At 38.2% G+C, this 141,929-nt stretch overlaps 16 protein-coding genes across 23 annotated transcripts; 7 read left to right on the top strand and 9 right to left on the bottom strand.

Annotated features, from left to right (window-relative positions):
• Positions 1-4,400: 4,400 nt before the first annotated feature.
• On the bottom strand, positions 4,401-5,401 carry LOC141620250 (uncharacterized). The gene is made up of 4 exons (XM_074437186.1): positions 5,239-5,401; positions 5,015-5,138; positions 4,703-4,921; positions 4,401-4,586 (listed from the first exon to the last, which is right to left on the bottom strand). Exons 1-4 carry the CDS (start codon positions 5,373-5,375, stop codon positions 4,401-4,403), a joined length of 666 nt encoding a protein of 221 aa, XP_074293287.1. The 5' UTR covers positions 5,376-5,401.
• A 713-nt stretch (positions 5,402-6,114) lies between these two features.
• LOC141620179 (uncharacterized) lies at positions 6,115-7,155 on the bottom strand. The gene is made up of 3 exons (XM_074437135.1): positions 6,954-7,155; positions 6,565-6,841; positions 6,115-6,252 (listed from the first exon to the last, which is right to left on the bottom strand). The coding sequence occupies exons 1-3, from the start codon at positions 6,972-6,974 to the stop codon at positions 6,158-6,160; spliced, it is 393 nt and encodes a 130-aa protein (XP_074293236.1). The 5' UTR covers positions 6,975-7,155; the 3' UTR covers positions 6,115-6,157.
• A 4,060-nt stretch (positions 7,156-11,215) lies between these two features.
• On the top strand, positions 11,216-17,845 carry LOC141615820 (vacuolar cation/proton exchanger 3-like). The gene is made up of 12 exons (XM_074433823.1): positions 11,216-11,380; positions 14,335-14,633; positions 14,785-14,852; positions 15,100-15,128; positions 15,232-15,428; positions 16,022-16,234; positions 16,332-16,451; positions 16,721-16,837; positions 16,935-16,988; positions 17,080-17,196; positions 17,384-17,474; positions 17,615-17,845. Exons 2-12 carry the CDS (start codon positions 14,367-14,369, stop codon positions 17,671-17,673), a joined length of 1,332 nt encoding a protein of 443 aa, XP_074289924.1. The 5' UTR covers positions 11,216-11,380; positions 14,335-14,366; the 3' UTR covers positions 17,674-17,845.
• Positions 17,846-17,900: 55 nt separating this feature from the next.
• On the bottom strand, positions 17,901-28,258 carry LOC141615784 (ABC transporter G family member 31). 3 transcript variants are annotated; one of them, XM_074433822.1, is made up of 25 exons: positions 27,719-28,258; positions 26,917-27,037; positions 26,722-26,810; positions 25,015-25,099; positions 24,699-24,861; positions 24,399-24,475; positions 24,172-24,316; positions 23,661-23,962; positions 23,284-23,565; positions 22,756-23,072; positions 22,499-22,659; positions 22,296-22,399; positions 22,052-22,208; positions 21,889-21,960; positions 21,690-21,817; positions 21,264-21,596; positions 20,856-21,146; positions 20,695-20,778; positions 20,451-20,584; positions 20,113-20,340; positions 19,812-19,983; positions 19,559-19,646; positions 19,305-19,471; positions 18,063-18,667; positions 17,901-18,018 (listed from the first exon to the last, which is right to left on the bottom strand). In XM_074433822.1, the coding sequence occupies exons 1-24, from the start codon at positions 28,066-28,068 to the stop codon at positions 18,401-18,403; spliced, it is 4,317 nt and encodes a 1,438-aa protein (XP_074289923.1). In that variant the 5' UTR covers positions 28,069-28,258; the 3' UTR covers positions 17,901-18,018; positions 18,063-18,400. The 3 variants fall into 3 exon arrangements, with proteins under 3 accessions (XP_074289923.1, XP_074289922.1, XP_074289921.1); XM_074433821.1 differs by having other exon boundaries at positions 22,499-23,072; positions 27,719-28,203; XM_074433820.1 differs by having other exon boundaries at positions 17,901-18,667; positions 22,499-23,072; positions 27,719-28,203.
• Positions 28,259-71,003: 42,745 nt separating this feature from the next.
• On the top strand, positions 71,004-72,757 carry LOC141615695 (aspartic proteinase CDR1-like). Its single transcript, XM_074433813.1, has one exon. It carries the CDS (start codon positions 71,022-71,024, stop codon positions 72,369-72,371), a length of 1,350 nt encoding a protein of 449 aa, XP_074289914.1. The 5' UTR covers positions 71,004-71,021; the 3' UTR covers positions 72,372-72,757.
• Positions 72,758-73,635: 878 nt separating this feature from the next.
• Positions 73,636-74,406, top strand: LOC141615768 (guanine nucleotide-binding protein subunit gamma 2-like). Its single transcript, XM_074433819.1, has one exon. It carries the CDS (start codon positions 73,899-73,901, stop codon positions 74,211-74,213), a length of 315 nt encoding a protein of 104 aa, XP_074289920.1. The 5' UTR covers positions 73,636-73,898; the 3' UTR covers positions 74,214-74,406.
• A 206-nt stretch (positions 74,407-74,612) lies between these two features.
• LOC141615711 (E3 ubiquitin-protein ligase AIRP2-like) lies at positions 74,613-79,458 on the bottom strand. 5 transcript variants are annotated; one of them, XM_074433818.1, is made up of 5 exons: positions 79,301-79,458; positions 76,190-76,343; positions 76,019-76,085; positions 75,711-75,945; positions 74,613-75,421 (listed from the first exon to the last, which is right to left on the bottom strand). In XM_074433818.1, exons 1-5 carry the CDS (start codon positions 79,360-79,362, stop codon positions 75,169-75,171), a joined length of 771 nt encoding a protein of 256 aa, XP_074289919.1. In that variant the 5' UTR covers positions 79,363-79,458; the 3' UTR covers positions 74,613-75,168. The 5 variants fall into 5 exon arrangements, with proteins under 5 accessions (XP_074289919.1, XP_074289915.1, XP_074289917.1 ...); XM_074433814.1 differs by lacking the exon at positions 79,301-79,458 and adding an exon at positions 78,563-78,878 and having other exon boundaries at positions 76,190-76,414; XM_074433816.1 differs by lacking the exon at positions 79,301-79,458 and adding an exon at positions 78,563-78,878 and having other exon boundaries at positions 76,190-76,340.
• Positions 79,459-84,406: 4,948 nt separating this feature from the next.
• Positions 84,407-90,047, top strand: LOC141615663 (non-specific phospholipase C1). Its single transcript, XM_074433811.1, has 5 exons — positions 84,407-84,965; positions 86,095-86,520; positions 87,343-87,644; positions 88,941-89,117; positions 89,437-90,047. Exons 1-5 carry the CDS (start codon positions 84,586-84,588, stop codon positions 89,748-89,750), a joined length of 1,599 nt encoding a protein of 532 aa, XP_074289912.1. The 5' UTR covers positions 84,407-84,585; the 3' UTR covers positions 89,751-90,047.
• A 425-nt stretch (positions 90,048-90,472) lies between these two features.
• LOC141615679 (ammonium transporter 1 member 3-like) lies at positions 90,473-92,674 on the top strand. The gene has a single exon (XM_074433812.1). It carries the CDS (start codon positions 91,093-91,095, stop codon positions 92,482-92,484), a length of 1,392 nt encoding a protein of 463 aa, XP_074289913.1. The 5' UTR covers positions 90,473-91,092; the 3' UTR covers positions 92,485-92,674.
• A 2,465-nt stretch (positions 92,675-95,139) lies between these two features.
• LOC141590472 (uncharacterized) lies at positions 95,140-95,844 on the top strand. Its single transcript, XM_074411066.1, has one exon. The coding sequence runs from the start codon at positions 95,140-95,142 to the stop codon at positions 95,842-95,844; it is 705 nt and encodes a 234-aa protein (XP_074267167.1).
• Positions 95,845-96,477: 633 nt separating this feature from the next.
• On the top strand, positions 96,478-99,973 carry LOC141615647 (zinc finger CCCH domain-containing protein 25). Its single transcript, XM_074433809.1, has 4 exons — positions 96,478-96,864; positions 97,984-98,093; positions 98,208-98,395; positions 99,128-99,973. Exons 1-4 carry the CDS (start codon positions 96,692-96,694, stop codon positions 99,674-99,676), a joined length of 1,020 nt encoding a protein of 339 aa, XP_074289910.1. The 5' UTR covers positions 96,478-96,691; the 3' UTR covers positions 99,677-99,973.
• A 791-nt stretch (positions 99,974-100,764) lies between these two features.
• Positions 100,765-101,184, bottom strand: LOC141590466 (pleckstrin homology domain-containing protein 1-like). Its single transcript, XM_074411060.1, has one exon. It carries the CDS (start codon positions 101,182-101,184, stop codon positions 100,765-100,767), a length of 420 nt encoding a protein of 139 aa, XP_074267161.1.
• Positions 101,185-102,119: 935 nt separating this feature from the next.
• LOC141590456 (pleckstrin homology domain-containing protein 1-like) lies at positions 102,120-102,539 on the bottom strand. Its single transcript, XM_074411051.1, has one exon. The coding sequence runs from the start codon at positions 102,537-102,539 to the stop codon at positions 102,120-102,122; it is 420 nt and encodes a 139-aa protein (XP_074267152.1).
• Positions 102,540-104,171: 1,632 nt separating this feature from the next.
• Positions 104,172-109,819, bottom strand: LOC141615631 (cell division control protein 6 homolog B-like). Its single transcript, XM_074433808.1, has 16 exons — positions 109,423-109,819; positions 108,985-109,087; positions 108,019-108,239; positions 107,218-107,292; positions 107,018-107,127; positions 106,819-106,925; positions 106,647-106,706; positions 106,338-106,411; positions 106,165-106,215; positions 105,944-105,993; positions 105,606-105,735; positions 105,359-105,448; positions 105,157-105,219; positions 104,966-105,061; positions 104,799-104,882; positions 104,172-104,622 (listed from the first exon to the last, which is right to left on the bottom strand). Exons 1-16 carry the CDS (start codon positions 109,636-109,638, stop codon positions 104,590-104,592), a joined length of 1,563 nt encoding a protein of 520 aa, XP_074289909.1. The 5' UTR covers positions 109,639-109,819; the 3' UTR covers positions 104,172-104,589.
• Positions 109,820-112,141: 2,322 nt separating this feature from the next.
• Positions 112,142-115,362, bottom strand: LOC141615605 (uncharacterized). 2 transcript variants are annotated; one of them, XM_074433807.1, is made up of 4 exons: positions 115,211-115,362; positions 114,643-114,849; positions 113,727-113,791; positions 112,142-112,427 (listed from the first exon to the last, which is right to left on the bottom strand). In XM_074433807.1, the coding sequence occupies exons 2-4, from the start codon at positions 114,785-114,787 to the stop codon at positions 112,359-112,361; spliced, it is 279 nt and encodes a 92-aa protein (XP_074289908.1). In that variant the 5' UTR covers positions 114,788-114,849; positions 115,211-115,362; the 3' UTR covers positions 112,142-112,358. The 2 variants fall into 2 exon arrangements, with proteins under 2 accessions (XP_074289908.1, XP_074289907.1); XM_074433806.1 differs by having other exon boundaries at positions 114,643-114,797; positions 115,211-115,361.
• A 3,324-nt stretch (positions 115,363-118,686) lies between these two features.
• Positions 118,687-120,740, bottom strand: LOC141615588 (SCARECROW-LIKE protein 7-like). The gene has a single exon (XM_074433805.1). The coding sequence runs from the start codon at positions 120,445-120,447 to the stop codon at positions 118,798-118,800; it is 1,650 nt and encodes a 549-aa protein (XP_074289906.1). The 5' UTR covers positions 120,448-120,740; the 3' UTR covers positions 118,687-118,797.
• Between the last annotated feature and the right edge of the window lie 21,189 nt (positions 120,741-141,929).

Here is a 141,929-nt window from a genome sequence, read left to right as displayed (position 1 = left end):
AAATCAAAAGAAAAATGACTACTTATAAAAAGGTAAATGACCAAAAACCCCAATGTTACTGTAGTGGCTACAGTAGCACACCTTTGGATTTTTAAAAGGAGTATGGATATGTTAGAGGAATATTTTACTAGAGTGGGAAGATAAAAAGAAAATGAAGAAAGTAGTACTTAATATTTTTAAACATCAGACCCGTGCATTATTTTGCACGGGTTTAAAACTAGTGGCTTAATGAAGTTAACCATGTTAGTACGGAAATTTTTACATGGAATAAAATAGCAAAAAAATACATCTTACCATTACTCAGTTCGTTTGAAGTGTTTCCAACATTGATTTTGATATTGTTGGACGGTTTTCCAAGTTATGATAAACAAACTAAACAAACTGACTGATATTTTTTTTGAGAAGCTAATAGAGAAGTCCGCTGTAGCAGATGGTATTCTAAATACTATTTAAGTTAAATTTGTGAAAGTGACTTTACCATTAGTAATGTTGCGGAGAGGTGAGCGGTTTGTCATTGGCAAGGATTGAGATGGTTGCGTATGTTGGTATACGTGTTGATCGTCCCTATCTAATATATTGAAAGGGTAATTAATTAGATTGTGACGTAGGCATGCAACGGTTTAAAGATAGTCGTGGACGTATGATGTACCTTTATTATTGATATGAAAATTTCCTAATATTTTCTTCGGTTGAGCAGGAGCAGGTGTCTGTAACGTTGCCTCGGAATTCAATTGCGGAGATTCAGTTTGACGCACTTCTCTTATAGAGATACCTGGACCTATTGTCAAAGAAAAATTAAGTAAGTTATAACTCATAACCTAAGTTACATATGTAGTTCGTTTGACAATGAATTATGCATAGAAAGTAAATTTGTAGTTACAATCGTAATGTATTAGTTACTGAAATACATAAAGTTTTATGACCGTTGTTGATGCAGGCTGCTGATCGTGAGATTGCGTTGTGTCCAGTTTTAGCAAATCTACGTTTCCGTGCTCTCCTCTCAGATACGATCATTTTCCTCTTTCTTCTTGCAAATTTCCCGAACAATCGGCCACAAATTATAGCTTTACATATAAGCAATTTTTAAGTATAAGTAATTGAAAAGTTTTCTAAATAAGTAAAATGTAGTTTTAGTATGAAGATAATCTATTGAATGAATATAATTTAGAACGGTCATACCATTTGTAAGGTTCATAAAGGGATTAAACTGTAATTGCTCTTCTGTGGTATCTGTACATTAGGTTGAAAGGGTATTAGCTACATACGACATATAAGACATACTAAAAGACTGAGGAAACATGACGGTTCAACCAATACTTTGTAAGATTTTCATACGACATATAAGACATATTAAAAGACTGAGGAAACATGACGGTTCGCAAGAATTTAATATAGTATGTACCTTCATGTATGTGATTTTTGTCTGATTTCTTCTTTTGTGAAGAAGATCCTTGCAAAGTAGACTTATTGGAACTCATATGTGACTTAATCTGTTGCTAATTTAATCTGGTATCTTATTCTTAGGTGTTGTACATATATATATGCATGATGGAAAAAATTTGAAATGCTGAAATCTGAAAAATGGCGCCATGTTTTAAAGATTTATATTGTTCAAATATTTAGTTTGAGGAACTTGAAATGCTGAAATATGAAAGATGGCGCCATGTTTAAAATATTTCAACCGTTGAAATATTTAGTTTGAGTTACTTGAACTTTTCCTAATTTTTCAAATTATTTAGCTTTTTACTTAATGGCTCAACTTTTCAAAATATTTATTAAAATGTTGAAAATTGGAATATGGCGCCATGTTTCAGCATTTCAATAAATTCCTGGCCAAAAATTTGAGTTCTTTTTTTCAAACATTCAAAAGGCAGTTTCGTTTTTGTTTTCACCCAAAATTTTGTATGATATAGCAATTGCGCATATTATAATACTTTTCACTGATTGAAATGGTTATCTCAATTTATTTGGCATATTAGTTAATTAATGCACTACTACAAATTTAGGCAACTACAACGCCCCTTTAACAACGATTATTCACGAAAATCACAATAGACGTTGTAGAATGTATGGCGCGAATTTTACTAAAATAAATTACAACGGGTATGGTTATTAAAACCGTTGTTATTAGTTTTAACAACGGGTCACACATGCACAACCGTTGTTAATAATTTGGCGCAAAATTGGCGCAAAGTTAGTGAAAAGTAATCACAACGGTTACTTTTGAAACCCGTTGTTAAAACATATTTGACAACGGGTGTTTTTTACAACCGTTGTTAAAACATATTTCACAACGGTTGTTGTTTAATAACCGTTGTCAATACCTTCCATAGTATAAACCACACAAATGTAAGTCTGCTGCGACCACAAAACACAACCCTTAATACACAAACACAAACACAAAGACAAAACAAACACAAAACACACACTCTCTTTCTCTCTTTCTCTCTTTCTCACTTTCTCATCGTCGCTTCTTCTCTCGCCGTCACCGTTGATTTCATCGTCTATTACGTTCTGTATTTATCGGGTAAATTTCGCCATCCTTAGTTTTCATCGTCATTATTTTCTTTTTCTATTTATTTCTTTTGCATATATGTGTTTTTATCGACCATTATGTTATTTGTTTAAGTATTGTTCGCATAATTAGTTACTAAAACAATGAAGAAGCAAGATGCATGAAGAAGTAAGATAAACATAATTAATATATATATATATATATTTATAAATACATAAATTAAAAAAAAAAAATTACATATGTAAAAATGCAATTCTTATATTTTCATGGAGGATCTTATTGTGCTCTATCGTATCCATCCTCTCCTCCTTGGCTATTTGGAGGTTCCGTTCAGCAGATTGCTATATCGTCATATAGCCGCAATCTCTTTGCTCCCGTCAAGCCATCTTCTTTGGCGTGCTTCAGTGCGGTTCGAGCTTCCGCAAGGTAGCTCCTGAAACTTTCCTCAATATGGAGGAACCGGCGGATGAAGTTGTTGTTGTTCTCGATCATGGTAAGAGTCTTTAGGATGAAATCATTCATTTTCTTAGAGTTTTTGAGTTTGATTTGAAAGATTAAGTAGAGTTTGTTTTAACAGTTAGAGTTTGGAGATGAATATATGAGATAATAATGAAAATGTTAGTTGAGATATGCAATGTATTTATACTAAGCAATGTGTGTGGGTTGAGTTAATTGCTTTTTAATTAATAAATATGTTAGGAAGTTGTGCCATAATCATCATCATATCTCTCAATAATGCTCCTTCAAATCCGTTTACTAACCCTTCTAATTCCATATTATCCGTTCATATGTACAAAGTGATGTCGGTAATAATGCATGCATCGAATTCTAACAGCCGTAATTATGCATGCATCTAGTAATATTTAATTTAATTTTTTTTTTATTTTTTAAGAACAAACAACAACGGTTATTTTATAACAACCCGTTGTCTTTAGTTATAACAACGGTTTTGTATATTAAAACCCGTTGTTATAACTTTCCCCCCAAAATTGTGTCACACTATCCACAACGGGTTTTTATACATAAAACCGTGGTTAATAGTTTTAACAACGGTTTCCTTAAGTAAGCCAACCGTTGTTAAAACCTTCTACAACGGACGCATTAACAACGTCCGCTTTTTTATATAACAACGGTTTTTGACCGTTGTTATAGCCTGTATCTGTAGTAGTGATGGCTCAATTTTTGAAGTTTTTCATTAGTTAATGGCTCTAGCTAAGTTATTCCTCGGGTGATGGTGCAAAATGTCTCGCTAAACTCTTTACGCTTCTTGTATTGTCACAAAGTGTAAATGCATTTTTTTACACGATTTTTATCGTGGGTCATACGTAAACTACTATTGCATTAAGAAAATAGGATAAAGCTGCAAACATACAACCTTTCGAACACCGACCAACATTAATTTTACACTGCTGATCCAAGTTCTTTTGATTTATGACGCTTCAGCTGATTAAGGCATAGTGATGTTGTTTAAGTGTAAGGGATTGAGATGTAGCAAAGTAAAGTTGTAAAGTTTTATGTTGCATGAAACAGGAAATTGCAGTAACTGTCTGACATGACAAAGCAGCATAAGGATTATCTTGGTCCTGAAACTCCCAGGTAGTAAACTTCGAAATCACACATTTTTTGTGGTTTTTAAATCGTTTGTTGCACCTAATGGGTTGTATTGCTAATTTCCACAGGTTTGATGCACAAAAATTTAGAAAAAAACCTTGTTAACTATCATAAATTCAAATGAGCATAATAAGAATTGTTTGGGACATAAAACAACTGCTACTGCATAGTGTGTATTTCAAACTTACTTAAACCACTTATTCAAAAATTATCCTAATCAACTAATTAAAAAGTAGACTTCATTATCTGATATCTCCTTCATCAGAGAACCGTTCTAAACCTTCTCCACTTTGACTTTGACTTGCCTTTTGGTGGTCGACAGCTGGTCAGCCGTTGTGATCTCCTCTTCACTGTCTTCGCCAGTTATGTCTTCTATTATTCTGGAGAGTGGACGCTTTAGCGGAGGTGTGACATCAAAAGCTGCTTCATCAGTATCAAGCTGAGTGCCTCCATTGTTGGCCTGGAGACGGTGTACAAAAAAGTTCAGGTATAATATATGATATATAATTCTACATTATTTAATAGACATTATAAGCAATGTGGCTTTAGTAATTCAGTATTTTAAGGAGGTAATACCTTGTCTGCCATATTAAGTCCAGAGTCGTGTTCAAGCTGATCTTCATTGATTTTGGCATGCGCATCTTTCCATCGGGCAATTATATTCTTGTCATCTGTCATGTTCACTACTGTGTAGGAAGTACGATTGCCGTCGACATTCCATTTACGGGAGACTTCTAGTTTGAAGACAAACTCACGGCCAATAAAGACCTCAAGTTCTTCAGGTGCGTCATCACTCTAAACATTTTAAATAGGCAAACGAAATTAATAGTCAAGTGGCTCGTGAAAAGACTGAGTTCTTTAATGCAAAATGGTTAGAGTAAATTTCACCTGGTCTTGGCGATCAAGTATTTCGCTTGCAGACATTTTAATCTCCTTGGAGATATGAGTCTCAAACATAGTCACTTTAGCAGAACCACCACTCGAGTCTCTTACGACAAACTTGGTTTGGAATCTGCAATTATAATTATAATCAAAATATCAATGTAAGTCTGCAAACCACAATTATATTTTGAGATTAGCTATTATCAAACGATGTTAAATGCTAAATATACCTGGGTATAATTGTGGTTTGCTTTTCTCCCAAGCATTTTTCTTTACACACCAGTTTACCATCTTCGCCCTTAGTAGCTCCCTTATAACAGTTTTTGCATGACATATAATACCAATGTCCCTCAAGGTCAATGTTCATTATGGTAGCCAAAGTGACCCAGTAGCCAGCCTAAAAATTTTAAAAATTTCGAAGAAATGATGTTAATGGTCATTATGCTGTGAACTTTAACATGAAGAACTTTAACCCAGTAGCCATACCTTGCCGGTCTTGACTATTTCTGTAATAGTCCGAATGAGTTCTGGCCTTATTAAGTCGTAAGAGTCATGTGATAGCTCAGAAATTCTGGACTCGGATGAAGCTGGTAAATCACGATTCCTGATAGAATTGGATATAAAGGTGTAATAGAATAAGAATAGTCTATAGTTGTCATTAGAGTAATCATTAAATGAGTGCAAAAAATTTTCGTATTGTGATAGCACATAGTTTGAAAACTGACCTTTCGCGGTACTCTTCAACTTCGGGGATTTCCTTGTTATAACCAATTTGTGTTGCGTACCTAGTATTGGTTATTCTAACCTCACCTGCAATTTAATTTTTATCAACTTTTAGTATCAATGTCTATGCGTAAAATAAATTATATATACCAATAATAAACGTATCAATGTCTATGCGTAAAATAAATTATATATACCAATAATAAACTGTACCGTTATAAGTAGTTCGTTGAACGTTTTGCATGATGCAAATCATTGGCTCCGAGCAATGCCAATCATCCACAAACGAAAAGTCATCCGTATAGTCTCCCCAAACCGAGCATTTCAATACAGTTTTACTGTTTTTGTAGGATGAAATGTTAGTGGATTCATATGCGAAGGACTTAACGTGCTAAATTAAAATCATTCAAATAAGAGTGTGTAAACTTACGTAAGATCAGTTAACTCAACCGTCCTAAGCTTTTCTCCTTTGTTTTTGGACAAAGTGACTTTTGAACACCCAGTCAACTCTCCAATTACATCTGTTGAAAATTGGAATATGTAGTTTGAGGTACTTAAACTTTTCCTACCTCTTCAAATTATTTAGCTTTTTACTTAATGGCTCAACTTTTCAAAATATTTATTAAAACGTTGAAAATTAAAATATGACAGTTTCGTTTTTTTTTTTTCAAAAATTGAAAAGGCAGTTTCGTTTTTTTTTTCCACAAAAAAATTTGTATGATATAGCAATTGCGCATATTATAATTCTCAAAAACTTAGTTAAATAGTGTCGATAAAAAATAGTCACAATAAATTGATATTAATATCGATGAGTACATATTCGTAGTACATACCCAAGTAGTGTCGATCTGAAACATTCTTATCCAAGATGTCTTGGAACTTGCTAAATCTGAAACCATGGTGTAAAATGGATTGAGTGCGCTGGTGGTCAACACGGGTTATGAAACTGAAATATAGGCGATGTTTGTGGTATACTGACATCCTGTTGACATCTGAACCGGTGTTCTCTGCAACCTCCATATTAGTAAAGTTGTATTCATTTCCTTGTTCTATGGTTTTTTGAAACTTTCTAATCAATGCTTTTCTTATAGTTGCTTGAATGACGTTGGACTGTAATTCAAGAAAAGAAGGTGTTAGTTACATAATTGAAAAATAATAAAATGGAAATTCAAAGGAAATTCTGATTTCATGTACAACAATAATTTTGTAATTAAGAACAAACCTGATCATCCAATAGAATCATGTCTATTGCAAATAATCCGGATTTCTTGCTGTATAAATCAGGTCGTTCCTATTTGCGGATCACCTTAGCCCGAACATTGATGTACTCGTCCTCGACTTTGATTTCGTTGAACCTGGTGATGAGCATGCTTTGTGCCATTGTTGAGAAATGAATTGTTGTGAATTTAGTTTTAGTTTGGAAAAGGATGAATGTATGGTGGCAAATGGAATAAAAATTGGGATATTTATACAGTAATTTTTAGGTTTATAAAAATTCAGAAATTTCTAGTATATTTGAACTCAAAATGTGGAGATTTTTGATTTTGTCAAACTTATATTTGAACTCTAACTGTGGAGATGATTTTTGATTTTGTGAAACTGGAAAGATTTGTGATTTTGGCGAGATATTGATATTTGAAGCAAGAATATCAGTTTTGACTTGATATGGGCAATAATATTTTAGAATAGTAATTGACTATTCTGTTTTGACTTGATATGGGCAAGAATATCTTCTAAAATATAAACAGTTGAAATGAGCGAGATTTTCGGCAATCATATAAAATCAAATATTAAAAAATCTCAATCTCTCCTAAAATATACACAGTTGATATGGGCAATAATACCATATGATCTTTCACGTACAAATGGAATTTCAGTTAATATGGGCGAGATTTACGGTAATTTATATAAAATCAAATATAAGAAAATATATACTAAAATATACACGGTTTATATGGGCGAGATTTTCGGAAATTTATATAAAATCAAATATAAAAAAATATATCCTAAAATATACACGGTTTATATGGGCGAGATTTTCGGAAATTTATCTCCTAAAATATACAGAGTTGATTTTCGGAAATATCTGCTAACATATAACTCACGTTGAAATGGAATATATGATTGGAAATTGGATGATGTGGCGGTAGGGCAGGACGTAACACGTGGCGGTAGGATAGGATGTGACACGTGGCGAGAGAATAGGTAGCCGGTTACTGTTTTAATATAATATATGATTAGGATAAATTGTAAAATACTACCAATTATAGACAAGATTTTTCAACATACTACATATTATACTCTTTTGTTCAAAGTACTATTTACAAAGTTATTAATCTTTCTAACCTTATACCTAAATTAGGTCTTAACTAAGGTAAAATAATCAAAAACTCAGATTATAAAATTATAATGCAATTTACCCAAATTTCCCCTCTTTAAACACCCACTTAACACTATCTTCCTCACCTTTTATAGCCACCACAAAAATCCTCCTCCTCCACCACCACAGAGTCACCATAGTCCCACTATTTTCGATGTTTGTCATACCCACCACCACCACCTAATCCAGCCACGCCCTAATCCGCATCCGCCACCCATAATGCCGCCCAAGCCCTACCTTTAACCCACCACAACCACCTCAAGTCTCCACCAATAGAAAATCCTAGGTCAAAGGAGGTCAATTCGGTAATGATAGTAGGAGGCCGACGACAGTGATAGTCATGGTGAGGTTATGGTGGTGAAGGGTTTTCGGCGGGCGTGGCAATAATCGTAGAAGTTGATGGTGGCCGTAGTGTGATGTATAGTGGTCACCTAGAGTGAGATAAAAACGATAAATAGTGGTGGGTGTTAAAGGTGGTGATTATTAGTGGTGGTTGTTGAGAGTGGTGGATGTTGATGGTCGTGTGGTGGTGTGTGGATGAAGATGATGAATAAGAAAGATTAAAAATGGATTAGGATTATTATAAAGGTAGTATGAGTAGAATATTTAGGATTAAATTTAAAAAGGGAATTACTTAATGAAATTTACTTAATAAGAGTCAATTAAATTCTTAATCGAGTGATTAAGTAGTAACTTTATAGGTAGTAGTTTGCAAATCGGCCTAAATATTATCCTGTATAATTTTAGACACATGTTAATAAATACTCCATGCGTTATTGACCTAAATGTGCTCCTTTTAGGCAGTAGTTTGCATTAGAGCTGGCAAATAATGACACGACACGAAAACACGACACGAACCCGACACGAAATTAACGGGTTTGGGTTGAGGCTCAATGACCCATTTATGTAAGTGGGTCGACACGAACACGACTCGATATTTAATTGGGTCGGGTTTGGGTTGAGCTGTCTAAACACGAACCCGACACGAATGACCTGTTTAATAAATTAATCCTAAGTTTTTTTATCTTTCATCACATAAATATACTTAAAACTTTCCAAATATTGACATGATACGAAAACACGACCCGAACCCGACACGATATTAGCGGGTTAGGGTTGAGGCTTGATGACCCGTTTATGTAGGTGGGTCGACACGAACACGACACGAGATTTAAACGGGTCAGGTTTGGGTTGAAGGGTTTGTGACCCGTTTACATGTGACACGAACACGAACCCGACACGACCCGATCTGTTTGCCAGGTCTAGTTTGCATGACACATGAATACATAAATATACAAGTACATATTTACTGGTTTGCCTTGTCTCAAGATATAAGAATATAAGCTATATATGGTCATGTTAATAAATACTCCGTGTTATTATTGACCTAAATGTGCTCCTTTTAGGCAGTAGTTTACATGACACATGAATACATAATATAAGTACATATTTACGGGTTTGCGTTGTCTCAAGATATAAGAATACGAGCTATATATGGTCATGTACTCGCAAAAAGATGACCTATTATTCACAGGAGGGGTCGAACATGAGGATGTGCGTTGCAAATTGCAATGTCATTATGTCAATCCAGTAGGTCTCCTGAGAGACGGTCTCTTAATAAGCTTTATTGAGAGACCATTGCACGATTTTAAGAAAAAGTGGTACTAAAGGTAATAAAATAGGTACAAATCATGATTAATGATAAAATGGGTACATTTATTATGTAAATAGGCACGAAAGTACTATGATACGATCAACAACAAAAGGGGTACGAAATATAAATAAAAGGGTACGAAATGTTGGTCTCTCAATAACTTAGTGAGAGACCGTCTCTCCAAAGTTTTAGTGATGTCCATAAGGGCAGCCTAAGGTGTGCGCAAATTCAGATTGAGAATTAGTAATTTCTTAAAGAAAATAGGTAAACTAATTATCGAAATTAAGGTATAAATCCTAGATACGCCATTAGATGTTGATGAACTCAAGTTTAAGTAAAGCTAATTTTACCTTACCGTAAATTATAAGTTAAATATTTTTATATATAAGTCATATCTATACAAACTATACCGTATCTACTCACACATAGTTTACATGTTTCCCCATTGTATTTTAAATTTCTATTAGGGATATTCTCTATGGTATATTCTTGAGTTTTTCGGTTTTCTATGTTGTCCCCTATATTTTTGAAATTCTATGGTGTACCCCTAAATTCTATATATTAATCGATATCATGACCTTAATTATTTTCTTTTTTAACTTAGTTTTCTAATTGGCCTATTAAATCGTTTATTTACCATTCTAATTACTCGATAACCTACTAATTTACTCATTAGTTCGCCAAATTATCCCTTTACCCACCAAATAGTATACGAACCTAACTAAAAATTCGTCAAATCTCCATTATTATGTCATGAATCATATGAGATGTTTTTAATAGTAGTTTGTGCTTATTAAAAATGATTTGTCATGTTTCTCATATAGGATGGTGATACAACATTAATGAGTCAGAATAAAGGTCAAAAGACGATTGTTTGATAGTGATAAAGTTAATGGAGAGTTAAGCGAGATTATGATGAAGAAATAAGTAAAAAGTTTAGGATATAACATAGAATATAAAAAAAAGGAGGGGTACAACATAAAAAACTGAAAAACTCAAGGATACACTGTAGAATATCCATTTCTATTACTACATAAAACCGTCTCACACAAATATTTACGTTGATAAATCTCTTATCCAACTAGACCAGGTAAAACTGACACGACCTAAATTACCCGGCCCGAATAACCCGGTCCAAATAACCCGATCCGCACTTGAATTGGGGACTCAAATTTAACTCGAAACCCGAATTGTTCCGACCTTATTCAACCCAATCCGAATGTTCATTATCGCATGAAAATGACCTGAACCCAAAATGTCCAGACCCGATTCAAATAACCCGATCCCAAATTCACCTGAAACGAACCGAACCGAACCGAATTGATCCATTTGTCCGGTCGAGATCCAACCAATTAAGATAGAAAGACTTTAAACCCACTTTCACAAGTTATGAATGGGCCCACAACCGTAAAAAGTAGCTTACCCGCCACGCCCTAGCCTCTATCCACATAATCCACATCTTAATTGGGCTCCTTCACATCTTCATCAGCCCGATTTACTACATCACAAGTATTTTTACCATGACAGATGTTGTTCACAAATTCAATTTTCAATTTTTTTTACCCCTCTTCTACCGTACTTATATGCTCGATGCTCCGTTATCAACGGTTAAACTGTAAGTACTCTTTTTCTACTGCTGTTAATTTTTTCGCACCACTATTTATCAATCAATCAATAATTCAATACTACTAGTTTAATTCTGTTTTTTTTACCCCTGTTACAATAGGGTAATTCGAATTATTGACTGTGCTTGCTTAATAGTCAGATACTGTATAATATTCAAAAGACAAGGTAAAGGGTAAATTAATGTTGAATTTGGTAGGTTCGGGTAAAAAAAAGGTAACGTCTTTTGTTTGTTATAGACGGAGTAATATAATAGGTAAAGGGTAAATTAATGTTGAAATTGGTAGGTTCGGGTAAAAAAAGTAATGTCTTTTGTTTGTTATATGCTATGTTATTTACTTCTGTTCGAATTCCTTTGCCAATTATTTGTGAGTTTTTGCTGTCGATATTTGTAATTGTGGAGCGAGGGGTTAGTAAGGTTGCTCGTCCTTTCCAACAATTGAAATTATGAATATTTTTGGTTTAAATTTACGAATTTGGTTACTTTATCGTGTTACTTGTGTGTTCTGATAGAACTTTGACCTATGTTTAAGCCCTAACTTTTGATCATAGATTCGCCATTGCATACAATCGAGTTACTAACCCTAATAGGATTGTTTGTATGTATGCACCTACCTTGTAGTAGTCTTTTTTTTTTTTTTTTTTTTTTTTTTTAGTAGTAGTCTTTTTAGTTAAAGTAATTGAAAAGAAATTCGATTACAAAAATACAACTCCTGTTACTTGGGCTATTTTTTTAAAACTCCGTCATTTGTTTAACCCTTGGGTTTTTGTGTCATTCGGTGACATAGTCATGATGAGTCATGGCTAATGTCTATTTTATTTCCTTTAAATCGTATCAAAAACAAAATTAAATTAAACACCGGACACATAAAGAGCATTAGTTATCTATAGTTCTATGTTATTTAGACTTGTTTAGAAGGATTTAAACTTTGGTTTTTGTGTCATTCGGTGACATAGTCATGATGAGTCATGGCTAACGTCTATTTTATTACAAATTAAATAAATGCCGGACACACAAAGAGCATTAGTTATCTATAATTCTATGTTATTCAGACTTGTTTAGAAGGATTTAACACGAGCGCGTGTTCAAAGGTCCGACATAACAACCCGTTATTAGGAAATATCTACACTGGCTTAAAATAAGGTGTCTAAGTGTTATATTTACGTGCGAGTGTCCAATGTCCAACACGAATATGCGAGAAAATAAGAAAAGTTGTGCTGCCTGATATTGTCTAGTGTCCACCTATCAACACAATAGTTAATTTGAAGCAATCCAAAAGTGGAAACTTCACATTTAAAGTCGTAAACTTTACTAATGCCCTATGAAGCAAGACAGTTTCAGCTTTATCCAAAAGCTGATCAGCTGCTTGGATGTTTATTTTATTGTAGAATTAGCCATCATCTTTTTTTAATTTTTTTTCATGCATATCTATAATTTTGTTTGATATTATAAATCATAATAATGCCAAATGCCAACAATTGAAGAAATTTTTCATCCTGAAAATGATACTGTAATATACTGTACTATTGTTGAGTTCTGAAAATTCTAGGAAGGTGCACATCTTCTGCCTTTTATGTTTTATCAGGAAAATTAATTTATTTGAAAGAATAACATACTATACCAATAATTATTGTGTAAAACCGTTTCATTGATACTAATTCAACACTAATTCATTGATACTAGTAGTAAATGAGTCTTTATTCTTTGACCAATAAATAGACCGTCTAATACGGTAAGATGGTCTTATTCTATAATTTGTGTATCTGTAGAATTTTGCTTAACTGATTAATTTTAAGAGTAGCTCTTAGTAGCCAAAACAGGGTGCAAATGTATTTGTTCAATTCAAAATTTATATGGATATATAGATGATTGAAACGTAGTCAGAAATAATGTGAGACGGTTGCTCAGGAGACCCGGTTAAATATTTATTCTTAGAGAGATAGAGGGTTTTAGTAAATATATCTTCAATGTTGGTACCTTGACTATCTACCATAATTATATTATCCATTTCTAGTTTGTATTCCTGTTATCTGTTATGATGCATTCACATTCTCTGAATCAAAATATATAAAAGAACATAAAAGGTAAATGATCATCATCTTTGATAGATGTTTTAGAACTAATTAGGAGTTTTCTTTTTTAGTACGTGAATAAGGAACCACAAAGACGATTTTGATGAAAAACTAATTTGGAGTTAAGAGGTCTCGAAATCTAGAATGAGTGAAATTAGGCATCATATAAGTCTCTAGCTAATAAGGCTAAGTCCCAATAACGATGTATCATTGTCATTTAACGTAAGACAGTCTCTCAAAACACCTACTATATCAGCATTATCCATTTCTAGTTTGTATACCTATGATACTCTCACATGAATCCATAAAAAAGACTATAAAAGGTAAACGATCATTTTTGTTACCTGTATTAGAACTAAACTAATCACGAGTTTTCTTTGGTCATAAAGACAATTTTTGGTGCGAGACTACTAAGGCTATGTCTGAATAACGGTTCATCATTGTCGTTTAACGTGAGACAGTCTCTTAAAAGACTTAAGACAGAATACTATCTAACAAATTTATAGCGGTCTTAAAACCCAGTTTGACTCGATATTATTTTTTAGGTTTGATACTTCTATGAAAAAAATATCATTATATAGTTATATGGAGTAACATTTTATTTTTAAAACAGTGAACGGTTACATAAAACCAGTAACATATGCATTGAATACCACAGTTTCAGTAACAAATGGCAGTATGAAGAATGACAAGTTTATACAATTTCCATGCATCCTATGAGATTTATTTCTTAAAAAAAAAACTATGGACAAGAGAACAAAATCCGTACGAAATTTCCAGGAAATTTCTATTTGTTTTTTTACCCTTTAATGCTCACTCTCAGTTTATTACATATAAGCTGAAGAAATTGCTTAATTTTTTGTATATGTGCAGTGAAATTGTAATCTGAAATCTGAAAAAATAAAATGGGGTCTAATGAAGTATGGAATTTGGAAAATGGAATCACCAATGGTTCGAGCCATGAACCGAGACTTGTTAAGACCGCGCATAGTTTGTCGTCTTCATCGCTTAGAAGAAAGTCGGAATTAGCCATTGGTTTGGAGGATGTTAGGCCTTTGTTGCTTAAGAGAATTCTGATAAATTTTCAGGAGGTTATTCTTGGGACTAAAATTTGCCCTCTTTTTTTGGCCATTCCTTTCGCCATTGTGGCCCAAAGTTACGGTTTTGGACGTGTAAGTTCGATCATCAATGTTTTTCATTTGATTATATGGTTAATGTGTTACAGACTTACAGTACGTAAGACTGTCTCATATAAGTTTTTTGTAAGTTCTGTCTGTCTGATAAAATTTGATTGATTATTTCGTGATTTTGTATCTTCTGCAGCCTTGGATATTCGCGTTAAGCTTACTTGGACTTGCCCCATTAGCCGAAAGAGTTAGCTTTCTGACCGAGTATGATTCTTTGATTTTCTGCAATTCGATCTTTTGCCATTTTAATAGTATTGATTTGTGTCTTACCATGTCAAGTACTCGATCTTTTGCCATTTTAATAGTATTGATTTAACCGTTACCATGTCAAGCACCCGATCTTTTGCCAAATTAATAGTATTGATTGATTTAAGCGTTACCATGTCGTATTTGATCTTAGCCTTATCTATCACCTTGCCTGACATTTTTCACCTTCATATCGAAATTGCAGGCAAATTGCATACTATACTGGCCCAACAGGTACGATAATCATTTTATAGTTCATAATTTACGTCCTTTGTTCCATTTGATTGTATACGTTTTCCAAAATGGCGATTATTAACAAGACATAAGGGATTTGCAGTTGGAGGACTGTTAAATGCAACATGTGGGAATGCAACTGAGCTCATAATAGCTATATTCGCGCTTTACCAGAGAAAGATCGATGTGGTCAAGTATTCTCTTCTCGGATCAATCCTATCGAACTTGCTTTTGGTTCTCGGCACTTCTCTCCTTTGTGGAGGGCTGGCTAACCTTAGCAAGGAGCAAAGATTTGACAGGGTAAGTATTTTGAGCGTAATTTAGAGTCACCATGGATTGCATCTAATATCGATAAGCTAGATTTAGACGTTATTTGATATATTTAATGTTTTTTAATTTAATTTTTAAAATTTATTTGTTCTTTTCGGGTTTATTACACCTTTTTACCAACTTTCTTATATATTAATATTTGGTTCACTTTTAAGGTATTCCGGACCCTTAAGTTTTATTTCGGTTTTCAAAATCGTTTTTAATCTTTATTCTCGATTTAAATTCTAAGTTTTTATTTGGGGTCGGCTGACATGAATCATCAGAGCCCTTAATCCCAAAATGATTCACCCTTAAGTTTTATTTCGGTTTTCAACATCATCTCCTTTTGTCTTTGTGCGTTCACCTCATGGACGGTTCTAAAGGATGATTCATGTCAGCCGACCCCAAATCATTTTAGGATTAAGGCTCTGATGATGTTGTATCATATTACAAAGACAACAAGTCGCGAGTATTTGACTACATTAGAAATGGGAAATTTGTGTTCAGATAAGAAACATAAGAAATTACAGTCATGAGTCGTGATCGTATGTAATGTGCTTTATCTTTGCTCTTTAATATAACAGAATTCAGCTGATGTGAATGTGCTGCTTCTGTCGCTTGGAGTTCTTTGTCACGCGCTGCCACTGTTATCGCAACAATCTGGGAACGCAGGAATATCTACTGACAGCTCTATACTTCTGCTGTCAAGAGCAAGCAGCATTGTTTTACTAGTAGCCTATATGACATATTTATTCTTTCAGTTAAAGACCCATCGCCAATTATTCGAATCACAAGAGGTGGACTATTATTTGAATTACAGGATCATGATCCTCTACTTTAAGGTAAACTTTAGTGACAGGATAATTCTAACTAATTAACCGATGAAATTTGCAGGAAGATGAAAATGATGAAGATGAAAAGGCAGTGGTAGGCTTCTGGAGCTCGTTTGCTTGGTTGGTTGGCATGACTGTTGCAATAGCTCTGCTTTCCGAGTATATTGTGGGCACGATTGAGGTACATCAGTTCATTTCCAGCTTCTCTTTGAAGCGACCTGATAGTGTGCCGTCTCAATGATTTTATGGGTCCTATGTTGAAGTTTAAAAATAGCCAATCAAAAAGAATTTTCTAAGAAACTCACGAAAAATCCGCCCCCTCACCATCTGAGGCCTGTTTCAGATGGCCCTGCTACCTGATCTTCACTTTCATCATGAAAAAAAATCTGAAAGACGATGTAATTATTATTATTAATTCATTATATTTAACTGAAAATGCTACAAACACAGGATGCTTCCAGCACTTGGGGAATTCCAATCAGTTTTCTGAGCATAATTTTGCTACCAATTGTTGGGAATGCAGCAGAACATGCAGGCGCAATTATATTCGCATTCAAGAACAAACTGGTAAGAATTCTTAAATTCTTGGAATACTTTGCTTGAATCGACGTATCATAATGTTCTGTTTGCTAACTATACCTTAATTTCTGGATATTTATAACAGGATATATCTTTGGGAGTTGCCTTGGGTTCTGCAACCCAAATTTCGATATTTGTGGTAAGACTTGAGCCCAGAAATTAACAGTCACTCTTACAGTTGATTCATCTTTAAAAAAAAAACTGATCTTGATCTTCTTCTGTCGATTCAGGTTCCCTTATGTGTGGTGGTTGGATGGATCCTACAAGTCGACATGGATCTCAGCCTTAGTACCCTTGAAACGGGTTCCTTAACAATCTCGGTCGTTATTGTAGCCTTCGCTCTGCAAGTATGTTGTGACCCTATTATTATTATTATTCTGAATCACTTTACATTTCTTCAAAAATATACCGTTAGTCTTGCATAAGACTGTCTCATTATACCACTAGTCTTTTTATTGCAAATTATTCAGACTTCAAAGTACTTTTGCAATTTACAAATGTTACATTAAGTAATACAAAATGTCGTTAATACAGGATGGATCGTCACATTACATGAAAGGCGCTGTCCTCTTGTTTGCATACATGGTTATATCTGCATGCTTCCTGGTCCTTCAATCTCCCAAAAGTAAGTTCCAAACTCTAGAATCTTATATCTCTAAGGAACAAGTCGGACTTTTTTTTTTTTTTTTTTTTTTTTGTTTGTTTTTAGATCATAGGATCAAAGTACTAACATAATGAAATGTCTGTAATGTCTGTGCTATATAGATCAAGGGAATCTCATCGGATCAGGATACGGATCATCTGTCGGACTCTCTTCCGCTTGATTGAATCGGTCGATCCTCAATCTTCAGATAAAAAAGGAACCCTTAGAATTTGATTTGATTTACATTAGTTTTCAAACCTCAAGGTGTATCTTTGTAAATATCAATATTTTTCCAACCAAATTTGAGTTGCAAAGTGAAGAGATTCAGTAACACTGAATCCATTTCCTGCGAATACACCGCGCCCTGTTCTTAATCATACAGTATGTGCATAAATCTAGCATAAACTATTACAATAATTGCAATTTTTTTTTTTCTTTTTTTGGGTCCATATGAGGCCGCAAAGCCACAATACAATGAAACAAAATGGATTCGGAGTTCAAAATTGGTACATGAAGTATTCAGTACCTCAACATTAACTATTACGCTAGGACCTCATTGGTACATATTACAATAGTCTGAGCCTCGAGAAGTGTACACATGACGTGATAAGAATGAGAAACTCGATTTAGAAAAATTAAAAAAAAATTTAGAGACCTCTAACCGCTCTGAATTATTGTATATATATACTTGATCCGACCATAAGCAGTTCAGGTGCCGAAACTTAATCTTCGCAGAATAATTGTCAAAAATGAATCTTATCGTCTTCATCTCGCCCTGACCTTGTTTCCTTTTCCTATCAATCTCGGACATGTCTTGCTCTTTTTCTGTTTCCGGGGCTATAGGAGTCTTGTTGAGATCAACCATGAAGTATAATGGCAATTCAAGTAGTTCGGAATTATATCGGAAATCATCTTTTTTGAAAGTTGAGATATCTAATAGAACCCATAAAGGCACCAGAGAAGAGCACACAGAAACCAATAAGCACCAGAGCTGATAAACCAATCATTCCTGGACCGAAACCATAATAGACGTCGAGATACTGTTTGACTGTTCCCTTGAACCCTTCTTCATTGAGCATGCTCTCAACATCACCAAGCTGTGATGTAATTAACCCTCGTAGCGTCCATGCTACGGGATCAATGTAATGAAACCAAATCCACCATTTAGGAATGAGCTGATAGTAGACAAGCAAAAAAGACAGTTTATCAGTCTGTTTAGCTCTTAGTATATATACACTTCAATAATGAGTTACATATTTTTTAGGGTAAATTAAAAATTACTCTCTTTTAAAATCCAGTTTTTTAAAATTACTTTTTTATATAATTTTTTTCCTAAAATTACCCCCTTAAAATGAACTTTTATCAAAAAATTGCTTCAAAACCTCAACTTAAGTTACTTATTCCGTTGAACTTATTTCGTTTGTGATTTAGCCAATTTATACTTTGAAACCTATATCAATGGAGAATAAGTTCAAAAACAAACGTAATAAGTAACATAAATTAGAGTTTTGAATCAATTTTTGATGAAAGTGCATTTTAAGGGAGTAATTTTAGAAAAAAATTATATAAATGAGTAATTTTTAAAAACTGTATTTTAAAAGAGAGTAATTTTTAATTTACTCTATTTTTTACTTTAGGGTTTACGGGTTGGTCTCACAAGTAAGACCGTCTCATATAAGTTTTAATGTACTAGGAAATGGCTTTAGGACATCTATGAAAAGATAGAGCTTACAGTACTTAAAAATTCAGAATAATTCAGAAAACAACTGAAGCAGATTATGTTGTACTAGTAGTAACAGATAAGGGACTTACCCTCTTAGGAAGGAGGAAACCAGATAGAAGATTCCAAAGTGAGTAAAATGCAGAAGAAACTACGGCAGCAAAATGTTGATTAGGTGTGACACCAACCGCCATCATTCCGTAAAAGGTGAAGTAGGTGAATGTAAGGAACATGAAGAGAACATACAACAGAAATTTTCCTGCAAAAGATTGACGAACTTTGTTAAAGTAAATAGTTGAATGTCAAGGAGTGACATGGTAGACAAATGAGTAACCAGTGAACTTACTTAAAGTCCTCTCGAAACCGATCATGAAATATGTGATGATGCCATACAAGAGTGTTTGGACGACTATGTATGGAATTTCAATAAGAGCCTGTTTCAAACAACATAATGAATATGTCTTAATCAGAAGTTCGACATTCGTAATTATTCACCAAACAGAGGCTTTCAAATTACAGAAAAATGATGCTGAACTAGTCATCATACTTTACAGTGACGCGCAAAATCACAGAAATTGATTATTAGAGTAGAAGTATACCTGAGCTGCAGCATAGGCAAATGGAGAGTACATTCCAGCTGCCTTTTCTCTGTAAAAAACTGTTCTCTCAATCGACACCACAGGTTGAACCGAAGAAGCATTGCTGACTCCCAAGAACAAGCAAGCAGAATGAAGAGCTCCCATTATCGTAACTATGCTAATGATCGTGTCCCTTCAGAAAAGAATGAATTTAACAAGTTAACGCAAATATACTGTTATCTATATAAACTCAATGAAAACACAAAAGTATGGTCGAAAATACAATTTATATGCACATGTAATATGGGAGTGAGGAAGGGACCTTTTTAAGCCGATGTTCCAAAACATGGAGCCAACAAGTAATGCACAGATGGCAGCTAAAAAGAATCTCACAGCATTGTATTGTGGACTTCGCCAGTACACAAGAGCTTGTTTCTTAAGGCAAAGCTGAAACTGCGATACAATATCCTGAGAGAATTTGGTATCGAAATTTATAGGTTGTGTTCCAGGTGGTGGTATACGCAATTCCTCTATCGAAGCTTCTACATCTCTTTAGGTTCATGAAAACATGAAACATAAAATTGGTTATAAGCAAACATACCATTGAGTAAAAACTAAAAACTACAATAACCTCTCCGAAACAAACTCAATAGAAATTACCTGAATTGGTTGGAGTTTCTATAGATGTTTGCGAAGTCATCACCAATTTTCGCTTCAATAGCAGGGGTGGTAACCTCAAGCATCCAAGTGGCGGGATTATAGCCATCAGGTATCGGTGGAACTCCATTTATTCCCTGAGAATCACACAGTCGGATCAAAATTTTCAGCATGTTGCTTACTATTATAACTGAACACTAAATTATTTTTATACGAAAACGGCCTAAAATTTGGAAGGACGTATCACCTGAAAGTATTTTATCATGGTGTGTGAGTGAAGTCCAAGCTTTCCTCCGTAGATCACTCGTCCTCCACGTTTCATAAGCAGTAGCTGTGCACCAAAGTGTAAGATAAATTTGTTTTCAATAACAAGATCATCCATTTTCAGATAGGAAGTACTACACAAACCTCATCAAAAGCTTCAAATATATCAATGCTTGGTTGATGTATAGTGCACACAACGGTTCTTCCTGTATCAACAGTGTTACGTACCGTGCGCATAACAATAGCAGCAGCCCGAGCATCCAAGCCTGATGTCGGCTCGTCCATAAAAATGATGGACGGGTTTGCAACAAGCTCGACTCCTATGGTCAATCGCTTCCTTTGTTCTGTTGATAGGCCACTACTGCCGGCCATGCCCACCAAAGCGTCTCGAAGATTATCAAGTTCTACTAGCCTCATCACCTCCTCAACAAACTCCTGCAATCACATTGCAATAATTAAATATTGGCAAATCTAATAGTCATCCGAATAATTACTCCATTTACCCCATTGAGATGATGTGAGAAAATGTTGGGTAAAATTAACATTGTTCACCTTTTTGGTTTCTTTAGGGATGTCTTTAGGAAGGCGAAGGGAAGATGAGAACCATAGAGACTCCTCAACTGTGACTTGGGGAGAGTGTATGTCATTTTGTTCTACATATCCTGAAATTCTGGCAAATGTATGCTGAACTTTTGGATACCCTGAGATCCTAATGTCTCCCTCTATATGTCCACCGGTTTTTCTTCCGGCCAGAACATCCATCAAAGTTGTTTTCCCTGCTCCACTTGATCCGACTAATGCAGTAAGAACTCCTGGTGAGAAAACTCCACTTACATCCGACAGTAGCTTTAACTTCGTTTCTGGAAGACCTTTTGCTTTCATTGCCTTGAAATATTTGCAAATTTTGTTATCAAACTCTCTTATGAGATAGTTTCATGATATCGTTCGACAGAATCAGAAGCAGGCAAAATAAGCTACCTTTGGCATGTCAACAAAATAGCTGACATTATGAAATGTCATGCACAGTGGTTGAAATGGAAGAATCATTCCTTTCTTTTTCTCAGTGCTAGCAGAAACTCCATCTCGGGCAGATGGCTCATCTTTTCCTGTGCGGACGAGGATCCAAATATTATACACCGTAATAATGAACTAACCAAGTAATAGGAAGGTGGCTGACCTCTATTCAGTGCACCATTGGCATCTGAAACATCAGCAGTAGCAGTAACTAGAGCCTGAGCTTTCTTCAAAGCTGGTAAAAGAAGAAAATGAGATAAGTAATCCATTTAAACTAAACATAAACACGAAATGAAGCGTTTAATAAATATAATGTGAGAGCTTACGATCCAAAAACGCCAAGGCCACTGTAACTATGTTATTGAAAAGAAGAGCGTATAGCACCAAAGCTCCAACTCCAATCCAATACCAGTTGGGATCTGTCGGTAAATTACGTAGCATAAGGATCTGTTCTCCTACTGTAGTGTTCCCTGAGGAATATATCTGAGAAAGACCAACTTTTTAAGTTGCCATAAAATTGCAATGACATTCTTGAGAATATGAGAATTCATAGAACAAGAGAAATTATACCTTCATCCATCTGGTAGAAGTAAATTCATTAACAGAAGCTGCACTTTGAGCATAAGACAGGGGTGACACCCAGTAAGCCCATGTCCACCATGGCTTAATATCATCTGAAATGGAGTAAGCCATTATTAAGCGCACTTATTTTTACAAGACGGTTTTCCATAAGTATTATTGTCAGACGCTAAATTTGTATGAGATAGCCTTACCCTTTGGAACAATGAAACCGCCCACACAAAAGACCCCAAGCAAAGCAGCTGATGAAAATGTATTTGCAATAGTCATATCTCTTGCAAGCGTAGCCAAAACTCGGAAAAGACCCAATGCCATTTGGTGGATCACAAATAGCAGAAACATATAGCGGAAAAACCTGCAATAGTTAAAAGGGCTTGATTTAGTAAATACGAAATAAAAACTAGGATTGATTGTCTGATGGTTAAGGACTAAGGTAACAAGCAGTATGTACCTCCCTGGAGCAGGGGATAACCCAACTGGGTAATATACCACACATGACCATACAACAGATTCAAGGACGGAGTAAGGGACACGCAGAATCCAGCTTGAAAGTGACCATGCCCATGCTGGATAGAAGCAATTGTCTCTTTGCTTGTAATAGACAGGAAGTCGAAATATCATTAGAGACAACTCAGAAAAACCATTGAACAACATATGGACAATCCCATAGAATAGACAACCAAGATAATAGTTTCCATATGTCACACTTGTAGGGTGTAGTGTTGTTCTTGAAAACGTTGTAGCTGTAACAAATCCTACAAATGCAACCTGAAAGTAGAATGACTCAAATTTAGCTTTTCGGAAATCTTAGAATCCGGAACACATTTCATCTTATCACAAAATTAGACAACTAAAACAACATTTCATTGCGAATGAATACCAAGTATTTGAACTCCGTCTGAAATGAAACTGCATTATATATTTGAACAATGTCGGGCAGCAAGTGAAAATTGTCCTGAGAATAAAGTAAGTAACGTACTTGACAAGTTCTGAATATATACAGGAAACTGTGTCTTCGGATGAGTAAAATTTCTCGTGAAAGACACGCCTTAAAGAGCTCCCGTTTTGGTACCCCAAACTTTGTTTTGGCCAGAGCTAGAGGATGGCTCTTAGATTTGTCATACGGAACAGATAAATTGTCTTTGACCACCCTTCCAAATCTAGATGTTCTAAATGCGTCCGCTATTTCTTTAACTGGGATGAAACGGTACGGTTTTGAAGGATCAGCCCAATACTGCGCTTGATCCTTCTTTGAGGTAACCTGTATTTTGCACCATGGAATAAGCAGAGGAATCACGAAAAATTGAAACAAACTATGACTCTATTGTATTCAAACAAAATAAGTGAACTATATACCTCCTGTAGAAAATCAGCTACTCCCTTACGAGGAGGCAACTTAAAGCCTAAGGACTCGAAGAATTCCAAGACGTCAGCCCGAGGACCATGATAGACCATATGCCCTTCTGATAACAATATGAGATCATCGAACAGTTCAAATGTCTCGGGTGCTGGTTGAAGAAGAGCCATGAGTACAGTTCCTTCCATTTCATGAACAAAGTTTCTAGTGCATTTAACTATTTGGTAGGTGGTTGAGCTATCAAGCCCCGTGGAAATTTCATCCATGAAGAGAGTTTTCTTTGGCCCAACAACCATTTCTCCTGGATACACATTGTATGTCAGAGTCGCATAGGAGTAAATATGAAAACAAGATAAGATGTGAATTAGCTTAGTCGGTAGGATCATTAAGTGATGTACTCATGACGAGGGTTCATACCCCGTCAACATCACAAGTGCCAACTTTTTAACCAACTCTGTACCTTATTTTAGTTATGCTACTTATATTGACAAAAATACAGTTTTAACTAACCTGTAGTAACTCTTTTTCGCTGACCGCCTGAAATCCCACGAAGCATAGCACTTCCGACAATTGTATCAGCACATATGTCAAGGCCAAGCACTTTGAGGAGGTAATCAGTTGATATGCTGTGCTTCTTTGTCCCATATGAAGACGCCTGTACTTTTCAAAGAAAACAAAACATCACTTTTACTGCCTCTAACAAAAGGACTACAGAAAGGTTAGTCCCAAGATGTAACCTTCATGAAAGCATCAATCTCTGGGCTCGGACGTATATTCGTTTGCTTTTCTAATCGAACAAGATCCTTCATGTATGCTGCAAAATGGTTGAATCATTAAACAATAAATGATCACGAAAAATAAGCGAATAATTCAACATTTCATGCATCTTAGGCATCTCTTACTATATACGTCCTAACCCTTTTACCCAGTGGACATTTTCCTCCCGAGTTCTAAGAAGTTGCGAGTTGACAGAGGATGCTAATACAGACGACCTAGTGAATGAACTACGGAGTATCATTTAAGACCGACCAACCAACCTGAGAATAATTCACTTGCACCTTGACATCTAGCAGCAAAATCGAAAGTTTCTCTTACAGTCAGTTCTGCAATGTGATTATCTGTTTGGCTTATGTAAGCTGAAGTTCTTTGAACGCAAAACTCATTCATTCCCTGACCATTGTACGTAATGCTTCCACTTTTCTGCGGAATCAACAAAAGTTAAGTCCTCTACTGATCATCAGTCCTCATTTAAGAATTGTATCAGAACATCGACAAAAGCATTCATTCATTCATTATCTAGAACATCAGCAAAGTTGAAGATTAAGAATTGTATGAGAATTAAGTAGTGATCACCTTCAAGGTATTCTCAAGCTTTCCAGCAAGAGCTAATAACAATGTAGATTTCCCTGATCCTGGAGGTCCCAGAAGCAATGTCATTCTGAAAAATACCAAAAAGTGTTAATGCATGTTTGCTATACTCCATCTTTTCACTGAGGAAATTAACAATCTAACACCATGGGCATAATAATTGTGCTCAATCAACTTTTATGTGCAGAAATGGACCGTCCTACATACATAAGTCATCCAATATGGCTATATGAGATGGCACCATTCTAAAATACTAGCTCCTAATTTCATTTTATTGAATAAGTTTGATTTAAATTTTTTTCTTTCAAGCCGGAGAAAAGAATTATTAAGCTCACTCGCTAGAACGGAGTAAGTATGTTGCTAAGACTGCACAGGTTTTGAGACGATTAACTTAAAAACTCCGTCATAAATAGAAATAAATAACTGCCTAGTTAAAAACGAATCCATATATTAGCAATTCTAGCTCCGCCACTTTTGCCAGTACTGGTACATCATTTAAATAAGTTCCACTGACAAGTGAAGCTTATTCAGTAAAACACTTGAGTATGTTAATACATCAGTACTTGGTCAATGGAAGTGACAAATCCATTTTACCAAGGAAGATAGAAATGGCGAGTCTCACTCGGGGATACATCACATCAAGACCACCTTCTCCCATACTATTTATAGGCGTTATCAAAATAAGGGACTCTACATAAGGACATGTGCGCCCATGATATTGAGACTCTGTATCGCTTGAAGTCACTTAGCATTGTTTATGAATATTTTTCATGTTTTGGCCTAATGGACACACGTGGGTCACATAAAACTTTAGAAATACTCCCTACAACAGTGTAGAATACCAAATGTAAAGGTGAAAACTGTATCATGTGAATCATGTCGCAAGTCATTAGTAATGAGATATGCAACAGACATACGTACGTCTGAGGAAGTAATTGAATAGTGTACGTCTCCAAAACAGTTGATTAGAATCATGCAACACTTGTGGGAATGTTCATGAACAAGGGTTACATATCATGCGCTAAAGTGTAAAACTAATTAATAATTGTCAACCTTCAACCTTCCTATATGGAGTACTTTTTAGAGCTCGTGAGTTTCGTTGCCAAAACCAAAAGTTCACATCTCCAACTTCCCGGCCTTTTGTCGGTATAATCCCCCCAGGATCCGCAGATGGTCTTTATATACTCTCTCCGTTTTAGTGAATAATTTACGTTTATTTATATATAATATATAAAAGAAATAAAGTAAATGCAAACTACAAACTGGAACTATCTTCTCCGAATACAACCTTAGCTTGTAGCTTCATTGATATATGAAAATCGTTTTATTTTAATAAATTGAACTTGACAAATTTGGAATACAACCACACTTACTACTTCATTGGTTCCATAACTCCCTCGAATAATATCGGAATAAGGGATCAGATATATGCAATCATTTCCCCATATTAACGACAAAAAAAGACTATTTCCATTTTTGGGTATCATTGAATTGTTATCTATTTATATTTTTGGCAACCTTTTGTGGATCACATTTCATTGCATGTGGGGCTATGTAATTTGTGTGGTCAAAATTCATTCATACTTCTTTTCTTAATCATTGTGCCAAAAGCAATAGATAACAATTGAATGAGACGGAGGGAGTTATTTAAGAATAACGAGTCTTTAAACCCATGCAAATTAAATACATTACCTCCCAGGCCTAAGAACTCCACTGACATTATCCAAGATCTTTAACGCATGTCTTTGAGGTCGAAATATTCTCAACGACGTTAGCAGAACCTGCGTTCACAAACAACAATACTCCAGTTTGTGAATTAATTAAGCTAATTAAACGTCGTGTGAAAACTTAAACATTTGATTATGACAGGATTATGAATTAATTAACCTCAATTGTATCACGAGCGTAATTAATTAGGGTTGGCAATGCTCTATTCCCAGTTTGAACTTCGGCCGTAACGCTTAAATCCTCAAATCTTACTTCCACCTTTGGCAACTCCAATCCAACTCTTCAATGTACATGTATTCATGAAATATACAATCAAATTAGGTATTTTTCACGTAATTAAGGAATTAGTTTCTTGATTAGGAACATAATTCATTGATTGAAGGAAGACGAAACAATACCTAATTCGTGTAAAATCGTCCAATAATTTATTTAATAGTGAACAAATTGAATACTCCGTAATTCAGAATTTTTAACAACTTCGCATCATTATATAATCAGAAGTTCAGAAAAATGCATGTATGAACAGTGAAATTGAATCGTAACACGAACAAGCTAATTAACTCAGCATGTATCGAACAGTGAAATTGAATCGTAACATGAACACGTTAAATAATTCAGAATTTTAACAACTTCGCATCATTATAATCAAAAAGTTTATAAACATGTATCGGACAGTGAAATCAAATCAAACAAACTAAAATAATTCAGAATTTTAACAACTTCGCATCATCACTATAATCAAAAGTTCCGAAACGTCTATCGAACAGCGAAATCAAAATCATAACAGTGAAATCAAACGTAACATCGATCAAGTAAGTTAAAACGAACAGAATAAACAAATTACGCAAAACTTGCTCATGCATTTCGCAAAATCATTTCCGAAACCGAAACTGAAACCGAAACGAACAGTATCAAATCAATCAATCATAACAAAATCGAAATCATATACACTATCACATACTTTTTGATACGCTCTTTAACACCAGAAACAAGCTTATAATTATCTTGTTCAGTAGTATCCAACGCTTTACGAACAATAATCTCGCGATAATTCCGATCAAGTTTTCTCACATCAACCGTACTAATCGCACTCTCCGCACCTCCATCACGATCATCATCTGCCATCTCCAACGTAGTCGAACCTCGAAGAATAGCGTAATTCGATCGTTTAACTGACGGCAATCTCTCAATCGCCGCCCAAAGTAACTCATCCTCGTCTTTAGCAACCGCTTCGGCATTTGACGGTCTCGAAAATGAACCGCCTTCGAGTACATCTAACTCGAAAAACTCGCTACCGTTCGATGCCGCCATCTCATTAATAATCAAATGATGACGATTTAGTACTCCGTATCAATTAATTACACTAATTAGTGATTGAATTAAGAAAATTAAGAATTTGTTAAGGTTTTTTTTTTGAAGCGTTTTAGTTATTTTAATCAAATAAAATGAGTTGTTAATTTCTTAATTAGGGTTATAAATAGAAAGAGAGAGTCCTAGTCGTAAGGAAATAGTAGAAAAATTTTCTGTTGTGTTTACGTGAGATTTTCTGTTAGTTGATATCTGAGACGGAGCTGTGTAGAATGAAATTTTAGAAAACGTGATTTGGAAGTCCCGCGTATTTGAAGAGTTGTCAAGTTACGTTTTTGCCCCTTCACATAGTAAACGGGTCGGGTTAAGTCAGGCCGGCTTAGGTCAGGTCAATTCGAATTTGGAAGAATTGCGGTCAGACTGAGTTGGATCGGGTTATTTATGGTTTTTTAGATATTTTGGACGCGTCTTATGGGGTAGGGTCAGTTTGTGGGTCAAACTCGGGTTTGTAGTTATGGGTGTGCTTGGTCGGGTTAAATGGATCAGCAGGAGTCTTGCGTATTTTGAAGAGGTGTAAATTTTTACGTTTTTGTTCGGTGTAGATGATTTTTTTTTTTACAAGTACTACATTTGTATTTTTAATTTATTGATTTTTAATGGCGGATATACTATCAATTAAAAGTAGAACATGTTTGATTCACATCAAAAAACGGGAAGGAAATAAGAGATGGAAGCAACGGAAAATGAGTTGAATACTCTTTAATTAAGGCGGTGTTTGGTTCACCCAATATAGATATGAGGTATGGGGTTGGAATGAACCAAACCCATACCATGTGTTTTTGGCAAAAATGAAGGTTTCATACTCATACCTCAAAGGGCTCAAACCCATGAGGTATGGGTTTCTCATACCCAGGGAGGGGGGTGGGTATGAAATTGATACTCATGGTATCAAATTAGAAATATTAAAAAGTGATAAAAATAATTGTAAATTTTTTTTATATATATTTATTTGATTAAATTTTCTCTACATGATTTAATAGTATAAAAATTATTAAAAATATTGTATTTTGAAGATTTTTATAGCTTTGATTGATTTCTAACCCTATACTCCCCAAAATTGAACCAAACACAAGTATGAGGTATCAAGTTCCAACCCGATACCACCCAGGTATGATTCCCGATTCCAAACTCATACTCACGCGTGAACCAAACACTCCCTAAAGAGGTTGTTTGGATTTGTATGATAGAAAGGAATAATAACCTGCCGTAAAACCAACAACCAACATTCGCACCACCCTGATCGTGATAAACCTCTAACACTTATAATTAACTGGCCTATCACTGTGAGTCTGTTACAACCTGCCAACCCTCGCTATTGAGTTCTCCACCACCCCTCTTAGGGGGTGTTTGGTTAGCATCATTGGAATTGATTAGAATGGATTTGATCCAATTCAATGTTTGGTAGGAGTATTTTGGAATGGAGTTAAATACCTAATAGATTCTAACTTCATTCCAACCCCTTGAAATCTCATACCCATCTCCTCCTTATGGATTCAAACTCCATACCTTTATGTTTGTTTTTCCAATGAACCAAACAAGTTTTGAAAGGTATTGAGTTGAAACCCCATACTTCTATGGTTTCTCATTCTAATCCATTGCATTCCTAAGCAGCGAACCAAACGACTCCTTAATAAAGTCCTCTGACTTTCTCTACTATTGTCATGCTGTAACACCCTGTATTATCTAATGCTTAAACACGACAATATGGGATTATGGAGCGTGTTACCATCACGGAGTAACTCGTGGCAGTGAAGCCAAATAAAACAATCACAAATGAATACTCAAAATAATTTAAAGCGGAAGTTACAAAGTTCATTCCAAATCCAAATATAAATGTTGTACATACTATGGCGGAAGTCTTTAAACTCCATACCTTTATGTTTTTGTTGTTGTTGGTGTCGGGGTCAAAGAGATGTTTAGGGCGTGTTTGTATGGGTTGTTGGGGGTGGTTTGGCTGGTGGTTAGGGGTTATCGGGGTACGTCATGGTGCAGGCTAGAGGTGGCTGGGTTGAGTGGTGTCAGTGGTAGCTAGTGGTGTCGGGTTTAGGCGAGTTTAAAGGGGGTGTTAGACACTGTTTTAAACCGTGTTCGGGGGGGGGGGGGGGGGTAATAAGGGTTTGTTTTGACGGGCATTAATTGGGTAATTTGGTTCAATTATTAAACGGGTTTGCATTATAATTTATACGGGAACATAATTAACATAATTAAATTATAATTGTAGGGAAATATCCGTAAAATTCCCTTAAATTTTAGGACTATAACGTATCTTTAACATGTGATTATTGTCATAAAACAAAATACAAGAGAAAACGATAAAGAACAAGAATCAACCTCGGGTCCTTTGTGAATACGGCCTAAGAACAGAAATCAATGTAGATTTCCTCCTAATCGTTGCACCCAAGACCGTCTGAGACTATGCCCCTTGTGCTAGAAAGTACTCTCTAATTGCCTTGCAATATTGAGAGAGTTTTTGTGAGGTTTTCGATGTGAGATCTAGGTTTCAGAGAGAATGCCTCCAAAACCTAATTTTTGTGCAAATGAATATCAATTAGGTCAAAAGGAGAGAAATCTCTCCTTTTGTTTGTTTCGGCCAAAACCGTGAGCCTCATGGGGAAGTGGGCTTTCACTTCCTCCTTATTTTTAACTCATGGTCCGACTCGAAAATGCTAAAATGTATATGACGGGATTTTATCATAAATCGTCATCGGTTATCGGTTATTAAAATATCGACTAGTAACATGGATTAGTCGACATATTAATACTTGTCCGACAAAGACAATATTGTATAATTAATTCAATATACATTAATTAAATATAACCGTTTATATTTAATTTACGAATTAACTGCTTAATTCATCTTAGCCATTATTATTTAATCCGTATTAAATAATTATCTCAACATCGCGTTTGACTAATTATTAGTCAATAACTCCGACTAACTGTTTAGTCAAATTAGGCATCAACATGACTGTATTTTCATACCGTCACATCTCTCAAACGTATCCTATAGGTGTGACTTTTAGGGGACCAGTTGATCACCGCCATCTGTATGACAATAACGTCAAACTTATCTAGCAAGCCAACTGTTATTGATAAACGTGGACCAACTGATAATAATACAAAAGTATACCCTTTGATCCTTTTAGAGATTTATATGTCATTACACTAACTGTAGAGGACACCAGCCCCAACAAGCTTCCACTTGTCCGTACAAGTGTATGTGCAATAACGTTATCCGCACTAACTGGAGGACACTGGCTCCAACAAACTCCCACTTGTCCGTACAAGTGTATGTGCGATAACCGATTCTCATATCCATTTAAAATTTCTCCCACTCAATGTAAAACAATTTGCAGATCCTGATCCGCAAAGGTCGTATTTTACAATCGATCTGTATCAAGAGTGGTTTCCCCGACTAGAGACTAACTTAACTGATAAAACGAATCCGTATTCGAGCATGGCCATGCATTTCGATTCTGACTCCTCGAGTGGCCCTGAGAAATATCGAGTACCTGATAAAGGCTGAATATTTCCTTCAACTCGACTCCTGCCGATATAAGCACAGCATGAAATGACCCAGAAAAAATCTACTTGGCCCCCTGTTACGGATGACCGTGAGAAAGAAATCAAAGTCACCCAAAATATGTCTTAATCTCAAGAGACAGTCGATAGTCAAAAGAATCGACTCTTAGGATCACCATGGAGGTCCTATCCACGACCTGGCATCGAATGTTATAAAACATTTAGGACTCCACGTCGTTGTCACAATTGTGTCCTACGAGATATCCGTATAACTCACCTCTGTGATTGGTCAGTCAACCGTTTGACTTATGGCTCGTTGAACCCACCATCAACCAACGTCACAAAATAATTGCCAGAGTTATCACCTCACGTGGGCAATTAAGGACCAAAAATATAATGTTTGTTCAGTTCACTTTGTGGTGTTCAAAATTGTCGTACAAATCCACATGAAAAACAAAATATATAAATATCAAAACGATGATGTCGTATAGAGTACACAAGAAAATGAATCTAATCCATAAAAGAGTACTACAACTCAGGAACACGTTTAATTCCCATCGAATTAACATGCCCTTCATGCTTATCTTGTCGTAATGGTTAAGTGAGAGGATCTGCTATGTTATCATCTGTAGCAATCTTTTCTATCACTACCTCCTTTTGCTCCACGTAATCTCGGATTAGATGAGCTTTCCGTTGTACATGTCTAGACTTGTTGCTAGACTTAGGCTCCTTAGCTTGGAAGATGGCACCTCTATTGTCGCAATAGATGGTGATCGGGTCATTCGAACTAGGCACTACAGATAGTCCTTGTAAGAATTGACGCATCCATATCGCTTCCTTTGCGCCTTCGACGCGGCATAGTACTCGGACTCAGTCGTAGAATCTGCTTTAACACTTTGTTTGGAACTCTTCCACTGATCATGCAGCGCCATTAAGAGTAAAAACGAATCCCAGGCATCGAGATTTCGAGTCATCTCGATCCGTTTGGAAGCTAGCATCTGCGTAACCGGTTGCGCATAGCTTTTGTTCGCCTCCATAAGTCAATGCCCAGTCTTTAGTCCTCCGTAGGTACTTAAGAATGTTCTTGACAGCCATCCAATGTGATTCACCTGGATGCTGTTAGAACCGACTTGTCATACTCAATGCATATGCCACGTCCGGACGTGTGCATATCATGGCATACATGGTTGATCCTATAGCCGAAGCATAAGGAATCCGAGTCATGCGCTCTTTCTCTTCCGGTGTCTCTAGTGCCTGAGACTTGCTCAAATGCACCCCTGGAGCCATAGGAAGAAACCCCTTTTTGGAGTTAGTCATGTTGAATCTCTCTAGTATCTTGTCTATATAAGACTCCTGACTGAGAGATAACATCCGACGTGATCTATCTCGATAGATACGGATGCCCAAAATTCTTTGTGCCTCACCCAGATCTTTCATCTGGAAATGGTTCTTCAACCATACTTTTACCGAAGTTAAGAGAGGTATGTCATTCCCAATCAGGAGTATGTCATCGACATACAATATTAGGAAGACAATCTTCCTCCCACTCGACTTGATATATAGACATGGTTCCTCGACCGATCGAGTAAATCCATTCTCTTTTATCACCTGGTCGAAACGATGATTCCAACTCCGAGAAGCTTGCTTAAGTCCATAAATGGAACGCTTAAGCTTGCACACTTTCTTAGGATGTTCAGGATCGATGAAACCTTCGGGTTGTACCATGTACAACTCTTCCTCCAAAAAACCGTTTAAGAAGGCGGTTTTCACATCCATCTGCCAAATTTCATAGTCATGAAAAGCGGCAATCGCTAAGATAATCCGAATGGAACGCAAAGATGACTACGGGTGCAAAAATTTCATCGTAGTGCAAACCTGGCACTTGGGTGAAACCTTTAGCAACTAGTCGTGCTTTATAGATATCTTGTTGACCTTCCACATAATGCTTTATCTTGTAAAGCCATTTGCATTGAAGGGGACGAACCTTAGCAGGTAAGTCAACAAGATCCCATACGTTGTTCTCATACATGGAGTCCATCTCAGATTGCATGGCCTCAAGCCATAGCTTTGAGTCGGAACTAGTCATGGCACCTTTATAGGTTGCGGGTTCACTACTCGTTAAGAGTAGAATGTCATCTATGTCATGTTCCTCGACCATACCAATGTATCTGTCCGGAGGAATAGAGACTCTTCCCGACCTCCTAGGTTCCTCAGGAATATTAACCGCAGCCGGGATTGAAGGAACTGGTTCCTCCAATGGTTGCTCGGCATTTGGTTCTGGAATCTCCGACAGCTCGAAGGTTCTATTACTCTTCGCATTCTCGAGAAATTCCTTCTCTAAGAATGTCGCACTAGCCGCAACAAATACACGTTGTTCGGTTGGCGAATAGAAGTAATGACCAAGTGTTCCTTTAGGATAACCTATAAAGTATGTCTTGACCGATCGAGGGCCGAGCTTATCCTCGTGTCTCCATTTGACATAAGCCTCGCAGCCCCAAACCCGTATAAAGGACAAGTGAGGGACCGTTCCCTTCCATAGTTCATATGGAGTCTTGTCAACAGCTTTAGACGGACTTCGGTTAAGTATTAGAGCAAATGAGTGACAGAAGAGCATAACCCCATAATGAGTCGGGCAACACGGTGTGACTCATCATGGATCGAACCATATCAAGTAGTGTTCGATTTCTCCGTTCGGACACACCATTCAACCGAGGTGTTCCGTGTGGAGTTAACGTAAGGCAATCCCACAATCCTTAAGGTGTTGATCAAACTCGTGAGAAAGATACTCGCCACCACGGTCTGATCGTAGTGTTTTAATCTTTCTACCCAGTTGGTTCTGTACCCGATTCTGGTATTCTTTGAATTTCTCAAAGGACTCACTTTTATGCTTCATCAAGTAGACATAGCCATATCTACTTAAGTCGTCCGTGAAAGTGATAAAATACCTATAGCCTTCTCGTGCGGTGATTGACATAGGTCCACACACATCCGTATGTATGAGTCCTTATAGGTCAGCAGCGCGCATTCCAACACCTTTGAAGGAAATTCGAGTCATCTTACCAATGAGACATGATTCACACGTGCCAAATGATTGAAAATCAAAGGCCGAGATAGCTTCATTCTGTATGAGCTGTTTAACGCGTTTCTCATTAATGTGTCCCATACGGCAGTGCCATAGATATGTTTGATCTTTGTCACCAACCTTTAACCTCTTATTCATTACGTGCAATATTTCGGTGGTCTGATCTAAAACATAAATTCCATTCATGGAGACTGCCTTGCCATAAATCATATCGTGTAATGAGAAAATGCAACTATTATTCTCTATTACAAATGAAAAACCAAGTTTATCAAGTGCAGAAACTGAAATAATGTTTTTCGAAAGACTGGGTACATAATAGCAGTTATATAAAAATAACTCAAATCCGCTAGGAAGCTGGATCACGTATGTTCCCCTCGAGACGGCAGCCACTCGTGCTCCATTCCCGACACGCAGGTCCACCTCACCCTTTACGAGGGGTTCGATGTTTCGGAGCCCCTGCACATGATTACACAGATGAGAACCACAACCAGTATCTAGTACCCAAGTTCCGTAACTTGCGTGGTTAATCTCAATCATATGAATAAAAGTAGAAGAAGAAGAAGAAGACATACCAACATGTTTAACGCGACCTGCTTTTATGTCCTCATGATAAACAGGACATGTACGCCTCCAATGCCCAGTCTTGTGGCAATGATGGCATTCCATGTTATCGGTCTTGCTCTTTGTCGTGCCTGATGAGGTGCTCGACTCACCAGGCCCACTCTTACCTGATCCCGACTTCTTAAACTTCGGTTTATTTACTGCTAGGTCTGCCTGAGCTTTGCCCTTACCCTTGCCCTTGTTTGACACAACGAGAACATCCTGTTTAAGGCTCCCACTAAACTTCATGTCCTTCTCGGTCTGTACGAGAAGGGAGTGTAGTGCGTGAGGACTTTTATTCAAATCATTCATATAGTAATTGGCTCTAAAGAGCGCAAAACCATCGTGGAGTGAATGAAGCATGCGGTCAATCACAATGTTCTCGCTGATTTTACAATCAAGCGCCTCCAGTTTCTCGACATTCTCAATCATGCTGAGAATGTGTGGGCTAACCGGTTGGCCCTTCTGGAGTTTCGCCTCAAAGAAGCGAGTGGTATGCTCATAGGTCACGATTCTCGGTGCTTTCGAGAATTCCCTAGTGAGCGTGGTGAAAATCTTGTTTGCACCTTGGGCTATGAAGCGTTTCTGCAAATTGGATTCCATTGCAAAAATGAGTACGTTTTTAATCGCACCCGCTTCCATGGCGAAATCGCTATACTTGGCGATCTCGTTAGCGTTAGCCGTGGGGCCTGGGCTTGGCGGGATGGGCTCAGTCAGATATTTGAGCTTCCCGTCAGCAATGGCAGCATTCCGTAATGCCGCCTCCCATTCCGCGAAGTTTGATCCATCATTCTTCAGTCGAGTAGACTGATTCATCTGATTCATGAAGATCCGAAGCCAGGACTCACGGTCCAATGTGGCACTTGGCATTGGGTCGTCAATAAGGCCAGCCATTTTGTTATTAGCAGTTTAAATGATCGTGTTCTACACTGAAAAACAAAGAAAACCAAAAACGAAATAAGCAACTCATCGAGGTGATTTAAGTCTATTTTAAAATACATTTTAACGTGTAGACTCATTGCACTTGCATAATTGATCTCCCTCAAGAATAATACAAGTGATCCCAAGACTCAATTTCCGTAAATTGATAAGCCAACTGTTTAGCTAGTTCTACCGTTAGAACTCTCGGTCGATAGATTTCCGTAAATCCTATCTTTAGTCCACCATAATCACAGGATCGTACGAGTGACCATAGTGTTGAGATAAAATAGGTCAATCAGTTCCAACTTAGCCGACGTAGAAGGGGTCATATTATGCCTACCGACGAAGAAGGGATTCATTGGAGTTTGACCTATAAAGACTATTCTCAATTTTTGTTTATACGAGGAAGATCCCATCAACTTAGTTTTAATTCATTTTAAGTGAACGAAAAACTAGCAACTGCGTGAAGAATTAATTTAGGTGATGGCTTAATTAAAACATGTGATATCTGTATATCAAAGAAAACTAACGCGTAACCTCTATATGAGTCAGTTTTCATGCAAATATTAGGTGGTTTGGTTTTAGGCGGAATATGATGCAAATTATCGTTACAATAAAAAAATAAAAGAATGCAAAACGTAAATAAAAGACCTAGTGTGGCCTATCCTAGCAAAATTGAACATAATATAACTTTGGAATCTGTAGACACCTCGTTTCTGCACCTCCCGCAAACCACCCGGTGATGATTGGGCCGCATGTTTGATACGCGGAACGATTTGTGACAATTCGTAAGATTATCGTCAAGTGATTGCTCAACTATTAATGTCTACCTCTTAGTTGTCATCTACGTCCCGATACGGTCGTTTTGACAGTAATTAGAGTACATTCGGAGTCCGGGCCTAAAACCGTCTCCATTTTCTGATAACCGTTAAATCCCGAGTCAGAATGTTCTGGAATGTTCCGGATATTTCTATTCCATATTTCATAAATTTTATCTTTTAGTAAGCAATTTCCCGTAATATTCACATAAGATATTAAGGAAAATCGAATTATTTCCGTCCTACCATAACTCAAACACGGAGATCTTTCTTCTGCAGGAGGAAACCACTTGGGAACAGACGCAGCAGGTGCTGCGCCTCTTCCAAGAGACGCAGTGGCCGCTGCGCCTCTTCCCAGGCCCTTTTCTACATGTTTCTCGTATCTTTTTCATATCTTTCCGAGATTCACTTCCAAAGAGTCTCCGAAACCCTAATTCCTTCACGTGATTAGTATAAATAGGAGCCTTCGCTCCTCATATTTCTCACGCGAGTGTCCGCCCTTCTCTTCTCCCTTTGCATTCTAGACTTTGTTCTTACTTTTTGGCGTCTACGTGCTTGAACATTCGACCACGTAAGCTCGTATCCTTCTGAGTACCAGCCTCGTTTTGCATGACCGACCAATTTGACCAACTCCACCATAATCAACTTAATTAATTAATCATTTTCCTCTTACGAGGGCACTTTCTTTACATTCGCGTCGAGCATCACTAATCGATATCTTAGTCCTTCTCGTTTCGTCAACATGTAAGTCTGAGGGTGTATAATCCTTCTTTATCTATTGTATTTTATTTTATTGTATCATTAATGTAAGGTTTATGTCGAAAACATCTCTTAAAATCGATTTCTAAAACTCGTGCTTTAAAACCCTTTTTACTGATTTCCAGAAGACAAACCGTCGAGAAAGGACGCAGCAACTGCTGCGCCTCTTCGAAGGAGCGCAGTTCCTGCTGCGCCTCTTCGTGAGGCTGCCGCAGTTCCTGCTTCCTTTCTTCTTCCTTCGTCCTCTGTTAGTTCGTTGCTCTTATTTGTTCTTATTTAATTTCGTCAATTCTTTGATATAATAGCATATAATTCACATGTATATAATTCATCATTCATTAGCATATAATTCATTGTTAAATCCGACTTAAATCCCAAATAATCCAATATTTGCGGGTTTTCGTCATTAAATTCAATTCCGGGTTGTAGAGATTCGATTTGTTCAATATTGAGTTTCTGGAATTCGTCTTTGATATAGTTTTCATCTGTCTTTTGTCGTATTTATCGCATATTCGTCATTAATCCATTATATTGAATTAATTTGTGAAGTTCATTAATATTATTCACTTCTGTAATTAATCCATCTTAATTCCGTCTCGCTCATATTTTACTGTTTTCATGACCCATTCATATGTTAAATAACCTATTAATCACTTTCATCCGAGTACATAATTTAATCGATCTTTAAAATCAGCAATTAGCATTAACGGCTTGCAATTACGGCTTCACAGCCAGAACTGAGCCAAGGAACAGACGCAGCAACCGCTGCGCCTCTTCCAAAGGACGCAGCTCTGCTGCGCCTGTTCCTGGCTGAGTTCTATCCCTGAACTCCGTCTTTGCCTTGACTAGTTATTTAGCTTACGTAATTAATTAACTATTAATTGTATTATCGCCTAATTCCTGTTCGTCATTTATTCTTTTATTTCTTTTATTCTTTTTCCAAATTATCCGTTTTAAAGGTATTTTCGACATAAATCGCCTATTCCATTGTAATTATTGTAATTTTCTTTATTGCAATTTTCTTTATTGTATTTGTCATTATTTCTTGTATCATTTGTATGTTTTCACATGTAATTGAACATTAAAACCTACTTCGACATTAATTGTATGCTAATTAATTGTTCACCGACTTAGCCTAATTTTCACATGTTAGGATTAAAACTTGGATGTTGCATTGCATGCATATAATCGACGATATATCGAGTATAGATGATGTCCCTAATCATTAGTAGAGGCCGCTATCGAGGCGGGCGGGATTAGGTGTTCGATCAAAAGAGCTTCCTAATACGTACCCTCACCCCTTACTCCAGATCTCCGTGAGCACCCGTGTTCATTGGCATCCACGAGAGTCATTCTAGACATAGAATGCTAAGGGTAACGATTGCTTAGTGTTCATGTCACTACTTTATGTCTTGACATGACATGAGGTATTCGAACGGTTCCAATTTCCCATAAAAATTGGTGGCGACTCCATACATAAATGCAAACGCTTGTTTCTCTTTCCTCCCAAGCGCCCCCGTGGGCGGCCCGCTGTCCACAGTTTGGCGACTCCGCTGGGGATAATACACTTACGTGTAGCTAAGGGTGAAACTTGAAAAAGGTTAGGGAATAGTTTGTACAAGACAATTGTCGGTTTTCATAACTCGGTCTTCCTAGATCGTTTTATTCGGCCTTCCTAGGCCCAACCCAACCCATTCGACCAATCGTCCAGTCTAAACGGTCCTAATTCTTATTTGGGCCTAAGGATGGATAGCGATTGACGTCATCCATACCATGGTACGTACTCTTGTTTGTATCAAGGGCTTTCACTACTTGAGGAAATGGACTAGGAATCGGCCTTACTCTTGTTTGGTACGAGCCTCTCCACAGACTTCGGGTTTGATGGTTCGGTATGGCAACCCACCCTTTAAACCAAAACCCTTTTAAATGCACTCAGCATCCCGTTATAATGCTTGTATAAATGTTTGTACCTTACGTGATCACCATTTTGTAAACAAAACCATGACAAAATTTTGTAAAATAAAATCCTTTTCAAAATGTTAATTAGCGCAAAACAAGCCGAAACTCTGTCCAAATGTCGAGTCAAAGTTTGGGCCTAAAACCCATTTCAAAACTAAATACAAAAAAACGAAAAAAAAAGTCCAAAAAAAAAGCAAAAAAAAAAAAGTCCAAAAAAAAAAGGTCCGAAAAAAAAAACGAAAAAGAATGTTTTAATCAAAATATTTTCAAACCATGTAAATATGTAAATTCAATTGGGCTAAGTTAGAGTCAAAATCCAAACCAACTATGTCGAAACTCTGTCGGGTCATAAACTCGTCTTCCTTTACATTTTGGGTCTTTTCAAAATTCAAGTTAAGTCCTAAGGCGTCACGCCGTCATTTTGGACCCCCTACCCCAATTCAGTTAGGATCTAAACACTCGAGTCACACGTTCCGAGGCTTAACACACGAGTCTCAATGGGCCTCATATTTGAGTCTAAACTACAACAGTCTTCTTAACACCTATAATCAAACCTCGAGTCCAGAATCAACACGTGTCATCAATCCCGTCAATAAGGTCAATCACATAAACATCATTCTGTCAAAGTCAACACTCGAGTCTAAAGGTCAAGGTCAAACACCGTGAATCCAAACACGAGAAGTCGCTCACGACATTTCATGAATTCACAAGTCAAGTCTAGATTTGTCATCTTTTCCCTTCCTTTGTTGGTTGCCTTAGTATGCGTGATCCCATGTCAAATCAAGTTGTAACGCACATCGTTTTCTTCTCGGTAGGAATTCCGCAATTTCCAATGAAAGTGTTCAAGAACGTTTATCGGTCGACGTCAAGGGACTAAGTGCTGCAATCATTAAGCTTCAGGCCACCATCGAAGACTTGAGCGCTCGTGTCATCAATATGGAAAAGAAGATAGATATGATGAAACCTTTACCATCTTCTCATACCCCAAGGCCAGGGCATAACTTCAACACGATTCGCCCATCTAAAAAGGCCAATGAAGACAAGGGAGTTAACCTCTTGGAAACTCCACCCAGAAGGCCGGGACGAGCTCATAGGGAATTCGTTGACCTCGGAACCACATATGAAGTAGCTCTCCGAAGACTGGTTTCCCAGGGAAAACTTCATCCAATCGGTCCAACCCCAGACCCTGAAAAGATATTCCCTAGATGGAAGGGCGATTCATATTGTCAGTACCATCAAGGTAGGGGACACGATACGGAGGAATGCTTTTGTCTAAAGCATATTATTCAGAATATGATCGAGGATTGCAAGCTTCCTGTGCCACCTTCCGCCAAGAAATCCAAGAAGACCGACCCTCTTGGGTCCAATATCATTAAACATGATGAAGAATCATTCTTGGATTGTTCTCATCTCCTCAATCATCATGATGATAAAGAAATCAATGTCCTCGAAGACGAAGATATCCAAGATGGAATGCTCATGCTTTCCAGGGCCTTTGACAATAAATTTTCCAAAATAGAGGGAGCCATTGATACTCTAAACTCTCGGCTTTCCAAGATGGAGAATCAATTTGCTGAAATGAGTAAGAAGCTTGATGCCCAACCTCTTAAGATGAAAAGTGTCCAGACAAACCCTCAACTTGGCAGTCTTAAGGAGAAAGTAACTAGTGAACGATCTATTCCTAACAACCCTCCAAGGTCATTTACAAAGGCTTCCGAAAATAAGGGCACACCTCCTAGGAAATTTACCAACATTGGTATTAGATACGCCGATGCCTTTCAGAGACTCATGGAACAACGAATGTTGAAACTTGTAGGACCTACCCGCGAACCAGAAAGGAAATCCAAGTTCTGGGATGAGAATGTCTACTGCAAATACCATAGAGGCAAAGGGCATGATACAGAGAAATGTTACAAATTAAAAAACGCCATTCAGGACATGATCGAAAGCGGGAGGTTGTCCCTCTCAACCTTTAACCCACAAGGTAGCTTAGGCAATCCTCATGGATATACCACTTATCAAGAAACTTTTCTTGACTATTACCCTTTTAGTGTTCCCAATGACGAGGATGGGGTGCTCAAATGGGTGAATGCTCAAAGTCAGATGCCGAAGCCAGTTGCTGGAAGAGAAAGTGTTCAAGCATGGGCCGATGATTACGAGTCTAGATCTAAGATCACGTCAAAGTCCGAGTCCGAGTCTTAGGCTTTCTATCTCATATTTGTTCTAGTGTCTTTCTTTATGCCCATTTCTGTTTCTAGTGACAACCTGGGGGCTGTCCCACGAGTCACATGTCTTCTCGAGTCTATGTTAAATACATTCATTATTCATTTCAATAAAAATACAATTTTCCATCCACATATTCTATCATATCTCTTCCTTTATCCATTTCCTGTGACAACAAGAATTGATTTGAGATTTTTTAAAACGAACAACAACCACACGTTCCAAGTCGATGTGAGTACACTTAAATGATGTTCCATTCTATGTTGTAGAGGAACTGAAACTCCGTGTTCATTTTTCTTTACCTATTCCATGTCCGGCGATAGAAACAACAATATAACCCTAGTTTAGGATGAGCCTATCTCAAAAGATTCTAGGACGAATCCAGACCGTCTCCCTTATTAACAATCCATGACGGAAGGCAAGCCCATTCCCCACAATAAACAACCCATGTTACTAAAGACCAACCCGTTTCACATCCAAAGGTGCTAGTCTGACTCAAATACATAGTAGCAAACAAATCCAAGACAATACGAGCCCTGATCAAAGACAAAGGCTCAATCAGGAGAAATGACCAAAATCAATACCCATTGGCGCGGTTGTGCCCGTAATCCAAGACAAAAGAGTCAAAATAAGAAGAAGGCTCAATCAAGAAAGTCAATATCCAAAGTCAATGTTATCCTCAAAAAAACCCGAATCAAGAATCTGAGCAAAAGCCAAGATAAGTTCTAGACCAAGAATCTGAGTCTGAATCAAGAACAATATTGAGCGGAATACTGGTGAAGTCTATATAGAATCAGGACATCAATGAAGATGGTCGGCTAGCACCCTCACTTAGCCTTTAACACATCATACACCCTAAGTCCTTCTCGAGACCGTTATAGGGAGATAGTTAGGAATTTTGAGAATCCTCTCAAGCTCGTCAAGTATACCCATCCTTTAGGGCCAAGACATGGAAACTTGAACCCACGTCATTTTAACCTATCTTTATGTGCTCAGGCTACATCAAGCCAAGAGACTCCATTTCCAAGCCACATTACAAGCCATAACCCCATCAAGCCTTAACTCCACAAAATCAAGCTCCAGAGATTTGTTCATCAAAGCCTCTTATGTCCAAGCTCCACATTCCAAATATCCAATCCAGTTTCACCTTGACCCAAACACGGAGTCTTCAAATACTTTGCTACCCAGAACGGGACATACCCATATTCATCCTTAGGGTCCACTAAATGTGCTCACACAATAAGGAAATTTTTACAAAATTGGTTATACCTCTTTGGTCTATGATCAGAGGGAGTTATCTCAAATCGATTCTTCGAGTCACCAAAGGAATATTACCCTTGTGACCCCTGCACTTTAAGGCCCTGACAACATTAGCTTAGGCACACACTTGAACTACGATCTGGTTTGATTTCACCTTTTCAGGTGGATACGTAGGCAGTCCTTTCTTACACAAGAAGGATACAACCACAACACCCAAACAAAATTAACCAAACCTCAGAACTACGATCTGGTTTGATTTCACTTCACGTGAATACGTAGGCAGTCCTCAAGGACACAACCATCCCAACTTTCAATCTCAATTATCAACAATCCCAATTATCAACTTTCAACCTCAAATACCATCCCTTTCCATTTCATAACCTTCGAACCACAATTTCCATTTCTACCTCTATACTGGGGGCTCCTTATTGTCGCCCAGCCTCTTTTTTACCAAAGTCCAGAGTCATCTTCTCATCCTGGGGGCTTCTCTTCCAAGATGCCACCCTTCCTTTATTCCTCTAAGTCTAGCTAGTACTCGGTCCGGACAATAACAAAGATCTTAGATCAATTCTCCAAGTCATCGTGCCTCAAGAGGGGTCTCTTTTACAGCAAGCGGCAGCAAAAGAAGTCCAAGCAGACAGCTGATCCATGGCTCATGCCTTGCCTTTATATGCCTTCACCATTCTTGCAATTCTTCTACCTTTGGAACCGATACGCATTGTCACCCACACTTGGCTAGGGGTTGCGCACACTTAAGCAAAATCTGTCAAAGTTATCCCTGTGTCGCGTCAGTCAAACCTAAGTCTGCATTTCGCGTCCTAGAAGATCTGTGTCATGTCAAGTCATGTGTCTAGAGCCCATTGAATATGCATAACGCATTACAAACGACAAACTTCTTTGAAAAAGTTTTAAACGACTTTTATAAAGAAACAACTTTTGAAAACCTATGTGTTTCCTCATTCGAGGTCCATGTGATAATCGCTTACGTGCATACATTAGATTGCATTCTTGTGTGGCTACTAACCATGCAGGTAAGTATCAGAAGCAGTACTTTATCAAGACCTTGCTTGCCACAACGAGCGGTTCTTCTTTGACATGTGTTTCGACACACCTCTATTTTGTTACCCCAGCGAGAGTATACGGATAGACATTCCCTCTCGAGACATGGAGATCATTTCCCGATTATGTTCCCCCAGCGAGAGTTCACGGACAAACAATCATCCCTCTCAATACGTGGAGATCAACATCAACCCCAAGACTTATCGAAGTTTGTTTGAAGACGACCTAAGCAGATTTTTCCTGGCAGTTTCTACCGACGTCCTGCTACCCTCAACATTTCTGTTTCCTCACAGAGTTCGGCAAAGGTGTCGTTCTCCAGAAGTTCCCAAACCACCACTCCTTCCTTAGGTTCCTAAACCCAAAGTTAGGATTCATACCCCTAGATTCTTAGATCCCATAAGGGCTTCTTTTAGGTTCATAAACCTTTAAGCTCCAACACCAACATCTTTAGGTTCATAAACCCATAAATCCTTTTGGAGTTCTCATACGTTCTCCTTTTTACCTCAGAAAGCTTAAACGCGCGTTTTAAAACAAGAATTAGTAACCCAGTAGTTCTTAAACTTAACCCTAGGATCCCAAATCCTCTTAGGTTCACAAGCCTTTAAGTTCCCATTCCAGCCGTCCTTTTAGGTTCATATACCCAGGTTCACAGACCTAGCTTCTTTTAGGTTCCCACCTTTTCTTAGAGTTCCTACACCCAAACCTTGGTTACCCCTCAGGTTGAGGTTATATTTGGCCTCCTTCCCGTCGATGCTTTCCTTTAGGTCCCTACACCCTAGTACAATCCTTACATAACTTTTAGGTCTTACCCTTAACTCCTACGCTTACCCTTAGCTCCTACGCTTAACTTCAACAATCCCCCAACAAGAGTTCGTTGTTCTTCTCGAGACAGGCGGATTCCCCAAAATCATCGTTTTATTCCCCAGTGAGAGTTTCTTGAGGACAGAGACAAGCAGATACCCCCAGGCGATCCTTCATCCTTTTAGGTAACCCTTTTCAGGATAAACCTTCATATCTTTTAGGTAACCCTTTTTAGGATAAACCCTTCAGATCTTTCAGACAACCCTTCAGATAACCCTTAGATGACCCTTTCAGGATAATCCTTCCTTCAGCCTTATCCCTTCAGATAATCCTTCATATGTTGATCCTTTTAGTAACCTTCAGATAACCCATTTTCAGTTAAGTCCTCCTTTCAGTCCTTTAGAGAGAGTTATCCTTCAGCCTTCCCTTTAGTGAGAGGTAGCCTTCAGAGTTAGCCTTCGAAAGTGTTAAGAAGTTTCTTCAGAATCGCTGTGACCCCTAATGCCTTCAGACACCAAGTTATCTTCAGACCAAAGAGTTTTGCCGAAGCGTCTTCAGTCCCGTTTCACCCAGGGGTATCTCAGGTATGGTTTCTTCTTATGGCTGGCGAGCCTCCTTACGTAGTCTAATGGACTTTAAACGACCCTCCCCGATAGTCGACAGACTCTAAAATGTTCCCGACGACAGGTCCTTGGTTCAGACCCCTTGAGCCGCCTCGCGTCGCCATAGTTGTGACACCCTCACTTATCGAGGAAAAGTAAACACGTAATTCTAGAATAAAACTGCATGGATATGTTTGTAATAGGTTCAACTGGGTAAAAACCTGTAATTTTAAAACCTGAACCTGTTATAAAGATATCCAAATTGGAAGATGTCAAACATACAAGGTCTAACTAGAAGTGTCATAATATAACCATCGCTAAAGTCGCGAATAGCAAATTATACAACCAAATGTAAAGAGGGAGACATTTGTCCCTAAAATGTATGTGACATAAAATGGGTTTAAGGGTCACAATAAAATAAAACCAGTCTAGGTCCCAAGGTTACTTTGCTCGCTAGCTCGTCCATGTACCCCATATATGCATCACCTACCTATCATTCGCATTTTATACAAATACGAAAGCCACGATCGGTGGGGAGTAACTCGAGTTCTCCCACCACGAAATGTCATAATTAATATAACATGTAAACATAAGAATATGAATACGAATCACACACTGCCTTAGCATATAGATGCTAGACAATCGTGCTTATCATGTGAACAACAATATAACGCCACATAGTCCTAGCATGTGAATACTAGACCGACTCATACTACACTATCATGTGAATCACATAACATCCAGGAATCCAAACTCTATCAACCATAGCCGGCTTGCATCTCACCTTCTATGATTCATAGAATCACCATACAAGAAAGGGCAATATATCAAAGACAGGGCATAAGTTCTTAGTACGGTCAATAGTCACTCAGAATCGAGTCTATACCACGAGGTAGGGAAGGTAATCGAACCGGTATCTTGGCTCAGCGGTTAATATTAATAAAACATGGCCAAGACACAACACAACCCTAGCCTAAAATCTGCGCAGACCTAGACATGCGGATACACACCACCGCACCCAAGACCCACAATTTTTTTTAAAACCAAAGTGAGTACCCTAAGGAGTCCACCAAAGGGTTGGCTAGTACTTAAGCTGACCACTTACTCTCAAAATAAGTAACGAGGTCATGCCCCAACTTGGATATAAACCCACCAAGTCAGGAACACAAAGGCTATTAAGCAGTGAACATATACTCGTCAAAGACTATAAAGACCTATCTATGATGAAGGCCGAAATACTCACCTAGGACCTAGTCCCAGCTAGTCCCAGCTTGAATATTTTAGCCCACACCACACAAGACAAGTAGGACACCCAATTCAGCTGACAATCCAACAATATCTCCATTATCAATAATAATCCAAATTCCAGCTAACCGTTAATTTCATAATTCATGAGAACAAGCTAAAATGGCAAAGAGGCAATAAGACTGAAGTATAAGGCAGCCAATTCATCCAACAACCAACATGTGAAATGATAATTACAAATATCAAGACATAACATAAAATTTCCAATAACAACCAATCTCACCTCAAAGACAAACCCTCGACCCGAGTCCCGCGACGGGTCATCGGTCAAATCGAGGCTGACTGGTTTAAACCTAGTTTGACCAAACTCGTTCGGTCAATCTGGCCCAGCTCAGAGTCTTTGCCTACTTTGGCCCAAATTACAAATTTTATCGCTACACTATTCTCATGCTATTTCCAATTTTTATCATGTGAAAAACGAAAGTAATACATTATCAATCACCTAAACACTTATCAAACAACAAACACAACACCTACTACTAATGTGACATTAATTCGTCGAGTAACTCGGAATAGTTACCTTAAGCTAGCAAAGAGACAAGCAATAACTTGAGAAAGCTTCTAAAACCCAAAATTACTCTTCATCTTCAACCACATATGAGCCACCTAAAATAATTATGTGAAAGGACGATATTAACGAATTATCTTTATATAAAATAAGAGACGGTTATTTAATTATATTTTAAATAAACCAAACTAGCGTCAAAACAATTTATAGACACGGCCCACAAGTTATTATGACAACCTCAAACTCGGCCTAACCACCAACTACACATGGACTCAAACTCGTGACTTAGCTAGGCCACTGCCTAGGCCACGGCCAGGCCACAGCTAAGCTACAGCCAGGCCACTAGGAGTCCGACACGACCACCACCCGACTACCCAAAGCCACCCTTCACCCTACTTCATAACCCGACCCAAAAATCACCAAAATGAACCCAAAAGATGCCTAAGTTCGACCTCAACTCCAGTCCTCAAATGCAAAGTGAAAACCCACGATGACAGCTCTCGTCCCTGCCCAAAACAGAGTACCAATCGTCCCCTTAAGACTCCATTCTCGCGCCTAAAAACAGTCCTAGCTGAGCCAACTAAGTCAGCATTTAAAACGGTTTTAGAGCGGGAATCCACAAGTATAAAGCAACTCAAAAACAGTCCCTAAAGACTACAAAAATCGCCCCAACACAGAGTCAAAATCAGTCCAAAACAATCCCTACATGTCAGTATACACCGTCTTAACTATAAAACACACCAATTATCACCCAAAACAATCCATACATGTCAGCATACACCGTCTTAAATATACCACTTACTAGCTAGCATCCCAAATGATCCCTAGAGGTCAGTATACACCGTCTCAATCATCTCCACATATCAGTATACACCGTCTCAACTATACAACTGACTAATTAACATCCATAAGGATCCCTATATATAATTATACACCGTCTTAATTATAAAACAGACTAACAAATCTTATACAAGACCGTCTATCTCAGCATCTACAACCGTCTTATAATAAATAAAGCTGAAAATATAAATGGGTTTGTAAAAATACATGACGAAAACGAATTTTACTTACAACGGATTGACGGAAACGACGAGAGGAACGCTATGGAACGAAAATCGTCGAAAACGGATGAGAAACGGACGACCGAAAATCGATTTTACGAAAGAAAGAAAAAAAATGAAACGTGAAAAAGAAGAAAAAGGAAGGGAGAAGAAGAAAGAGACGTAGGAAATGAAAATGAGGCAGCAGCCTGCCAGCCTGCTATTTATTATACGTACGTTTCTTCGTCGTTAAGAAACTTCGATAGTTATTAAAACCGTTTCGAGTTAAATTTAACCGATTTAAGTAAAAGTTTCAGTAATAAAACGGAATCAATAATAAATAAATTTAATGAGTGAAAATAAAATAAACTCAGCTAGTTAACGTAAATAATAAGAAATCGGCTTGAAACGGAATTATTAGCGATTTTTACGAAACTAACGGATATTAATAAAAATTGCTAATTTAGTGAAATAAGCTCAAAATAGCTAATTGGACGGTTTTGTTCCCAAAATCCATCTCGGGTTTATTTAAAACAACTTTCATAAGGACTCGTAAAGAAACGGAAATTATTAAATAAATAAACTCGAACTAATTTCAATAAACTCGAACTAACTTTAAATAAACTTATTAATGATTATTAAAATTAACGTATCGAATTATGATGAAATTAATTAATTAGCTAAGCATAAATATATAAATCGTTAAATGATGTAATTAAATTCAAAATAGCAATTAAAAGAATTTTATCCAACTTAATAAAATACGGGGTGTTACAATCACCCCATCTTTTAAAAAGTTTCGTCCTCGAAACTTGAAAGTATAAATGAAAGGTTATAAAAATAAAACTGAAATTGGAATGGGTAACCAAAACATTTAAAAGGTCACTTATCGTAAGAATCAAAATTCTTTCAAAAGTTTCAAATAAAATTTTCCGACAGAACCAGATTCTCATCAAAGGAACGGAAGTGCTCTCGTTGCGCATTCAAGAACATCACATTCCAAATCAAAGATAAGGTCAAAAAGCAAATTATTTGTATAAATCGAAAATCAAAATACTTTCAGAAACATTAATGAAAAGTTTTCAAAAGTATAAGTCTCATTCATGGAACGAAATTGCTCTTGTTGTGCACACAAGAACGCTAACTTTCCATGTCAAAGACAGATTTAAAATAAAAAATCATTCGCCGATAAGCGCAGGGCAAGTTATTAGACGCCTTTAATAACGAGTCCTAACATCCCATCAACGTTAAAACCAAATGAAAATGGCAATCCATTCAAATTTTTCTTTCGCAAAAGCCAAAATAGAAAATTAAGGGATTCATGGTTAAACTCAAAAAGGAGTCAAGTTCGTGAAAATATAACATTAAATTTTGACAAAGAATCATAAACAAATCAAAGTTACTTAAAATTTGAACAAAATTTAAAAGCAACTCGGGTTTAACAATCAAAATTTAGGATAAAGGAGTCGATGCTCAAAGATCAAAATAGAAATAAAGGTTTCACTTTTAAACCCAATTGGGGGTCAAATCCCTGAAAGTGTAACATTAAACTTTGACAAAGAAGTCAAATTGGACAAAACTTAACGAAATCTCGGGTCTAGTAATTAAAATTACGATAAATGAGTTTATATTCAAGGAAGGTGACACGTCTGTCGCGTACCTGTCAAAAATAAAACCTAACGGTCTCAACTAAATATGTAGTAGAGGCAGTCGAGTATCGAATCCACAGGGAGGAATGTAACTACAGCTATCTATTTTTAATTCGATGGTAACAATTGGGGTTGATTAATTTTTGGTTCTAAACTACGGAGTTGAAAGAAAGAGAAATAAGACGAGAGCAGTAAAGCAAGAAGACGAATTAACTATCAATAAGGGGGAGACATGTCGGGAACTCGGTTCACTACGGTAGATCAACAATTTAGCAGTAAATGATCCATACGAACTAATGCGAGACGGATATTAGAAGGTCCTTTCGGTCCACTTCCCACCCTAAAATACCACTAACTTAACTTTCGTCCTCATTAGGGCGAGTCTCATCGTTTATAGCGAGGCCTATTTAATCCAATCTTTCGATCCAGGACTAATTGTAGCCAGATTAATGGGTGACATAGAAGCGTGCACTCAACTAGGTCGATAATTACAGTTATATTGCTATAGTGACAGAATCTCTTAAATCGGTTCGTCTAATTCATTTACTACGTCGTCATTATTCTACATGAGATCCCCTAATCCCAACATGAAGGGGATTAGCTACTCATATCTATTGATAAACTAACAAAGCATGTAGATTTCCAGCAGAAAACATAGCGAAATAATAATAAAAAGCAATGATAATAATTAGGGCAAGAAGGAATAAAAACAATAACATAAAACAGGAATTAAAACAACAAAGGAAGGTTAATTATTATTAAAAAGGGAAAGAGAATTACAATCCGAGAAATTCCGGCGTAAAGAACAAAATCCGAAAAAAGCAATCCAACGTTGAAAGGTAACAGAGGCTAACGTGAAGGAATAAAGATAAAAAGAGTAAAACAGGATGATAAGAGTCTAAAAGATAGTAAAAAGGATGACTAATAACCTAGTTAAACATAGGTTAAATAGCCAAAAAGCCTAAGTGTTTATGCGGAAAATACTAAAACACGGACTAATTAAAGCCCACAGACGAAATCTTCTCGATCGAGTAGGCAAACCCACTCGATCGACCACGTTCTTCAGCGAGAAGTCCCTCGATCGACCAAAGGGTTCTCGATCGAGGATTTGATCAAAGCGACTTACTCGATCGAGTAAGGAGTAACTCGATCGAGGACTTGGGCGAAGATAGGGACCACTCGATCGTCCTATAACTGCTCGATAGACCACCTGTTAACTCGATAGACCACTTGGGTCTTCAATTCAGCTCACGTCTTCACCCAAATGCTTCGTAATGCGTGCAACGACACACCAAGTGCAGCATCTCACTCTGGGACAATCCCGTCTCCTCTAAATGCATGCAAAAAGGACGAAATGGAGCATGGTTTCGCTTCTTTCGCGATTATCCCTACAAAAAGGACAGAATACACCAAAGTAGCCAATTCGGGGCAAAATACTATAAAAACAAGACATAAATGCATGGAAATACGTCTTTGAAATAGGCTAAAAAGACCGTACATTAGGCACGTATCAAATCTCCCCAAACCAAACCTTTACTCGCCCTCGAGTAAACTCAAAACTAAACTAATGGAACGGAAATGATAACTCAGAGCTAGCCTAACTTGTCTACTTGAACCACTTTAATGCAACAAAAATCAACGATTAAAGCTAGACAAATCAATACGCAAACGAATTATAAGTCGTTCGAAAATAAAGCCGACCTATCGACCTTGCAAGACCAATAAAACCGGACTCTCACGTGGTCACTCTTCTCTCATGAAGCAAAGGGCAAATGTTATATGTAAAAGAGAAGAAAAACAGTCACTCACCTAACTGCGACCTACATAGCATGCATGCAACAAAAATGAAAGACAATTCAAGTACTAATGCATACACTCCAACCAATAATGTCCGTCACAAATAGGGTTTGCAAATGATATGGGAATAGTGAGGTTCGGTGAGAAAAGGCAAAACAAGTTATGGAAATGTGGAGGTAAAAGCGTCAAGCTAGTTCCTAACAGACCATAATAAACCATCCGGATCTCAAACCGACCGAAAGACTAACACAAATGCCCTTCACTTGGCACAAAACTCACTAGACTGGAAGCACAATCTCCTCAAAAAATATGGAATAAGAGTGGAGGAGCTAGACGGTCACAAAGTTCCCTTTTTTAACACCGTCTGAGACAATAACTGAAACAACCAACCCTCTTGTCGATTGTACGTCTTCAAACATCTTCTCAACTCTGACAAGAGGGTCCAACTTTTTTTTTTTTTTTTTTTTGGAATCTATCTCTTTTTCTTTTGTTTTTTCGTGAATCTCATTTTTTTTCTTTTTTTTTTTCTTCCTTTTTTTCTTTCTTTCACGTTTCTTTTTTTCTCTTTTTTTTCAATACTTTTTTTTTCTTCCTCCCTCCTTAATTCAAACACCAACTCCAAACGGGAATTACGGACCAAACTGCAACGGAAAACATACCACAAAAGGACAGACTAACTAGCTTGACTAGGCAGGCTAAGTTTGGAATGTGGCTAATGGGTCAAAAAGGCAAGTTTTGGTCAATGTGGAGCTAAATGGGTGAAAGATATAAAGAAAGGGCGAATTTGCAAGACCCTCCCTGCTTGTGACACCAACCGCAGACCCGAATATGTGCATTTGACAAGAAATTGAATGTCATAAATGTGCAAATGAGACAAACATGCTATGCAAGGAGTACTACTCTCAAAATTCCTAATGAACTGGTCATGAATGTCACCAGTTATGGCTCTAAAACTCAGAATTTTTAAGTAGTTTGCCGCTTTATCGTGTCAAGTCTAAACAGTCAGCTATTATTTGAACAGAAATTCGTAGACTATGCGTATGACAAAGCTCAAAACTATCAATAAAGTGCAAGGCTCAAGTGAATTGACAAGTTAAGTGCAATTTCATCACGGGAATCTACCGTTCCGACTCAACCTAAATGCAGAAATAAACGTGAAATTTTTTTTTGGATTTTTAACATTTTCTAATCTTTTTGGATTTTTGATTTTAATGAAAATAAACAACAAATGCAAACTGAAAAATTAAACGTGAATGCAAAACAAATGCAGATGCAGACTCAAAAGGATGCAATACCCTCCCCAAACCAAAACGGACAACGCCCTCGTTGTCCTCCAGCATACACCAGCAGAAAAAATGGGGGATGGGGGTATACAACCAATAAAAAGAAAAATAGAGGTAACGAAAAATAAAAAGAGTGAAAGGACATACAAAACACGAACTTCCCCAAACCAGCCGGAAAACTGGGGAAGTGAGTAGACCAGTAGCTACTCGTCGTCGGCACCGCTGTCTCTCAGGAACTCCGACTCAACAAAACCGTCTCCCCAAACCAAAGAATAAACAAACAAGGGGAGACTCGGTCGTCATCTCCAGTGATCATCCGGACCGGGTGCGAACGGAGGGTCACTCGCCTCCTCTCTGCGACTCTCGCTGGCGATCGCTTTCTCTGCCAGAATCGCACCTCTCGTGCTACCGCTGTCTCCTCCGGCTCCTCTCTGGCAGCTCTCGCTGCTGACTGCTCTGCCCGTAACCGCACCTCTCGTGCTACCGCTGTCTCCTCCGGCTCCTCCTCTGAGTCAGAAGAAAGTGAAGGGTACCCGTCCGCTGGGTATCGGTAGAAGGAAGGATGCGGCCACCCCTCTGGAATCGGTCGCCGGGCTCGGATGTGGAACTCGTAGAGCGGGAATACAGCCAAGGCCATATCCCGTCTCATCTCAGTAAGGTACCTGCACAAATCCGGAGGCAAGGCATCACGACGCCCTTGGTCTGTGACCGCGGGCGCCTCTAAAGCAGGAGGGCAGACAAAGTTGGCCGGAAAAGCCGAACCAGAAGGGGGGTCAAGTGGAGGTGGAGTATGAGTGGGTGTGGGTGTAGGCTGAGGCGTGGGTGTAGGCTGAGCCTGGGAGCTAGAAGAAGCTCCGGCCTCCCGCTTCCTCTTCTTCGTAGAAGAAGAGGGAGGGGTGAAGGTAAGGTGGTAGGTAGGTGGAGGTGGCCTCGCTCCCTCAGCAGCAGTAGGGAGCGGTGAAAGTGGCGGAAGGGTAGAGCACGGCAAGGTAACAGACGTGGAACTACCAATCTTCCACGTCCTCGCACTCCCCTTCGCCTTTGGGAACCAGGTCAATGTTGCCATGGCATCCAGGTCAAGGTAAGCCACCTCATCGGGTACAGTGAGTGAAGGGTCAGTAGGGTAAAGGTGGCGGGCAATCCTAGTAACTAGCCCGCCGCAGACAACAGCAGTCTTGACCCGAGTCCCAATACCGTTCCAATGCTGAGCTACCAGATAAGCAATGTTTAGAACAAACGGGGAACCGGAGTCAATGTTGAGGTACCCCGCGAGAATCGCTAGCTCAGTGTTGGTCAAGTTATTGGGCTCAGGGCGCCCAAAAATGGTCTCTCCTAACAGACGCAAGTAATAACGGGGCGCAGGTAAGTGAACGTGAGCTCCCTTCCGTGAAGGGAAGGGAGTGTGAGAAAGAGCAGCCCAGAGTGGCTGAAAGAGGTCTCGAGGTGGGGCGGTGGGACCGTCACTAACTAGTCCCAAAACCAGCCCAAACTCGGCCAAGGTCCAGTGATGTGACTCGTTGCGGAGTCGAAAGTGAATGCAGGAACTGGAGTTGTCAGCAGTGTAAAAGTCGGTGTCAAAGGAATAGGAGCTAAAGAACTCGTACGTAAGGGTACGAATGGTAGCCTCCTGCATGGTAATCAGACCCGACATACCCGTCCCGTTTAATAAACTACAGACCTCCTCGTAGATGCCTAAGGTCTCTAGGTCAGCTCGTGCAAGGAAACGGGTGGAGGAGAGGGGGCAGCGAAGTAAGGCGGCTAACCGTGTCCGGTGAGCCTCTGAAGTGAAACGTACCGAGGGCATCTTTGGTAGAGGTGTGAGAGCGCTCTCCCCTGTAGCAACAGCCTCAGAAGGGCTGGAAGTGACGGCTAACTGACTAGCCTGCGGGAATGTCCTCGGCGGCAGCATACCCGGCTGCTGGAAGCGAGGAGTGCGTCCACAGTCCAGCAAAGAGAAGGGCCTGGTGGAAGTAGTGCTAGAAGCAGGGACTGTAGTGGTTACCAGGGCCGTAGTGGTGACAGCAGGGACCACTAACTCGTTCCCGGACGAGCTGGACGAGCTGGAGGACGTACTGGTGGAGGGCAAGGAACTCGCGTCCATCCTGCAAAGTATCAAAGGGCACGAATAAAAAACGATGCTGCTAACCGTGGTTAAAACAACCCGCTAACCAACATGTGACAACAAATATGAGGCCCTATCAGTCGAAACAATCGACGTACAGCATACAAAACCAAGCAATTCCTCAAAATTTTCGAAAAACAGAATGTGAGTGGTGATAATATGATAAAACAAAGGATCGCAAAAGGGTGAAACAAAGATGAAAACCGAAAATGGGGGCATGTATCACTCCTTGCAGCGAAAAAAATAATCACTCACAATGCAAGATTCCCAAAGAATTCACAACATATAGAGGCGATAGGGGACGGGAAAGCGATTAACGCGGTTAATAACAGTAACAAGAAGGCGATAACCGCAATTACAAAGCAAAGCAACCGTCTGACAGTCGAAATTTCCGACTCACAGGAACCCTAATCGCAAAAATCGCGCAAGATTCGAATTTAATATGTAAAAACAGCGAGGAGTTGCTAAAACATCATCAATCAAGTTAATCAAGGGCATATAAACACAATAAAATCGAATAAATTCGACTAAGCAAGGAATTTTCGAGCCCTAATTCAATCACCTCAAGAATTTCGAATTAATTAGAGATAAAATGCAAGGAGTGTGATAGGAACACTTACTTGATGATGAATATCCTACAACAAGCAATTAATCTTCAAAAACAAGCAACAAGACGGATTTTTCGATTGAAAAACCGCAAACCCTAACCTCCCTCAAAAACCGTGAAAATGAACACCAAGTAAGGGGAAAACAAGGGGCTATTGAAGAATAATTAGCTAGAAATAGAATGTAGGTTGCGGATTTGATAAATTTGGGCAGAAAAATGGGGATTTGGGGGAAAATCAATCGCAACTTAAGGAGGGAGTTAGACAAATTAGGGGTTAAATGAAATGAATTAGAAAAGTAAGAGTTTTAAGAAGAAAAACTCCCGTCGTTCACTGTTCATTCCACTCGATCGAGTGGTTTTAATCACTCGATCGAGGACTCTTGATATCCCCTTTGCTCGATCGAATAAGAAACCTTTCGATCGACCTGTTCCTCTGCGGCCTTCCTCGATCGAGTAGCCAGCAGACTCGATCGAACCATCTTTCACTCGATCGAGTACAAAAGTACTCGATCGAGGACTTCCTCGTGTATATTTCCTTGAATTTCTACCTTTTCTTCCTCGAAATGGGTGCATTTCCCCAAACCTGCGTAAAACAATTCCAAACATATCCCAAATACCAAATACGCAGCAAAACAGTCTATAATCTCAGTCTACGCTAAAAATTGTCTAAACTAATTGTCCTAATAAAAACGTAATAAATAATTAAATTCAAAAGAAATTCAAACCAAAAATCTATTACACTTTGTTACACGGGGCATTTCCCCGTTTAATTCCCATCAGCTGTCAGTAGCCCCTTCGTGGGCTTCTGACTGGAGGACGTCACTTCAGCAATACTGACCGTCCTCTTTGACTTCCATGAACTTGAATTTCTGAGAGGAGGAGGAACATAATTCCAATATACGTAGGTTCGAACTGTCTTCGTCGTCGCCCCTCTGTCATCTTCTTTGGTATCCTTTGCTCCAGGTTGATTGATAATGGTCTTACCACGTCCCTTGACAGCTCCTTTCTTGCCTTCATCTGTACCTGCAGTAAGGAAAACAGACGAATCTTCCTCCTTTTTGCTCTCAGTGTGAGGCGGAGGGTCAGCAATAATAGCAATATTCTCCAAAATTGGAGTGTCAATAACAGGGTCAACAGAAGAGAGGGCATTGCAAGGCTGAGCTTGCATGGGAGCCCTCCGGAACTTGGACTGATGAAAAGTCAGCTCCTCATCCCCTACCTGGAAGGTCAAAGTCTTCCCCCCGACATCTATCACCGCACGGGCGGTGACAAAAAATGGTCTCCCTAAAATGATAGGGGTATGCACATCTTCGGGGATATCTAGGACGACAAAGTCAACGGGAATAAAGAACTTCCCGATCCTAACAGGTACGTCTTCCGCTACACCTAGTGGCCGTGATAGACTACGGTCGGCCATCTGGACAGTCATATTGGTGCAACTCAGCTTGGTCACACCAAGTCTCTTAGCTAGAGACAAGGGTAGAACACTTACGCTAGCGCCTAAATCGCATAGCGCATTATCAATCAACTGCATTCCTATGTGACAAGGGATCGAAAAGCTACCCGGGTCTGATTGCTTAAGAGGTAGCTTATTTTGAGACAGGGCTGACCCCATCTCAGTCAAAGCGACAGTCTCATTATCATTAATGGTCCTCTTACGTGCTAAAATATCTTTCATAAATCGTAAATAAGAGGGTACCTTCATAAGCAATTCAGTGAACGGCACGGAAACTTCCAAACTCTTCAAAAGCTCAACAAATTTGCTAAACTGTTGATTAATCTTGGTATTCTGCAGCCGCCTCGGAAAGGGAACCGTAATTGGAATCTCAAGTCCCTTGTTTCTCGCCTCCAAAGTGTCTTCCGGCGCAAGTTCGGTGTCCTTTGGGCGCTTCTTACCTCTCGAACGAGGCCTTTCTGGTAATTCATCGCTTAAACGAGCACTAGCAGGCTCTCGAATAAGCTTCCCGTCAGTAATATCACTCGATCGAGCAATGTGTCCACTCGATCGAGCTGTTTCTTCAGCAACTTCAGTCGATCGAGCAACAGTCCCCCTCGATCGACCTTCTTCAGCTTCCAGGTCACTCGATCGAGTAGAGTGACTACTCGATCGAGTGCTTTCCTCACCAATTCCACTCGATCGAACTGTTTCAGCACCAGACTTCAGTCGATCGAGTAACTCTTGTGTCGTGAGTCCTTTCCTCTTACCAGAACACTGTTCATCGTCAGTTTCAGCTATTCCCAGGTCTGATTTCTTCATTTCTGGTCCCTCATAAGAGAGACCGCTTCTCAACTCTATCAAATGTACCGTCTCATTTGGGTTCTTATCATTTTGAGTCGGTAAATGACCGGGCTTCCTGGAGGATTGATTCTCAGCTAATTGCGCAACTTGAGTCTCAAGGGCCTTGAATGCCGTGTCCTTTTGTTGTAATTGCTTTGCAATGGACTGCATCATGGTCTTTAGCTCACTTATCTCACTCACCCCACTAGATGACGAAGCACCTTGGTTAGGAGGGTTGAAAGACGGAGGCTTTTGATAGCCTTGTTGCTTCTGATGTGGAGGAATATAGGGCTGCTGCTGATTTGGAGGGGCGGTGGGATTGAGTATGTTGCTCTGGTTACTCCACCTCAAATTGGGGTGGATATTTGGCTCGTACTGGTTGTTGTTTTGCCTATAGTGTTGAAAGGCAGCGCATTGCTCATAAGGACTAGGACAGAAATCAGAGACATGTCCGTCTACCCCGCACCTCGTACAGACGAAAGGACCGTCTGTCATAGCATTAACCTGGTACATCCCTGGCTTGAAAGCTCCCCCTAGTTCATACTTGTCGAACCTAGCAGTAAGGGCTTCTAGTGCAGCCACTGAAGAGGATTCAGCGGCCCTCCTTTGGTTTCCCCTTGAATTCCCGTATTCAGCCCTGTGAGTGGCTAAATCATCTATGATTTTCCAACCTTTCGTCGGCCCCAAGTTGTCAGAAAACCGACCATTGGCTGCCGCATCTAGTATTGCTCTCTGATCATCATATAAACCATTGTAAAAATGGTTACAAAGGCTCCACTTTTCGAAACCGTGATGCGGTATGGTCCGCACCAGCTTCTTAAATCGAAGCCATGCCTCATGGAAATTTTCGTCGGGCCCTTGTTTGAAACTGGTTATCTGAGCTCTGATGGCTATGGTTCTCGAAGCAGAAAAATACTTCTTATAAAATGCCAATGCTAGCGAATTCCAATCCGTTATGCCGTGAGCAGCTTTGTCCAAATCCCTGTACCACTCCCTCGCAGCATCGCGGAGTGAAAAGATGAACATGGTTTCTTTGATTTGGTCAGCTGTCACGCCAGTGGGAGGTGGTATGGAGCAGCAGTAATCAATGAAAGTCTCCATATCTTTGAGCCGCATCTTCCTTAGCAGCTCCCCAACTGATTTTTCTCTACCATGCTGATGTAAGAAGGCTTCGGTTCGAACTTTCTGGCATCTCCCGGCAGTTCGAACCCCTTATAAAGATTGTCAGCTGTGGGCTCGGAGTGACTAGCGATGGTTGCTTCCTCAGCCATTTCGGGAAATTCTGGGAAAGTGATAGACTCAAGTGAATAGTCGGAAACTGGAGAAGACGGCGGGTTGTCTTCGAAAAGCTCGTTCTCGTAAAAATTGCCGCGAGAACTGGGCTCTTCCTCTTCCTGTTGCTCTCGAAATAGTCTCCTCTTTGCGCGACAGGATCTCTCAATCTCGGGATCAAAAGGTAGCAGTGGACCACCTTGCGACCTGCGCATAAGACGAAACTACAGACAAGATGTGAGAATAGTCTAAGGAACGATGTTCCTTAAACTAAAAAGGAGAATTAAAAATAAAACAACTAGTAATTGGAACAATTGCCTCCCCCGAACGGCGCCAAAATTTGACACGTCCGTCGCGTACCTGTCAAAAATAAAACCTAACGGTCTCAACTAAATATGTAGTAGAGGCAGTCGAGTATCGAATCCACAGGGAGGAATGTAACTACAGCTATCTATTTTTAATTCGATGGTAACAATTGGGGTTGATTAATTTTTGGTTCTAAACTACGGAGTTGAAAGAAAGAGAAATAAGACGAGAGCAGTAAAGCAAGAAGACGAATTAACTATCAATAAGGGGGAGACATGTCGGGAACTCGGTTCACTACGGTAGATCAACAATTTAGCAGTAAATGATCCATACGAACTAATGCGAGACGGATATTAGAAGGTCCTTTCGGTCCACTTCCCACCCTAAAATACCACTAACTTAACTTTCGTCCTCATTAGGGCAGTCTACTGTTTATAGCAGGCCTATTTAATCCAATCTTTCGATCCAGGACTAATTGTAGCCAGATTAATGGGTGACATAGAAGCGTGCACTCAACTAGGTCGATAATTACAGTTATATTGCTATAGTGACAGAATCTCTTAAATCGGTTCGTCTAATTCATTTACTACGTCGTCATTATTCTACCGCAGATCCCCTAATCCCAACATGAAGGGGGATTAGCTACTCATATCTATTGATAAACTAACAAAGATGTAGATTTCAATGAAAAACATAGCGAAATAATAATAAAAAGCAATGATAATAATTAGGGCAAGAAGGAATAAAAACAATAACATAAAACAGGAATTAAAACAACAAAGGAAGGTTAATTATTATTAAAAAGGGAAAGAGAATTACAATCCGAGAAATTCCGGCGTAAAGAACAAAATCCGAAAAAGCAATCCAACGTTGAAAGGTAACAGTAGGCTAACGTGAAGGAATAAAGATAAAAAGAGAGTAAAACAGATGATAAGAGTCTAAAAGATAGTAAAAAGGATGACTAATAACCTAGTTAAACATAGGTTATATAGCCGAAAAGCCTAAGTGTTTATGCGGAAAATACTAAAACACGGACTAATTAAAGCCCACAGACGAAATCTTCTCGATCGAGTAGGCAAACCCACTCGATCGACCACGTTCTTCAGCAGAAGTCCCTCGATCGACCAGCAGGGTTCTCGATCGAGGATTTGATCAAAGGCAGCTTACTCGATCGAGTAAGGAGTAACTCGATCGAGGACTTGGGCAGCATAGGGACCACTCGATCGTCCTATAACTGCTCGATAGACCACCTGTTAACTCGATAGACCACTTGGGTCTTCAATTCAGCTCACGTCTTCACCCAAATGCTTCGTAATGCGTGCAACGACACACCAAGTGCAGCATCTCACTCTGGGACAATCCCGTCTCCTCTAAATGCATGCAAAAAGGACGAAATGGAGCATGGTTTCGCTTCTTTCGCGATTATCCCTACAAAAAGGACAGAATACACCAAAGTAGCCAATTCGGGGCAAAATACTATAAAAACAGTACATAAATGCATGGAAATACGTGCTGAAATAGGCTAAAAAGACCGTACATTAGGCACGTATCAGAAGGAATAGGGAACTAAATCAAATTTTCATTTTCATATCTTTAAAAATAGGTTAGGTTTGCAGAAGTGACATAACCTTTTGAGAATGAATCGAAACTGGTAGCTTGAAAGTTTAGAAGTTGTACGAAAAGAAAAGTAACTTAGACATCAAAATACAAGGTACGCTAAGAGAGTCCAAACTTAACCAACCAAAAGAGCTATGGTGAACTTTCCTAAGGGTAAGAGTCGAAGTTAGGTCAACAAGGATGTCAAAGGTAGAATTATATAGGTTATCAGCATCGAATTTAAAGGAGGAGCATGATGAATTGAGGAAGAGAGATATGAACGATCACGCTTATGGTGAAAGAAGAAGGGAAATGAGACAACAAGGAAACGCCAGATACTCATATCCCAAACATAACATCATCCTAAACGGTTCCGAAAACTTCCTAATAAAATAAGTCTCAGAACCACATTACTTCCAAGGATTTCCTCAAAACACCTATGTTACTTCATCCTAAGCTATTCCAAGGAACAAGGTACTTCACTATAAGTGTGATTTCACCACTCTAAATCCTGAGATATCTACAAACAACCTCCACGAGATCAAGGTCAAAGCTTCTAACAAAGCTATGCTCATATCCATCTAGTGTCAACTATGAGTTTCTCAAAATGGTACAACCCTTAATCAAAATCCCAATTCAAAAATCCTTTTCCATAATCTATCACCCCAAAGAGGTCTTGTTATACTCTCGAAACCTAAAGCATAGACGGTGACATTCTCCAAATCACAAGGCAACCACCCAAAACCTCTAACTCATCTCAGCTCAACATCCATCGATCCCAACTTATAATTACATCTCAAGAACTCTGGCTACTAATTCCTCATTACCGCAAAGTGGATACCCGAACGAGATTCTAAAGCTAACAACAATTCTCACCTAACATGGTTCCTACGTAATCAGCACAACACTCACAAAAGTATACCGACTACGCTAATCTCGAGTTCAACTCAAACTTCCAAGTAACACTTTTATCACCAATGGCCAACACGTCCTATAGGTGTTTCTTTCCAAGCTCTCATCATAAACTCTACGCCATGTCAAATCCCCAAGCAACAATACTCAAGTTATCAAATCCTCAAATTCCAAGTATAAACAGCAAGGCTAAGTTCCATAATCTTAATATCATAGGCAACTCACACTTAACACACAAAATTACACCGATCAATTATACTCACTTTGTCAAGGAACTAGGTATAAGAATCACTAAGTATGTCTCATCACCTTACCTAAGTCTTTCTGACATCACGACATCTCAAAGCCAGGGTTAAGGGTCAAACACAAACAATCTCCTTAAGAGTCAAGTTTTCCAACCCAGGTCAACATTGCTCACAAGAAAGGGTACTATCTAATGGTGTTAAGGGAGGATAAGCAAAGAACAAAGGACAAGTTAGGAGTACAAGCGTAGCTTTTAAAGTAAAACAGAAGGAAGTTTAGAAGGAGGATAAGCACCAAGAGATTAAGAATAAGGCGAGATACAAAAAGAACGAGAAACATCTTCAAGGAAGTAGAAGCATTCTTCAAAGTTGAACAAATCTTCAATTTCTGGCAAAAGGCACTAAATCTTGATCTTCTTAAAATAAATGTGTCCTTTCAATGGAACGGAGATACTCTTGGCGATCACTCAAGAACATCAATATTCCAATTCAAAGACATAAAAATACATTTTTACACCAACAAATGATAAAACTAATTATCAGACGTCTCCAATAACAAGCTTTAACACTAATTGACGTTAAAACCAGTGAAAAACATTAAAATATTTTCAAAACCTTTAGTTCAAATTTTTTTTATAAGGGTAATAACTCCACTAGCTATAGAATGACAATCAACAAACAGGTTAGTACCTAACAAAGAGCAAACACAAAGAGACTACAACATAAGGTCCTAAGTCTACCCATCTTACCCATCTCTCAAGTTTATTATTTTAAGGTCAAGTTATTTATATTGGGGTGCACAAACGTGCGTCGGGAGCAAATATGCTCTGATACCAACTGTGACACCCTCACTTATCGAGGAAAAGTAAACACGTAATTCTAGAATAAAACTGCATGGATATGTTTGTAATAGGTTCAACTGGGTAAAAACCTGTAATTTTAAAACCTGAACCTGTTATAAAGATATCCAAATTGGAAGGTGTCAAACATACAAGGTCTAACTAGAAGTGTCATAATATAACCATCGCTAAAGTCGCGAATAGCAAATTATACAACCAAATGTAAAGAGGGAGACATATGTCCCTAAAATGTATGTGACATAAAATGGGTTTAAGGGTCACAATAAAATAAAACCAGTCTAGGTCCCAAGGTTACTTTGCTCGCTAGCTCGTCCATGTACCCCATATATGCATCACCTACCTGTCATTCGCATTTTATACAAATACGAAAGCCACAGTCAGTGGGGAGTAACTCCGAGTTCTCCCAGCCACGAAATGTCATAATTAATATAACATGTAAACATAAGAATATGAATACGAATCACACACTGCCTTAGCATATAGATGCTAGACAATCGTGCTTATCATGTGAACAACAATATAACGCCACATAGTCCTAGCATGTGAATACTAGACCGACTCATACTACACTATCATGTGAATCACATAACATCCAGGAATCCAAACTCTATCAACCATAGCCGGCTTGCATCTCACCTTCTATGATTCATAGAATCACCATACAAGAAAGGGCAATATATCAAAGACAGGCATAAGTTCTTAGTACGGTCAATAGTCACTCTGTAACTCGAGTCTATACCACGAGGTAGGGAAGGTAATCGAACCGGTATCTTGGCTCAGCGGTTAATATTAATAAAACATGGCCAAGACACAACACAACCCTAGCCTAAAATCTGCGCAGACCTAGACATGCGGATACACACCACCGCACCCAAGACCCACAATTTTTTTAAAACCAAAGTGAGTACCCTAAGGAGTCCACCAAAGGGTTGGCTAGTACTTAAGCTGACCACTTACTCTCAAAATAAGTAACGAGGTCATGCCCCAACTTGGATATAAACCCACCAAGTCAGGAACACAAAGGCTATTAAGCAGTGAACATATACTCGTCAAAGACTATAAAGACCTATCTATGATGAAGGCCGAAATACTCACCTAGGACCTAGTCCCAGCTAGTCCCAGCTTGAATATTTTAGCCCACACCACACAAGACAAGTAGGACACCCAATTCAGCTGACAATCCAACAATATCTCCATTATCAATAATAATCCAAATTCCAGCTAACCGTTAATTTCATTCGGAGTCCGGGCCTAAAACCGTCTCCATTTTCTGATAACCGTTAAATCCCGAGTCAGAATGTTCTGGAATGTTCCGGATATTTCTATTCCATATTTCATAAATTTTATCTTTTAGTAAGCAATTTCCCGTAATATTCACATAAGATATTAAGGAAAATCGAATTATTTCCGTCCTACCATAACTCAAACACGGAAATCTTTCTTCCAGGAGGAAACCACTTGGGAACAGACGCAGCAGGTCTGCGCTCTTCCAAGAGACGCACGATGGGCTACTGCGCCTCTTCCCATTTCCTTTTCTGCATGTTTCTCGTATCTTTTTCATATCTTTCCGAGATTCACTTCCAAAGAGTCTCCGAAACCCTAATTCCTTCACGTGATTAGTATAAATAGGAGCCTTCGCTCCTCATATTTCTCACGCGAGTGTCCGCCCTTCTCTTCTCCCTTTGCATTCTAGACTTTGTTCTTACTTTTTGGCGTCTACGTGCTTGAACATTCGACCACGTAAGCTCGTATCCTTCTGAGTACCAGCCTCGTTTTGCATGACCGACCAATTTGACCAACTCCACCATAATCAACTTAATTAATTAATCATTTTCCTCTTACGAGGGCACTTTCTTTACATTCGCGTCGAGCATCACTAATCGATATCTTAGTCCTTCTCGTTTCGTCAACATGTAAGTCTGAGGGTGTATAATCCTTCTTTATCTATTGTATTTTATTTTATTGTATCATTAATGTAAGGTTTATGTCGAAAACATCTCTTAAAATCGATTTCTAAAACTCGTGCTTTAAAACGCTTTTTACTGATTTCCAGAAGACAAACCGTCGAGAAAGGACGCAAAGAATCGCGCTGCGCCTCTTCGAAGGAGCGCAGTTCCTGCTGCGCCTCTTCGTGAGGCTGCCGCAGTTCCTGCTTCCTTTCTTCTTCCTTCGTCCTCTGTTAGTTCGTTGCTCTTATTTGTTCTTATTTAATTTCGTCAATTCTTTGATATAATAGCATATAATTCACATGTATATAATTCATCATTCATTAGCATATAATTCATTGTTAAATCCGACTTAAATCCCAAATAATCCAATATTTGCGGGTTTTCGTCATTAAATTCAATTCCGGGTTGTAGAGATTCGATTTTTTCAATATTGAGTTTCTGGAATTCGTCTTTGATATAGTTTTCATCTGTCTTTTGTCGTATTTATCGCATATTCGTCATTAATCCATTATATTGAATTAATTTGTGAAGTTCATTAATATTATTCACTTCTGTAATTAATCCATCTTAATTCCGTCTCGCTCATATTTTATTGTTTTCATGACCCATTCATATGTTAAATAACCTATTAATCACTTTCATCCGAGTACATAATTTAATCGATCTTTAAAATCAGAATTAGCATTAACGGCTTGCAATTACGGCTTCACGACGGAATCGAGTCAAGGAACAGACGCAGCAACCGCTGCGCCTCTTCCAAAGGACGCAGCTCTGTTGCGCCTGTTCCTGGCTGAGTTCTATCCCTGAACTCCGTCTTTGCCTTGACTAGTTATTTAGCTTACGTAATTAATTAACTATTAATTGTATTATCGCCTAATTCCTGTTCGTCATTTATTCTTTTATTTCTTTTATTCTTTTTCCAAATTATCTGTTTTAAAGGTATTTTCGACATAAATCGCCTATTCCGTTGTAATTATTGTAATTTTCTTTATTGCAATTTTCTTTATTGTATTTGTCATTATTTCTTGTATCATTTGTATGTTTTCACATGTAATTGAACATTAAAACCTACTTCGACATTAATTGTATGCTAATTAATTGTTCACCGACTTAGCCTAATTTTCACATGTTAGGATTAAAACTTGGATGTTGCATTGCATGCATATAATCGACGATATATCGAGTATAGATGATGTCCCTAATCATTTGTAGAGGCCGCTATCGAGGCGGGCGGGATTAGGTGTTCGATCAAAAGAGCTTCCTAATACGTACCCTCACCCCTTACTCCAGATCTCCGTGAGCACCCGTGTTCATTGGCATCCACGAGAGTCATTCTAGACATAGAATGCTAAGGGTAACGATTGCTTAGTGTTCATGTCACTACTTTACGTCTTGACATGACATGAGGTATTCGAACGGTTCCAATTTCCCATAAAAATTGGTGGCGACTCCATACATAAATGCAAACGCTTGTTTCTCTTTCCTCCCAAGCGCCCCCGTGGGCGGCCCGCTGTCCACAGAATCCACCGTTGGACCCGAGAAGCTTGTCTTTATGTTCCATCTTGATCCATGTAGCGGGAGTGAGCATCCGATTCTCCATCTTTGGTCTTCTCAAAATTATAATTTAAAATTACAAAATATAAACCTATTTACATTCTAAATAAAAACTGTAATTACAAGGAAAAACCAAAACGGAGATGCGAGATCTCAAAATACAACCAAGACCGTGTTCCATCATTACGGTAACACGTTCTACTAAGGCCACACTAAGTTACAACCGTTTGTAAAATTAAATACGTAATAAAACATTCAAGGCATTCAAAAATAACGATAAATAAAAATGCATCAACTAAAATAAAATTTATTCGTGACATAATTCCGTAATTATGTTAAATTTATCCAAACCACCTTTAATGATTAAAATTATGTGACAAAACCGCTTTAATCAGCTTAATTTTAATCCATGATAATCCGTTACTTTAAATCGCTTTAAAATAACTAAATGGTACGTGAGTGAACCGTTTCACTATCAAGCGAATGCATAAAATCCGTATTATGCACAAATCATGGCCGAAAAAAAAAAACACGATTTTTTTTTTCTTTTCACGGCTGAACCGTGACAAACACATCAAAAAAAATTTTTTATTTTATTTTTCAGCAGCATTGCCGAGAGCTTCAACAGTCCCAAACAAAAAACGATTTGATAAAACCAATTACAAATTAAACCTAATCCGTATAGAAATGAATCTACAATTGATAAAACATTAACATATTGCAATGAAAATCGATTACAAAAACAATATGCAAGAACAAATCGTAAACAAAAACATCGTCTGATCAGACGGGAACAGTTTATCACGGTTTTCAAAAAAAAAAAAAAAAACCGTGTATATATGGCACGGTTTCCAAGAAAAAACAGAAAACAGGCCGAGACAAAAAAAATTTCTGCCGAGACAAAAAAAAATCTGGCCGCACGGTTTTCTATGCAAAACAAAATCGTTTTTCAAAATCGTTTAATGAAAATCACAATGAAAAATTTACGTGGCCTCGCTCTGATACCACTTGTAGGGAAATATCCGTAAAATTCCCTTAAATTTTAAGACTATAACGTATCTTTAACATGTGATTATTGTCATAAAACAAAATACAAGAGAAAACGATAAAGAAGAAGAATCAACCTCGGATCCTTTGTGAATACGGCCTAAGAACAGAAATCAATGTAGATTTCCTCCTAATCGTTGCACCCAAGACCGTCTGAGACTATGCCCCTTGTGCTAGAAAGTACTCTCTAATTGCCTTGCAATATTGAGAGAGTTTTTGTGAGGTTTTCGATGTGAGATCTAGGTTTCAGAGAGAATGCCTCCAAAACCTAATTTTTGTGCAAATGAATATCAATTAGGTCAAAAGGAGAGAAAGCTCTCCTTTTGTTTGTTTCGGCCAAAACCGTGAGCCTCATGGGGAAGTGGGCTTTCACTTCCTCCTTATTTTTAACTCATGGTCCGACTCGAAAATGCTAAAATGTATATGACGGGATTTTATCATAAATCGTCATCGGTTATCGGTTATTAAAATATCGACTAGTAACATGGATTAGTCGACATATTAATACTTGTCCGACAAAGACAATATTGTATAATTAATTCAATATACATTAATTAAATATAACCGTTTATATTTAATTTACGAATTAACTGCTTAATTCATCTTAGCCATTATTATTTAATCCGTATTAAATAATTATCTCAACATCGCGTTTGACTAATTATTAGTCAATAACTCCGACTAACTGTTTAGTCAAATTAGGCATCAACATGACTGTATTTTCATACCGTCACATCTCTCAAACGTATCCTATAGGTGTGACTTTTAGGGGACCAGTTGATCACCGCCATCTGTATGACAATAACGTCAAACTTATCTAGCAATCCAACCGTTATTGATAAACGTGGACCAACTGATAATAATACAAAAGTATACCCTTTGATCCTTTTAGAGATTTATATGTCATTACACTAACTGTAGAGGACACCAGCCCCAACAATAATTGGTTAAATTATAATTAGTGAATCGAATAATTAATAATTAAATTATAAAAATTGTATTTAGGTGAGGGATTTGAAGTGGAGTACTTTTGATTATTATTCTTGGACTGCATTATTGGATTATTGCTGCTGAGGTAGGTTATCTACTCAATTTGAATGTGTTTTGATGTTATTTAACAATTGAATGATAATTGGAATTGACTATTGGTTGTTGGATGATTATTGTTAAGAATTGCTATTGTTAATCCATTGGTTAATTATTATCCATGTTGCATACTTGTATTGTTGTTGTATGAAGACCCGATCCAAAGGTGGCGGGTGATATTTGAAGACCCGGACCACAGGTGGCGGGGTATATAATTAAAAGGGTGTCTCAGAGTTTATTATTTTTATGGGTGTCTCGGAGTATTGATATGAGTGTCTCGGAGTATTGATATGGGTGACTCGGAGTGTATGGATGTTGGAATTGTGAACGGGATTGAACATTTGCATATTTGATTTGTCTTATTGTTGTATTATTCTTGTTGTTTAGATATTCTTACTCAACCGTTTGGTTGAGCGTGTATTCGTTAAACACCTGCGATGAACCAATTATTAGAGAGCAGATTGATTTCAGGTAATAAAGCTGGCTTAGAAGGGAGTTGAAAGGCATGAGGCAATGGCATTTGCTTAGCAGTCTAGATCACCTTGAATGGACAAACATTATTTAATAATCGTTCTATTTAGTTTCCGCTGCAGTTGTATTTTAATTAATTACATTTATTATTTTGGAACATTGTAATAAGGCCATTTAAACGTTATATTTATTTAAAATACTATGCTTTCGTTTACTTTTGTAATCATTACCTCAGACAACTGAGATAGTAACACTTTCATCAGTTCATAGACTATACATATGAGGTAGTACCTCTTATTGTTTATTTTCTGAGTTTTATTTTAAAATTTTTGAGTTCTGCTTTAGTATAAAGTTTTTGAACACATTTACTAAAGCATTACACTAAAAAAATATAATATTGCTCAAAAACTATATTTATAAATGGTAATATGCTCAAAAAATATGTATATGCTCAAAACTACAAGGTCTGAGGTACTACCTCAGATGCCTAATCTTTTTTCTCCAATTTCATTTATCTAGGAATGCCTAATAAAGGTTCTTAAATAAATGGGGTGCTACAATAATACTTTGTATGGCTTTTCTTTTATAGCAGATAGTGTTATCATTTTATATATCTACATATTTAATGAATTATTTTTTTTTACTTACATTGTTTCGAAAATAACGTTAAGGTTGAATGTTGAAATAGTAAATAATCAAAGACGCGTGAATAAATTAAATCGTAAATTCTAGATAATTGTTAAATATTTCGCAGTTCATTGAAACCCTCTATTTTATATTAATTTTTCTAAAATGCACGAGAATTATTCAAGAAGCTTTGATATTAAACAATATTATTTATAAAAATTCTGAGTATGTTTGAATGTTGATGCGAGGTTTGTCGCACTCCCCCGGTCAAAACAAAATAACTCAACTAAACTAATGTAGTAGGGTAGTCGAGGTCGAATCCACAAGGAGATCGAGGATCGAGTAATAGTTTGTCTCAAATTATAAGCTAGTTACGCGAATCAATTAACAAAAGATTTGATTAAACTAAATAACTAAACAACTATAACTTATTAAATATGCATAATGATTTTTATAGTATTATTCTGTAAAAAATATTATTGACATCACAATCCTGTAAAAAATATTGGGTTTATTTTGTCACATCTTTTTGAATTCATAATATAAAATTCTTTGAATTTTTCTGATTAAAAGATGGATTTTAAAACACTATGCCACAAACTTTAAGCTGAAGCATAGAGAAATACTAATCTATTATTTGTATTTGTATATACAAGAGTGTGTTTGTTCTAACACAAAGAAAATGATTCTTCAACTTTAAACTAAATTTCATCATAAATTTAAGTGTTTTCATGTATTTGTTCAAGCATTATTGATTTAAATTGTCAATCAAAACCATCATGTTCTTCATTTTGCTTACTATAAATTTAATTAACTCCGTTAATCGAGTTTTTTCGTATGCCTTGCCTAATAAAGACCCTTCCTTGAGCTTCTCCGCGCCCCTCATCCACCGTAGTTCACCCGAGTCTCCATTCTATAACCGGAACTACACCCGAGAAAACCATATTGAAGACGGAATTCTCAACACCAAAGCGCGAATGCAATACTTCGGCCAAATTAAAGACGTAGATAAAGCGTATGTGGCAGCCCCTCTTTCGGGTTGGAACATGCTCATGAAGTACACCATGGGTACGCCGCCAGTTACGAGTTATGGCGTATTTGATACCGGTAGTAGCTTTACATGGGTTCAATGTCAGCCTTGTGTTCATTGCTATAAACAGGGGAAATACCCGGTTTTCAACCCGAATAAATCGTCTTCTTTTCAAGTAGTTTTATGCAATGAACCTCGTTGTTCCATGGCGCCAGAGCATTCTTGTCGTAGTTCCAACATTAATGACTTGTGTCTTTACAGTGTTACCTACACCGACAATTTAATATCTTCTCGAGGAGTACTGGCAACTGAGACGATAACACTTTCAGCAGATAACACCACAAGGACCGTGTCCCACGTGGTATTTGGTTGCGGTCATGATAACCATGACAGACGAAAAAGCCCTGGAATTGTCGGTCTAGGCAATTCCAGCATATCGCTCATTCACCAGCTGTCAGTCTCGCTTTTCTCCCACTATGTGATCGCTAACAGCAGTCACATAGAGGGAGTAGCATATTTCGGAACACTCGACAATAACAGCGTTGTCACTGGCATGACAACGCCGTTATTGCCTTCACAACACGGCATCTACTATCTAAACCTAACTGGAATCAGTGTAGACGGGTCAAACCTTGACTTTCCACCAGATATCTTTGAAAAATCCCTAGATGGGACCGCTTCTGGATTTATTATCGACTCAGGAACTACGTACACAACACTTCGAGCTGAAGCTTTTGACATGATGGTAAGTGCCATAATGGAGGTAATGCATAGGCATATTCCTGAAAGCACAAAACATTTCGAGTTATGTTATAAAGATGTGAATGACGCGCCAGAGGTGGTGTTCCGATTCTATGGACTAGACTATGTGATATGTGATGCGAATTTGTGGGTCCGACATCAGGGACTATATTGCCTGGCTATAATAAGGCTGAATGAAAATCAGGGTAATGTGTCTGTACTGGGTTTTCACCAGCAAAGGAATGTACAAGTCGGTTTCGACTTGGCGAATAATTTGCTTAGTTTGATGTATCCTCAGGGTTGTCCTCCTGATGCAATTGATTTCCTGGAGTTTGGAGCCAAGGATTCAATCCTGTGAAAATATAATATTTTCTTCGTCTCAATCATTTATTTGCGTTTTATTAAACTGCCCTTTAAAAAGAAAACAAATAATTGAGACGGACAGGTGAACGATTTAGTACAGCAAAGATTCACAGTGAAAAAGCAGCAAAATAAGAAGGAAAAGTTATTACTTTTGACATAAAGTGGAGTAATTTTATTGTTAGGGGACAAGGTGGTTCTTGTGTCTGGCTCTTTGAGTAAAGTTGCATGATAAAAGTTGTGTTTATGTAATAATTATTGTTAGGGAAACATTTTCCTTGTTGCATTCTAATGTAAATGCTAGCATATAGTAGACAATAAAAATCCATGGCCAGGAAATGAGGTTGGCTAGTTGAGGATCATTTGTCTCATTTTTGTATTTTATTCTTTGTCTTAGTACTTCTCTTGATGATAAGTAATCTTTGATTATAGAAAATTTTGGTAGCTCACATTAAATGGATGTTGTATAAGAGGATAACTGTTAAGAGTAAATAAAACCGCTCAGAGAAATTGAAAGATCATTTCCTTTGATTTCTTAGCTTAATACCAAATTCAAAGCAAAAGTTACTATTTGAGATTCAAACTAAGATAATGATTTCTTCAAAAGTTAATTTCTTTAAATTAAGACATCATTTCCTTTAATATTTTCACTTCTTTAGTTAAATTTAATAATTTCTTCAAAGTTAATTGTTATAGACTTCAGCTCCTACGCGTGTTTTTAACACAGTTTTGACTCCATGTAATACAAGCACACAAAGGTTATCGAGTATCCAACCAAAATAGCAATCGCATATTGTATCAGCAAATTTAAAGCGACAATTAATTTGTTACACTTCTTCTCTTACATTTGACAATATATCATCAAATTCAAACAGATAAAACACCAGATTCCTCAATTGCCGTATTTAATTCTCACTAGTCACTAGATAATTTTCCCGGCTATCAGGAAACGGTCATCCAGTATTCACCAAAATACCAACCGCATATTCCATCATTAAATAGAATTATCATGTTTAGTTCTCATTGAATATATTTCCCAATTATCAGAAAAAACGTTATCCAGTATTCACCAACACGCTATCATTAAAAAGAATTCTCCTATTTTTAGTTCTAACTCGATATAAAACCCGATTATCAGAAAAACGATATCCAACTTTCACCGAAAATACCAACCGCGTATCCGATCACTAATTTTCTTTTTTTCTTTTGCAAAAAAAAAGACAACAAATCAACACCCAAACAACAACTCCACAAAGCCACAATTATATTGCCACCTAAAGTCTTAAAAATGATCCCTTTTAAAAAGTTTTAGGAATGCTTCTACTTCTGCACTTGTACTAGTTTCCCTCAAGTAAACACAAGTCAACAACAACAACAACAACAACATTCTTCTCCTCTCTATCTCCCCTCCTCTCCTCCCCACGCGCCACCGCACCTCTCCTCCACCACGCGCCACCGTCCATCTCCACCGCGCGCCTCCACAACACTCAAAAGAGATAAGGATAGTAATTCAAAATTCAAATTAATGAGTCATCAACAGCAGCAGGTGGTGGCGGTTCAAACGAATACCGGCGATACAAGAGGAAAGCATCGAATAATGGCGGAATTAAAGCGATTAGATCAAGAAACAAGATTTGTAGAAGAAGAATTGGAACAACTTTCTAAACCTGATAATGCTAATAATGTTAATGCTTCTGTTGCTTGTAAGGAATTATTAGGGTTTGTTGATTCGAATCCCGATCCTCTTCTTCCGTCTACTGTCGCTCCTGTTAATCCCGCTTGGGATCGCTGGTTTGAAGGTCCGCAGGATTCTAAGGGTTGTCATTGCTGGATTTTGTGAAATTCTCGGAATTGGAATCGGAATTGGAATTGAATTGTTTCTCGATGATTTTATTGGTTAATTAGCGGGTTTGGGTTCGGGTTTGGGTTCAGGAGTTGTCGTCGACTGATTTGTTATTTTAACATATGGTATTATAATTATAATTATAATGATTGTACAATTGTTGTTGAAGTAATTATAATGTGAAATTTCGGAATTGTTGTGTGAATTGGTAATTTTATGTGCTTTTATTCTTCGTTTCATAGATGATACGATTGTATTTCTCGGTCTGTATATAACCGTCTCAGAGAAGAATCACTGCAGGAAACCGGGATGGGAGCAAGAGTCTTGATTTCAGTTGGAATAATTCAGTACAATGTGCAGTAAAAACGCTAGTTACTGGCTAAAAACAGTATTGTGTGGTAAATTGACAAATAAAATGATTGTATTTCTCGGTCTGTATATATCCGTCTCAGAGAAGAATCACTGCAGGAGACCCGAATGGGGAGCTAGAGTCTTGAATTTAGTTTGAACAATGCAGTACAATGTGCAGTAAAAACGCTAGTTACTGGCTAAAAACAGTATGATGTGGTAAATTGACAAATAAAATGATTGTATTTCTCGGTCTGTATATATCCGTCTCAGAGAAGAATCACTGCAGGAAACCGGGATGGGAGCTAGAGTCTTGAATTTAGTTTGAACAATGCAGTACAATGTGCAGTAAAAACGCTAGTTACTGGCTAAAAACAGTATGATGTGGTAAATTGACAAATTAAATGATTGTATTTCTCGGTCTGTATATATCCGTCTCAGAGAAGAATCACTGCAGGAGACCGGGATGGAGAGCAAGAGTCTTACTTCAGTTTGAACAATGCAGTACAATGTGCAGTAAAAACGCTAGTTACTGGCTAAAAGCAGTATGATGCGGTAAATTGATAAATAAAATGATTAACCAAACAAAAGAATATATGAGAAACTAATGAGCGGTACTCTGGTGAATATTTACGGAGTTATGTACCAAGCATGGTTGCTCAGCGTGATGGACGGAGGAGGGATGGGAATTTGTGAGTGGGAGTTTGTCGAAGTAAGTGAATAGGCGGTTCATGTTCTCCTTCATGAAAACTGTTGGTTCGACAGTATCCTTGTTATCGATGTAAATCCAAAGATCATCTGATTTTACGTGTTTGAGAGCTTCTCGACAGAAGGGACATGATTGGGACCGAGCATACCTGAAATAAAAGTACAGAGTTTAGCTCTCACTGTCATAAGTCAAAACCCTTAATAATGCAATAGTACTGCTGCAATTAATTGCAGACTAATGGTCTGAATTCTGCAGGCAGGTCGTAGTCTCATTCAGTCATTTACGCTAGTTTCTGTCTTCAAAAGGATATAAATGCAGGCAACAGGTCTGTCATGAGATTCACAAAACTTGTGAGACGGTGTCAACGGTCTGACAGACGAACCTGTGAAAATTGTGAAAATTGCAGCTTTTCGGATAAAATCAAGCAGAGGGCTCACCAGTCTTGGTAACACTTGAAGCACAGCGAGTGGCAGCAATTTGGTAGTACAACCTTTGCGTTCATCTCCATGCATATACCGCACTCCTCTTCTAGCTCTTTCTCCAGTTTCGTGAATTCACGCCTTTCATGAAGACTGTATCTTCTATACTTTGTAGAGCATAATTCCTTTTGTTTCCTTGCTTCAAATTCTGTGATTCCTGTTTGCAGTTGCAGCAGTGAAGGGAAAATCACACCTAGTAAAAAAAAGGACGGGGCATCAGTAAAATTCTTGGCAGGTAACGGTAAACATCTTAATTAAAAACTCACCGTAAAATTCTTTAATGCTTGCTTGCTTTTCATGTACAAACATTGTGGTTTTCCCATCTGAATAAGTCTGCACCCACCAAAACGATAGTCAATACCGTAAGCATATGGCAAGGATGCTACTAAGGTAGAGGAAAAGAATCAAAGAGACAGAACACGGCAAGAAATGAATACCGTGTAGATCAGAATTCTGAGTAATCCAAGAGCAGCAGCAAGGTTACAATCAGCCCACTGAACAAGAAAAAGACAGAAGTGAGCGGCTGGACTGAAAGATAGTCTCATTTGAAAGCAAGCTTTGTCAGGATGCCTTTTATAACCTGATGCACTGCAACATAATAAGACGGCGCTACAGATTAGTAGTAGTGTGATATATCCATCGTATAAGGCATCTTTCACTCGCTGCACGCACCAATTCAGTGATACATATGAAACCAGACAAACCAGACAGCATAAAATTCAAGGTCAAATTACAAAACTCCAAGCAGATACTGTGATGTGAAAAGAAATCCAAGACGGTAATTAAGCTTCAGTTTAATAAGTGTTTCAACTGAAGCACTGGTATCACATCTTAACAAACCGTATTTCTAACTGCATGAGTTATTATGCAGAGTGGAAAATGGAGCTTCCGTACTTCTACGCAAATTGGCTAGAACATAACATTCTTTTTTTTTTGGTGTTGACCAGGAGTATCCTTGATGCATACCGACAGGGGGGGAGGGGCAATCTCCTTCGGGGTACTGAAGGCAATTTAATGGGTTGGCCCCTCCCAAGTTTGGCTTTTTCATTCGCAAGAATCAGGAATCGAACCCTTAACCACTTGTTTAAGAGATGAGAGCCTTTACCACTCACACCAGACAACCAACAAACATACCTGGAAATGTGATCATCGAATTGTGCGATTCACACACACACACACACAAATCCCTCTCTACTGATCACTGACCCCCCATCCAGAGGACGAAACACACTGACCTAAAACTGCACAGATTCTTCAGACTTTTACAAAGAGTGAAATCTAGTGGGGAGTTTCGACATTTAATAAAGGACAAAGGCCAGTGAGCATTGCTTCTTTCGTTTACAAACTATGGTCCACTCATGTCCTTGATGATCGACATTTATCATACTTAGAATCATGTCACCTAATCCAAAGGTATGCACAAGAGGAAATTTATTGTTTCACCTCATAATCGGAATCAGAGCCAATTACTCCCTCCGTCCCGGTCAATTGTTGTCCTTTCGTTTTGGCACAAAGATCAAGGAATGAGGAAAAGACCAATAACTAAATGACAAGTGGAAAAAATTGAATGAGAATGATCAAATTACTCATCAAGTTCATTCCTAAAATAGAAAGGACAACAAATAATCGAGGTATAACCTAAAAATGGAAAAGGACAACAAATGAAACGACTTATGGAAGAAGTCTTGATAACAATTTAGGATTGGTTGAAATAACAGAAACTAAATTAGACCCAGAAAAAACATATTTTGGAGAAGCTTAAATTTGGGTTTTAGGGTTTTGTCAACATTTGAAGCTTAAATTCAGTGTCGTTCCAATCTATTCCAGAATGCTTAACCAAACAGCTGAAGAAGTATCATTCACGAAACATTCTCGAAATAAATTAAATGGAGTTAAGGGCTGCTCTACATCATGCTGATGTGCCGATATGTAATACTCCCTCCGTCCCTCGTTTGTTGTCGCTGGTTTTGCTTTAGACAAAACCAAGGAAAGAGGAGAGGGGCCAAATAATAAATAATGAAGTGGAACAAATTGAGTGTGAATGATCAAATTACTCATAAGTTCATTCCTAAAATAGAAAGGACAACAAATGACTGAGACACCCAAAATGGAAAAGGACAACAAATGACCGGGACAGAGGGAGTATCATGCAAAGGCAGTAACAATCAACCAGACTAATTCCTAGAAACCCGACAATTGGTACTTAATTACAGCTACAGAAGAAAATTTACAGCTAAACAGCGCAATCTCAAAACGAATAACATCAAAATTACTAATCACTAAGTACATAATCATCTAAACAATAAACATCATCAAAAAACACAGATATTCCGAATCACGCCCAATTACCAAGCAAGGTAGTCACAAAGTGCCAGTTTCTGCCACAATTAATACTTCACCCCATCTTCAGAATTTTCTACCAATCAAATTAATACAGTAGCTTAAAGTCCCGGTTTCATTAAAAACACGAAAACTCAAATAAGACTGTTGTACACCTCAGTTAACTACAGCAAAAATACCATCAAATTTACAATTATATTACTGATTTCATCACCAAACATCTAAAACTTCTAATTTCTAGAAATAATAATTTGCATCATGAAAATATATACAGTACAAAAAACTAAAATCAAACTTTTGACAAATAAATAATTGAGACGGAAAAAGTATAAAACAAGAAGAAAGATAAATTACAGGGTATTAGGAACTTTTTTCCAAAATAGGCTTCAAATACAAAATAATTAACGAAATAGGGCACATTTGAAACAATTTACCCAAAATGGGTCCACGTAGGATAGGAATGCACGAACCTGTGCCACGAGATAAGTCGCTTAGCGACGGAGCGACTTGAAGGGAAGTCGCTCTCCCCCTCAACGACCTTAATCACTTATAAATAAGCAGAAAAACATATAAAAAAAATGTAGTTTTGGAGAAAAACGCTCAGGGGGTGAGCGACTACAACAGTTTTGCTAAAAAAAATTAATAAAGTGGACAGTGAGGAGAATCGAGCCCACGATCAATGGTATCCCCGCTGACAAACATTTAACCACCAAGCCAAATTTATACATTATAACTTTTACATGCAGTTATAACTTAATAATAAGCCATACATGCTACAGCAGTTATTAAATGCTTTTAAATCGAACAATTAATATTGGATACATTAATTAAAACGCTAATCTTAAGCATAGAAATTTGTTTGGGCAGGTGGTTAATGTATTAAGTCATATTGGTAAGAAGACCTGTGTTCGATTCTCCCCTAATTACCTGAGTTATTTTTTTTTTACAATTTTGAATTGTGGCCGCTGACCCCCTCAGCGATTTTGTCTGGAATCGCTCGCTCACAAAGCGACTTGATTCAAAAGCGCACAACCATAATATCAGCTCTATTTACTTGTCACATATGATATGGTCGCTTAGCGGGAGAGCGATTTGAATCCGAGCCTAGCTTCGGTGATGACGTGGACCCATTTTGGGTAATAAGTTTGAAACTAAACCCATTTTGTTGATTTGTTTGATTTTCAGCCCCATTTTAAGAAAAAATTCGGGTATTAGCGTACTGAATATCAGCTTCAAGAGCTTTAATTGATTCACGAAAATTCCTCCTCATTTGTACTCTTCAGACTTCAATCAATCACATAAACTTTAACTCAATTTCAAAATTACAAAAAATATTTAAAAAAAAAAAAAAAAAAAAAAAACACGGGTACAACCGTCCTACAATAGACAGCTTGAAAGACGGGGTATAACATAGAAAAGCGAAAAGAAAGAGTGCTTGAAAGTGGCTTATCGTTTTTTTGGAAGTGTTACGATTAAATTGAGAAGAAAAGAGATACGAAATTACGAGGTATGTTGGTTTAATTAATGTAGTACAGTTTTCTTTGGGCGCAAGTTACAGGATGCGGCGTATGGTATGTGTTTGATTTTTAGGGAATTTTGGGTTTTTATAGAATTTTATTGACGGCTAAATTCAGGCAATATTTGGACTCATAGGGAACGGATTTGGCAATGGAATCAACTGTGAACGGATTTACGATTTGGTTACAACCGATATGGAAAAAACAAATTATAGGATAACATGTGTATAAATATATAAATTTTAAATAATTCAAGAGTTTTTAAAGAATATAAAACGTAATTGCTAAATCCTACACGCAATTTTACTTTATCCTACACATTTTGTCACCTTTTTCCCTCACTACCCTTCCTCTTAAAAAAATAAAAAAGTACTCTTTTTCCTCTCCCTCCCAAAAACCTAACCAAGTCATATAACTCCACTCCATTTGCGGTCAATTTGTTCGAAATTGCCACTGCAACCGCCGCCGAATACCACTTTCATCGTCGATTATCTGATGATTTTGCTCTTTGTGCTCTAATTTCTTCCATTTCTTGAGTTTGATATTGTTTTTGGGGCCCTGAAGGATTTTAAAATCGATCGCCGCTTTTACTCCGAGCAACGACGCCGTTAATATCCCAATTTTATGATTAATTGATAAAAATCTTAATTAGTAAATCACACAAATGCTTGATTTTGATTACTGCGGATTTAAGTTTCTCCTTCTAGTGTTTCAAATGGGAAATTATGATGATAGAGAACATGAGAGACATGTATGAATGCAGAGAATGCATGATTGATCAAATCTCCTAATTAATTGATTGGTCTGATGTAATTGAGCGTGGGTGTGGTGGACACGGGAGGGAAATGGCGGTTGCTGGTGGATGACGTGGGTGGCTGAAGAGGATGGCGGGAAGGGGGTGGCTGGTGGTGGCCTCTTCTCTCTCTTTCTCAAGGGTGTTTGTGTGTATGAAATGAAAAGGACAAAGTTGGAAAAAGTTGAAAATTTTGTGTAGGATTTAGTAAAAGACGTGTACGATTTAGCAAGTCCCTATTAAAATTGTCCAGAATCCGAGTATTGAGTATATGATATGATATTTTAGTTAGATTAGTATGAGAGTTTTTAGGTAAACCTAGACATATTTTGTTTATAAATAAATAGATAGACAAGTGTATACTCAAAAGGATTTTTACAAAGAGATTTGTACCATCGTCTCTACACTTCAACCTTAAACCTCATTAATAAGGCATAAAAAGAGTGTGTGAGGGTGGTAATTGAACGATAATAAACCAATCCGTATGCATACGGGGTATAAGAAATTTCCGGATATAATATCTGATATAAAATAACTACGAATTTTACCAAATTGATGTAAAATTAGTATAATTTTTATAATTGATTTTGGTTAATAAAATTGCAGCGGAATCAACGTGTTTTTGTGTTTTAGTTTTGTATGAGATACACAAAAATAATAAAGATATGGAGTGAATTGCTCTCCGTCCTCGCAAGAAATTTGAAACAACACACAACTAACATTCAACCTCGCGAGGATGAATGAGTATTATCTGTCTCTCGCAAGAACGAAATAATCGACTTATATATAACTCGCAAGCTATAAAGAACAACTCTCTCATTGATTTGGGACACATTTTGACTAAGTAAAACTTCATCCTCATTATCCTCTAATGCTCCCGCATCATTTTCCCCTTATATTTTTGAAAATTTGACCTCAAATTTTGAAGATATGTGATGCCACCCGGATCAAAAACAAATCTGCAAAACTTCGTGGTAAGAACTCTTAAAGGGAAGACAAACTTGATTTTGCACACTTGTGATCTCTGCTTTAGTTCATCATCTTCTATGTAGATCGGTTTTTAGCTTATCTACCTTGTTAGATATGTAGTTGCAGCATGCATCATAACAGAAAATCCTCTTGTATTCGTGCCTTCCTCTCTTATGCTTTCCTTTCTCGTGCTTTCCTTTCTTGTGATTTCCTTTCTTATGCCTCCCACCCAGCACCCTTCATGCACAATTATAACAAAATCCAAATAATAGTTGCTCGAAACAACAAGATCATCATGAGCATCCATAAGAATTGAATCTAACAAGAAATAAGAATTTCCACCATATAGTTTTTTATTTATGGATATATCAAGTGGAGATTGACAACGTTCTTCTTCTTGAAAATCGATCTCATAAAAGTTCATAGGAGTTGCAACTTTGAAGCTTACAACATCTAAAGGCTCATCACCATAATCGTCAAAATTTGGTGGCAAATCGAAATTTAAAGAAGAATTACCTTCCACCTATATTTCTTTAGAAAATAGTAAACTCTCAAAGAGCTTACCAGGAAGGTCTAGATAAACTTCATCTTGGTTAGTGTTCCATCTTCTTGCCCATAAATATGATTTTCCCAAGACAAATATACTAAGAAGTATATTTTAACCTGTCTCTTATGCCAATTTGATATAAAATAACCACGAGTTTTACCAAATTGATGTAAAACTAGTACAATTTTTATGATTGATTTAGGTTAATAAAATTGCAGCGGAATTAATGTGTTTTTGTGTTTTAATTTTGTATGAGATAAAACGAAAACAATAAAGATATAAAGTGAATTGATCTCCTTCCTCGCAAGAAATTCGAAACAACACACAAATAATACTCAACCTCGCAAGGATGAATGGGTATTATCTCCTTCTCGCAAGAACAAAATAATCGAACTTATAACTCACAAGCTATAAAAAACACACAAATAAAACTTCATCCTTGTTATTCTTTAATGCTCCCGCATCAATATCTATCTCAGGGGTGCATGTAAACGAGCAAGGGACTTGAGAATTCGAGATTGATCCAATTTGACTATGTAAGTCTGGACTCGCACTAATACAATTAGGAGTGGTAAAAAATTTGGTGGTGTTTGTTGGTGTTGGTGTGGTGTCTAGGAGTTGGGGAAGGTGGGTTTCAAAGAGGGGGGGCAACACTAGTGTAGGTGGTTGAGGATGGTGGTGATAGGTTTTGGTTAGTTGTTAATTTTAACTCTTGTGTTTTTTTAATTTCCTTTATTCATTTCATATCAAACAAGTAAGTACATTGAAGGGCCGGGAAACCCTTTCCTTTCACTTTATTCCCTTTCTGATTTTCACTCCCTCTTCCAAGTGTTAACCAAACTCCCCTTAAATCGTTATTAAGTTCTACTAAGAAGCGAAAAGTTTGACAATCATTGTTTATCCTATAATCACAAACACCTATCAAACTTTTTATCCAATTATTCACCTAAAAAAGTATTTCGTTAATCCAGTATTCTATTAAAACTTTTATTTATATACAATAAGTTAAGAGCTTGATTTTCATTAGTCTGTTTAAATTTTGTTATCACAAATAATATACTGAATAGTACTCCATAATTCTTATAGCAAATTTGTTCTAAAGCCATGTTCTATGTTTAAAATGAGTTATACTACATACATATTTCTTAAACTCATTATTGCGTGTGTTCTCACTAAGAGATATTTAACTGATCAAGAATATGCTCCTTATATAATCAATTTCCATGGGTTAACATCGAACCTCTAGTCTTATTATAATTAAGAATACGTACATTTTTAAACGTAAGCAATACTAAAGGTAGTTAATAAAACTTGTGGACATACCTTTTCAAACGTGGAATGTTTAAATACGTCATTCGGCATTAAGTTATTATTGTTTGTGCGTGGCTCCATGACTTTTAAATCTTATCACTGTGGCTCTGACTATTAAACCATATTATTTTCAGTAAACATTGCTTAAGCTTGCCGTCAGTGCAATCTCCTCATTTACTACTACGTCACCATCTCTACACCACTAACTTTACCCAAAATCTCATTAAAGACGGCGATTTCCGTCACAAGCTTGTAATGGATACCGTTTCATCTCACAAAATACCCATGAGATGTGAGTGCGGAAACATATGAGGTGTGCCCCACCTTGTCCCCTCTCCCTTTTTGTGAGAGGTCTTTAGCTTGTGACGGAATTAGCCCGTCACAAGCAAGACGTTTTGCTAACTTTATCTTATTATGTATCTACAAACCAAAACCATTCAAACAAAATATTTATCTAACACAAGATTATTAATAAGCAACGGAAAAAAAACAGATACATTTAGTCAAGTAATGTGAGGAAAAGTGTTATTAATTTTATAATGGTAAATCTAGTACGTGATAGGTTCTGATATCATGTAAAAAACAATCTCAACTAAAAACTCAAGGTATGATTAAGAAAAATTCTTGTGTCTCACGGAAATACCGTCCTTCTTACACCTAAAACTAATCCACTAAATAAAATATTATAAAAGGTTAGGTATAAGGAATATGGTCCTCCCGAAGAACACAAAATTTTTTCTATGATTAATAACCTCAATTAATGGTAAAGTCAAATTAATGATAAAGTAACCATCTTCCAAATCAACTTACCCTTTTGGGTGGGCATCAATCAATTAATGACCTCAACCTCCATGAAAACTACACCTTGCTTGTTTCACTAAAACAAGTTCCAGTCAAAACTCAAAACCTAACAAACAATACAACACAAACACCAATTCCCTTTACATAAATTCCCATTTAACACGACACTAATCATCTTAACCTGAAAGACGAGTCAAATATCATAATACTCATATGTCATACTATATAAGACAAATATATTAATTTTTCCTATGCAATTTTATATACATCGGTAATGTATATATTTGACATGTCTTAAATTTATATCGTCTCACCGTTCACTTTCATCAAAACATCAAATCAATTAAATATAAACTACTATTCAAAATTCAACACCCCAAACAATTCAACTTTTCCATGCTCCAATATCACTTTCTTACAAAGCATACAATAAAAGCATATTCCACCCCCTCAACATAAAACGACCAACTTCACTCCCTTTTTTTTCCAATCACAATTCCCCATAATATTTATTTACCGAATTACCGGAAACTACATTTCCGGTAACCGGAAAAAATGGCCTTAATCAACACCGGCAACATATTACCACTGTTAATATTAACTCTCCTGATTTTACCCCAACATTTACAGTCCTTCCCTTTCCCTAAACACCATGGTAAAATCCCCGGTCCGATAAAAACCTTAGTGGTTCTAGTCATGGAGAACCGGTCTTTTGATCACGTGCTCGGATGGCTCAAGTCGACCCGACCCGATATTGATGGGTTAACCGGATCCGAGTTTAATTACTTGAACGCCTCTGACCCGAATTCTCCGAAAGTTTATGTCAGAAACGACGCCGTTTTTATTGATTCTGACCCGGGTCATTCGATTCAAGCTATTAGGGAGCAGATATTTGGGTCGGATACTACTACCGCTGACCCGGCCCCAATGAACGGGTATAGTTCTCTCTGTCTCAGTCATTTATTTACCTTTTATTACCATGTTTTGTAAATATCTCCCTGAGTTTTACCAATATCGCCTTTCTTTTCAAGTTTGTTTGAAGTATAGATTAAGTAAAGACTATAACGTAAAATATGGAATTACTGTACATTAATGAGTGTAGATTAATGCAAGTTCACATTTGTGACGGACTCTATGTGATCATTTTAATGAGAAAATGTGACCATTATTTGATAGTTAACATTTTATGAGGGGTTAAGTCACTATTTGGGACCGTCGTCACAAGAGAGAGACCAACTGGTAGATTAATTAGTGTAGGTCTTAGTTAAGAACTCTCCTGACTCGGGTTTTATTTGCACCTTATTTAAATCGGTTGTGAGTGTCGTTTTAACTAGGACGGTGTTAATAGATTTGCAAAGCGGCCTCTCACAACAAGGGAGAGGGGACAAGGTGGGGTGTGAGAAGGGACAAGGCGGGGCACCCCATGTGCTTCCCCACTCACCTCTCATGGGTATTTTGTGACGGATATCGCCGTCTTCAATGAGATTTTGTGATAGATTTGTGCTAAAACTTGGGTATTGTAATGCATTGTATCGTACTGTACTCCCCTCCTCTACATAATGAAATGATCTTCCTCATCTATTTTACGCAGTCTTCAATGCGGTGGTTTGATTGTTATTTTCGACAAATATATACCACATGTTTTTTTTTGAAAATTTATTTTAGTGGAAGATTATTTTTGAAACTAAGGTAAATATCTTAGTATTAAATCAGAATGATTTGGCATTTTTTTTTACTAATTTATGGTCAAACTTTGACTCTAAAGTGAAGAGGGAGTATTGAATTGTATTGTAATGTATTGAATTGAATTGATTTGACGTTAATATTGTCGTAAGTATGAGTGATATTTAGCGTACAGTTGGTCTTTCTTGTAATGGTCACAGTGTGTGATGGCCACAAATGTGACCACTTTAAATACAAAGTAACCACTCAAAAAATGTTACCTATAAGTATCAAATAATAGTCACATTTTCTCATTAAAATGGTCGCATTTGGGTCCGTCACAAATGAGAATTTGCATTTATTGTATTGTGTTTCCTAATCTTTCTAATGTTCTACTTACAGGTTCGCCCAACAAGCCCAGTCCATGTCGCCGCACATGCCTGAAGTCGTCATGTCCGGTTTCAAACCGGATTTATTACCGGTCTACACCGAGTTAGCAAACCAGTTTGCGGTGATGGACAGGTGGTTTGCTTCGGTTCCAGCTTCGACTCAACCGAACCGGTTTTATGTTCACTCTGCCACTTCACATGGGGCACAAAGTAATGTGAGGAAAGATCTTATTAATGGGTTTCCGCAGAAAACAATATTTGATTCACTTGACGAAAATGACCTTAGTTTCGGAGTTTACTACCAGAATATTCCTGCTACTTTGTTTTATAAGAGTTTAAGGAAGATTAAGCATATTACAAAGTTTCATAATTTTGCGCTTAAGTTTAAGCTCCATGCGCGGCTTGGGAAGTTGCCTAATTACGCGGTTATTGAACAGAGGTAATGTTTAGTTCGTGTTTATGATATTTTCGTTTGGTTGATTATGGACTTGGATCGTATTTAGGTGAATTTGGTAAAAAGTGTCAGGTTGTTACTTGTTAGTCGTATCTATGGTAGTGTCGTTTGGTTGATTAAGCAATTTAAACCTATTTATGAGGATTTGGTAAAAATGTGGGGTTGTCACTGTAGGAATTTAATTCCACAGGGACTCAGCTTACATGTTAGACGTAAAACTTAGTTTGTTGGTCTGTGTTTATGTTGTGATATTGAAAAGATTTTGAATGTTTTATGCAAATAGAGAGTAATATATGCGGGAGTATTGTGGAAGCTCATTTCTAATTGGGTGACTATTTCCATGGGAAGTGCATCGATAATTGATTACAGGAACATAAGCAATAATCCCTTTATAGCTATAACTTATGTGGATTAGTAATAATTCTGGGTGTAATAGGTCTTACCCTTTAGCTTCATAGTTTGGTGTTTCATGATGTAAGCATTGAGGATTTATTATGCAAATATGGAGTTAGGCCTTGTAATTTTGGACTTATTTCAGCACGTTCAGTTCATGTCATGTCACGTACTCATGTCCATTAAGTTCAACTCGGTTAAAAAAACTTGTTCAAAAGAACAGGGGCATTCTTCTATTTTGTAAAGATAGGTTTTCCCAGAAGCCTCAAATTTCCAACTTATCGAATTTTCTGAAGTCCTACGTTTGTTATGATCACCGAATGCTCACCTATAAATGCACAACATAAGTGACGAAAAACATTTTCCTTGCTTAAATAAGATGTTTATACCAACGTGATATATATGATCTATCAGGTATTTTGACACGGATTTGCTTCCGGGGAACGATGATCACCCCTCGCATGATGTGGCAGAAGGACAAAAATTTGTGAAGGAGGTTTATGAGACATTGCGGAGTAGTCCACAGTGGAAAGAGATGGCATTGTTGATAACTTACGATGAACATGGTGGTTTTTATGACCATGTTCCTACCCCTGTTTCTGGGGTTCCTAACCCTGATGGTATTATTGGTCCGGACCCATGGTATTTTCCGTTCGACCGGTTGGGTGTTCGAGTCCCCACTCTACTCATTTCGCCTTGGATTGATAAGGGCACTGGTGAGTTAATGAGTATCTTTGCATTTCTGTTGGTTTTGTGATGGTTTAGTAGTGGACTAGTGATATGTTGACTTGCTGGTTTTTGTTGTTTTATGAATGCTCGGATTTTAGGACCACTTATTTTGAAAGAGAATAAAAGACGGGTACCAAATTTACCAATATTTGGGATTTTAGTGGGATAAATTGAATATTGAGGAATAATGTAGCCAGTACCTTAATATTAAGTGCCTCTGTCTTAGTATGTGAAGGCGCAAGGCGCACTGAGACGATGAGCCGCGAGGCGAAAGCATGCGCCGTATAGACGCGACACGCATTGATATTAAATGAACATTTATATTAAAGAATAATTTTTTGTGCAACAACGGTCCTTTGTTTTAAAAGAGGGCTACATGACTTATAAGTGAAAGTTCAGCATTAGTAAAATAAAAAGTTTGAAAAAAAACAAGATTTAATAGGAATGTGCATTGAGGTTGCCTTGGTGCGCCTTTTGGATCCCATGCACCTCAGACACCATGAGGCAATTTGGCTGGAGCCTTAGTGCGCCTCTCAATGTCGTCACAAGTGAGTCGTAGTTAAATATGGAGTAGTATATACTGGTGCGTAGGAGTTAAGATTCTTTTAGAGGGCATAATTAAGATTAATATGGTATGTAATTGTTGATAACTTGACAGGCCATGTATGTTCAGAAGTGGCCAATAGCACAATAGTCTACAGAATATTAGCATTGTCAGGAACTCAGGATAGTTAAGATAAAATCCTGAGATGCATTCATAAAATAGTTCTGAGTGTTTTGGTTGAACGAATGTCAGATATCCTATTAAGTATTAATTCTATGGATTTTTACCCAAATAAGGTGAATAGAGCTCGTTGATTGCAGTGTATAGTTTTTTCGATTCATTCGATCCAGAAATGATGAACTGTCTCATTCAGACTATTTGGTTTCAGTGGTTACTGCCTGTTGTCTCATTGGATATTTTGGAGATGAGTCTTATTTGCAGCTTCAGTACTGGGTCATGTTTGAATAGATTCTGATGACGCCATTAGTTTTATTGTACGCCTATTTGCTCTAGTGCCTTTCTTTAACTTGACGTGATGTTGGACTTTGATTGCTTTGTTACCAAGATCGTCAATTTCCTGATGCAAGGCTTGGGAAGATTGAGATGCTTATAATTGTGTGAAACTGGCAGTAGAACATTGGGACTTGTTGAGAAATGCAGCTCAGTTCCAAAGCTAGTTCAAATGCAACTTATTCATTTAGATTCTGGAATTATTTGTTTATTTGTTGTCTTGATGCAGTGATTCGGAAGCCAGATGGGCCGACTCCAACCTCAGAATTTGAACATTCGTCAATTCCTGCAACTGTAAAGAGACTTTTCAAATTGAAATCTAACTTTCTTACAAAACGAGATGCCTGGGCTGGAAGTTTTGAGAAGTACTTCTCCTTGCGTGACACCCCTCGTGAAGACTGTCCAGGTTGGTGCAGAAGCATCTTTTCTCTTCCCTTGTGTTGAAAGCATTAATTTCCCATCACTATAGTTTGCTGAAAGTTTTAAATATATTACCAGTGGCACTGTCTTTGTTAGTAGTAACAAAGCCGGAAGTGAAGCATATCACACATTTGCATGTTAATTTGAGTGGCTGTAGGGTACTGCATGTGGCCTTCATTTGGCAAAGGACTACTTTTTGGAACCACAAACGTGAAAGATGACTTAGCATGTGATTGCTTTAAACTTTTAAAGTGCGGGACTTCGATATAGATCTTAACTGGCTGCTAATTTGTGTGTCATTTCAGAAAAACTCCCGGAGGTTAAGAGAGCACTAAGACCATTTGGAGCCAGAGAAGATGCCAAACTTTCGGAATTTCAAGTAGAGTTGATACAACTTGCATCTCAGCTCAATGGCGACCATGTCCTCAATACTTACCCGGATATTGGCAAAAACATGACTGTAAGTGAAGCAAACAAGTATGCCGAGAATGCAGTTAGACGATTTCTAGAAGCCGGGAAAGCAGCTCTCAGGGCGGGCGCTGATGAATCAGCTATTGTAACGATGAGGCCATCTCTTACCAGTCGGACTTCTGGTGGTACCCACAACAGCTATCTGTGAATCCAATATGTTTTCTAGCATGCTGTAAATATATGTCTATTGTATGTGCTTATTAATTTATTATGCAGCCTTCTCACACTTCAAAGTGAGCCTATACCGGTTCGGCATTGCCCTTGAAAACTATTACTCTGTAAATATATATGTACTAGACAGTATTGTGTAGCCGGCCACAGCAAACGTTTGTGTCTGCGCCGATTGTTTGTAACTGTATTGATTGTGTTACCTTTATTGAAGTTATCTTGTACTGGCACTTTGGCAGTGGTTGAATAAATGTTTGTTCCATTGTTGTTGTGTTAACGTTTGATCCGTCTTTGCCAATTAGATGAGACGTCAAGCCAAGCTTGCATGTAGCTGCCGTTGGATTAAGAAGGTACACATTTCAATATCTGTCAGTAATTTCTGTATTCCTTGAGTCTGTTCTTACTTTTCCGGGAGATATGTTAATGCTTTTCTGGTGCATATGTTTACAATTTTTCGGTGATCCTTAGGAATTCCGATACCTTTCCGGTAAATATGTGTTTTAGCATATTTTTGTGAAATTCTATTAGAACCATTGGCTATTGATTGTTCCAATTTCCAAATCAGTAGTTTTAATGAAAAAACATACCATAGGATATATTTTACAAATCTCGTATGAAATGGTCTATGGTGAGACCAATTCAATCAGCCAGATAATTAAATGGCTCACTAAACTGGTCGCTCTTTTTATTGTATTATTTTATTTTTTATTTTTTATTGTGAAGTAGATATAGTTCTGGTCTTCTGGATGCATACCATCTTGGGTCATTCGGAATAGCCTCTCTGTGTTGCCAACACAAGGGTAAGGATGTGTACATCTGACCCCTCCCCCCTTACCCTGCAATTTACGGGAGTCCTTGAGGTAGCGGTGCAATGTTGTTATTTCGGTTGGTTTCACAAGTCACAAAAAGAACATCTTACAGATATACAGGATATAATTTGAGTGATAGAGCTTGGACTGATAGGAGAGTTATCCTAAAAAAACATGTCTATTTTTGTGGAGAAAAATGCATATAAGTGGTTATAGAAGCCCCATTCGACGCTCCAATGATTTTGGAAGTGGTCCTTAGTATTTATTTGATGTGAATTTATTGTGTCATGTACCTAGTACCTGTTGAGCAAGTTGATTAGATTCAACAATCAGTCCTACTGTCATATATGTACCTCATCCAGCTGCCATTCAACTTGTTACCTAACGCTACAATGACGACTCTAGTTCCCATCGCCTTTTATTAAACTTATCCCCTTTCTTTCTCAGAAAACCATACAGTATAATTCCTCCTACCACCTTTTTTCTCCCGATTTCACTCCTTGTTCAAACTCCATGGCGGTTTCATGGGAAGAGAGCGTGGAAAGCTCAATAAACACCATTTATCTCCTTTTCTCAGCTTATCTTGTTTTTGTTATGCAACTTGGTTTTGCTATGCTATGTGCCGGCTCTGTGCGTGCCAAAAATGCAATGAACATATTACTTACTAATGTTGTTGATGCTGTTGTAGGAAGCATCTCGTACTATGTCTTTGGTTTTGCTTTTGCCTTTGGAACAGGTTCGGGTTCCAACTCTTTCATAGGGACCCATTTCTTTGCGCTCCATGATGTGCCTGACGGTAAGTATGACTATAGTTTCTTCCTCTACCAATGGGCCTTTGCCATTGCAGTTGCTGGAATTACCAGCGGCTCCATAGCCGAGAGAACCCAGTTCAGTGCTTACCTGATTTTTTCGTTTTTCTTATCTGGGTTCGTTTACCCCATTGCGGCCCACTGGGTGTGGTCATCGCCTGGGTGGCTAAGCCCAAGTGGCAATAATCTGTTCTTGGGTTCAGGAGCCATTGATTTTGCCGGAAGTGGTGTGGTTCACCTTGTGGGTGGGATTGCTGGTCTTTGGGGGGCAATTATCGAGGGTCCACGGGTTGGTCGGTTTGATGCATTTGGGAAGCCGGTCATAATGAGGGGCCACAATGCAACTCTAGTAGTTTTAGGAACTTTTTTGTTGTGGTTTGGTTGGTTCGGGTTTAATCCCGGTTCATTTGACGAGATCGTGGTAGCATATCCAGATAGTGTCGGTCAAGGTAATTGGACAGCCATAGGGAGGACAGCAGTGACCACCACATTAGCCGGATCAATGGCCGGAATAACCACATTGTTCGGACAGCGCTTGTTAGTTGGGCACTGGGACGCCCTCGCTGTATGCAACGGTGTCCTTGGCGGGTTTGTTGCGATCACATCAGGCTGTTCCGTGGTTGAACCCTGGGCCGCCATCATATGTGGGTTCGTTGCTGCTTGGGTCTTGATTGGGCTCAACATATTGGCTGCCAAATACCGTTTTGATGACCCTTTAGAGGCGGCCCAATTGCACGGCGGTTGTGGAGCTTGGGGGTTAATATTCACAGGCTTGTTCGCCAAGGAAGAGTTCATCATCCAAGCCTACGACGGAGGCAAAGCTGGTGTGTCGCGTCCATACGGGCTTCTACTCGGAGGAGGTTGGGCCTTAGTCGGAGCCCAATTTGTTGAGCTCATTGCCATTGTAGGATGGGTTACGGTGACTATGGGTCCGCTATTTTACGCATTGCATACACTGAGGCTCCTCAGGATATCAATTGATGAAGAAGTTGCTGGTCTTGACATATCTAGCCATGGCGGGTACGCCTACCATGACCAGATTGAAGAAACGCGTGCGCCTCAGCGATACAACGATTATTTGCTGATGAATAGTTAAACATGTTCTTGTGAAGAGAAATGGTTAAGGTTCATTTGTTTGATTGTTCTCAATGTTGTCACTGTCTGTGTAATGTGATTGTAATTTGTAAATATGGGTCTTATGTATTTGTACAAATATTGCAATTCTCAATAGTGCCAAGGTACGAAGCTATAGAACCGATCTTTTTATGTAAGGTCGTAATTACTAATTAGCATTCTTGTTTCGACTTTACAATCGTGAACGTATATTATAAGTCAGGTAGGGAATACGTTACAACAAAGTTCCAATCAACCACCTGGTGTGCGTGGTTTACAGGCTATTACGTACATCCGATGGGTTTATCCAGTGCGCACCTAAGGTAGCGGTTGCGGGTTCCCTTCGTTACCAAAAAAAGAAAAATTCCGATAAACTATTTATCAAATCAATTCATTTTGCATTTTTAATTCGGGTTACTCATTCATAACTAAGATCTAATTTTAGGTCATATCATACGGTTGGGTCACATTTACTTGATCGTGGATTTGTAGATATAAAAATTTGGGATTCACTTCCACAACACAATCATTCTTTATAGAGGCGGTTTTATAATAAAAGTAACGCTTTCACACTCTCATATACGGAGTAATAGGTACTCCGTATTTTTTTTCTACTTCGGAGTATATGTTTTTATCTTTTCTATTTTTTTTGGCAATTCCGTTCCACAAGACGTATGCTAAGTTTATCCACGGTCTGGAGTTGGGTCTCAAGCTCAAATTTTTGCAAGTCTGAAGCCAAGACTTGGATAAAGTGGCAAAAATTTTATGAAGTCTTAAGTTGGGTCTTGCAAATCCAAGATGTAACGTGAGACTAGAGGTGGCAAATGGGTCAATCGGGTTGGGTGTAGGACGGGTCAGTTTGGGTCGGGTCATTTCGGGTCTATCATACATTTCGGGCCGGTCGGGTCAGCCGGGTCATTTCGGGTAACCTATTGTCGGCCATGTCGGGTCACTTTCGGGTATGGGTCATTTTGGGTCGAGTCGTTTTCAGATTAATGGCTAAAACACTTTAGTTAGTACTCTGTACTATTTTGATTAAGAAATACTACTATTTTACAAATTTAACTATTTATTAAGAATGGTTCTAAACAATGAAACTCTATTTTGATGTATATAACATTAATATGACTTGGTACTTGTCATTTCAGGTCATTTAGCGTCATATTAACTCATTTTGAATCGGGTCAATTATGGGTCGGGTTTTTTCGGATCGAGCCATTCGGGTTGAGTCATTGGGTCAATCAAGGTTCGGGTCGGGTCTGAGTTGGGTTGGGTCAATTCAGGTTTTGGGTCAAGGATATTTGGGTCACTTTCGGGTCGGTCAGCTTTGTCAGGTCTACTTGAAACTGATGAATAGTATTTTGTATGAGTAAAAAGTGGGTTGAATGGGTCCCATATATTTTTATAAGTCTGAAGCCAGATTTTGAAGATAAGACTTTGGTAAGTCTTGAGATAAGACTCACTCAAGACTACCAATAATCTACCCTAGTCTTGACAGAGTCTTAACAAAGTTTTAAGTTGAGTCTTAGAAATCCAAGACTCAACTTAAGACTTTGGGTGAGTCTTGACCCTACCTTAAAGAAAAATTATCTAATGGGTGGATAGCATGTATCCTTTCTTTTTGTTAAAAAAATAAATTGGAGTGGAAAAGTAGAGTCTGAGGTGAGTCTGAGATAGGTCTGACGGATAATGTATAAAGTCTGAGGTGAGTCTGAGATGGGTCTGAACAATAAAGAAATAATAAAAGTTAGTAAAATGGGTGTCTTGGCGAAGGATGGCGCGGCCTAAGGGTACTGGGGGATTGGGATTCCGAGATTTCCGACAGTTCAATCTTGCACTTCTTGGTAAACAGGCATGGCGCTTGTTAACTAACCCAACGAGTCTATGGACCCGGCTGATGAAAGCGAAGTATTTCCCCAATGATGATTTTATGACTGCTAGCTTAGGCCACAATCCTAGCTATACTTGGCGCGGTATCTTGGATGCAAGGGAGGTGTTGGTGCGGGGGATGAAGAGACGCATAGGGGATGGAAGTACGACAAGGGTATGGGGTCACTCGTGGCTGCCTAATACGAGTACGGGTCGTATTATTTCCCCGTGCCCGAATGGCCTTGAGAATTTGACGGTTGCCGAGCTGATGGTGCCGAACACTTCTGAGTGGGACGGGGACAAATTGAATCAGCTGCTCCTTCACTTCGAAGTACAGCGAGTTCAAGAAATCCGCATAAGTCCGACTAAACCGCCTGACATTTGGTATTGGGGATGCGAAAAGGATGGGTTGTATACGGTCCGGAGCGCATATAAAATGCTTGTGGGTGATTTGGGTGACATGGCTTGTGGATCGGACTGGCATAGAGGGAAATGGTTGTGGAATCGGCTCTGGAACTTCTCGGTTTGGCCCCGTGTGAAACTTTTCTTCCGGCAACTGTGTAGTGAAGCACTCGCAACAAGAGCTAACATAACATCCCGGATTGGAGGTGAGTACTCTCTCTGTTCTTTTTGTCATTTAAATGTTGAGTCGAGTCTGCATTTATTCCGAGATTGTAGTGTGGCGAAGTGGGTTTGGAATGGATGACTGACGTGATGGGGGGGGGGGGGGGGGGATGTGAAGGATTGGGTGGAGGGGTGTTGGAAGAAGATGTGCAGGGAGGAGGGAGCGATGTTCATGATAGGATGTTGGGCCATTTGGGAACACCGTAATAAAGTAATCTTTGACAATGTGGAGGTGATTCCGGAGGAAGTGGTGAGACGGGCGAGAGATGTTGCACTGGAAGGGGTTGGGGAGGATGGAGGTGTGAGGATAGGAGGACGGCGAAACGAACAAGGGGACTCTAGAGGTGCGGATGACTCGGGATGGAGACCGGCGCGAATGGGGTTTGTCAAGATAAATGTAGATGCGGGTGTGAAAGAGGATGAAGGAGTGAACACGGGCGTGGTATGTCGGGATGAAAATGGCGAAGTGATGTGGGGCGTGTCGATTAGTCGGAGCCAGAATTGGGAGGTTCAGTTCGCAGAAGCAACCGCGATACTGGATGGCCTCGAAGAAGCAGCTGCACGTGGACTCCGTAAGGTGGAAATTGAGAGTGACTGTTTACCGGTGGTAGAAGCTATTCGAGATAAAAAGCTGGGACGATGCATGTTTCATCAATTACTGGAGGATATTATTAATTTTAGTCTTTCTTTCGAGTCTGTTATTTGGTCTTACGTTAGTCGAGTGAATAATTGTGTCGCTCATGCTTTAGCTCATTGCGTTCCACGAGTCGTAGGAAAGGTTATATGGGAGGATGGTCTTCCATCGTCCGCGAACTCTGCTGTTATGTTTGATCGTTTATTAATTGAGTAATGCCTTTAGGCATTTTTCTTCAAAAAAAAAAAGTTAGTAAAAAGCTGATGTGACAGATTCTTAAGACTTGGGAGAGTCTACTGATAATCTCACCCTAATGCGGAAGAAATAAGGGGGCGTTTGGTTCGTGCATGGGTATGGGTTTGGAATCAGGAATCATACCTGGGTGGTATGGGGTTGGAACTTGATTCCTCATACCATGCGTTTGTTTCAATTCCGAGCGGTATGGGTTTGGAGTTCAATTAAAAGTTAAAATCGGTAAAATAAAATATTTTAAATCTATATAAAATCATGAAAATAAAAATTTAATCAAATAAGGGTATAGGAGATATGATTTACATAATGCCATAATTTTTGTTTCACATTTTTGCTTATTTTAATTTCATTCCCATGGGTATCAAACTCATACCCACCCCCCTCCTTGGGTATGAGAAACCCATACCTCATGGGTTTGAGGTATGGGTATGAAACCCTTACATTTGCCAACCAAACACATGGTATGGGTTTAACTCATTCTAAACCCATACCTCATACCCTTTTCAAGTGAACCAAACACCCCCTAAAAGAGTTGAGTTGAGCCTTAAAAGAGGAAATATGAGACGGTATAATAAGAGGAGACGCAATAAGGAAGACGAGTAGACGACACAACGCAGCAAAGTTGACACAGCTTACACAACATCAACAATTCCTTCAACACACCCGCGCGATTTCTAGGGTTTAAAATACCCCCATTTCTCCCCCAAAATCCCAAATCGAAAACCCTAGATTTTCTTAAAATCCGCGATTACTACTCCTCACTCTCACTCTCACTCAATCCCTGGAATTGAATCGCCTGGTATTCAATTAAATGAATCCGTTAACCCTAGTACGAAGAACACAAAACATAAATGCAAAAGAAGCAGAATTGGGGATTTCCGATGAAGCTTCATGGCATGCTAATTACAAAGATTCAGCTTATGTTTTCGTTGGCGGCATCCCTTATGATCTCACTGAAGGCGATCTTCTTGCTGTTTTTGCTCAGTAATTCTTCTTCCTTGACATTTTAATTTTTATTTTAAGAAATATTATGAAAATCATAGTATTGTCAGAGCTGATTGTTGATTGTAGAGAGCGGAATTGTTGCGTTTTTATGCTTTGTTTATAATTGTTTGTGTTTTTTAGTTGAGGAAATGGTGAATTTGCTGGTGAAGTGATTTTGAAGTTAGGGTTTGGGATGGTGTTAAGGTTTGATGATGTCGATGAGGTTTGATAGTTATCTGTAGTTTAACGGCATCGGCGTAATTCGAATTGCTTCCTCTATCCAAGTCAAATCGTGAACTGTTTTTGAAGTTTTGATGATTGCTAGAAGGTTTGATTGTTTTTGGAAGTTTAGCTGTGTCGGGTTATTTACAGCTACTCCCTCTTTCCCTGTCAATTGTTTACTCTTTAGAAAAGAAATGAATTATTGGGACGGGACGGTGGAGTAATTGATTAGTTGAGGATTAGTGGATTGATACCTGAACTGTCAGAATAAGATTAAGAAAGACATTTTGAAGATTGAGTCAGTAATCCAAAACCAACTAGATTTAGCTGGGATTACTGACTCATTAATCTTTGGTTCTGGATCGTTGACACTAAAAAACTGTGCATTCGCAGGGGTTCTATACTAGTTAGTAAGTAAGTCATTAATCTTTGGGTTTGGATTACGATGGACTAAAGCTAAATGGCTCACTCAAATGGCTGCCCTTTTTTTTATTGTTGTTACGTACAGTCGCTTGATGCAATTGTCAAAGCAATTTTGTTTTAGATCATTTAGAAATGGCCTCATTTTGTTGCTGATACCTGGCCCATAGGAGTAAGTTTGCCCCCATTTGCCTGCATTGTGGGAGCCCTCAAGGCTTAGGCTTCGGTGTAATATTGTTAATTATTTGACACTGTATTCCTCTACCCCGCAATGAGCGGGAACCATTAAGGCGTTGGGTGGTGTAGTTGTTTGGTACAGTATTTCGTTGAAAGGATAAGTTGGTATTAGTGCGATTATTTGGATTTTTTTTGTATATTATGTTCTTGTATTGTCTTCATCTCAATTTGTTGTTCTGGTTTCTGACTTATTATTGCAATCTCGTAATACTCTCTTAAATTATATGGACTGTTGTATAGGTATGGAGAAATCGTGGATGTTAATCTGGTTAGGGAAAAGTCCACGGGTAAATCTAAAGGTTTTGCATTTGTTGCATACGAGGATCAAAGAAGCACAACCCTTGCTGTAGGTCAGATTCTTGTTTTCCATACTTTGGTGGCTCTCATTTGTTAGTGTTCTTCCATCCCAGCTGATGAATCTAAGATTTCTATAACTTTACTGACTCAACTTTCTCTTTCTCTAGATAACCTAAATGGCGCTCAGATAGCTGGTAGAACTATACGGGTTGATCATGTTGCTAACTACAAAAAGAAAGAAGAAGAGGATGAAGAAACAGAGAGACAAAAAAGGGAGGAAAGAGGTGTATGTCGTGCCTTCCAGAGGGGTGAATGCAAGTATGGCGATTCATGCAAATTCTCTCATGATGAGCAAGTATGTTTTCTATCTTTAATGATAATTATATATCTGTTGACGTCGCTGACAGACTTTTTCTCTATCAAGTAGGAGTAGTTCGTATTAACACATCGAATAGACTAGGAATCTCTGTTTTATTTTTTGGTTGTGATAATGCCTATCTTTGACAGGCCTGATAATATACTTCATCGACATTTTTTATGGGAACAAGGGTACTTTGAGCTGGGCAACCAGTGTAGGATTTGGAAACTTTGGTAGCTGAATTGTGAACTGTTAGCAAGAAGTTTCATTTATTGAATCGAGTCTGCTTTCCTCTGACCCTATGTACTTCGTAATAACTTTCATTACTCTTATTGGGTTGATAAGATAAATTTGTAGCGCATTCTGTGAAAAGATTTACTTATAGAAAATTTTGGGTTATCATTCACACACACAGTAGCCCCTCACCCTCAGTGAGAAGTTTAAACTCACCCTTTTGCTGTTCAGGGTTTTCTGGGGAATTGTCGACTTCGTAACAAAATACTTTTGATCCGTATATTTGGAGGCTATAGTGAGTGGGAGTATTTGTGATGCTTCATAGTGTATGGTTTGTTGATTACGGTGTTTTGTGCTTCTTCTAAATGTTCAATTGATTGTTCTCTTTTTATCTTTCTCCTTGGTGGCATGTTATCAGTATAAACTTCTCTTATGACAGTTAAGTTATCAACTCCTAAGCACTGCTTATTTTTCTTGTTTCTTTCCTCTCTTTAGAGAGCTGCAGACACTGGATGGGGTCCGGAGGAGGAGAGAAAGGCGAGGTCGGCCCTTGACAAGCTTGACAAACGTTCAACAGATCATAAAAGATCACGTGATGCTCCACCTAGTCGTGCTCCTGAGGAAAAACGACATAATGCTTATGATAGGCCATCTTTTGCTGAAAAGAAAATTACTAAAACTGACGAGGACATTGGTGACAGGGCCAAGCCCTTAAAATACGAAGATCGGGACAAACGAACTGTTGAGAAAAGATCATCAAGGTATGAACCAGAATCAAAAAAGTCTAGAGATCGTGATGAGAAGGAAGAGATGAAAACCAAGAGGCACGATTCACAAGGTAGGGACACTCGAGACGAGCGGGATAGAGACAGGAGCAGAGATCGGGGGAGAGACAGAGACAAGGATGTGAGAGCCAAAGACGGAGATAGGAAGAAGCAATCATCCCAAACTAGAGACTATCCTTCTAAACATCATAGAGACCATGAGACTGAAAATTCCCGGCAAGGTAGACGCGACGATGATTACCATAGATCACGTAGATAGTATCATTGGGAAGAATTGTTTCAACTGCTGGATGAGGATTTATCGGTGCTTGCATCTGGGTTTTCGTAGTGGAGATCATTCAAGGTATTTACGGATCAACACCTACTTGTGTTCATTTTGTTCTACTTTCTATGGCAGCAGAAGAGATGAAGATTACATCATACGCAAATTAGTTGACCCATCATTTTCTGTTATTTTAGGAGGGCCGACTAATGACAGATGAGTTCACGAGTATATTATTGTTAATTGTATTGTCATTTTGTTAATTATCTCTGGAAATTGGTTTGGTCAGTTCGTCATTGGTCTGAGTTTTTCTTTTTAACTTTTAAAAAAGTTTTTTCTATGTGGTACCCTGTATTTTTTTGAATTCTACGTGGTACCCCAGTGTTTATGAAAACATCAGTGGTACCCTTAAAGTTAGTAAAATGTTCCTAAAATACTCAAACTATTCAAAATTACGTTTTTAATCAGTTAAATTTTGTAAAGAAAATATGTTTACAATTGAGTAAACCAGGTTTATGTTAATTGTATAACAACAAATTATTTTCGAAAAATCAATAAAAAAAATGTTTAAACTGAACATTTAAAAGAGGCAATTAGAGAAGTTTGGGTATTTTAAGATGTTTTCATTAAGTTTTAGGGTATCCTTGATATTTTTGAAAAGCGAAGGGTACCACGTAGAATTCAAAGAACTACAAGAGCATCACGTAGGAAAACCCTTTAAAAAATAACTTAAATTAGGTTGGTTATCATGAAAAGGTATGCAAATAATTGAGACGGATGAAGTAAATTGTTATGTCCAAACCCTTTCACAACACAGTTATATACATCAACCAGAATGTTTAATATATAAATTTTCCATTCAAAAAAATATATACGGAGTACAAATTTACAACAGCAAAAGTAAAAAAAACTTAACCTTGGATGAGATTATGTATCGTTGCGGAGTACAAGAATTATTTATAAGATTTGCTTCGACTTTGGATCAAAGTTAAGCGATCAATTACCAGAATAAAACTTGAAAACTTAAGAGACTTAATTTCATCGATCAGGTTTATTTACAGTTTAGATAAACAATCAAGGACTGCTTAACGATAGTGGTCAACCTCAGGGATACCAGCTCCAGAGTATTGAACAATGACACGACCAATAGAGCTAACCCACTCGTCCTTCTCTTTTTCCGACTCAGCAACGAGGTACGTGGGAAAACCATCAATATACATTTTCAGTGAGTAATCTTTATGTATATCATCCACTGCGCTTGTGACAACCTGGCACCGGTCTACGTGGAATACACCACGAGGCACAGCGGTTGAGGTGACATCTGAGGGGTTCATGAACCACACCATTTTGCCCTGTTTCAATACAAACCAGCGACGTCTCCAGAATTTGAGGTACTCACCTTGTTTTGACAGCCACCCAACTCTCTCTGGGTCGACCCAGAACTCGATGTTGTTGTAGTCGGATCGCCTTGGCGGCGGACTTATCATTTGCAGGAATCTGTCCATTGATTGGAATTTTTAGGAGAGAAAGTTGAAGGAAGAGTTTATTTATTATATGAAGAGGTTTGAAGAACTAGTCTTTTATTTGTTTCGCACGTCTTTGAAATAATTAGTTAATTCGTTATACTAGTTGTTATACGTATATGACGCTTTCTCATGGTTAGAATACGTATTTGTTTACTTTTGATTAAAATAATAAAATACCCCTCATAAAGAATAAACAAAGGTAAACAAATGATCGAAAGAAAGGGATTGATTATATACGTGTGCTAAATGAGGTGATGATGACGACAATATTATGATAACCGGGATTTCGAATTTATGGTCTATCGTGTGGCGGAGCCAGAATTTGAAACCAACAGAAGCGAAAAATTTCAGCGAAAAATTTCAGCGGGGGCGAACGGGTTATGGTATAAGGGAAGCTCGAAATTTTTCAAAAATTTCAACTAATACTTTTGCAATTTTCATCCGCCAGCGGGGACGAGCGTCCATGCTAGCCCCCCTAAGCTCCACCACTCAGAGTCCATTCAACTATTATGCTAAAGTTGAAAAAACCCAAAGTTTTTAGTTAAATGTTCGAACTTTTTTCAAATTTGCCTTATGAAATTACTCGTTTGTCCCTGAGATTTTTCGCCCCCTCTAACGGGAAATCCTGGCATATACGATCAAGAGTATCTACAAGAATTTATAAAGTATAGTAATTCGTGCTAAAAATAACGACAATGCGAGTATTACATCCGTTAACAAGCCGGCGTTAAAAATAACACAACAAAAACATACAGTTACGAATGTATGATGAAAAAGTGAAAGTTATTTGTAAAATCGAACATATTATCGTAAATCGATATACCAAATACACAACCAAAGACTAATTAATTATTTAAAGTTGATAATGACGAAATTCACTTTGATTAAGGACGAAAATCCTGGCTCCGCCACTGCTAGTAATTATGAATTTCAGGCGTCCCTGCGCCGGAGTGCTGAACAATAACACGGCCAATAGAACTAACCCATTCTTCCTTCTCCTTATCCGAGTCAGCAACAAAATACGTAGGCCACCCGTCAATATACACAACGAACGAATGCGCTTTATGGATTTCATCCTCTGCACCTTTAACAACCTGGCACCGTCCCACGTGGACTACGCCACGTGGAACGGCTATCGGTGTAACATCAGATGGCTGCTTAAACCACAATAGCTTCCCTTGTTTCATTACAAACCAACGGCGTCTCCATGTCTTGAGGAATTCGCCTTGCTTTGATAGCCAACCCTCGCGTTCTGGGTTGAGCCAGAATTCGACGTCGTTGTAGTCTCGTAGACTTGGCGAAGCCGGGCTTATTGCTTGCCACAAGCTGTCCATTGTTTTGTTTGGTTTGGTTTGGTTGAGATGAGAATATGAGATAGTTAGTTGATGGAGAGTTTAAGGAAAAAAGTTTGAAGAAAAAGTCTTTTGTGTTTGTGTTGGTGTTTCCCACGTTTGTTTAAGAACTTTTAAGTAAGCATGAGGCAGTTATAGCCTTATAGGACAACCTTTCATAGATGGAAAAGGATTATATTGCGTCTTAGATGAGTACTAGGAGATAGTAGCGGAGGCCGGATTTATAGTTAGAGGCAATGGTAAACAAAAAGTGGCTCGGACTGGTAAATTGGACTGACCCAGATCGACCGGTCCAGAGCTGATACATACCGGTCCGGTCTTCGGGTCCCAAAAAATATAGTGACCGGTCTTAGGTCCGGTCCGGTCCACATTTAAAAAAATAACTTAATCTGCATTGTAAAGTGGTACCGGTCCGGTCCAGCCCGATAAAAACCGGACCTATAGAGTTCCGGTCCAGTCCCCGGTCTTGGGTTAGGTGGTTAGCTGTTCCGCGGGTTCATCCGGCCTAGCCCGGTCCGATTTTGAACTAGTGAACACCCTTAGTTAGAGGGATGAAAAATTCCGACGGGAACGAACAAGTAATGGTATAACGAAAACTTGAAAAACTTCGTAGATTTTAAATAAAACTTGCGAATTTTCCCTTTGTCAGCGGGGGCGAGCGCCCTGCTAACCCCCCATAAATCCGCCACCGTTAGGAGAAGAATAGTTGTAAAATATTACGATCGTGTCGAGGGGATTTTAAATTTCAATTCTACGATTTATCGTTTAACTATTACGTCTACTAATTAAAATTTCCATCATACACTTTTTTTTTAGTGTAAAGGCAGTTGCATGGGTAAATATTTAAAATCGGATTATGAATGCTATATCTCATGACTTTATCAGCACAAATACTATTGTACAATTAGTTGTACAAGAGTATTGTACAACCAACCAATTTAACTGAGTTTATATGTATTTTTCTCGAACTTTTATAATTTTTCTTTTGTATTTTAATTTTTTATTGTCAAAAATTAAAATATAATTGAGCTCATATATATATTATTTTTGAATTTCATTATAATTTTTTAAGTTCAGTATTTTTATAAAGGAGCTCGGATTCTTTTAAATAAAGCTCATAATCTATAGGTTTAAACTCAAGTAAACACATTATAAAGCTCGAGTTTTATTCTACACAACTGGTTGTATAGTCTACTTAATGCTTTATCAGATAAAATAGCTGACGTCTGCTAATTTCCGTCTCATAATGAAATTTGTAACAAATAAATAGATGTGTGATTATTTTTTTTCTAAGTTTATCTTTTCGGATAATTAAAAAACAAATATTGACCAATTTGAATTATACTACATTATCTAAAATCTAAAATATGATTATCCTAATATAAGTGAATGGTAACTAATCATTAATTTAATTTCCTTGACTTCTGACATTTTTCTAATTCGTGTATAACAGAAGAAAACTACTTTTTGTTTAGAAATAATTTAATTTCCTTGACTCTTCTTCATTACTACAAAATGAAGAATCAAGGGTCGTAGACTTGTTCTCCGTCTATCTCAACCATTTGTTTACCTCGTAATCATTTTTTCTCAGACGCCGAAAAACGGAAAAAGATGTATTGACAATTCTTCAGACCAGTTTCTTGCTGATTTGGTATAAATTCTGAATTAAATGTGTTGAAATTGAAATGTACATAGCAAATTTTTGTTTGCTTTGTATATAAATCTAAGTTACACATTCTGTTTCTGTAATGATATACTCTACATTCTACACCCAGGGAAGTTTCTCAGGTATCATCTTGCTCATTTCTGACATCTACGCCGATTTCAGGAAATCAACCTGTTGAGTATTACACCTCTCTACTTCGACATCTTTAAGTTCACATAACTTGCTGCATGCTGTGGAAGTACTACAATAGAGGCGAGAAAATGACGGTGAATAAATGGTCTTGTACCTTTGATTTTGTGGAGCTTGAATTTTGCTTATAATCGACTATTCCAGATATTTGGATTTTGGGATACTGAATCAGATTCATCATTGGAGACAGTTGCGGAAAAAACGAACTGCCTGTAACATTCAGAGTCGAGTGAGTATCTGGACAAATAAAAATCTCAACACAAGAACTTATATGAGACGGTTTTAACCAAATTTAAATGACAATAGAGTTGACTTCACATGTGAGACTGTCTCATATAAGACTAGTTAAAATTCAAAACAATTTAGGTATGGTTTCCAGAATAGACCTGCAGTGCAAAGGTAACATCGGCTGCATCGATTCTCAAATTTACTTTTTCTCCCTTTTGAGACCGAACAAATTTCAGTAACCCCTGTGCAACCAAAACTGAACATTCTAAATCATCCGTCAAAGTGGACACTTTAAATTGAATTTTATGGTAGAATGATAAATTACCTGGTCATTCAAAGCCTTGCACATACTCGACAGCTCGAAAATGCCTACTGAACGTAATTTAGCAGATTTGCATATGGCTTCATAAGATTTATTAAGCTGCATGTTTAACACACACAAATTAAATACTCCGCTTAGTACTAGAATCATCCTTCCATGTTATTGATTAACATACACGAGGGATCAGATGCTACCTCTCCAACAGTTATCTCCTTTCTTCCCTCGCGTGAAAGCTTAACTGCTGAGCAAAGAATGATCTGTTGCCAAAGAGTGTAAACAAAATTAATCAAATTCTTAGTGTCACTGAATTACTAGGCTAACAGACGGGAATGCTCTAGCGAAGATGTAGTAATTACGAAATGAAATATCAAAATTAGAATGCCAAACAAAAGTTACCTGCTGGTGTTGAGGAAGAGACTGAATGGTCTCTACTACAGGGGATTTATAAGTCTTCGACAAAGCGAGTGCCATATGATGGATTTGAACCTGTAAGGAATACTCTATTAGCCAAGCTGAACTACTCCTAAGAATAAAGTAGGCAACGTTCTCCAAGACTCCGAGTACTTACTATCGATTTCTTATTTGGGAATTTAATGAAAGATTAGGCTACAAAAAAATAAGACAACGGACTTCGAGTACTTACTATGTCGATCTCTTTAGAAGTTTGAGCAACTGGAATATTTTCTTGGTCAGAGGAACCATCTTCATCTGAAGATATATTCACATTGCTTGCAGATTCTTTAATCTCAGATTCTAGCATATCAATTGCACTCCTGAAAGAAAAGACGGTCTTGGTAAGATTCGAAAATATTTCAAACTTCTTGCCAGCGAGAATAGGAAAAAAGTATCAATCAAATTATTCGGCTGTCTGCTGTCAACGTCTATAACTCAGACACAGCGAACCGACTTTGAAAAACTTCCCAAGAGTTACAGAATTATAGTAATGTCATCAGTCATTAGAAGCGTTGGCCAACTACATACCTGCAGATACATAGCGCTTTCCTCATATCTCCGGAAGCAGCGGCAACTTTCTGAAATCAAAATGGAAATATCAGATGTTTGAAACAGATAGGACTTTTCTTCACAGCAAACACTTCTTAGCAGTTTAATAGTCAAGATTTCGGTATCACCCAAAAATGATATCAACCACCTAAGAATGGCCCGTTACCAAGACAAAGATACTGAACGCAAGAAATACTCACTCTTGCACAGAGTTCTAAGGCTTGTTGTTGAAAGACCTGATTAGGAAGTGCCTGCACAGATAGTACAGAACCGTGTTAGGATACATGGTCTGGGCTATTTCGAGGCTTTTGCACCGTCTATGCTGTTTAGGACTGTGTCCTTCATTTATCTTACAAAGAGAGAAAGCACTCACCGCTAGCCTTCCCTGAAGGATCCTCTGGATTTGATCTTTTGAGTAAGCACGAAATGTCAAGACTGAAGGTTTGCCTGAAATCAAAGCAGCAAGTATAGTCAGCGTCATACAGGAAGAAGCGGTATTTTCTCACAAATCATGCTGGAATTCTATGGAGATAAAACGCTTAGTTCAGAAGGTCATAAATCTTAAACTAGCAGTCAGTACTCAGTACAACTGTGAAAGTAGTCTCACTCCACATATACACTGGCAATTGCAGATCTATCTCAAGGTAAGTAGAAGTAATGTGAGAAAAGGTTAAGAGCTTACAGTTTAATGATTGCAGTCTAGGAAGAAACCGGTCAGCGAGATCTATTGCATTAGCGATTCCTGAAACATGAGAACAATTAGGCAAAACAGATAAAGATCTAGTCCTTAAAATGCTTTGTACACAAATGTGAGAGATTGCGAGTATCAAGGGTAATCTCAATTTCAGAAATACCTATTAAGATAAATCTTGAAGATGGCAGCATAGTTAGCATAAATAACTCGTGTAGCACCTCACGGTCTCTAGTAATAAGGTAATCCAGCTCATCAATAATTAAAACCCTGAACCAATAACAGCAGAACACACTGAGCACGCCTGCACGCAGTTTAAAAGTTGTCGATAAATGATTAATGATCACAGGTAACCATCTTACATCATCTTTTTGTCTGGCAACTGCGCATCTTGAGTATATAGATTTTGTATATGCTTTAGAGCAGTAGTTGAACCATTGATTTTCTTCTTTGGTTGTATATGCTGAAGTATCTGCAATTCAGAAATTCAGTAACAGTTCATACAGAATGTCCTATAACCTTCAGTTGTAAGACCACGACATGTTTCTGACTTCCCGCATACCTTTGTGAAGATCTCTGATGACTTGGTTAATGAAGTACAATTCATAAATAGGACATCCGGCTGTTGTACATTTACCTGATCCGACAATACCATTTATCAAAAATGAGCACTTGAATGACTATAAAACACAGTATAAAACCTTGATGAATAAAGTTGCCCAGATCAAATCTATTAAAGATATGAAGACGAGCTTTAAATACAACAAAAAATCAACATCAAGTAAATTTCACTCAGCAAATCGGCATTGATAACTTGTGCTACAAAGTAATTTAGCATGACATGTGTCCTTGAAGCGTAATTAAAACCAACTTTAAAACTTCTTGGCACAAAAAAAAAACTCAAGAAAGTACTAAAACAACGAAATCAATGACAACACCAATCCCAGAGAAAATTCACAGTAATGCAGGTTTCAACACAACCCAATCGTGTAACTAGGGAAAACTAACTGTGTCATGAACAACCACCCAGTGAAAATCGCTGGTGCAAGCGCTGGTAGTCAAGGCTTTGACACGAACCAATTGAGCAAACAGTTTCCCAGTCATAACAACTTGCCCCAAATCGTCTAATAACAATGAAAACATCATTCATATCTACAAATGCATCCCAATATAAGGCTTTGACACGAACCAATTGAGCAAACAGTTTCCCAGTCATAACAACTTGCCCTAAATTGTCTAATAACAATGAAAGCATCATTCATATATACAAATGCATCCCAATATATAAGCAATTTCCTACAATATGAACGCTAAATAATCAAATAGAACACATGAATTCAGCAATTTATCGAGATAATCATACCTCTATAGACCAATTGAACAAAGTGTGCTTAACTTTCTCCATCACCATAGTCTTTCCAGTGCCAGGACATCCACATATATACAAACTCCCGGATTTCTCCTTCTCAACACTGCTCTTGCAGAAATTCAACACCTTCTCAAGCTCTTGCTCTCTACAGATCACACCAGAGGGAGATGTCGAAACATGCAACGCCTCCTTTACCACTCTCATCTGCTCGGCATCTGTATCATACACTCGAAATCATTAATTGCATCCAAGAATTTGAATCAAAATTCACACACAAATATAAAACTTCACTGATTTCATTAAAACAAATTTTGTAATCCATTTATCGAATAAAATTGAAAAATACTCGTATATCAAATATCATTCTCTTCATTCAGCATCTATAACATACACTCCAAATCACTAGTTGCATTCAACAATTTGCAATTAAATTTCACACACAAACAAAAACCGCGATCAATTTATTACAGAGTAACTAAATTTGAAACTTCACTGATTTCATCCAAGAATTTGCATCAAAATTCACACACAAATATAAAACTTCACTGATTTCATTAAAACAAATTGTGTAATCCATTTATTTATCGAATAAAATTGAAAACGCCTCTTATATCAATCTCATGTTCATCGTTCAGCATCTATAACATACACAATACACTCCATATTACTAATTGCATCCAACAATTTGCAATCAAATTTCGCACACAAACAAAAACCGCGATCAATTTATTACGGAGTAATTAAAATTGAAAAGCATCTAATATCAATCTCATGCTCATCTGTTCAGCATCTACTAACTTCGTTCCATTTGATTGTATACGTTTTTTAAAAATACGTATCAAATTGAACGGATTAAATATAATATATACTCCAAATCAGTAACTGCATCCAACAATTTACATCAAATTTCAAACACAAACAAAAATCTCAATTAATTTCATCAACATAAAATTAGCAAACCTCTCGGATTCCATTTCGGCTTAGCGAATAGATTCGCAGACGATTTCTTCAATGGCGATCTACTCGATGTCACCAGTTTATAATTAAATTCCTTCTCAATACCCTATCAAATCCAAAATTAAAATCATCAACGACTAATGTTTCTAACAAACACATCAAATTAATACACCGTCTGTTCTATTTGATTGTTTACGTTTTACAAAATACGTAATTAAGAAACAATCACTTAATTGTTTCTCAATATCTTATCAAATCCAGTAGATAAATTCGGACACAAATATATCATGCCGTTCCATTTAATTGTATATGTTTTTCAAAATATGCTCATTTAAGACGGCACTATCCGTCTTAAACTAACATTAGACCGCGAATAATACGTTTTGTGTTCCAATTGATTGTATACGTTTTTCAAAATAGTAGAGAAGTGAAGAGACTAACATTAGACGGCGATCTAGGACTAGCGTTGGTACACCGCCGCGGCGACTTCGAAACCGACGGCGGTGTGACTGGAATCGCATCGTCTAACTTAGAATTCGATCGTAACTGTCTCTTTCGAGGAGTTGACGACTGAACAACAGCGGTGGAGGCGGAGACGGAGACGGAGGAAATATCAGCGGAAATCGCTGACGCGGAGCGAGTAGGGATCGCCGGCATTGTCAAAGTAGATAGTATAAGGTGTGTGTGGAGAGAGATAGAGAGAGGAGGGCTGTATAGTTGTAAAAATGGTGTGTTATTAAAGGAATAGAAATGAAGAATAGCGGGAAAAATGTTGAAAATGGAGGGAGATTTGTGAGATTGGTTTTTTGGCGCGAAAGAGTGTGTGTGTGTTTTCAGTGTTTGCATCGCCTCCGCTTGGGTCGCTGACATACTTTGATTCTTTTCTTCATTTTTTCGTGTAATAACAATGCGGGTTAATCCAGAGCGACCCGATTCAACTCGTTTGTTAGGTCGGTCAATTATGAATTACCCCATTTATCCACCCAAACCTGATTGACTGGGTTACTGGCCTTTGACTGGGGACGAGTTTGGTATGGGTCGGTGAAAACCGACCCTGAACCCATCCCCTAACCTGACACGAGTCTTCAAACATTAAATTTCCCTTAGCCAAGCATGACGTTAATCAAATTTGTCAACATGTCGAGTTAAGGTGTGGCCTAAGTTGACTTGGAGGACCCGCCCTATAGTAGGGTCGGGTTAGGGTTGGCCTGGTCAGGCTCGTGATCATCTCTAATCTACAAGATGATCTTATGTTGAAACAAGTTATTTACGTACGAAATAACCTACTCTATTAGATTCGGTTAGATTTGTTTACAGCGGTAGTAGGCTCAGAAACTCCCAATGATTTTTTAGGGTTTTCTAACGTGTGCCCTAAGGACACATGTTAATAATATAAAAAAAGGAAAGATTGTTGAGAATATATCATGAATGAATGATACACAAACTCACATTTACCATAATTAGTCAAATATTCTCAACAATCTTTCACTACTTAGGGTACACATTTGAAAAATTTATTTATTAAATACTTTGTTAAAACTAAGACTGCAATATTATCTAACCACACAAATCTCGCCTGCTTTTCGAACCGAGAATATATAAGCACAAGTTTATCTGCGTTGTGATACCAACCTACTTGTTTAAGAGTCCAACTGTTCAAGCAGTGGCAAAGTCATGATTAACGACTAATTTCATAAGATGCACTGGAAAAAAATTCAAAAGATTTAATTAAAAATTTCGAAAATTTCATCTGCCAAAGGAGGGGAGAAAAAGGGAGAGGCGGCCGCTCCTGCTAGTCTCCCCTAGCTCCGCCACTATCAAAGACATTGAATAGACAATCTATAGTTTAAGCTCCATACATACAAAAACAATGAAGTCTTGTAATAATGCCAGTAAAATAAAACGAGACCATGCATGTTTATTAGTTTATTCTAGAAAAGGCGTGTCGATAGTTGATTGGCTTAGATGCTTATCTACGAGATGAAGATGTATATGGTCATATGGGGTACCTAACTGTTGTAACTTGTAAGGATAACAATGGATTTTAAATATAACGGGACAAGGCTGGATTGTTGTATTTTAAGTTAAGTGGTTATGGTCTTATGGATATGATCAGATCCTAAACGGATACGAATATGGATTATTTTATCGAGATCCAGATAAGATATTACAAATTGCCATACCATAGGCAATTTATGTTTTGTCTCATCTATATATATATATATATATATTTTTTTTTTGTACGTAAGGGGAGAAAGTCACGAAAAATAAAGACTACCGAGTAACTAGCTACGATACAAGCAGAGACGAAGCTACGCCTGGGCCGGATGGGCCATGGCTCAGGTGACACTTCTAAGAATAAGTAACATATGCGTAGGATGTTATACAATGAAATGAATATGGCATGATGGTTAGTGCATTAACATTCAGCCCCAATCGTCACACGTTCGAGGAGTCATAGTGAGCTTTATGAATGAATTTTACAATATTTTAAAAGGAAAGACCCATATGTTATCAAAGTGATATTTGTAAAATTTTAGTCCCACTTTAATTTATAATAAAACCGTCTAATAAAATCTATCATATTTAAAACCAGATATAAAATTTCCGCTCGCAAGTTGTAATATTCCATTCTATTTACTGTTTATCATATTGTGCCCAGAAATATAACCGGAAAAACACGAAACATGCAGCAGGTCGGTGGGAGTAATATCAGGGATGACAGGGAGTGGAGGCAGAGTCGGAGCAGTGGTGGTAACCCAACTCGCCTTCTTTTCCAACACAGCAAAGCTCTCAACTCATACTGCCCTTTATCTAATGGGTCCGTCTTACCATGCTTATTTCTACTTGCTCCGTCACACTTGTTTACTCACCTTTGATGATGAAGAATACAACTTACTCGATTAAGATGATCTTGGCCAATGTTGCTCATGTTGATATATACAGTATCATAGTATACCAGAGTTGATGAATTTATTTAAGTGAATCCAAAATTAATACGACACAAAAATTAACCCCTATTCTAAACTAGAAGCGAAAAATCTATCCCTAAAAGGTTCATCACCTTCATTTTCTTCCATCCAATTTATCCAACAAAACACCGATAAGCAAACTTTAACCCCAGAAAAAGACTACATAACATAAACGATTAAAAATACCACGGGAGATCAAATTTCAAATATGATAGACATGATGAAAAACAGGTTAGTCTAGTTTATTTCCGCATAATCAAGGAAAATGACAGTAACAACGAGACCAACCAGCATTTCATGCTCCAAAACTATTGCAGACTCCATTAGAAGAATCAATGTCCTACGACTGTCGATCTAGGAGTGCTAAAGCAACTAAATAATTCAAAGACATTCCGTATGTTGACTTTATTTCGATTGATCGGCATTCTCGGATGTCGAGGTGTTAAGGGCGCACTGAGAGACATAGGGTTTCAGCTGCAACAAAGGGAACCACGATTATCAATCTCAACAAAATAAAGCTATGAGTTTACAACCACAAAGAATTAAGAAATATTTTAGAGTGGAACGAATAAGAACGATATATAGTCATGAGGGACAACTTAATACTGAATATCAATTAGGCAAAGTAAACAAAACAATGTTGGTTCATTCGCGGTTTATAAGCGGAAAACCTAACAAAGACTATAATCACTTAATACATAGATGGCATATACTCCCTCTGTCCCGGTCAATTGTTGTCCTTTGGATTTGGTACAAAGACCAAGGAAAGAGGAAGGGGACAATTACTAAGTGATAAGTGGAACAAATTGAGTGTGAATGATCAAATTGTTCATCAAGTTCATTCTTAAAATAGAAAGGACAACAACTCACTGAGACACCCCAATATGGAAAAGGACAACAAATGACCGGGACAGAGGGAGTATCAATTTGCAATGGAACCATTTCCCAAAAACAACAAAATGCAACATGTATAGGTTAAACAGAGTGATCGCTGTTGCTTATTAGGACGCTCATCATAACAATCTTAATCTATCAGATTGGTTTAAGTTTTTGAGTAAACATCCTAGTTTATTTTCGAGTGAAGATGCACCGTTTCACCTGAAGATATTACTCGCAGTCTCCAACATAGCAGCAATCTAAAGAAAATTAAATATGTCCTTACTGATACAAATAGATATCAGCAAACATCCAATTAAATAGTTTAAAACAGACCAAAAAAAGTAGTATTCCCTCAACAGCAAATAGAAGGTCCTCTTTTGGTTCATTCGTAATAGTAAGATTGACAGAAAGATATAATTTGATCCTCAAGATCGAGTGTTTGATGTACGAATTGACTTAATCACATCTTAACTCTTAAGCTCCACCATGTCATCACTCATCAGAAAACTGTCTGTTAGACTGTTACTCTGTTGGCTAAATTGATTATGAATCTATCCTTCTATCAAACAGTCGTAAAACACAGCCAAATCCTTAAAGTAAAACAACTGGTATTAGTCCAGTTATCCTAGGCAATCCAGTCCGTCTTGCTTCAGACCGCCTTATTTCAGACCGCAATAAGACCTCTCACAAGTGAGAAGCACATGGATGGTGGGACACCCCATGTGCTTTCCCACTCACACCCTAAATGGGTTTTTTGTGAGAGGAAATGGTATCCGTCTGACAATTTCAGACGGATATGACGGTCTGAAATAAGAATTTGTGTAGGCAATATATTGGGAGTTCATTTGTACTGATGGCACAAAACACAAGACTAGTGGGGATGTGATTCAGTACCTTAAAATCCATAAGATCAGGTACAACATACACAGGGAGCTTTTCTTGCACAACCACATAGCCACCTGCACCAAAAACTTCCATGTTACTTGCTACGACCGAAAAAAAAAAAAAAACGAATGCTGGGATTAATGAAATTCTTCAACATTTACATAAGCCATAACACTCGGGTTCTGTCGTTCTGATAACAAGCTTTGAATATCAATTAGAAAACCAGTTAATGTTTGTTTTAACTTACAAAATATCTTGAAATAATGAATCCAAATATTACCACACTCCCTAGTCGTAAAATTCATCATTATTCCACGTAGATTTTCCCAATAATAATGGTTGGTGGATAATACTATAAAACTGGATTTTTACGAATTAGTCGTTCTTTAGCCGTGTTTGTATAAACAACATAACCACAGTGAATCAAAGGCTTTTGCAAATGAAAGGTCATATGTACGAAGTCTTAACACTGAGGGTGTGTTTGGAAAGCAAAAATGAAAGGAAAGGGAGGGGAGGGGGAAGGAGGGAAGGGAAAGGGAGAGAAGGGAAGGGGAATGAGGTGGGGTTGTTTGGATACAATTTCCCTCCAAATCTTGCCTATTGTGGAGAGATTTTGATTAGGCTTGGATGAGAGAAATTGAATCCCTCCAAATCACTTCCCCTTCATTTCCCTCCACCTCATTTACTATCCAAACAAGAGATTTTAAATTCCCTACTCTCCCTCCCTTCCTTTTCCCTCCAAATCCCTCAATCCAAATCCAAATACACCCTGAAAGAATGTTCCTGATAACCCAAAATGAAAATTGCATCGAGTGACTACTACTTGCTCCAAGTGATTAATCGTCATAGAACGGAAACCATACAATATAAAGAATGAATGAATGACAAGGGAAAGAATGATAGGAATAAAGGGAAGAGAGACCACCTTTGCGGGTATGGAAACCAGTGGGTTTACAATTCTTCCCTTTATAGTAATTCCGCGGCGCCCGCTTTGACGAAAGGATATCAAGTGAGGATGTACGCTTGCGACGCATAGCCCTTCCCAACCCCATAATCAATCCCAGCGGCATCCTATCTTTTCTGTTTATTCACAAACATTCAAACAAATTCCGATACACCACTGACATACTACCTGAAATCAAGGCAATCAAATTCCCATACACCAATCAACATTTTTTTTTTTTTGGTAACGAGGGAACCCGCAGCCGCTACCTTCGGTGCGCACCGGGTAAACCCACGGGTGTACATGATAGCCTGTAAAGTGCAAACCACGTATACCAGGTAAACCACCCGAGGGTGACAGACTCGAAGTCTATTAGGCTTGAACCTGGGTCTCCTGAGAATTTCACTTTAAGTTTTAACCACTAGACTCCACACCTGCGGGCCCAATCAACATTGCATTGCCTAATCTTCAATTAAACTAAATCGACTAAATCTAATCACACACAACTAGTTTAAAATTAAACGAAATTAAAAAATAAATACGAAAATACCAGGGAAAAGGAGTCGAAAACGGCTGACGGTTGCTGCTTACTCCGGCGAGGCGGCGATGATGAAATTGAGAGGATGAGAGAGCCAGGGACTCAAAGTGAGAGAGGCGTGAGAAATGAAAGTTTTGGGCTAGCCTGGCCCATGTAAACAAACAAGTGTCCAGTTTTAAGGTTCCTTTCGGTTCATCGCGGTTATGAATAACCCGAACCCAATCTAGAAATAAGCGGTTTCCGGTTTTTTTTTTCATTTTTTGTCCGTTCGCTTAACGGTTAACACCCCGATTTTAAATTATAGAGATTATTTAATTTCTGGTAGGAAAAGTAACTATTGATCATTCGTTACATGGGCATTGTGTTATAGTTTGTACTTTTATTGGGTTGTGGCGCGCACCCTTTTCCATAACAAGGCAAGCCTTCAAGTAATAATGGGTCTCGTGTTAATTTTCTAACATTATAAAACCCCGAACAAAATAAGCAAAACTTAAGATGATTAGTGATGACTGGTACGAGGATTTAAATTCTTATTACTGGACAATAAATATCATGGGCTACATCAAACCTGTGCAAAATCATTAAAACCCAAATGCGACTAGATATGAAATAGGGTCACCATCTGAAAACACCATATTTGGGTCCTTGGCTTTTTTTTTTTTTTTTTTTTTTTTTTTTTACAACAATAAACTGATATAAATAAAAGAAAGTCTACATGAAAGTCAGTTACATATTACCCATTTTCAAATGGGCGGGTACCGAAAACTGCTAAACGATTCGACATCCAATTAACCGAACTAAACTCTAAGGCAGAACAAAGTGAAACAGCAAGACGACGTTTTGTTGAATGGTGGGTAGTAATCATCGAACTGGATCGAGTAGTCATCTCGCCTCTTAGTCTTCCTAACTGCAGTACTTATATTGGTGTATCTGCAAAAAGAAGATAAACAGGTGACAGAAACCGAAACTCTTTTCTTCAAACTACCAATGACACGGGCTACTTGACCACGAGGAGAGGAACAAATTCTTCTATGGCATACGTGCTCTTTCGAATGTGTCCTAACTGCGTCAAGTTTAAATTGGATTATGAAGATCTTACTAGCATAAAAAATGTCACAAGAAAGGCGTGTCTTTTTATCCGTTCGGACGAAGCATTCATCTTGAGCCGACGCTTCATCCGCTGAACCCTCGATTGAAACTGAATAATTAGTCCACATAGTGACATTAACATAACTAGTGGTGAAATGAGAGAGGAAACAACAGCCTTTACACAAGTAACACAACTATTATATAAGGTGACTAGACCATATTTCACCTGTTTTGAATTTAGACATATATTAATCAAGACGTGGTGACTATATCATTTTTTTTTTTGGTGTGAATGAGGGGCAAGACCCGAATACAGAAACAACTAATTGGCTATTACACGGGGAATAGTCACCCCAAGAATATCCTCGCGTAAAATCTCGCGAAAAGCAGACGGTGGAACATCAATAAGAGTCTTAGTAGTATTTGACCCTACTCCTTGATTTGCTAGCCAGTCGGCCGCCCTGTTAGCTTCCCTGAAATTATGTTGCAGCTCCACTTTCTACCCATTATCGAACACGAGATCCTTGCATCTTTTGACCAGTGATCTTAAGTTATTACTAACCAGCTCCTCTTCCAAGTTTGATACAAGGATAATTATCCATCTGAATAAGAACCTTTTCGAATTGCAATCCACGAGCTCGTTCCAAACCTGCTTCCAACGCTAGTAACTCGGCCTTCATCGAAGTACAGTACCCGCTCGAGAAAAAATATGCATCGATAAAATTTCCCGTTTCATCCCGAAATACACCACCACAACCTGCCGGTCCCGGGTTACCTTTGGACGCCCCATCAGTATTTAGAAGGATCGAGCCATGTGGTGGGGGGTGCCATCTAATGAAGACTTCTTTTCGACCTTGACCAGGTAATGGAATGAACAACGAATACCGATCAAAGGCATTTTTGGAGGACGCAAACTGCTGGAATAAAAACGCTCTAGGGTCTATAGGATTATCCTCGTCATGGCCAAAAACGACGTTATTACGCCATCTCCAAATCCACCAGCAAGTAATAGCGAATTGCATCGACCAATGTTCCGATGAATTAGGAACGCTATTGCTCGCATTATATGTCAGCCAATCAGAGTAGGACGAGTTATAAAAATAATTGTGGGAAACCAAGTTACTTACTTGGCTCCAAATGTTGCGAGAAACTGGGCACGAGCGGAGGAGATGATCGGAGCTTTCCTCTACACTGTGACACCTAGGGCAGATTGAATCATCTCCCATTCCGCGACGAATGCGATTCACATTATGCATCAGCCTTCCATGAAATGCTAGCCATAAAAACATTCGTATCCTTTGTTGAACAGGTAGGCGCCATATGACCTTCCACATTGGGGAATCGGGTTCAAATCCACCCTCCCATGATTTGATGATAGCTAAAGCAGATTTCATTGAAAAACGGCCTGATGTCGTTTCTTTCCAAAAGACCGTATCCTTAAGACCCGGGTCAGAACGTAATGAGAAAACAACAATCTTCCGTAATTCAATTTGAGGAAGGTAGTTAGCAACTAAATCCCATTTCCAACCTGTAGCTTCGTCCCACATTTCGCTGACTGTTGCACCAAGAATATCGATAGGAATAGGGGTGGTGGCTTTGTCAGAAAGACATTCATCATCTATCCAACAATGATCCCAAAACAGAGTATGACGCCCGTCACCAATTGCCATGGCCGAACCCTTTGAAATTGTTTGAGCTTGAGCCGTGATTCCAGCCCATACATATGACATATTGTTCTTTGGTTTGAACATGTCTATATCGCACATACCATTGCAATATTTGAACCGTAAAACTCTAGACCACAGGCGAGTATGCTCTGTTAGCACTCTCTATATCATTTTATAAAGACGTGGCCATATAAAGTGCAACAATTATAAAGAAACTATTACAACCTCAACAACACTTCTCCAATGTCCATCCATTTGACGGAAAGCACAATCAAAATTTGAGGAGATCAACCTCACAAGAGCAGCTCACAATCTCAATTGATAAAAAAAACATAAGACATGAAGTAACCAAGCGTCCAAGCATCAACACTTGCAAAAATCAATATCACTCCCAAAATATAGTACTCCCTCCATAGCACACCAATGGTAACATTGACTTTTTCACACTTGTCGAGACACGTTTTGTAACGTGAATATCTTTTGTTACACATTATTAAAAATTATAAAAATTTGTTATTCTTATAGCATTCATGACGATAAATCAATCAAAATTTCACATGACTATATTTTTTCTTATAGATTAAAAATAATATCGAAAATTCACTACGACCATGAATAGTGGCAAAACGGTCAATGTTACTATTGGTCTGGTATGGAGGGAGTACTTTTTACAATTGATATAATAATCAACATAACTTCGTTCCTAACCCAATAGATTAAACATAATAATAATAAGAAAAACCCATCTAAGCAATAACTTCAATTACAAAGACATTAAAAACCACTAATTTCCAAGCAAAATTACACAAGATTAACACCGATACCACCCTAATTAAACCCGAATTAATGCCAAGAAGAAACCGTAAGCAGAGGAACATCACCCCAAGCTAATGATAGAAACCCGGGTGACGAATCGTCCAATTTGTACGACGAACTATAATTATAATTCCACAATAATAACTTAGCTTGACTATTTGCGTAATGACTAAAGGCTACCGGCTCAAAACCGGCATTTTCCATTAGTCCTTTCCATTCTTCTTTACTTGCCATCCTTTCTCTTTCGGTTCCCGGTAATTCCGGTCCAATACACCCCATTATCCTCCGCCCGAAAATAAACCGTTCTATTTCACTCCGGTGGGATGAGTCCCGGTCCATATTTGGCTCAAGCGAATGGAAAACAGCTGAGTAATATTTAAGAGCGGTTTTAAACCGAGGTAAAAACCCGACCCGATTTAACCCGACCTCGTACTCACCTAATGTGACGATATCAGGGTTTAATGATTTGGCTAACTTTAGAGCCGCCATCACAGGTTTTGCACTTTCGTCTAATAAATTATACAGCTGGAGCATAAAGTTAACGGCTAGCACCTCATCCGGGTCGACCCGGAAACACGACCCGTTTAGCTCATTAACAGGTGTGAGAATCGGGTCAAATTCAAAGTTAAGATGTAGAACTTTTGCGAAGTCTCGAAGACGGTTACCTGTTGCTAGAAGGAGTTGGGCGGGTGATGGGCCGAGACCCGGGGCGGGGATAGCCGAGATCCGTATACGGTCGGGTTTTCCATTAGGCCGGGTTGCTAGAGCTTGTAACAAGGCGGCCCATTGGACTCCTTGGACTATACCGAAATCGATAATATGGATGCGGGTCGAGTTATCCGTTGCTTCGAGGATTGCTTGGTTTGCTGTCAAGTGAGCAAACTTGGAGTAGGGACACGCGTCGTTTAATGCTTTGTATGAGAGGGTAAACTCCTCAGACGTCGTCGTTTCGGTGTCAAACTCAGTTGAAGAGAGTCTGGAGTATAGCGCCTCGGAGAAGTAGTAAGTGACTCGGTGAGTCGGATCGCCGTGTTGGGAAACCGCGTCTCTGAGTCGAGCGAGTTTGGGTTCGGTTTCGGTGAGTTTTGCGCAGTCGAGTAAAGCGGTGAATAGCGGCGGCCATGAGGTGGTGTCTTGGTCGTGTTCCAGAACGACGTCGTCATTTGGAGTTGAGATTGGGGTTGGTATTGGGCTGGGCTTGGGAGAAGAGTGGGCCCAATCAGCAACAACGGTCGGATTATTATTATTATTATTATTATTATGGGAGATGGAGAAGGGGTCAAGGGTGGTGAAGTCAGCAGGAGCGTGATGCCAGGTGTCAGAAGAGGATTGGATAATAGGAAGAGAAGCAGGACCAATTAAACCGTCCATCCACTCGTCGGAGTCAAACTCAGTAGCGGCGGTGCAGAAATCTAGAAATTGAGAAAAGTGGAAGCCGTTATCGTCGGCTATAGAGAGAGGAGGGCTGGGGGAGATGGAAGGGGCCCACGGGGGTAAACAAAAGGGGTTAAATTGAGGCGGCGGAGGATGAGGGTGGAGTGGGGGATTGTTTTGCTGCTGTTGGTGTTGGTGTTGTTGCTGTTGTTGTTGTTGTTGTTGTTGTTGTTGTTGGTTTATGACTTGTTGGGCGATAGCCATGAGATTACCGCTGTCAGAAGGAGCGCACATATAAGCCATTTGAAAGGGAGGAAGGTGTTTAGGACATTAGAGATGGAGGGTAAAGAAGACGAAGGATGAGACAGAGAGTAGGGTAGTAGGGAGGTGGGGAGATTTTGAGAGAAGTGAGAGGAGAGAGGAGAGTGTGCGTGTATGTTTGTTTTTTTGGATTATTTTATTAGAGGAGTAGGGTAGTACGGTTGCTGCTTACTCCGGCGATGATGAAATTGAGAGGATGAGAGAGCCAGCGACTCAAAAGTGAGAGAGGCGTGAGAAATGAAAGTTTTGGGCTAGCCTGGCCCATGTAAACAAACAAGTGTCCAGTTTTAAGGTTCCTTTCGGTTCATCGCGGTTATGAATAACCCGAACCCAATCGAGTAACAAGCGGTTTCCGTTTTTTTTTTTTTGTTTTTTTTTTTTTCCTTTTTTGTCCGTTGGTGAACACCCTAATTTCAAAATATAGAGATGTTTACGTCGTTTCTGATTCATAAAACAGATGTATATAACTGTGGCTATTGCTTCAATATTGAAAATGATGAAATCAAAATAGGAAGTAACTCGACGGTTATGAACGACTCTTTAGTTACGATTGTTGGTTATAATGAGGCAAGATTCGGACGCAATATGTTACAACATGTTTAGATTATGTATTTTGACGCAATATATTTACATTTACTACAATTTACTACAGTACAACTTTATCATTTATAGTATTTTGTCACAACTATTGTTATCTTTATTACTTTCTCCATTTTTATTTTTATTTTTTGAGAGGGTCTCTCCAATTTTATTGTATGACGTTTTAGATATTTTTGATTTTTGCTTTATAATTGACGTTTTAGTCTTCTTTTTTCATGTCAGTCAATAGAAAAGTCAAAGAAAGAGCAAGTGGTAAACAACGAACCATTTCCTATAACAAATGCCTCCAAAATATAATTCACATGTTGACATATATGTTACTCCCTCTTATTCTACATAACCCTCCCCTTTTATGGAGGGCACGGGAATTAAGGGAGGGGAGTATTATATGATAAAGTATTGGAGTGGGGTAGGAGATTGGAGAGAAGGAAGGTATTGTGTGATTAAAATAAGTATTGTTGTGGTTTAAGGTGATTAAAATAGGGATTGTTGTGGGGTAAAGTGATTAAAATAAGATAAAATATGAGTATTGTGGGGTGAAGTGATTAAAATACGTATAAAAATTTGTCAAATAAGGAAATAGAGAGAGTATTGTGAACGGACGAAAAAGGAAATATGGAGAGGTATTTAGAATAGGAGGGAGTATAAGTGAAATAGTGAATGAAGAGAGATAAAAAAAAATGAAGTAAATGTTTATCTTAATTCATGTGCATATACGCAAAACGTCAAATAATAAAAAATGGAGGGAGTAGTATTTTGCTATGACTGTTGTTGTTTTTGTCTTTTCCTTTTCACCTTCTTTTTCTTATTATAATCACAGCACTTTGTGATGAACCCGACCAAGGGACTTCAATGTAAATATTATAAAATTTTGATTGAAGTATAAATTTAGAGAACATTATAATATGGTGATTTTTCTTAAAATAACATGCCCTACTTATGATATTAATTAATATAACAATATTAATTATTTAACATACGCAAATATAATATTAAATATATATATATTTTGGAAACTATTACAAGGTAAATAAATTAATCTAAATTTCCAAAAAAATATAATATTCCATAATCATTACATTTGTAATTTAATTAGTAAATAATACTGATTGCTCTTAACTAATATTAGAATCTAATATTTCAGATTTATTTAAATATATAACTCTAATACAATTAGATAATCAACTATTATGATATGATAGTAACCACCCATGTGACTAGTAAAAGCAACAACAATAGCAACCGGAGTAGTGAAAGTCGTACTAGCAGTAATGGAAGTAGTGAAATTAACAATAATAAATGCGTGAGTAGTGGAAGAAAAAATTATGACGATGGGAGAGGTGAAAGTAATAGTACTATAGTAGTCACAAAACATGTAATGAAAGTAACAGTACGAACAACAGGGAAAATATGAAAAATTAACTAACAATTCGATTTTAAGAAAATATTAATTTATTTAAATATATGAGTTTGACAAAACTAACTGGTTAACCGTAAATATAACATGGGTAATTAAACAAACAACAGTAACCGAAAAAATAGTGAACATAATAATAGTATTAACAAGGGATGTAGTAAAAATAATAATATTAACAGCGGGAGTGGTGAAAGTGTCACATAATTTGTTGATTAATTTTACATTTCATCATAATTTCAAGATATAAATTGTAAATGTATGTGTTAACCAAATTTAGCGAAACATATTTCATAGAAAATAAAATTTAAATGGTAAATAAAGGTAGCCGGACACCAAACCTAGAGTTAATAAAAATACATATATTACGGGCTGTCTCTTTCGAGGAGTTGACGACTGAACAACAGCGGTGGAGGCGGAGACGGAGACGGCAGAAATATCAGCGAAAATCGGTGACGCGAAGCGAGTAGCGATTGATAGAGTCGACAATGGGCCGTGCTGGGTCGGCCTGTCGTGCCTTCCTCCAAAATTGGCCCAGCCCAGGCACAAATATTGGGCTCCTCGGGCCGTGTTGTGCCAGGCCCACTGATCCAAACCTACGCCGCGGCCTGCTCAAGGCACGGTCATTTTCGTGCTCGGGTCGTGCGTGACCTATGGGCTTTTCATGCATTGTCCGTGAGCCCCCATGTGTTTTAATATTTTTTTATTTTAAAAAAAGTGTTATATAATTGATATATTTTTAGTATATTTTGTTTAATAAATTATGATTAATGGTTTAAATATACTCCCTCCAATTCGTTATAATGTTCCCCTTTGCTTTTGGCACGATACTTAAGGAATACTATTAAAAATGAATAAAGGACATTGGTGGGTTGGTGTTAGGAGAGAGAGAGAGAGATGAATTAATAGGAGTTAAATAAGGAGTTGTGGGGCCAAAACATTAAGAAAAGTAATAAAATAGGAGTAGAAAAGTTGTGTGGGGTTTGATTATAGGAGAGGGGAATGAATAAAATAAGAGTAAAAGTTATCAAAAAAGGAAATGGGAACATTACTTGAATAATCCGTTTCGGGAAAGAGGGAACATTATAACGAATAAGAGAGAGTATATTTTATTAAATATTAATGTACTTTTTGTTTAATAAATGATGATTATTGGTTTAAATGTATATTTTATTAAATATTAGTGTTCTTTTTGTTTAATTAATGATGATCAACGGGCTATTTTTTGGGCCGGCCGGGCTGGGCCAAGCCTGTCGTGCCTTGGTGCGTGCCGGGCACCATCGTGCTTGGGCCGGGCCGTGCCTAGTCACTGATTTCTGAAGAAAATCGCGTCGGAGCCCGTCTCAAGCCCAATCGTGTCGTGCCCGTGCTTCCTCGATTTTCTCACCGGGCTGGGCCGGGCCTTGCCGTGGGTCGTGCCTGGCCGTTCCGCCCACCAGCCCGCGACCCTTTATGTCAACTCTAGCGATTGACAAAATTGTCAAAGTAGGGTGTATAAGGTGTGTGTGGAGAGAGATAGAGAGAGGAGGGCTGTATAGTTGTAAAAAATGGTGTGTTTTTTTTTTTGACAACGTTGTACTATTATAGATGAGAAAAAGTTCAGAAACATACATACCTGTTACCATACAAACTGAGGGCTAGTAGAGACCCATGAACTAGCAAAAGCAGAACTAACATAACTAATATTACAAACAGAGTTGACACAATTACAAAGACGACGCTTTTTAAACGGGGGATAGTGTCAAGCTGGAGCGAGTAATCTTCTTTTCTCTTACAACATGTAGCCCGCTCTTGGGTTCCTGTTAACCTGCAAAAAGTAGTTGAACGTTTGACCATCAACATAGATTTTTTTCATTACCTTAGCTCGAACCTGAGTCGAACAATGACGGCTAGTAGAGTTCGCCACAAATCTGCTACAAACTGCTCTTGAATGCATCTTCATAGCTGCCGAAAATACAAACTGACCTGGACATGCGAAAGAGTTAGAACCAACCTTCAGAGGTGGGTCTAAAATGGCGCCTTCAGAAAATGAAACATTGGTAACCTCGCAAAAGCGATCGGAAACCTTCTCGGTTGATAAACGAGGCTTCTTAACTTCAAGAGAATTAGCCTCTTCGTCAATGAACTTAACATGAATAGTAGCTGGATCAATGTCCACTGCTGGATAAGGGTTTTTTTGGCAAAGGAGGGTAAACGGGAACTGCCGATTCCCGTGAAGGATCGTCATGGGGAGTTCCCGACAAAGCTGATGATTGAGAGAAAAGGGGGCGAACCTTCATGTAGGCCCCAGATTTGGGATGGTAAAATTCTAGGTTCCTCCCAAGTTTCATGTTTTCGTAATCTATGCAGGACAGATACAATTTTTTGTGAGCTTGTCTTTTGTTAGAGAAGCTGCATTTCGTATATCTCGGAGCAAAGGGAAGAGAAGGGATAAGATCACCTTGAAATGGCAGGGGAGAGGGGGGCTCAGAAACGGAGTTGGAGTCCATAAACATGTCCGAAGTTGAGGTACTTACAACCTGGTCACAGCTAGTCGCATTGTCTAAACTTTCCATACTACTACATGAGGCATCACTCACAGCAACATGAGATGCAAACTTGTTGTCCATATCAGCGTCAAAGAGATGTTTCTTACCTTTCTTGTCTCTTCCTAAAGGGTCCAAATGGCACGAGACCCGCTTCCCATTGGGATTCAGAAGCAAGCATTCAGAAACGGATTTAAACTCACGAGCTACATCCTTGTTTTTTGGTTCAAGATGCAGCGCATACTTAGAATCATCAAGAGCCTCCTCAAAGAGATTTAATCTCTTTAAGGCAGAACCTCGCCTAAATAAGGCTTTCACATTGCAAGGATCAAAGTTTAGGATAAGATTGCACAAACATCGTACTTCCTTAAAGTGAGAAAGTTTCAACTCACAAGCAGCTAAATTAAGGACAAGGGAGAGGGCAAGGGAAGAGGCATCAGACTGAACCTGAGTGTCTAGAGTGGTAAGAAAACCGAAGAAAGTAAGAGCCAATTAATAAAGACTAGTAGCAAGGGGTAAATTACCGTCTTTGAAAAGAGAATTACCCTGATCCTTTATCAAATGAATAGAGTAAAAACAGGGCTCTCCCATACTCATAATCCATTTAACTAATTCATCATCATCAAAACCATCGTCTTCCATAATCAAATATTCACCAAGATTAAGAAGAACCGACATATAATCCATTGAAAAAGAGCGGAAAGGAAACAGCGACGGATTCTGAAGCAAGAGAGAACAAAGCTCTGATTTGAAACCCTAAAAGACCAGAAAGAACAAAAAAGAAAGAGCTTACAGTGAAAGAATGGTAAAAGAATATAAAAGACGTCTTCTTGCAACTGGGCAGACCTCCAAGCTCAGGAATAGAAAGGGAAAGATCTGAATTAAATTATGAGTTCCAAGGAGGAGATAATGTAAATAGAATCCGATCTAGGAGGATAATGGAAAAGTAGAAAACGCGCTCGCCGGCGACCTGTTGGAGAGTGAAGAGGACGCCGGCGAGAAAGACAGTAGACGGTAGGGAGGCTCTTTTAGCGGTGGGATATTTTGGGTGTTTTCTCTTTTAGCGGTAAAAAAATGGTGTGTTATGTTATTAAAGGAATGGAAATGAAGAAAAGCGGGAAAATGTTGAAAATGGAGGGAGATTTGTGAGATTGGTTTTTTTGGCGCGAAAGAGTGTGTTTTTCAGTGTTTGCATCGCCTCCGCTTGGGTCGCTCACATTGTCACATTTCGTCACCTTGTGGTTTCACTTTGATTCTTTTCTTCATTTTTTTTTCGTGTAACAATGCGAAGAGCGAGTTAATCCAAACCGACCCGATCCAACTCGTTTATTAGGTCAGTCAATTATCATTTACTCATCCAAACCTGATTGACTGGCTTACTCGCTATTAGATCGGGACCGAGTCTGGTTTGGGTGGATTTTGACTGACCTTGAGTTCACACCGTGACACTCCCTAACTCGACACGAGTCTCCAAACATTAAATTTCCCTAAGCCAAGCACGACGTTCCTCAAACTCGTCAACATGTCGAGTTAGGGTATGACCTAATTTGACTCGGAGAACCCGCCCTATAGTAGGGTCGGATTAGGGTTGGCTTGGTCAAACTCGTGATCATCTCTAGCCTACGAGACAATGCAATTTTATGTTGAAACAAGATTTATTTACGTACGAAATAACCTATTCGATTTGATTAGATCCGTTTAGAGCGGTACTAGGCCAAAAACTCACAATGATTAAATATAAATACTTTGTTAAAACTCGGACCGAGATATATTATCTAACCACATCCACAAGTCTTGCGTACTTTCCGAACCGAGTCAAAGTTAACACAACTTAACTCGTTAAGTTCTCGAGTCGAACTCGTATTGATAATCTCGTCTCATTATCAGCTCTATTATTTCGATATCATCATAGCATGGGAGGCTAATATTGGTCGACTGTTGGAGATGAGATTCAAGTATAATTGTAAGCGGCATCGATGGGCCTACTGGGCTCGTGTCTGCGTTTTTTTTTTTTTCCAAATGTATATTATGTCGCGGGTGATCAGAATCGAACCCCAACTTTATAATTGAGTAAGAGAACTCTTAACCTCTTCTCACTTAAGCTAGTTCTTGTTCTCCTCCTGTCAGCATTGTGATACCAACCTACTTGTTTAAGAGTCCAAGGACCAAGACACTAAATAGACAATCTATAATTTAAGCTCCATACATACAAAACCAATAAAGTTTAGAGTTAACCTATTGTCTTGTAATAATGCCAATAGAATAAAACGAGACCATGCATGTTTATCAGTTTATTCTAGAAAAAGGCGTGTCGATACTTGATTGGCTTAGATGTTTATCTACGAGATGAAGATGTATATGGCCATATGGGGTACGTCACTGTTGTAACTTGTAAGGATAACAATGGATCTCAAATCCGAGCTAAATCCTAGAATTTAAATATAACGGGACAAGGCTGGATTGTTGTATTTTAAGTTAAGTGTGGTTATGGATATGATCGAATCCTTATGGGTGCAAACGGATACGAATATGGATTATTTTGTCGAGATCCAAATAAGATAATACAAATTTATTGTCATACTATAGGCATTTTACGTTTTGTCTCATTTATCTATTTGACTCATTTCATATTTAAGACGAGATATAATGGCTTAAACAAGAATTGTGTTATCCAGGGCTTTTTTTTTGTTTTTTTGTAGGTAAGAGGAGAAAGTACCGAAAAATAAAGACTAACTAGCTATGGTACAAGGAGCAATAACCCCGAAAACGTCCTCTCGAAGGATGGCACAAAGATCTACTGGTGGAATATCCAAAATAACCAAATCTATTGATGAAATAACACTTTAATTCGCGAGCCACTCGCTAACTCAATTAGCTTCTATATAGACATATTCAAATTGAATAAACTAATCCTCGTCATAATAAAAAAAAAAATTAAAAAAAAAAAAGAGCCTTGCAATGCTTAACTAGAACATAGACCATTTGTGTTACATATAAGCTGAACTTTCCGGTCTAAGCTCACACAAGTTGCATTATCCATTTGAACGACTAATTTGTCCATACAGAGTTGCCTTGCTCTTTCAAGTCCAGTAACTAAAGCCAACATCTCGGCTCAATTAACTTAATTGAACGCAATTAAATGAAATTAAACTAAACTGAATAGAGTTAAACTGAACTAAAATGAGTTGAAATTAAGTAAAAAAACAGAGTCTAAATTCATTAATTACATTGGAATAGGTTGAATAATAAGGACATGATAATTGGGCCAAAAGAATGAGTCAAGGCGCCAAGTCTCAAATAGGTGAGTCCATACATGAAATATCAAACCGAAATCGGGCTGATATTTGAGTTGTCTATTTAAAACAACTATGATATTGACAACTTTGCTTTGTATGAATTGTATCTTTTTTGTTAGATATTTTAATCCCAACTACTGATTAGTTGGCCATAATGTCCTCCTCAAACAAGGATAAATATCAACTTCGTAGGGCCATTTCAGTCATATTCCTGCAATTAGTCTAGAAAAACAATCGTATAGAAAAAGTTGAATGAAAGGGATTCGGTTGAATGGATTGACAACTTAGCATGTACTTGAGTTAATATCGGTGGAGCCAATTAGCCAAATACAAGGAGATAAATTCTAACGGGAACGAACGAATAATGGTATAAGAAAGGAATCAGAATTTGTATTCAAAAGTTGATAAAATTTTAGCAGGAATGAACGAATAATGGTAAAGGGAGTAACCTCTTCCGCTAGGTAGAGAGAAAAGTGGGCACGAAAACCGTTAGGCTGACACGCCCTAGCACAACCTATGACTAGTGGCTATGAGTTTATGACCCATTTTGACACGACACATGATTAACAACGCCAAGCATTGTACAACACGCTAAGAAAGATGATCGTGCCTAATCCTGTCACGACACAACCCATATGAGCTTGGCAAGCTCAAGTACATCCAAAATATAAAGAAATAGAGTCGAAGTGGAGGAATTATTAGGGCTCTCTCAAATAAAACACGACATGTCGTGAACTGTGGACCATAATTATGCCTTCATTTCCATTTCACTAACACAACACCTTCTCGTGCCTGAATTGTGCCATTTTTTCCTTCAGGCACGATAGTTTGGCAGAAGACCCGACCTCACACGACCTACTTTCATATCTATCGCTAGGTATATATTACGACAAGACGGTCTCGCATAAGAGTACTATTTTTATCATATGTGGGCCAATGTAGCTTGATAGTCTGTGGATCGTACCTGAATTTCCAAAATTATGGCGGCCACTGGACCACCTTTTACTATGGACCCTACTTTCTTAATATATGGGCCCATATAATGCAGGCCCACTTCTTTATACGCCTCGGCAGATTCCATCTCGAGCTATACTCCTTTATTAGTGGAACAACGACTCTCCTATACGGAGTATATCATAAGACTGGTCCAAAAGGAGAAAAGCCCAAAGTTAATGGAGAATATAATTACATTACATTCATATTTCAGTTTTATTTTGATTACCCGATATCTTATAATGAATATCGACATATTTAAATATACAAGTTATAAAGATAAATTATTATGTTACGAAAATAAACAATTTTTTACACATTTATTAACTTACTTAGTTGGGCTTTGTGCCATTAGGCTAGTATTTTGCTAAAGATGATCCTATAGAACAATTTGTGTTAGTGGAATCAAAATTCGTCATAAATAATACTCTCTCCGTCCCGATTATTTGTTTACGTATTTTATTTTTGTGGTCTTAGTTAATTATTTACCCTTCTATTTTAGGAATGTATTTGTTAAACATTTTGATCCTCTACACTCAATTTAGTCCAATAATCCAGTTGTCATCCAATAATTGGCACCCTCCTTTTTATTTGGTCTTTGTGTCAAAATCAAAGCTAAACAAATAATCGATACAGAAAGAATAATTGTTTTTACAATTAAAAAATTGAATGAAAAGATGGTAAGAAAATAATTTACTTTTTAATTTTGTAGTTTTAGCACAATCGCTTTTATTACCAACCATCATTGTATATAGAGTAAATCTATATAAAATCATTTTACAATAAATATGATAGAACAGTTTACAAAATACCTTATGTTCTTCTCACCTAAACATGATAGTTTGTAAAAATTATTTTAATGGGTGCAAGTGAGTAAAGTAACATATAATTTTACGTTAATTACCGTGAAAAACCGTTTTACCCAACAATTGTTGCATTCATAAGCAACTTTGTCAATGATTTATTGACAAGTACGACTGTACGAGTATATGTATAGTATGTATCTACTGAAACTAAATTTATCTCTTGAAATTAAATTTACTTTTATACAATCTGTTCTATTTTACTTGAACTCGATCGAATAATATAATTTACTTAACGAACATAATTATGAGTTACTAATAGAAAACATTTCCAATCAATTTTCTTGTCTGATAGAAATAAAAAATTGACAGTCCGTCTTGCTTAAGACCGCCTTATTTCAGATCGTAATAAGACTTCTCACAAGTGAGAAACATATGGGTGGTGGGACATCCCCATGTGCTTTCCCACTCACACTCTAAATGAGTTATTTGTGAGAGAAAATAGTATCCGTCTGATCATTTCAGACAAATATGGCGGTCTGAAATAAGAATTTGTGAAAAGTTGAAGGGTCGTACTCGTACTCATGAAATTGTTCTAAGATCCAAGTTGGAAATGAATCTAAGAATAAACACAACTTGTGAATAAATTATGATCACAGATCACCCCATGAACATGGGAGCAACCGATGCTAAATTGATGACTAATCCAATACATCTTGTCACACCACCATACCTAGTCTAGTCCCCACCACAATATTGGCTTCAGGCTTCAGCATGTTTCCTTTTTTTAATTTATTTTCATGTTCTTATAGCAACTCCAGTGATATACTAGAGGGACTTGTTACAATTTATGTGAATTGTCAAGTTACATGCTTATTATTGGAGCAATGGAAAAATAACTCGTTTATTAGCAACACCTGCTCTAAACAAGTTATATGCTTGTAATTGAATATTCTGTTTTTTATTGGATAATGGATTAATGTGAGATCATTTAGAGATTTCAAGCTACAAGAAGCTTACTGTTGGAGAAGTATGTATCCCTAATCCTTAAAAAAGAGAGAACTTGCAACACTGTAGCGATGAATAGTGTTAGAGCAAGTTACACCCCAACCGTTGGATTCCCCTTAGAGATCTCCTCCCTCCATTTCACCTTTAACTCACAACCACAAACTTACCTCTTCAACCTGCCATTTCTCTTGACCACTTATTCTATCCGTCTGTCGTTACTCGCATAAATCTGGAACTCCCACAGTAAGCCCTAGGTATTTGCTTTGAATATCAAATTATTTCACATATTTGGCTTTCTTTTACTGTTGTAGTTTATTGTTATGTTGTTAATGTGTTGTTGCGTTTGGTATATTGTGATTTCCGTCTTCAGATTTTGTTTTAGGGTTTACGATTTGTGATTTTATCGTTTCATATGCAGTTAGGAACTGTTAATTCATCATTCCGTGTGCCATCTGCTTGTTGTACTTCCGATTTTACATCCTGTGGGTTTAATTATTGTTGTTATTATTGTGGTTGTTATTAGTTTAGGTGATTCAGATTTAATAAGATTAGAAATAAGGAATTGTGATCTTTTCGTTTCGTGTGCAGTTAGAAATCGTTAATTAATCATTTCGTGTGCAATCTGCTTGTTGGAATTCCCGTTCTAGATTACTGTGGGTTTTAACACTGTTGTTGTTATTGTGTTTATTAGGGATTTAAGCTGCTTCAAAATTTTGATTATAAGTTACGAATTAGGAATTCATCATCTCATGTGTAGTTAGGATCTATGAATTCCCCATTTCATGTGAAATATGCTGTTTGTGTTTCCTGGAACGGCGTATCCCGAATAAATTAGTGCTGTTGTGAATGTGGTTATTAGTAGTTTGTCTGTTGCGACCAATTATTTTTTTTTTGCGTCTGCATTTGTTATTATTACTGCCTTTAATTCTTACGATTGCCTTTAATTCTTATTACAACGTTTTTTTCCCTGCTAATTTATGTCTAACTGGTCTGTTTGTTTGGTTGTGTATTCAGTAAAATTGGGATCTGCCTGTAACGTTGCGGTGGCTCAACATTTGATGGTGAGTTTGTCTTTGCCTTATCAGTTTTAGACTTAGTACGGTGAAACTTGGGGTTTAATTATGCGTGATTGCTGAAAAGGTTATTTGTAACTATTCAGTTGTTGTTGTGGATTATGTGAATATTTCGTTCCGTTATGATTAGGCATAAACTAGGGTGTTCCTTTGTCCTTTTAAGATTCACTATTCGTGATGCTCTGTTCCCTTTTAGGGATTTTTGGAAAAACTATTTTTAGAAATTGTTTGCCGTTTATAAATGCGTGCGTTGTGTTTGTTACCACGCGCGGGGTTATTAAACTGCAGGTTTTGGGGGGGGGGCACTGTGAATCGCAGGCCACGGTTGTAGTTGCTTAGGCCTACTCTGAAAGGTTAATAGCGGTTGTGGCAACGATTTCGTTGATATTTGGTAATACATGCTTTGGTTTAGGTTTAATCTATGTTTTGTTATTGTTGGCTGCTTTCAGGCTTTCGCCCTTTGAACTGATGGTCCCGATCTTCTCTCCTTGGAGGCGCCTTCCTTATTGAATGTTTACCAGGGTTACAAAAGGTATATCTTCTAATGATGTTCCTAATCGCTTTGGCTAAAGCACTACGTGTAAATTAGGTACTTCTGAGTCTTTTTTTTTTGAAATTGTAGGTTGTTTCAAGTTTCTAGACCTGGGCTTGGTGTTCTCATGATGCTCTTCTTTGGAGGTACCTTCTGATTCTTGTTTACGCTCAAGGCTTACGAACAGTTTTTGGTGTGTTTACTCGAAAAAAAATGCCTTCTAATATGTTGTAGGCTGCTGTTGCACTTCTGAATTGTGAAACGGTTTACCGTTACAGATAACTACCAATATTGGATTGTTCGCTTAATTCATTGTTTACGTGACCTGGTATTATTTCTAAAATATCTAGATTGTGTGTTCTTTTAACTGTGGCCATCCTGCTTTCTGGGGATGATAGTTGCGTCATAGACTACATCCTCTGATAGGTTGACCGTCTGGCGCTGCTTAGCGGTGACTATTACATTTGGTCATTTGGTTGTATGGTGGAAGATCAGATACTGTTGATTCTTTACTATACGATTTGGGTTCTCACACTAATATTAGCTGAGGTCAGGGCTGTGATCATGGTTTATCGTTTCGTTTTACTTGGTTTTCCGTTTAGAAGTCATTAATAGTCCTGGCAGCGGCACACCACGCCAAACAACCTAATATAAGTGCAAGATAGATTAACTAATGTATACACATCGATACGCTGTGGGACAATGCCGTTACTACTGGATTGAATTACAAGTTGTTCACACCTGCTGGGGCGAATCCAAAAAAATGGTTGAATTCTTATAGATTCCCTCCTATTCTTTTGAATTTACCCCATTTGTTCAAATTCCCCTAACAAATTTTGTAAATTGGGGGAATTTAAAATAATCAGGGAGTATAATTTGTAACTAAAGATTTTTGGATGGCTGAAAAGTTTGTTGCATATTTCAATTGTAAAGGTTATGGTGATTGTCAAACTCAAATGTAAAGTTTGATTTGTTCTTCATGGTTGTCAATTAACATGTCCGAGTTGGTAATTTTTTGACAGTTTTTTACTGTCGTTAATCTTGTTTAAGTATAAAAGCCTTAAACTTTCATTGTTATTTGGGGGTGTATGCATTTTTCCAGTTTCTATGTGATGGAAAGGTTGAAATTTTTGTGTGTTTTGTGAATTTGAGTTTTTACAATTGTTTTGGGGAAGATTAGCAATCCTTGTTTTTCCTTTTTGTTACACTGAAGTTTAGAGGAATATGTAGTTGGGTCAGATCATGCTAGCACCAAACTATATGTTTGATTTCACGCTTTCTTTTGTTGTGTTTAGCTATTTGAGGGTATATATAATTTTTTGTTTGAGTTTTTTCAAATTTTCTACTTGTTAATAGAGCTTGGGGGTTTTTCTTAAGGAATTTCTCCTTTGTTTTTCATCGTGTGTCTAGGTTATTCGAAAATCACTGTAAGACTTGTTAAAATGACTTTGTTGGATCAACTTTTGATGCTTTACTACTATGGGATTACTTGAAATGTGAGTTAAACTAATAGCTGTTCCAGGTGACATAATGAGGAGATACAGCTCTGGATACGAGAGACCTTCACGAAGGGGATACGGAGGTTGAGGAAGAAGCCCACCTAGAGGTGGATATACCTCTCCGAGAAGGGGTTATAGTCCTCCCAGGAGAGGATGTGGCGTTGGAGGTGGAGGTGGAGGTGGAGGTGGTGGGGGCGGCGGCGGTGGCGGTGGATATGGCAGACGAAAAGAGCCACATCATGGAAGCTTGTTAGTCCGTAATATTCCTATGGATTACAGGTAACAGCGTGACTAAACTCTCTGGTTTAAAGATTACATGCCTGTATGCCTGTACTCTTTCATGCCTTTACTATCAAATCACTACTTGATATCTTTGCGGGCTTATCTCCTTGTTTTATTGCTGCTGTTGATTAATACTTGTATTTATTTCTATAGGACTGAAGGACTCCGCATTCCGTTTGAAAGGTTTGGGCTTGTTCGGGATGTTTACATACCAAAGGACTATTATACAGGGTGAGGTTTTGTTGTTTGTTTTCACTTTGTCATTTTTTACAATGATGAACCTAGGGTCCTGGCAGGTGTTACTTTTGACTTATAAAGCAAATTATAATTGAAACTTTTTGGCAGTGAATGTGGTCTCCTTAATCGTCATTTTTATGCCTGGCTAAATCCCATCGCTGCTTAATCTATTTTCTTAAACATCCATGTTTTGCAAGGGTTATTTGCTTCTGACTTTGACTGGTGCTCGGGATTTGTTATCATTTACATTTTAATTTGGAGGGCGGTAGAACCTAACTTTACATAGGAAGAGAGTTTGTCTTAATATTCTTTCTTGATTGGGTTTTGTGGACAGCGGGCCGCCCACGGGGGCGCTTGGTGAAGGTCGAAACAAGCGTTTGCATTTTGTATGGAGTCGCCACCAATTTTTATGGGAAATTGGAACCGTTCGAATACCTCGTGTCATGTCAAGACACAAAGTAGTGACATGAACACTAAGCAATCGTTACCCTTAGCATTCTATGTCTAGAATGACTCTCGTGGATGCCAATGAACATGGGTGCTCACGGAGATCTGGAGTAAGGGGCGAGGGTACGTATTAGGAAGCTCTTTTGATCGAACACCTAATCCCGCCCGCCTCGATAGCGGCATCTACTAATGATTAGGGAAGTTATTCGTACTTGATATATCGTCGGTTATATGCATGCAATGCAACATCCAAGTTTTAATCCTAGCATGTGAGAATTAATACTAAGTCGGTTGACAATTAATTAGCATACAATTATGTCGAAGTTGGATTTAGATTCAATTACATGTGAAAGCATACAAATGATACAAGAAATATGATAACTATAAAATTACAATAATGAAAATTACATTAATTACAACGGAATAGGCGATTTATGTCGAAAATACCTTCAAAACGGATAATTTGAGAAAAAGAATAAAAGAAGGAATTACGAACAAATCAGAAGTGATAATACGGATAATAGTCAGTTAATACGTAAGCTAATTAAACTACATCAAGGCAGAAACGGAATTCAGGGACAGAAATCATCCTGGAACAGGCGCAGCAGGACTGCGCCCTCTGGAAGAGGCGCAGCAGTTGCTGCGTCTGTTCCAAGGGTGAGTTCTGGCTGTGAAGCCGGAACTGCAAATCGTTAATTTGAATTGATGAATTTAACGATGGATTAAAATATTTACTCGGATGGAAGTGATTAATAGGTTAATTACATGTGAATGATGGTCATAAAAGCGATAAACATGGACGGGATGAATCGGAAACGGATTAATTACAAGGTTGAATGATTAATTAGTGACATCGGTGAATGAAACAAACTAAACATGATGAATTAATGACAAATTAATGACGAACATGTGAATGAACAGATGAAAACTATATCAAAGACGAATTCCAGAAACTCAATATGAACAAATTGAATCCCTACAACCCGGAATTGAATTATAATGACGAAAACCCGCAAATATTGGATTATTTGGGATTTAAGTCGGATTTATGACAATTAAAACATGTTAATGAATGATGATTAATATACATGTGATTTATATGTTATCATGACGAAGAATTAACAAGCGAACAAGAAAAAGATTTTGAATACGAATTACAGAGGACAAACGAAGAAGAAAGGAAGCAGGAACTGCGGCAGCCTCACGAAAAGGCGCACCAGGAACTGCGCTCCTTCGAAGAGGCGCAGCAGTTGCCGCGTCCTTTCTCGATGGTTATCTACTGGAAATCCGCAAAAACAGATTTTAACAAAGGGTTTTAGAAATCGATTTTAATGGTACTTTCAACGTAAACCTTACAATTGACAACGATAAAGTAAAATACAATAAATAAATAGGATCATACACCCTCAGACTTACATGTTGATGAAACGAGAAGGACTAAGATATCGATTAGTGATGCTCGACGCGAATGCAAAGAAAGTGCCCTCGTAAGAGGAAAACGATTGATTAATTAAGTTGATTAGATTGATTATTGGTGTAGTTGGTCAAATTGGTCGGTCATGCAACGGAGAGGCTGGTACCCGGAAAGATCCGAGCTTACGTGGTCGAATGTTCAAGCACGTAGGCACCAATTAGTAAGAACAAAGTCTAGAATGCAAAGGGAGAAGAGAAGGGCGGACACTCGCGTGAGAAATATGAGGAGCGAAGGCTCCTATTTATACTAATCACGTGAAGGAATTAGGGTTTCGGAGACTCTTTGGAAGTGAATCTCGGAAAGATATGAAAAAGATACGTAAAACATGCAGAGAAGGGCCTGGGAAGAGGTGCAACAGCCACTGCGTCTCTTGGAAGAGGCGCAGCCGCCTGCTGCGTCTGTTCCCAGGAGGTTTCCTCCTGCTGAAGAAAGATTTCCGCGTTTGTGTTATGGTAGGACGAAAATAATTCGATTATCTTTAATATCTTATATGAATATTACGGGATATTATTTGCCAAAAGATAAAACTTGTGAAATATGGAATAAAAATATCCGGAACATTCCAGAACATTCCGACTCGGGATTTAACAGTTATCAGAAAATGGAGACGGTTTTTGACCCGGACTCCGAATGTACTCTAATTACTGCCAAAACGACCGTATCAGGACGTAGATGACAACTAAGAGGTCGACATTAATATTTGAGCAATCACTTGACGATAATCTTACGAACTGTCACAAATCGTTCCGCGTACCAAACATGCGGCCCAATCATCACCGGGTGGTTTGCGAGGGGTGCAGAAGCGAGGTGTCTACAGAGCCCCCACTTTGACTGAGGCTTGGACAAGGCGAAAGTCAAAGTATAGCCATCAGGTCAATCGAAGATTACAACCTGACGACTATGGCGACGCGAGGCGGTTCAAGGGGTCTGAACCAAGGACCTGTCGTCGGGAACATTTTAGAGTCTGTCGACTTCCGGGGAGGGTCGTTTAAAGTCCATTAGACTACGTAAGGAGGCTCTCCAGCCATAAGAAGAGACCATACCTGAGACTTCTTTCTCGAGATGCTTCCGGAGTTGCATAGGAGCTAAGGGTAAGCGTAGGAGCTAAGGGTAAGCGTAGGAGCTAAGGGTAAGACCTAAAAGATATATAAGGATTGTGCTAGGGTGAGGGGCCCTAGAGGAAAGCATCGACGGGAAGGAGGCCAAATATAAGTTCAACTTAAGGGGTAACCAAGGTTTAGGTGTCGGAACTCTAAGAAAAGGTGATTCTAAAGGATGTGATCCTACAAGGAAAAGGTGATCCTAAAGGAATCTGATCCTAAAGGCATAAGTGTATGAACTCTAGGGAGTTTGGGAACCTTAAAGAAGCTAGGTGTATGAACCTGGGTATATGAACCTAAAAGGACGGTTGGTATGGGAACTTAAAGGCTTATGAACCTAAGAGGAATTGGGATCCTAGGGTTAAGTTCAGGAACTACTGGGTTACTAATTCTTATTTTAAACGCGTGCGCTCAAGCTTCCTGAGGTATGGGAACTCCAAAAGGATTTATGGGTTTATGAACCTAAGGATGTTGGTGTGGGAGCTTAAAGGTTTATGAACCTAAAGGAAGACATTTTGGGATATAAGAATCTAGGGGTAAGAATCCTAACTTTGGGTTTACGAACCTAAGGAAGGAGGCTTAATTTGGTTTGGGAACTTTCGGAGAACGACACCTTTGCCGAACTCCGTAAGGAAACAATAAATATAGTGAGTAGCAGGACGTCGGTAGAAACTGCTGGGGAATCTGCTTGCGTTGGTCTCAAGCGAACTCTGGCAAAAACTTGAGGTTGAATCTGCTTGCGTCGGTCTCAAGCGAATTCTTGTTGGGGAATATACTGACGATTAGGAACATCTTGATCGCCATGGAAGAAATCTTGAGTGAGCAATCTTTGCAAAATATCTTTGCTGCTGGGGACAAATATTTTGACGACTAGGAACATCTTGATCGTCATGGAAGAAATCTTGAGTGAGCAATACTGCAAAATACTGGGAGAATGAAGACTTGGGTGAAGCCCCTAGTCGGAGCGAGCACTGCTTCTGATACTTACCTGCATGGTTAGTAGCCACACAAGAATGCAATCTAGTATATGCACGTAAGCGATTATCACATGGACCTCGAATGAGGAAACACATAGGTTTTCAAAAGTCGTTTCTTTATAAAAGTCGTTAAAAACTTGTTCAAAGAAATTTATCGTTTGTAATGCGTTATGCATATTCAATGGGCTTTAGACACGTGACTGACGCGACGTAGACCTTATGCGGACGTGACGCAAAATGTAGACTTAGGTTTGACTGACGCGACACTAATTTAGATTTGACGCGACATAGGGATGACTTTGACAGACGTTGCTTAAGCATGCGCAACCCCTAGGCAAGTGTGGGTGACAATGCGTATCAGTTCCAAAGATATAAGAATTTCAAGAATGATGAAGGCATATAAAGGTAAGGCATGAGCCATGGACCATTTGTCTACTTGGGCATCTTTCACCACCGCTTGCTGTAAAAGAGACCCCTCTTGAGGTACGATGACTTGGAGAATTGATCTAAGATCTTTGTCATTGTCCGGACCGAGTACTAGCTAGACTCAAATGAGAGAGGAATAAAGGAAGGGTGGCATCTCGGAAGAGAAGCCCCCAGGATGAGAAGATGACTCTGGACTTTGATAAAAAGGAGGCTGGGCGACAACAAGGAGCCCCCAGTATAGAGGTGTTGGTTGAGGAAGGGATGTTAATTGAGCAAGGTTGAAAATTGGGATGGTTGAAAGTTGATGGTTGAGGTGGAAAGTTGGGATGGTTGTGTCCTTGAGGACTGCCTACGTATTCACGTGAAGTGAAATCAAACCAGATCATAGTTCTGAGGTTTGGTTAATTTTATTTGGGTGTTGTGGTTGTATCCTTCTTGTGTAAGAAAGGACTGCCTACGTATCCACCTGAGAAGGTGAAATCAAACCATGCTCGTAGTTCAGGTGTGTGCCTAAGCTATGTTGTTAGGACCTTAAAGTGCAGGGGTCACAAGGGTAAATTTCCTTTGGTGACTCGAAGAATCGATTTGAGATAACTCCCTCTGATCGTAGATCAAAAAGGTATAATTAATTTTGTAAAAATATCCTTGTCACGTGAGCACACATAGTGGACCCTAAGGATGATATGGGTATGTCCCGTCCTAGGTAGCAAAGTATTTGAAGACTCCGTGTATGGGTCAAGGTGAAACTGGATTGGATATTTGGAATGTGGAGCTTAGACATAAGAGGCTTTGATGAAACAAATCTCTGGAGCTTGATTTTGTGGAGTTAAGGCTTGATGGGATTATGGCTTGTAATGTGGCTTGGAAATGGAGTCTCTTGGCTTGATGTAGCCTGAGCACGTAAAGGTAGGTTAAAATGACGTGGGTTCAAGTTTCTATGTCTTGGCTCTAAAGGATGGATATACTTGACGAGCTTGAGAGGATTCTCAAAATTCCTAACTATCTCCCTATAACGGTCTCGAGAAGGACTTAGGGTGTGTGATGTGTGAAAGGCTAAGTAGGGGGTGCTAGATGACCATCTTCATTGATGTCTTGATTCTATATAGACTTCAGCAGTATTCTATTTTCAGGCTTGTTCTTGATTCAGATTTAGATTCTTGGTCTGTTGGTCTGGAATATATTCCGGATTTTTGCTCAGATATTTGATTCGGGTTTTTGAAGATAACGTTGTCTTTGGATATTGACTTGACTTGCTTGATTGAGCCTTATTCTTTTGACTCTTTTGTCTTGGATATTGATCTTGGGTCATTTCTCCTGATTGAGCCTTTGTCTTTGGTCACGGCTCGTATCGTCTTGAATTTGCTTGCATAACATGCATTTGGGTCAGACTAGCACCTTTGGTGTGAAACGGGTTGGTCTTTAGTAAAGAGGTTGTTTATTGTGGGGAATGGGCTTGCCTTCCGTCATGGGTCGTTAACAAGGGAGGTGGTCTGGATTCATCTTAGAATCTCTTGAGATAGGCTCGTCTAAACTGGGATCATATTGTGGTTTCTATTGCCAGACATGGAATAGGTAAGGAAAATGAACACGGAGTCTTAGGTCCTCTACAACTTGGAATGGAACATCATCTAAGTGTACTCACATTGACTGTCGTACGTTGTTGTTATTGTCATTTTAAAAAATGTCTCAAATCAATTCTTGTTGTCACAGGAAATGGGTAAAGGAAGAGATAGGATATAAGATGTGGATTGAAAATTATATTTTTATTGAAATGAATAATAAATGTATTTAACGTAGACTCGAGAAGACATGTGACTCGTGGGACAGCCCCCAGGTTGTCACCAGGAATGAAAATGGACAAAGACACTAGAACAAATATGAGATAGAAAGCCTAAGACTCGGACTCGGACCCGGACTTTGACGCGATTTCAGATCTAGACTCGTAATCATCGGCCCATGATTGAACATTTTCTTTTCCAGTAACTGGCTTCGACATCCGGCTTTGAGCATTCACCTATTTGATCACCTTGTCCTCATCATTGGGAACACTAGGAGGATAAAGGCCCAAGAGACCTTCTTGTCTTTGAAGAGTAAGACACCCATGAGGGTCATTCTGTTCTCTTAACGGATCGAGGGTCGATAAAGATATCTTGCCGTGATCGAGCATATAGTGGATGGTATATTTGAGTTTGGAGCATTCTTCAGTGTCGTGTCCATTACCCCCATGGAATAAGCAATATTGAGAACCGTCCCAGAAGCGACCTCTCCTCTCGTACTTAGGGTCTGGGGTTGGACCGATTGGTTGGATCAGTCCTTTGGCAAAGAGTCTTTTAAAGGCTACCGTATAAGGCATGCCTAAATTGTAGTATGACCTTGAATGCCGAGTTCCTCTTTCCGGCGAAGGTTCTATAAATTTTACGTCGGTAATGCGGATTGTTTGATTGTTGGGTGTAGATGTGGACGGTGAACCTCCTTGGATGACTTCATTGATACGAACAATCTCTGTCGATAAGTTTTCAACGGTTTTGATGCCACCTTTCAAATGAGAGGCGTAAACTGGATGTAGACAGTCAATAACGCCCTCAACCAATGTCGCCTCCTTTGACTGGTCGGGCATTTGTGAATCTATTTTTCTTCTTTTCACCAAATGATTGGTGGATCTTTCATCCTTTTGATCATCATCCTCAATCCCATCTTGTATGACATGCTTGAGCTTATAACAATTTTCGGTGTCATGCCCCCTACCCCTATGGTATTGACAATATGAATTGTCATCCC

Source organism: Silene latifolia, chromosome 1 (genome assembly GCF_048544455.1).
Source record: "Silene latifolia isolate original U9 population chromosome 1, ASM4854445v1, whole genome shotgun sequence".
Classification (NCBI taxonomy): domain Eukaryota; kingdom Viridiplantae; phylum Streptophyta; class Magnoliopsida; order Caryophyllales; family Caryophyllaceae; genus Silene; species Silene latifolia.
Note: the sequence above shows the minus strand (reverse complement) of the source record. Positions and strands in the feature narration are given on the sequence as shown.

What these genes read in the sequence shown, in the direction of transcription:
- LOC141620250 (XM_074437186.1), bottom strand. Translation starts at nt 5,375, where the DNA reads ATGAACATTGACCTTGAGGGACATTGGTATTATATGTCATGCAAAAAC. An exon ending in TACTTGATCGCCAAGACCAG is followed by an intron (nt 4,922 to 5,014) that starts GTGAAATTTACT and finishes TAAAATGTTTAG; the next exon opens with AGTGATGACGCACCTGAAGA. An exon ending in GACTTAATATGGCAGACAAG is followed by an intron (nt 4,587 to 4,702) that starts GTATTACCTCCT and finishes CACCGTCTCCAG; the next exon opens with GCCAACAATGGAGGCACTCA.
- LOC141620179 (XM_074437135.1), bottom strand. Translation starts at nt 6,974, where the DNA reads ATGATTCTATTGGATGATCAG. An exon ending in TGATTCTATTGGATGATCAG is followed by an intron (nt 6,842 to 6,953) that starts GTTTGTTCTTAA and finishes CTTGAATTACAG; the next exon opens with TCCAACGTCATTCAAGCAAC. An exon ending in TTCAGATCGACACTACTTGG is followed by an intron (nt 6,253 to 6,564) that starts GTATGTACTACG and finishes AATTTTCAACAG; the next exon opens with ATGTAATTGGAGAGTTGACT.
- LOC141615820 (XM_074433823.1), top strand. Translation starts at nt 14,367, where the DNA reads ATGGGGTCTAATGAAGTATGGAATTTGGAAAATGGAATCACCAATGGT. An exon ending in ATATTGTGGGCACGATTGAG is followed by an intron (nt 16,452 to 16,720) that starts GTACATCAGTTC and finishes CTACAAACACAG; the next exon opens with GATGCTTCCAGCACTTGGGG. An exon ending in TCGCATTCAAGAACAAACTG is followed by an intron (nt 16,838 to 16,934) that starts GTAAGAATTCTT and finishes TATTTATAACAG; the next exon opens with GATATATCTTTGGGAGTTGC.
- LOC141615784 (XM_074433820.1), bottom strand. Translation starts at nt 28,068, where the DNA reads ATGGCGGCATCGAACGGTAGCGAGTTTTTCGAGTTAGATGTACTCGAA. An exon ending in AGCTTGAGAATACCTTGAAG is followed by an intron (nt 24,862 to 25,014) that starts GTGATCACTACT and finishes TTGATTCCGCAG; the next exon opens with AAAAGTGGAAGCATTACGTA. An exon ending in CGGTTTCATTGTTCCAAAGG is followed by an intron (nt 22,400 to 22,498) that starts GTAAGGCTATCT and finishes ACTCCATTTCAG; the next exon opens with ATGATATTAAGCCATGGTGG.
- LOC141615695 (XM_074433813.1), top strand. Translation starts at nt 71,022, where the DNA reads ATGTTCTTCATTTTGCTTACTATAAATTTAATTAACTCCGTTAATCGA.
- LOC141615768 (XM_074433819.1), top strand. Translation starts at nt 73,899, where the DNA reads ATGAGTCATCAACAGCAGCAGGTGGTGGCGGTTCAAACGAATACCGGC.
- LOC141615711 (XM_074433818.1), bottom strand. Translation starts at nt 79,362, where the DNA reads ATGAGGAGGAATTTTCGTGAATCAATTAAAGCTCTTGAAGCTGATATT. An exon ending in GATATTCAGTACGCTAATAC is followed by an intron (nt 76,344 to 79,300) that starts CCGAATTTTTTC and finishes CTTATTATGTTG; the next exon opens with CAGTGCATCAGGTTATAAAA. An exon ending in AAGCATTAAAGAATTTTACG is followed by an intron (nt 75,946 to 76,018) that starts GTGAGTTTTTAA and finishes TTTTTTTACTAG; the next exon opens with GTGTGATTTTCCCTTCACTG.
- LOC141615663 (XM_074433811.1), top strand. Translation starts at nt 84,586, where the DNA reads ATGGCCTTAATCAACACCGGCAACATATTACCACTGTTAATATTAACT. An exon ending in GACCCGGCCCCAATGAACGG is followed by an intron (nt 84,966 to 86,094) that starts GTATAGTTCTCT and finishes TTCTACTTACAG; the next exon opens with GTTCGCCCAACAAGCCCAGT. An exon ending in TACGCGGTTATTGAACAGAG is followed by an intron (nt 86,521 to 87,342) that starts GTAATGTTTAGT and finishes ATGATCTATCAG; the next exon opens with GTATTTTGACACGGATTTGC.
- LOC141615679 (XM_074433812.1), top strand. Translation starts at nt 91,093, where the DNA reads ATGGCGGTTTCATGGGAAGAGAGCGTGGAAAGCTCAATAAACACCATT.
- LOC141590472 (XM_074411066.1), top strand. Translation starts at nt 95,140, where the DNA reads ATGTGCAGGGAGGAGGGAGCGATGTTCATGATAGGATGTTGGGCCATT.
- LOC141615647 (XM_074433809.1), top strand. Translation starts at nt 96,692, where the DNA reads ATGAATCCGTTAACCCTAGTACGAAGAACACAAAACATAAATGCAAAA. An exon ending in CTTCTTGCTGTTTTTGCTCA is followed by an intron (nt 96,865 to 97,983) that starts GTAATTCTTCTT and finishes ACTGTTGTATAG; the next exon opens with GTATGGAGAAATCGTGGATG. An exon ending in AATTCTCTCATGATGAGCAA is followed by an intron (nt 98,396 to 99,127) that starts GTATGTTTTCTA and finishes TCCTCTCTTTAG; the next exon opens with AGAGCTGCAGACACTGGATG.
- LOC141590466 (XM_074411060.1), bottom strand. Translation starts at nt 101,184, where the DNA reads ATGGACAGATTCCTGCAAATGATAAGTCCGCCGCCAAGGCGATCCGAC.
- LOC141590456 (XM_074411051.1), bottom strand. Translation starts at nt 102,539, where the DNA reads ATGGACAGCTTGTGGCAAGCAATAAGCCCGGCTTCGCCAAGTCTACGA.
- LOC141615631 (XM_074433808.1), bottom strand. Translation starts at nt 109,638, where the DNA reads ATGCCGGCGATCCCTACTCGCTCCGCGTCAGCGATTTCCGCTGATATT. An exon ending in GTCCTAGATCGCCGTCTAAT is followed by an intron (nt 109,088 to 109,422) that starts GTTAGTCTCTTC and finishes TGGATTTGATAG; the next exon opens with GGTATTGAGAAGGAATTTAA. An exon ending in TTGCCAGACAAAAAGATGAT is followed by an intron (nt 106,926 to 107,017) that starts GTAAGATGGTTA and finishes TTATTGGTTCAG; the next exon opens with GGTTTTAATTATTGATGAGC.
- LOC141615605 (XM_074433807.1), bottom strand. Translation starts at nt 114,787, where the DNA reads ATGCCGCTGGGATTGATTATGGGGTTGGGAAGGGCTATGCGTCGCAAG. An exon ending in TGGTTTCCATACCCGCAAAG is followed by an intron (nt 113,792 to 114,642) that starts GTGGTCTCTCTT and finishes TTTTTGGTGCAG; the next exon opens with GTGGCTATGTGGTTGTGCAA. An exon ending in CTGATCTTATGGATTTTAAG is followed by an intron (nt 112,428 to 113,726) that starts GTACTGAATCAC and finishes CCTTTGTTGCAG; the next exon opens with CTGAAACCCTATGTCTCTCA.
- LOC141615588 (XM_074433805.1), bottom strand. Translation starts at nt 120,447, where the DNA reads ATGGCTTATATGTGCGCTCCTTCTGACAGCGGTAATCTCATGGCTATC.